Source organism: Pinus tabuliformis, chromosome 8 (genome assembly GCF_031772625.1).
Source record: "Pinus tabuliformis cultivar Carrire ecotype Pingquan chromosome 8, CPIR1, whole genome shotgun sequence".
In the NCBI taxonomy this organism is placed as follows: Eukaryota; Viridiplantae; Streptophyta; class Pinopsida; order Pinales; family Pinaceae; genus Pinus; species Pinus tabuliformis.
Genome location: NC_142294.1, coordinates 1,451,078,425 through 1,451,222,603, shown reverse-complemented (window position 1 = coordinate 1,451,222,603; position 144,179 = coordinate 1,451,078,425). Strand labels below are relative to the sequence as shown.

The window sequence follows — 144,179 nt, the reverse complement described above, 5'->3', positions numbered from 1 at the left end:
TGTGCTTGTGTTTGTGTTGGAAACAAATTTAACACAAGCTAGATTTCTTATACTCTACAATGTTGTTGTTAGCAACGTGCTTGTATTTGTGGTAGACATAAATCTAGCACTTGCTAAATTTCTCACTCTACAATGTTTCTATGTGCTTGAGTTTTCTTTAAAAGGAAATCTAACACATGTTAGATTTTCTTTTACATTGCAATATTGTTAATCTAGCACACGCTAGACTTATTTAGTCCTACAATGTTGTTATGTATTTCTGTTTGGGCTAGAAGGAAATATAGCATGTGTTAGATTTATTTCAAATTTAAATGTGCTTGTGTTTGTGTTGGAAGAAAAATTAAACAAGCTAGATTTCTTATACTCTACAATGTTGTTGTTGGCAACGTGCTTGTATTTGTGGTAGACATAAATCTAGCACTTGCTAGATTTCTCAATCTACAATGTTTCTATGTGCTTGAGTTTGTGCCAAAAGGAAATGTAACACATGTTAGATTTTCTTTTACATTGCAATGTTGTTAATCTAGCACAAATTAGACCTATTTAGTCCTAAAATGTTGTTATGTTCTTGTGTTTGTGCTAGAAGGAAATATGACATGTGTTAGATTTCTTTCAAATTTAAATGTGCTTGTGTTTGTGTTGGAAGAAAATTTTACACAAGCCAGATTTCTTATACTCTACAATGTTGTTGTTGGAAACGTGCTTGTATTTGTGGTAGACATAAATCTAGCACTTGCTATATTTCTCAATCTACAATGTTTCTATGTCCTTGAGTTTGCACTAAAAGGAAATCTAACACATGTTAGATTTTCTTTTACATTGCAATGTTGTTAATCTAGCACACATTAAACTTATTAAGTACTACAATGTTGTTATGTTCTTGGGTTTGTGCTCGAAATATAACATGTGTTAGATTTGTTTCAAATTTAAATTTGCTTGTGTTTGTGTTGAATAAAATTTAACACAAGCCACATTTCTTATACTCTACAATGTTTTTGTTGGCAACGTGCTTGTATTTGTGGTAGAGATAAATTTAGCACTTGCTAGATTTGTCACTCTACAATGTTTCTATGTGCTTGAATTTGTACTAAAAGTAAATCTAACACATGTTAGATTTTCTTTTACATTGCAATGTTGTTAATCTAGCACACATTAGACTTATTTAGTCCTACAATGTTGTTATGTTCTTGTGTTTGTGCTAGAAGGAAATATAGCATGTGTTAGATTTCTTTTCAATTTAAATGTGCTTGTGTTGGTGTTGGCAATGTGTTTGTATTTGTGGTAGACATAAATCTAACACTTACTAGATATCTCAATCTACAATGTTTCTATGTGCTTGAGTTTGCGCTAAAAGGAAATCTAACACATGTTAGATTTTCTTTACCATTGCAATGTTGTTAATCTAGAACACATTAGACTTATTTAGTCCTAAAATTTTGTTATGTTCTTGTGTTTGTGTTGGAAGAAAATTTAACACAAGCTAGATTTCTTATACTCTACAATGTTGTTGTTGGCAACATGCTTGTATTTGTGGTAGACATAAATCTAGCACTTGCTAGATTTCTCACTCTTCAATGTTTCTATGTGCTCATGTTTGCGCTAAAAGGAAATCTAACACATGTTAGATTTTATTTTACATTGCAATGTTGTTAATCTAGCACACATTAGACTTATTTAGTCCTACAATGTTGTTATGTTCTTGTGTTTGTGCTCGAAGGAAATATAACATGTGTTAGATTTCTTTCAAATTCAAATCTGCTTGTCTTTGTGTTGGAAGAGAATTTAACACAACCTAGAATTCTTATACTCTACAATGTTGTTGTTGGCAATGTGGTTATATCTGTGGTAGACATAAATCTAGCACTTGATAGATTTCTCACTCTACAATGTTTCTATGTGATTGATTTTGTGCTAAAAGGAAATCTAACACATGTTAGATTTTCTTTTTACATTGCAATGTTGTTAATCTAGCACACATTAGACTTATTTAGTCCTACAATGTTGTTAAGTTCTTGTGTTTGTGCTAGAAGGAAATATAACATGTGTTAGATTTTTTTCAAATTTAAATGTGCTTGTGTTTGTCTTGGAAGAAAATTTAACACAAGCTAGATTTCTTATACTCTACAATGTTGTTGTTGGCAATGTACTTGTATTTGTGGTAGACATAAATCTAGTACTTACTAGATTTCTCACTCTACAATGTTTCTATGTGCTTGAGTTTGCGCTAAAAGGAAATCTAACACATGTTACATTTTATTTTACATTGCAATGTTGTTAATCTATCACACATTAGACTTATTTAGTCCTACAATGTTGTTATGTTCTTGTGTTTATGCTTGAAGGAAATATAACATGTGTTAGATTTCTTTCAAATTAAAATGTGCTTGTGTTTGTGTTGGAAGAAAATTTAACACAATCTAGAATTCTTATACTCTACAATGTTGTTGTTAGAAACATACTTGTATTTATGGTAGACATAAATACAGCACTTGCTAGATTTCTCATCCTACAATGTTTCTAGGAGCTTGAGTTTGCACTAAGAGGAAATCTAACACATGTTCTACATTTGAATAGCTATTATTGTGAGTTCTACACTTGTTATTGTTCTTGTTCATTTTGTTACACATACAATGATGCGAGTAGTTATAGTATTTATAAATTCGTATTTTCTTCAATAAATGAAGAATGTGATAATAATATTTTACTTTATTTTCAGAAACCATGGACTATGAAGCTAGTGAGAATTCAAAGGAAGCATCCAAGGAAAAAGGAAGTTCAAGAAACACAACACCAAATTCTTTAAATGGTATGAGAATTTTAAATTAGTTTATACTTTGTTACAATTGTTAGACATTATGTTAATAAGTGGTTGTTGATTAATAAAAACCATGGAAATAGCCTTAGGAGTGGTTTTTTAATGAGGACAACCCATACCAACATGGGTAATTTTTTTTTTTCCGAGCAATTTTAGCTAGGTGATAACTATTGGCATCATATAGTAAACTTGCATAACATATGTACTTATTTATTATTGTGCGTGTAAATGGAAATCGTGTATTATAAGGTTGTTTAATAATATTTGGTATTTCATGTCTTCCATATTCTTTTTTTTTTCTAGAAACTGTGGAAACTGGTGTGCGTGAAATTCGAAGTAAAGTAGTGAAGAGAAAAAGAAAAACAAGTGATAGACAAACGATGCCTCCTTCAACTGGTATGGTGGTTTTATATTTTTTGTACTTTTTTAGAAATGGTTGGATTAGGTGGTTTCTTTTCATAGCAATTTTACCCAGGTGATAACTTTTGGTGTCATATAGTAAACTTGCATTAAAATATGTACTCATTTATTATTGTGCATGTAAATGGAAATCGTGTATTATAAGGTTGTTTAATAATATTTGGTATTTTATGTAGTCCATAATTTTTTTTTTTTTAGAAACTGTGGAATCTGGTGTGCCTGAAATTCGAAGTAAAGTAGTGAAGAAGAAACAAAAAATAAGTGATATACAAACGATGCCTCCTTCAACTGGTATGTGGTTTTATATTTTATGTACACTCTCTTAGAAATGGTTAGATTATGTGATTTTTCAATATTTAAAAGAACATTATGTGACAATATTTAAAATTATATTTTCAATTTGATTCATGCAAATATTTTTTTTGTTGTTATTTGCAGAATTGGTCGGCCCTAAAGCAAATGAAATGTTACAACTATCACTTAAGAAAAAGAAAAGTTATTCAACTCAAATGGCAGTATCAATAACACCTTCTACTTCTACTTTTGAAATGATTAAAAAATACAATACAACTAATAAATATGAGTTTGTGCAAGACTGGTACATCCAAATAGAAGCTCCCCTGAATATGTTTCCTGATATGTATCTATTTGGATCAATAGATGGAAAAGAACCAGAGATATTAGGAATAATAATTAATTGCTATGCTTGCAATGAAAATGACATTGACTTTCAAGTGGAAATGATTAAAGAAAATGAGGTAAAATTAATTTCATGTCAAGTGGAGTATACAAATTTTAGACCAGATTTGATTGAAGCTTCAAGTACTGATTCAACAAATACGATAAAGAATTCAATGTTCAAGTTGGATAACTATGAGAGCTTATCTAAATCTGGACTAACTAGTTGCGCAGATCTTTTAAAACGCATTGCCACCGTTCTGAGATATCGCTATGTAAGAAGTAAAAAAACATCATCTGTACTTCTTCATTTACAACAAAAAGGTAAATTTCTTGATAAAATACCAGATGATAAACTTGATTCTCAATTACTTGCTTTGAGAAGAGTATATTTATCTGATTTGGAGGAGAACATAACAGAAAGTGATTTCAAGCCTACTACAGAATTTCAAAAAACTAGGAAAGTTGAATATGAGACAACAAACCTTGCAAATCAATGTGATGAGATTCATGAAGCCTTCAAGCATTGCTATCTATTTTCAAACTCCTTTAGTAGAAAAGTGGTTGTTGAAAGATGCATAGAAGCTCCTAAGGTGTTCAAATTAAGATCACGAGATGATTTAAATGTTCAAGTATTAGTGAAATCATTCTTAGAAAAATTTCAAACCTCATTACCTGATGCTCTTCTGATTCCATTTGACATCAATGAGTCTGATCCATTGGTAAACTCTATCAAAATTATAAATGAGACAGATCTAAATTCCAAGAATATCAATTTTTGGATAGTTGATGGTCAACACACCATTCAAGCAGCGAAAGAAATTTTAACAAATCCTAAATATAATGTATCTACAGAAGCGAAAAAAAAAATATAAAAAACGTAATGCTCGATTCTTGCATCCATCAGTTGAACCCACTGAGGTGATCCGCATTTGTTGTCAATTAAATTCTGCAAATAAGGTGTTCTACAAAACTCCATTTATTGATTGTGTGCGCTCGGCAAGGCATTTCTTAATTGCCAATGACAAATTAAAGAAAAGAAGGATTGGATGTTCTAAGACGGCTGAAGACAAGGTATGTAATTTTAATTATTTTTACATTTAACATTTTATTATTGTATCTATTTTTATTGTAGATAAATGACTAAAGTTGATAATATAAGTCATTTTTTTTCATATTTATAATGAATTCTCATTAGTTTGTAAAACCTTATTTAGTTTCATTTTTACATTGAATTCTTATTAGTTTATATTTCTTATTTTATCAGGTTGATGATGAAATGTTGTGCTCATTCTTCGACTGTCCAATTACAAATTTTTCTGATAAAAAAATTCTCTTATATCTCGAGGAACCTATTTGGGATAAATGGGACACTGTTTTTAACTGTTACCAACTAGGCACATTAAAGTGTTCTCCAAGCCAACCTGATTTTGAGAACTACAAGAGAAATAGTCTACACAGTTTGACAGCAGCTACTCTTCGGCCCCTTCAGGGATTAACCATGGAAGAAATTGCTTCAGTAGCAGATAAGCTATTGGATGGAACCATTTGGTTTTCTATTCCACATAATCATCCATCAAATGCCACAAAATTAAAAGATTATTGTTCTAAATTGAAAACCAACAGAACAATATTGGATGCAATGGTAACATATTGTCAAAGTCATGATCAGAACTTGAATGAGATGACTCTTACCACATTCAACATTCTTGAGCATTATGAAATTAATGATATCATATTTACCAATTTTTGCAACACGGTGGAGGGGTCTACTTATGTCAAAGGAACACGTAATACAAAGATAGAGTCCCTTTCTCAGCAAGCATGTGGAGTCCTTGACAGAATAATAAATGGATCGACAAGTGTTCAACAGGTTGACAACAATTTTGAATTTGGTTGTCATTTTGGGGGCCCTGATCTTTTGTCAACACTTTTGCACTCTTTTCCATGTCAGTTGCAACCAGTTTTACATACTGACCTTGTTGTTTTGGATACACTAGCTTTGAAAAAAGAACAATTCCACAAGGGATATTATATTGAATTTTTTCGATTTCTTATCGAAAAAAATGAGTTGAATGACTTTACTACAGTTCTCTTAGTAGAAATTTGGTTTTGTAATGATGTACGCCAGTCTTTGGAAATTTCCATAAAGAACTCCAAGTTCAACTATAAAATGACTAGTGGCATTTATGAATATAAGTCCCAAAACAATTATAGTTATGATGTAGTTCTTACTATACATTTCTATACTTCAGAATTAAAAATTTTGGAGGCTATCAAATACTCTCACACATTCGATGAAAATGAGAGAGATTATGATTTCTGGATGGATTTATTGGAAAAACACCAACAATGTAGTGATGCAAAAGTGGTCATTTCTCTTTATGCGGGGACAAATTTAATCAAGGCCTGTTGTACATATGGAAGAAGAATTTCATGTGTTGTGCAAACAGAGACACAAAGGACAATCATGTTAAATACTTACAAATCTTTTCAACTATCAAATCTAGGATCCATTAACTTCTTTGAAAATTCAGGTACTACAATTCATTCTTTTTTCTTATAATACTTTGGATAATATTTTGTTCATATTTCTTAATTGTCAAAGTGTTTACTAAAATAATTAATGATGGAGATTCTAAAACAGAGAATGATGAAAGTGGGAAGCAAAAAAATAATCAACATAGTGCTCATGATGTTGAAAAAAGTATAGAGATGGAAATAGGAGGAGAAGGAGGAGAGGAAGAAGTTATCATACCAGGTACATAATTTTATTGGATTTTGCTCTTGATAATTTTTCAATTTATTTAATTTCCTTATTCATAACATTTTTGGATGACTATTACAGGGAATTATGAGATGAATGGAATTAATCAAGACAATGACCATGGCACGATGGAGATAGAAATGGGTATTAATCAACATAACTCTATCATTTTTATTTATTTTATTATTATGCTAAATTATTATTTTTATTATGGTGATTCATATCATCTCATATGTTGATTGTAGTTGGAAATAAAGAGAATGAATATAATGACCAGGGACTGTCCCACAAAACTACAATCAAGACCAAAATATTATTATGGACGATTATAGATGATTCTTTTTTTGTATAGTTGTTTAATGAATTTTGTTCATCGTCACAATTTATAACATTTTTTATGTTTATTATAGCGACAAGCAAGGAGAACCAAGACATTGATCAAATGAAAGTTAAACAAAACTTTAATCAAGAACAAAATATAACATCAGGTACTTATAATTTCTCCACTTGTTTTCCTTATTATTTAATGATTCTATTTATTTTCACAATTCAAAATATTTTATATGTTTAATTTGGAGACAGCTAAAGGTAACAAAGATGATGATGACGTGCAATGTTACAAATATGAAGATAATGTCATATCAGATACTTATAACTTGTCTTATTGTTTATCTTATTATTCTTCAAACTCTAATTCTTGTAACTACCTTAACGTTGTATATTTTTATTATAGGAACAAATAAAAAATATAAAATTAACAATCAAAATAATGTTAAAGGTGTGTGTGTGTGTGTGTTTCTTTCTTTTTAAAGGTTGCATTACTAATGTTTTTCTTGGTATTGGTATTTGATTGAAGGTTTAATAGGAAGTACAATTGGTATTTGATTGAATGTTTAATATGTTTACTCCAGGTTCTATCAAGATGATAAAAGAAATTATTGTTTCATCTATAAATAGCGCGAAAACCTTTCAAGGTAAGTGTATCGTTTCAACAATTTTTTTAGTAATTTTTGTAACATGAATAAAATGGTTTGATTGGTACATCCAAAGTGTTTACTAAAATAATTAATGATGGAGATTCTAAAACAGAAAATGATGAAAGTGGGAAGCAAAAAAATAGTCAACATAGTGCTCATGATGTTGAAAAAAGTATAGAGATGGAAATAGGAGGAGAAGGAGGAGAGGAAGAAGTTATCATACCAGGTACATAATTTTTTTGATTTTTGCTCTTGATAATTTTTCAATTTATTTAATTTCCTTATTCATAACATTTTTGGATGACTATTACAGGGAATTATGAGATGAATGGAATTAATCAAGACAATGACCATGGAACGATGGAGATAGAAATGGGTATTAATCAACATAACTCTATCATTTTTATTTATTTTATTATTATGCTAAATTATTATTTTTATTATGGTGATTCATATCATTTCATATGTTGATTGTAGTTGGAAATAAAGAGAATGAATATAATGACCAGGGGACTGTCCCACAAAATTACAATCAAGACCAATATATTATTATGGACGATTATAGATGATTCTTTTTTTGTATAGTTGTTTAATGAATTTTGTTCATCGTCACAATTTATAACATTTTTTATGTTTATTATAGCGACAAGCAAGGAGAACCAAGACATTGATCAAATGAAAGTTAAACAAAACTTTAATCAAGAACAAAATATAACATCAGGTACTTATAATTTGTCCACTTGTTTTCCTTATTATTTAATGATTCTATTCATTTTCACAATTCAAAATATTTTATATGTTTAATTTGGAGACAGCTAAAGGTAACAAAGATGATGATGAGGTGCAATGTTACAAATATGAAGATAATGTCATATCAGATACTTATAACTTGTCTTATTGTTTATCTTATTATTCTTCAAACTCTAATTCTTGTAACTACCATAACGTTGTATATTATTATTATAGGAACAAATAAAAAAGATAAAATTAATAATCAAAATAATGTTAAAGGTGTGTGTGTGTGTTTTTCTTTTTAAAGGTTGCATTACTAATGTTTTTCTTGGTATTGGTATTTGATTGAAGGTTTAATAGGAAGTACAATTGGTATTTGATTGAAGGTTTAATATGTTTACTCCAGGTTCTATCAAGATGATAAAAGAAATTATTGTTTCATCTATAAAAAGCGCAAAAACCTCTCAAGGTAAGTGTATCATTTCAACAATTTTTTTAGTAATTTTTGTAACTTGAATAAAATGGTTTGACTAGATTATTTTCCATTGTGTTGCAGCCAAAATAACTGAAAAGAAACTAGTTATTTTTGAACTAAAGGACATTTTTTATCATAGCATCGATGATGAAGCAACAAACAAAGGGCATATTGAGAAAATGGGAGCTGATGCTGATTACACAATAGAGAAAAAATTATTTTGGATTCATCCACATGCAAAATCATTTTTTGAAATGTGTTTCAAAAATGAATCTCTTGAAATTGCAATTTGGACGACAGCTTTGAAACAAAGCACAACAAGATTTCTAAAAAAGTTGGTTTCAGAAACATTACAAGATAAACTTTTGTTTAAGTGGACTGCTTCAGACTGTAAACCACAAAAGGGACATAAGGTCATTGACAATCCAACGAAAGTTATACACACTAAATCATTGAAAAAAGTGTGGGAAATGCATACCCAATATGACGCAACCAATACTATTATAGTTGATTGTTTAATTGAGAGAGTGAAAGAGAATCCAAAAGAAAATGTGATTCTTGCCCCTCCATTCATTGGAGCAAATCAAGGGGATAATTGGTTGATCAATGGGCTATGGAGAATATTGCATAAACTCAACAAGGCTACGGATGTGCGAGCTATTTTGAAGGATGTTCAATTACATTAAGAAGTACCTTAAGATTATTGATGTCTATTTCATGCTATTATATGTATGACATCATGAATTATTATTTTTATTTCACAACACTAATAAAAGAATTGTTGATTTGGTTTGTCATTACCAAAAATAAAATATTTTTATTTTCTTTATTTTTGGTGAGATGAATGGTCATTTAATGTTTTCATATCAAAATTTCCCATGCTATATTTTTTTTTTTACAATGGATTACATTGTATGTAAAATTAATAGATCATTGGTCTATTTGTTTTAATTAGATCATTACAATTATTTACTATAAATATGGTTTAAGTTATTGTTATACCTCTTATAAATTAGTAATGTGAAGGATGACCCATTGCATTCTTATAACCTTTTTTATTCCATATAAGTTGAAAAACTATATTAAGTTGTATGTAGCACCAACAATAAACATACAATTTGTACTAAAAGAAGCACCAAAAGAAACTAAGGTAGAAACTCTATAAATTAACATATAATAATTAGGTTTGAAATTTAGAAATTGTATTATATTGTATGTGAAAAATTATATATAATTAGTTTGTTTACTTGCACTAGACCATTTTAATTATATTTTTCAATTGCAATTAAATAAATCATTATAAGTCTTAAAATCATTGATTTAAATGGTGGTTCAATGCATTCTTATAAGACTTTTATTCCATACAAATTAAATAAAGGTATTAGGTTGTATGTATAAAGTAAACATATTATTTGTTTGTTCATTTTAATGGGGCAATTGTTTTTGTATTTTGTGATACTATGAACTCATTGTAAAATTACCTTAGCATACAAATGGAAATAATTCATAATAAATATTAACATCATTTTTAAAATGATAGGTTTTTATGTCCTTAAGCAATGAAGTGTTGAAGTGAAGATATGTTAATATCATACATGTGGTTACAGTGCAGATGCAGATGGGCATTACTACAAGTCAGAAGATGTTGTTGATATTTGAAATGGAAGGAGTATTCTTCCAATCATACACCAAAGATGAACAAAATTTTCATATCCAAAGAGAACCAGATTGGCAGTTTGGTGATAGGTCCTTTTTTTTAAGGCCTTTTCAGTCAGAAGTATTAAAATATTGCTTAAGAAATTATGATGTCGCAATATGGACATTAAATGTCACTGACAAGTACATCCGAAAAGTACTTGAAAAATCAAATATTGATATAGAGGAATTTAAATTTGCATGGGACAGGTCTCATTGTCATTTGCAAACAAAATTGGAAGCAGGGAGAACAAGACAATTTTATGAGAAAAAGTTGATTGATGTGTGGTCCCAATATGGAGATAGTTATGAAGAATCAAATGTATTGCTAATAGATACAAAAAAGCATACTTCTCAATTCATCGGATATCGATCAAACCACATCTTGATAAAATCATATACAGGAAAAGAGCAAGATATGTGGCTTCTGCAAGTTTTATTCCCCTTTCTTAAGACACTTCATCGTATCAAACAAAAACATGAGTACATTCGAATGTTCAATAGAACATGTACTTCATTGTAGTTGATGGAGATATTTTCCTTTATAAATTTGTTGAAAAGTACATTCCAATTTTTCAATACATTTTGGACATAGTTTTTGTTGAATCAATTTGTATGATTTTATATTTTTTGAAATATATGGGATGCCAATTATATTAATATGTATATTTCTTATTATTTATAATTGTTTTTGCAATGACTTTGTTGTATCGATTTTTTTTCTAAGATGTGTGTGCACGCGTGCGTGTGTTTTTAAATGAATTGTTTGCCATTCAAATTATCTTACATGAACCATCAATGCATGTTATTGTTAATGACTTATGTTTACTTATATGTATCAATAATCATATATAAATGTGAAATATAAGTTTTTAAATAGAACTCCTTGCAAACAAAGGTGTTATTCTTACTAAAGAAATTATAATAATTTACTTGATAAATGTTATGTGCATTATTCACTATTCACAATGCATTATTCACTATTAAGGCTAATGATAAATGTGTCATAGGTAAATGATTTGATCTTTTTGAAGCATAAGATATGTGATTTTTCAATCGATAGTTTTCATAAATGTATATGCTTAAATCAACTAATGGTTGTAACTACAATCATATCATATTGAAAATCAACAAGGCACAAAGTCAGTTATTCATTGTTTACATAAAAAATGCACTAATATAAGTGCATAAATGTAACATGTAATTTTTGAGATAAAAAATATATTTTAAATAATTTTGCATTTCTTAAAAAAACATATACATGATGATAATGATATATAAGTGGATTATCAAGGTTTGATTAGACACTATCACAAATGAATTATGTCATTGAACTTTTTGAACTGTAAGGCATCTAATTTCATTATTTAAAGTCATTTTTTTGTAAATTAGTATTTTAAATAAATTGAAATCATATCACTTGAGTTAGAATTATATTATTGACTTGTACTTAGTTATGTCCATCAATATGAGTATACTATGATGCAATTTTTCGAAAAATACGTCTTTTAATTTCTTGATAATAAGTATTAAGTGGACTATTTAGGCTTAATGGGTGATGGTTCATAAGTGAATACTACTCGTTAAATTGTAGGGCATTCAATTTTTAACCCATATATTTTTTTCATATATTCTTAAATCACCTATTTGTATATGCAATCATCTCATCTCATTTAATTTAATAAAGAATCCATATATTGACTTTTATTTGTCTATCATGGAATTTATTAAGATTGTATTAATCTCATATTATATTGTTTTGAAACAAAACTCCATGAAAAACAAAATTCTCTTTTTAATAAAACATGGAATAATTAATTAACAATGTGTTAAGTGGACCATCTAGACCCATTAAAAAGATGGGTAAAATATGGTTGTATTTAAACTTTTTTGCACCATAAGACATTGATTTTCTAATCCATATTAGCATTTTTTCATTTTCATTTCTTAAATATTTTATTTGTGGTTTAAATAATTTCATAGAATCGAATATGAGTTGAAGAATTCTATTTGGCTATATGCATTGATAGAAGTTCATAAATGTGATGCATTTTTTAAATGTAACTCTTAATGTAAGTAAGTAAATATATATATATATATATATATATATATATATTTTACAAAACAAATTATAATTAATTGATAATGAGTTTTAAGTGGTCTAAGTGTGTAAATGTGACACTTTTTTTTAAAATAAAACTCCATGTAATATGAAATGTTTTTCCCAACAACACATGGAATAATTAATTGGTAATGAATGTTAAGTAGATTGTTAAAGTTATTTAAAGGTACAAGTCATAAATAAATGTATTTAAACTTTATGCAACATATGGTATTTGATTTTCCCACCTTTATTAACATTTCGTAAATTTCAATTCTTAAATAAATTATTTGTAATTGAAATAATCTCATAGAAACCAACAAGATGAGTATGTATTAAATTATATTTAGTATGTATGTATGTGTAAATGGAATTTATTTTTGAAATAAAGATCTCAATGTAAGTAAAAATATATATATTTTTAGAAAATTAATAATTTAAAATCAATTATTTATGACTTCTAACTGGTTTATTCTATTTTGAATTGACAATTTTTTCTAACTATGCATTATTAAATCAATTATTCCTATATGCAATCATGTCATATAAGTCAATAAGTCAAGAAACCATTAATTGATTTTTATTTAACTATCATGTGGTTTAATATGAATGTATAAATGTGAAATTGCTATTTCTAGAATAAAAAAAACCACGTAAAGAAAATGAATTTTCTAATAAAACATGGATTAATGACTTCACCATGAGCATTAAGTAGACTATTTAAGCTCATTCAAGAGATGGGCCATAAATGGATGCCTTTAAACTTTTTTCACCATATGACATGCTTTTCCCATCAATATTAACATTTTTTAGATTTCAATTCTTAAATAAACTATTTGTACTTAAAATAATCTCATAGAATCCAACAAGACTCAAAAGTTATTTATTGAATTTCATTTAGTTATATGTATTCATATAAGTTTATAATTGTAATTTATTTTTGAAATAAAGCTATTAATGTAAGTAAAGATATATCTTATACAAAACTAATTAGAATTAATTGATAATAAACTTTAAGTGGTTTATTCAGACTACATGAAAAATCAAGTGTCATAGATGAATGCCTTTTAATACATATTAATATTCAAAATCAATATCTTAATGATAATTTATTTGTATTTACATTACGTATTTAATAATTAAAGAACACGGGGACTTATATAAATTTCAATTAAAATACATGAGTTATGTTTCACACTTATTTCTTCCCCATTAAAAATGCTTATCATTTTCTCTTCTTAGTGAAAGTAATGATCAATCATGGTTTTCCATACAGTTGGTTGACACTAAAATTACATTGAGACTATTACTGGTTTTGACATTGTTGACAAGGAGAGATCAATATCCACACTGCCATCAACTGTGCTAATATTTGAAAACCCTTGCCTCCACTACTTACAAGAAGTCACCACTAAAGTTTCTTGTTTACTTCAATTTGTGACATTGTCCATCATAATGGAATGACTTGAATACCCATTTAAGAACTCTCATTTGATGTACTTGGATTTGAGTGGAGATAGATCAATGGTGCCTAACTTTCTTGAAATACCTAGATCAAAAATGTATAACTTTTATAGTGGATGTTTGCATGCTATGAAGATGAATGATGACCCCCTCATTAGTGGTTCATAAAGGCACATAGGGACCGTAGGAAATTGAGCACAAGAACATTTTACTAAGGTTTTAGTAGACTAGTTTCAAAGAAATGCAAGGGACACTTATCATTGTCATTTATAATAAGATCTTCACATCACCATCATTCAATCAACAAATCTCCCGTAGGTTGGGGGAAAGGGGGTTAGAGTTGCCATATTAATATGATCTAGCTTAAATCAATTTCTTCTAACAATTTGATTTCACACTCCTTTTTTGTATTGATACTATTGTACATAACAACCACATGTTTGACCTATTCATGATCTCTAATTGGTTTGAAATTACTAAAATTATTTTAATATTGAATCAAGTTAATATGATGATTTACAAAAGAATGAATGTTGTTGAAGGCCTTGTAATAAAATACTTGCAAACAAAGGTGTTATTCTTACTAAAGAAATTATAATAATTTACTTGATAAATGTTATGTGCAATATTCGCTATTCACAATGCATAATTCACTAGTAAGGCTAATGAGAAATGTGTCATAGGTAAATGATTTGATATTTTTGAAGCATAAGATATGTGATTTCTCAATCGATAGTTTTCATAAATTTATATGCTTGAATCAATTAATGGTTGTAACTGCAATCATATCATATTGAAAATCAACAATGTACAAAGTGAGTTATTCATTGTTTACATATAAAATGCACTAATATGAGTGCATAAATGTGATATGTAATTTTTGAGATAAAAATGTATTCTAAATAATTTTGCATTTCTTAAAAAAACATATTGATGATAATAATTGATAAGTGGATTATCAAGGTTTGATTAGACACAATCATGGATGAATTATGTCATTGAACTTTTTGAATTGTAAGGCATCTAATTCCATTAATTAAAGTCATTTTTTTGTAAATTCGTATTTTAAATAAACTGAAATCATCACTTGAGCTAGAATTATATTATTGACTTGTACTTAGTTATGTCCATTAATATGAGTATATAAATGTGATTTATAATATCCATATATTATGATGCATTTTTTTCGAAAAATAAGTCTTTTAATTTCTTGATAATAAGTATTAAGTTGACTATTTAGGCTAATGGGTGATGGCTCATAAGTGAATACTACTCGTTAAGTTGTAGGGTATTCAATTTTTAACACATAATTTTTTTTTCATATATTCTTAAATCAACTATTTGTATATGCAATCATCTCATCTCATTTAATTTAATAAGGAATCCATTTATTGACTTTTATTTGTCTATCACGTAATTTATTAAGACTGTATTAATCTCATATTATATTGTTTTGAAACAAAACTCTATGCAAAACAAAATTCTCTTCTTAATAAAACATGGAATAATTAATTAACAAATTATGTGTTAAGTGGACCATCTAGACTCATTAAAGAGATGGGTAAAAAATGGTTGTATTTAATCTTTTTGCACCATAGGACATTGACTTTCCAATCCATATTAGTGTTTTGTCATTTTCAATTCTTAAATAGTTTATTTGTGGTTTAAATAATTTCATTATTAGAATCCAATATGACTTGAAGACAAAATCACTGCTGATACTGGACATGAATGGGAAGTTATTTATTGAATTTCATTTAGTTATTTGTATTCATATAAGTTTATAAATGTAATTTATTTTTGATTTCACACTCCTATTGTGTATTGATACTATTGCACATAACAACCCCATGTTTGACCCATTCACGATTTCTAATTGGTTTGAGATTACTAAAATTATTTTAATGTTGAATCAAGTTAATATGGCAATTTACAAAAGAATGAATGTAGTTGAAGGCCTTGTAATAAAAAACTTCCAAATTTAATGAAATATGTGTTATATTCATATGAAGAATTGGAGCATTGGCAAAATAGGTTGCACAAAGCATCTACACTGCGCTGCAATATGATGAGTAAGTTATTGTGTTGTGTGTCATCAAAGGTAAGAAATCTACCTTATTATGATGGTTTAACTGATGTAGATAAGTTTTTGGATGCCTTTGAAAGAGAAGTACCTGAGAAACATCGCTTCCAAGCACTCGATTTGGTACTGCACACTACACCCGCATGGTGGTGGGTTACTTATAAGGACAGTTTTTAAGAATGGCGTGAGTACCGAAGAGTGATGAGATTGTAGTTTGGTCACCCAAAAGCTCGACTAATCGAGAAATATGATGGGAGAAATGATCTGCACGATCATTTAGCAAAGTGGAGTGGGTGCATATATTCTGTCACACTTTGGACATCATTCCTATGAATTGGTACCTAGAAACAGAGCTCTGCCATGGCATTGTAGAGTGGGATGTCCTAAGGGAAGGACTTTTGATGACATTCAGCTTTGAGGATGGGTTCGAAAGCATTGATGAGGTGCTGCGGGAGGTTAAGGTCGCAATCTTCAGAATACCACAGGATCCTTCAGAATTGATTCAACCAGATTGGAGCACCCAGCTGCGTCATGCGCTAGAATGCTATAATGTGACTGCTGAAGGAGGCGATGAGGATCCATGGAATATTAACCTTCTAGAGGCGAAAGACCACTGCGAAGTTTAGGGACCACAAATAGAAAATCCATACATCACCATGCCACTGAAAAATAGACAAGTAAACATTGGCACAGAAGCGGAGCCGAAGTTTGCGAAGATTGGAGATTATTGGGATGATGCCACAATAGATAAGGTCGCTGAGCTACTCCGTGAATGTCAGGATTTGTTCCCTACAAAATTTTCAGACCTGAAAGGTATCATAGGAGACTTGGGTGTAATGAATATTACGTTGAAACTAGACATGAAGCCTGTTAAGCAGAGGCCATATCGCCTTAATCTCAAATACAAGGAAAAGGACTGCTTGGAGTTGGACAAGATACTTGAAGCAGGTATTATTGAACCCATGGAGGAGTCTGATTGGGTGAGTCTAATGGTAGTTCAGGAAAAGAAGCAAAAGGAAGAAATAAGGATTTGCATAGATCTTAGAAAGCTTAATGATGCCTATGTCCATGATCCCTTTCTAACACCATTTACTGATGAAGTATTGGACAATGTGGGAGGATAGGAAGTGTGCTCATTCACTGATGGGTTTTGTGGATACCATCAGATTAAGATCGCAGTAGAGGACAGGAGTAAGACCACCTTCGGACAGAGTGGGGATGTTTCCAGTATACAGTAATTCCATTTGGACTCAAGAATGCACCAGCAATATTCTCTCACGTAGTCATCATAGTGTTCAAAGAGTTCATTCACAAATTCTTGGAGGTCTATTTCGATGACTGGAAAATGTTTGGACTAGTCAAGCGCCACATAAACTAGTTTGCTCTTGATGTTGGATACATGTCGAAGGTATCAAATTGCGCTAAACCTAAAGGAATGTTTGTTCTGCGTCCCTTTCAAAATGTTGCTAGGTCATGTGGTGTGAAAGCAAGGACTAATGGTGGACCCTACTAAGATCATGGTCATAGCTAATTTGGAGGCGCCAAGAAGTTTCAAATAGCTGCGCGCAACACTAGGTCATATTGGATACTATCGGAAATTCATCAAGAGTTATGCCTAGATTACCGCGCATATGGAAAAGTTATTGAAGAAGGACGCTACATTCTGTTGGGATGAAGAATTCCAACGCAGTCTAGATGTATAAGGAAAAAATTCTCATCGCGCTGATCCTAGTATTCACGGATTGGAAGAAGGAATTCCACGTGCATGTTGATGCCTCATGTATTGTGCTAGGAGCAGTGCTAACGCTGACCGGAGAAGGGGAGATAAATCATCCTATAGCGTTTGCAAGCAGAAAGCTGTCGAAATCTTAAAATAATTATTCGACAACTGAGTGCGAAGGGTTGGCTATGGTGTATGCGCTCTAGAAATTCAAGAATTCCCTGCTAGGCGGACATTTCAAGATGTACACAGACCATTCTGCATTGAAGTATCTAGTCAATAAGCCTGTGTTGGGGGGCGGAATATGCAAATGGCTACTGTTGTTTCAAGAATATGATTTTGAAGTAATTGTGAAGTCAGGGAGATTAAACGCGGCACCAGACCATCTGTCGCGCATTGAAACAGGAGAGGAGCCTACCAAATTGGAGGAAGGGATGCCTGACATGCAGTTGTCATGGTTCGCATAGCAGATAATCACTTCGTGGATATTATCCACTTCCTGACTACAGGGACGACTCTAAAGGGATATACCAGTCAACATAAGAAAGAATTGGTGGTGCGCGTGGCCATTGCGGGTCATTTGTATAAAATGGGATTGGACGAGATACTTCGACGATATGTGCCTGATTTTGAACGAACCAGTATCCTCGCTGAAGCTCATGGAGGAGATGCGAGAGGGAATTATGCAGGAAAAGCAACAACGTAAAAGATTTTACGCGTTGGGTTGTGGTGGTCGACGCTGCATAAAGACTCTAAAACATATTGTAGGGCATGCGATGCATATCGGAGAACATGCAAGCCATCGCAAAGGGATGAGATGCCTCTGAATCCGCAGGTGTCATTGCAGCCATTTGAGAAATGGGCAATTGAATTTGTAGGACCAATTCAGCCCCCAGGCAAGAAAACTGGTGCACGTTATATCATCACCGTGACAAAATATATGACCAGATGGGCAAAGGCACAACTTGTGTAGGACTGTACAGCGGTAACAACAGCAAAGTTTTTGTGTGAATATGTGTTGACTAGGTTCGGTTGCCCGAAGGTTTTGATGAGTGATCATGGTACACATTTTCTTAATGAAATGATCAGTGCGCTGACAGAAGAGTTCCAGGTTTAACATCAAAAGAGTACACCATATCATCCTTAGGCCAATGGAATGATTGAGGATTTTAGTAAGATATTGGAGAATGCGTTGACAAAGGTTTGCAACGCGCTACGAAATGATTGGGACGTGCATTTACTGGCAGTGTTATGGGCTTACAGAACTACCTGTAAAAATCTTATTGGTCAGACACCTTTTAGGTTGGTCTATGGCGTAGAAGTTGTGATGCTTATGGAGTACATTGTGCCTAGACTACACATAACAGTTCTCACGGGAATGGCGAACCATGGAACCTTAGAAGAATGGCTCTCGCAACTAATGGAGCTCAAGGGAGATAGATTTCTGGCTGGATTCCATCAGCAGGTTCAGAAGGAACGTGAAAACACTTGGCACGATCGACACATCACACTGCACACCTTCAAGGTAAATAATTTGGTTTTATTATATGACTGTAAGTTTGTTAAGTTTCCAGTGAATTTTCAGAGGCACTAGCTGGGACCATATGTCATCAAAGAAATTGCAGATGGTGGAGCAGTTCAGCTTGTGAAGTTGAATGGAGATCCATTTTCGGGAAGGGTAAATGGAAGCCGATTGAAGTTGTACACAAGGGATCTGGCCCAATGACTACATGATGACAGGACAGTCTTAGTGCTTCTATAGAAAAATATGCCAAGTCCTCTCACACACATTCCTCATAAGGGAGAGGTTTGATCCAAAAATAGATTGTAATATCAATTAAGGCCAAATAAGCAAAAATTGGCAAGTAGGTTGAAGTATGAGTTTATGTATAGAAAGGCTCCAAGGTCGCCTATGGTTCAATGTGAATGGTGTCATGAGGGAAATAGAGAAGACCTATATGTACTCTAAAGGAGAAATAGGGAGGGAGGTCAAAATTATCTTAAGATAAGTCGAGAGGGGGACATTTTGAGTATTACCCCTTACTTAAAAGGAAGGAAAGAAAGTCTAAATAAAAAATATAAAATAGCAACATCAATACACTCAATAATTAATAATTAAAGATGGCTATCAATAAAGTTAATAATTAAAGATAAAAACTTTATGCATTATTTTATTGGATTTTTAACGTAGAAATTTTTCATGTATTAGTGTTATATTTTGAAAAGCATTATATCTTGAAAATCACAAGTTTGTGTACTGTTTTCTAAGGTATTAACAAAATTTTTTGTTTAATAAACAAGGGCTACATAGTAGCTAGTACCTGCTGCTTAGTTTAACTACTACTTAATTAAGCTTAAAAATAGTAAAGACAAAGATTTCATCACAAAAATAAAACATCTAATAAAATATTGTATTGTTGAATGTCATCACCAAAAATTATTATTAACTAATATATATATATATATATATATATATATATATATATATATATATATATATATATAGTTTAACTTATAGACGAAATAAACTTTTTTACTCCAATCCGGAAAAAACAGTTTCAAGAAATAATGTGAATTTTTGTTGTTTAAAATGTATTTTTGAATGCATAAATGGATTCAGCACCTTGAAAAAACCCCTAGGACACTTGAATTCTATAGATTAAACAATTTAAACTCAAGTTTTTAAAAACCTCTATGGATTTTAGTTAAGATTAATAATAATAAAATGTCGTGAAAAAGGCCATAACGTCTATGTGTTTTATTTTTTATTAATATATATAATTTTTTATAATTAAATTTTTTAAAATCTATCAAGTCCCACTAGCACAATCGGTTAACAATGAGCCTCTCCAACAAGGCGACCTAGGATCAAACCTCACGGTGGGTGGTTGTGCCCTGTGCTAGGGGAAGAAGACATGCTAAATGATCCAGGTGGATATTGGTGGCCACCCACCAATTCCGCTTTGACCCCCACCATTATTTCTTTCAGTTTTTTAGTTTCCTTAATTGTAGCACAGTTTAGTATTGTTAGCAGTTTTTCAGGTTGTGAATTTCTGGAGCCGTTTTAAGGCCTGAAACAACGTTTTTTAGGGAAACTGGGAGCAACATGGGTTCATAGACCAATGTTATTCATCCAAAAGTTGTATTCATCGGATAGATCTTTTTAACGAGGTATTGTGCGCATTAAATGGAGATCATATGCCAAAGTTACGACCCCAAGAAGTTGATGTACCAATTTACCCAAAACGGGGCCCATAGTTTGGCGCTTCATCTCCTAGGGTTAGGTTTCTAGGGTTAAGTTTTTGGATGTTTAGGGTTTTCCATTGTTTCTTAACAATAAATAGGCCTTCGAGCCTCATTGTAAGACAATTCATAGGCATGTAGCCACCACATCTCTCCTCAAAGATAAGCTACCATCGCCTGAGCTAGTATATTTTCATTTCTGTTCGTAAGCATATTTCAGTTTTTTACATTAATGAAATGAAGTATTATTTATGTTGCATCTCTGTATTTATGGTTCTCTGTAATTTGTTGCCAACCATACTTGTGGAAGCGATATGTTGTGTATGAGTCATGGCCTCGTGCTGTTATTGTTACTTTGGGAAATAAGTTGTACAGGATACCGGAGGTAGCACCGCCTACTACCATCTCTTTGGTTATTGCAAAACAATGTAGTAAGCTCATTTCCAAAACTAGGAAATTTGTTTTCCTGATGATATTCCCTCAAGAAAAGAAGAATACGGTGGCCATGACCTCCAGACAGGGCCCCTCTGCATGACAACTATAGATGGACAAGGTCGTGGAGGAGTACAAGGACATCTTCACCTACACCGCAGGGGTTCCTCTACACTGTCAGGTCAAGCACTCCATTGATCTGACCCCAGGTGCGCCGCTACCTAATGGACCAATCTATTGGCACTCCGTTCTGGAGAACGATGAAATGAAGAGGCAGATTCAGGAGCTGCTGCAGAAAGGTCACATCCGACCGAGTTCATCGCCCTATGGGAGACCAGTCATGTTGGTACAGGAGAAGGATGGGACTTGGAGACTCTGTATTGACTATAAGGCGCTGAAAAAGATCACTGTTTGAAATAGGTACCCGATCCCATGGATTGATGACCTTTTGGACCAACTAAAGGGGAAAAATATTTCAGCAAAATCGATTTGAATTCAGGATATCACCAAGTACCAATCGAACCCACTAATGTGTGGATGATTGTCTTCAAAGCCAAGGAGGGTCTTTTTGAATGGTTGGTTATGCCTTTTGGGTTGATAAATGCTCCTACAACATTTATGAGGCTAATGGATGACATCTTGCAGCCATTCACCAACTCATGTGTATTGCTATACTTGGATGACATCCTGATCTTCAGCCAGAGTTGGAAAGAGCACTTCCACCACATCCGATAGTTTCTCCAAACACTGTGACAACACAATTTATGTGCCAATTTGGAGAAATGCCCTTTTAGCATGACCCAAGTTCAGTATCTAGGATACATTATTGATGAATGGGGGTTGCATGTGGATCCAGCCAAGGTCCAAGTCATTCGGGATTGGCCATCTCCAACCACTCTGACAGAGCTCCGCAACTTTCTAGGTCTTGCCAACTTCTACCGGAGGTTCGTTTTTGGATTTTCTCATATCACTTGGCCCTTGAGTCAAGTCACCAAGGGAGGAGAAAAAGTAAAATTATTTTGGTGTGAATCTCAATAGAAGGCATTCACAGAATTGAAAAATTGCCTCTACTCGGCACTAGTGCTCGCATTACCAAACTTGCAACAACCATTTGAGATCGAGACAGATGCCTCTAACGATGCTATTGGGGCAGTCCTTACTCAACATAGGCATCCATTGGCATATCACAGTGAGACACTTTTAGACATAGTCCCGAAGTATCCCACTTATGACAAAGAGATGTATTCCATTGTGTAGGCATGCTGACAATGGAAGCATTACATTTTGGGGAAGGAAATGGTCATCCACCTAGACTACCGGCCCTTGCGGTTCATACAGACCCAAGGAAAGTTGCAGAGTGATCACCATCAGAAGTGGTCCTCATACCTGCAACAATTCCATTTGAATATCAAGTATAAGAAGGGGAGCACCAATAATGTTGCAGATTGCCTCAATCGACTATCGATCATGACGTTAACCACCGTGATAAACTCTTGTGGGCACGAGACTTTTTATTGGCCACTTCTCTACAAAAGTGACACAAAATTCAGCCACACATACCAGACACTCTTGGAGGGTCAGCATGTTCCAAATTTTCACCTCCAGGATGCCTTGTTATGCCACCTGGGTCACCTTTTTATTCCTTCAAGCGAACGTGCCAAGATGATTTTGGAAGCACACTACAGTTGGGTTGTTAGGCATTTTGGGGTCGAGAAAATGGTGGTAGTACTACAAAAGTATTTCTGTTGGTTGAATCTTTGACAGGATGTCGGGAAGTATATCAGATCCTGCACTACCTGCATCATTGCCAAACCGACCATCAAGAAGCAAGGCCTCTATACTCCTCTGCTTACCCCTAGTCGACCTTGGAAATCCATCTCCATGGATTACATGTCGGGCCTTCCTTCTACTAAGCATGGAAACGACTGTGTTTTTGTGGTCATTGACAGGTTCTCGAAAATGGCTATTATGGCGGCCTATAAGAAGAATATCACAACAGAAGCCACTGCTAAACTCTTCTTTGAACGAGTGTGGGTACACTTTGTGATCCCACAGTATATCATCTCAGATCAGGACAACATGTTCCTCAACACATTTTGGTCCAATCTCTAGTCGATGCTGGACACCAAGCTCACTAAGTCCACAATCTTCCATCCCCAAACTGATGGCCAAACAAAGTTTTTCAATAGGATGATCGTACACATTATGCGCATGTACAACTCAAATCATCCATGCACATGGGATGAGTGCCTCCCCTATGTTCAGCACAGCTATAACCGGGCTCTCCATAGCTCGACTGGACACAACCCTTTTTAGGTGGGCTTGGGATTCCAGCCACTATGTCCCATTAATGTGGCCATGCCATTTGCAGCTACTCAGGAATATTCGGCTCATGTCTAGTCCGAAACAGATAAGGCAAACAGCTTCATTGAGCACGTCCAACATATCCACCAACAGGTCCATGACATTCTGGAGAAATCAAATGCCAAGTACATGCAGCGACATGATCAACATCGGGTGCCGCACAAGTTTCAGGTGGGCGACAAAGTCTGGTTGCATTTTCAAAAGGAACGCCTTACCAAAGCCTATCGGAAACTCAGACCACTCCGATATGGTCCTTACACCATTACCAAGGCTATGGGAAACAATGCATTTGAGCTCAGCATTTTCCCATTCCTTGGCCTGCACCGAGTGTTCAATGTGGACCGCCTTTGGCCATACTTTCCACCATTACTAGACACATCCGACATTGCAGAACAGCTCACACCAACAGAGTTAAATCTAGATTGCATGGAACAATATGCAATCAATCGAATCATGGACACACAAATCAAGCACACTCGTCAGCAGAAGATCCAATTGTATCGAGTTGTCAAAGCAGGCCAACTCCTTCACGAGGGCAAGTGGCTCACCAGAAGTTTCCTCATCTCATGGAATAACTCAATGCAATGGGGACCATTGCTTCCTAAGGGAGGAGGAATGATCTAGGTGGATATTGGTGGTCACCCGGCAATTCCACTTGGACCCCCAACATTGTTTTTTTTAGTTTTTCAATTTCCTTAATTGTAGCATAGTTTACTATTTTTTAGCAGTTTTTCAGGTCCTGAACTTCCAGAGCCGTTTTGAGGCCCTAAACCCATGGGACGATGTTGCTCATCCCAAAGTTGTAGTCCTCGGATAGATATTTCTAACAAGGTATTGTGCGTGTCAAACGGAGATCGTATGCCAAAGTTATGACCTCAGGAATTTAATGTACCAATTTACCCAAAACAAGGCCCATAATTTGGCACTTCATCTCCTAGGGTTAGGTTTCTGGATGTTTAGGGTTTTCCATTGTTTCTCAATAATAAATAGGCATTCGAGCCTCATTGTAAGATAGTTCAAAGGCATGTAGCCGCCACATCCCTCCTCATAGATAAGCTACCATCGCACGAGCTAGCTTATTTCCATTTCTGTTTGTAAGCATATTTCAGTATTTTACATTAATGAAATGAAGTATTATTTCTGCTGCATCTCTGTATTTATGGTTATTTCTATAATTTGTTGTGTTCCTGTTTAAGTTTGGAGCCCAATGCAACCATTGCCACCATGAAGATCCAGAAGGAGGAACCAAATATCCAGAGGAGGAGGAGTGCCTCTTCCACTCCCAGATGTAGGTAAAGGGCTCCCCACTACAGTTCATTATCGACAAGGGGAGCTAAAAGAACCACATTTCGCAGAGGTCGTGAAGCCACTGGGCTTACCAACCACAGCACATCCACAACCGTACACCATCAGGTGGCTTCATCAAGGATGGGTTCTTCGCGTGAGCCAACAGTGTCACCTTCCATACAACATCAAGCCCTTCACAGATGAGGTATTGTGTGACATTGCCCCCCTTGATGTTCGTGATGTATTATTAGGCCAACCATACTTGTGGAAGAAAAATGATGTGCATGATTCAAGGCCTCATGTTGTTATTGTTACTTTGGGAAATAAGTTGTACAGGATACCGGAGGTAGCACCACCTACCGCTATCTCCTTGGTTATTGCAAAACAATGCAGTAAACTCATTTCCAAAATCGGGAAATTTGTTTTCCTGATGATACGCCCTCGAGGAAAGAAGAAGATGGTGACCATGACTTCCAGACATGGCCCCTCCACATGACAACTACATATGGAAAAATTCGTGGAGGAGTATGAGGACATCTTCACCTCCCCTGTAGGGGTTCCTCTGCACTGTCAGGTCAAGCACTCCATCGATCTGACCCCAGGTGCACCGCTGCCCAACGGACCAATCTATCAGCTCTCCAGTCTAGAGAATGATGAAATCAAGAGGCAGATTCAGGAGCTAATGCAGAAAGGTCACATCCGACCGATTTCGTCGCACTGTAAGCAATGTATTCTACCTATTTATCTTGATTTCATTTAGTTAGAAGAATGAATAAGATTGTGGCACAAATAACACATGAGAAAAACTAATAAAAGAAGAAGAAACTATGCAAAAACAATTTCCCACAAGTATCCCACAAAAATAGTTGCAAATCCTGGTTTATTTCCTTGCCAAACTGTTGTAAAGATCTACAATGTAGCTCAGAGCATTCAAGAGAATCCAACCTTTACAAATAAGGAATAAAATACATAATATAGGCATCAAACAACTCATCCTGACCTTCAGGGGTCGAATCCATGAAAAGAGGGGCGGTTTCAACCATTTCCCAACTAAGAGCAAGAATATAGGCAATGGAACAGCTTGCCTCTAGAAGTATGGAAACTGATTCATTTACCCCCAAACCACCTCAAAATGATGAATCTACCCTCTAAGGTCATTTTACAATTACATGTACATAGCATAGCATCATTTACAATCATAAATTCATCCAAGATGAGAGAAAAAGTCAATTTGTAGAAAAACTAGGCGAAATTTGGATTTTTGAGCAAACTAGCTCTATGCGTAATGCCACTGGCTAGGTGTGTAACGCCACTTCACAGCTACTTTTGGAGGCCTTCCCCTTAGCCAAATTGAGCCCACGATATCTCATTGGAAAGATCTTCCTATCTAGTTTCTGGAACATCTTGAATTTGTGCATTTGGAGGTCATTTGCCCCCTCAAAAGTGAAATCTCCCAAGGCTACTTCTGTGTGTCCAAAAAGAGGTAAAGAGGTCACTTTTTGGTAGTTTCTTGACCTTTTGGTGACCAAGTTTTGCTCCAAAATTGCTGATATTTTTTGGGTTTGATGCATGCTGAATCGAAATGTACAAACCATTTCTCCAAAAAGTCTTCCCGTGAAAAGCGTAGCGCCAGCCTCTGGTGCGTAGCGCCAACTTCAAACTCACTTTTGATAGCCTTACCATTGTCAAAATTGGGCATGTGATAGCTCGTTGGAAATCCTGTCGAGTCCAATTTGCAGAACATCTTGAATTTTTCAATTTGGAGTTCATGTACTCTGTCAAAAGTCAAATCTCCTAAGACTAGTCAAAATGTGCAGAATGAGGTTGCCCAAATGTAGAGTGTTGTTGCAGTCAACTTGTGAAGGTGTTCCTGAACTCAAAATTGATCTCATGATAGCTCATTGGAAAGCTATTTGTGTCTACTTATCAATTGACTCATCAAGCAAGTCATTTTTTCATTTCATATAAGAGAAAAATTGATTTTACCAAGGTCACTCCAGAGGTGCAACAACTCTTTTGTAGCGACTGTATTTTTGACATTTCTTTAAAACCATGACACCTGTGTAAAAATTGAGGGAGTTTTTTCTTCCTTGGCTTATTACGGACAAAAACCTCTCTCACTTTTTCCAAATTCATTTTGTCTTGCTCAGAAACAAAAACACTAGGAGAGGGAAATGAGCCTTATCTGAGCACAACTGAAGCACAAACAAGGTGTAAAATGACCCATTGGAACATGAAATAATGATGACAACTCTGTTAATGGCGGTACACTCTTTCGAATGGTGACATGGACCAATACTTGGAAAACTTTGAAAGGAGTGAAAAAAAATCCTAGACCTAATACCTAGTGACCAAATTTTACTTGAAGACTCACTAAAATGACAAAATTTGACTTTGACACCCTAATACCACTTTGTAAGAGCATGTTTGATCACTAGTGGAAGGCTTCAAAGACGGACACTAACACATTTGTCTAGGCCCTTTGTTATAAATTTGCAAGAACTGATCTATTCTTCAAATGAATTTCATTCTATCACATTTTCAATTAGCTTGATTGTAAAGTTGATGATTTGTCACTCCCCCTCTGTGCTTTAAGTGTTCATGAGTTTCATGATGGGGTGTAATTTTACTCAATGGAGTTCCAATTCTAATTTTTCTTTTAGGATTGTTGAAAGAGGTCAGATGAAGAACTGAATAACGATTTTTATTTAAATTTGAAGCACATGTGTAGATTTTTGTGGATTATATGACACTACACTTTCATTTTGAAGAAATTTAAGAAAGTGTGAAAGAATCGTGGAGAAGTAGTACTTATGGGAGAGGAAAAGTCTTCCCTAGTCCATTTTTGGACCACAATATGTATATTCATTCCTAACTATTATAAATATTTTTTTTCCATATATATATATATATATATATATATATATATATATATATATATGATGATGATGATGATTAACGTCCACTAAGACCAATATGGTCTATTGGACCTTAAGAAAGCAAGAGATTAATTGAGATTATTTAACATGTTATTTCTATGATCGAAAAGAAGGGAGAGGAGTGTTCCTAGGTCATTGTAGTTTTGTTGACTTAGCAAGTCAATAAGGTTGGTAATCCACAAAATATTTTGAAAATTAGGACGAATGTGAGTAAGAGTTGGGTAATCTAAGAGAAAGTTATTTTCATCTTCAACCCTCTCAGTGTCGCAAATGTGACAAACTCTTTTGTCTCAATGTGTTTGGGAATAGACCGGTGCCTTGTTTCACTATGAAGCTCATGAGAATTAGTTCATATATGGGAAATGTTAATTTTCTTCTTAGCACTAGTCAAGATAGAGAGATAATTCTAGTTTTTAAGACTGTTTTTGATCAACTCCTTATATATATGTTACCAAGGAATGAAATCTTCCTCTCTCCAAGCCCGAGAACTAAAGTGATGATGTCGGTACCAAGCTATCACATAGGTATACTCACTTATGAGTTTACAATAATATTCATCAAGGAATTATAACTCAACATGTCATAAGAAGGGATTTCAACTTGGGTGGGCCAAATAACAACCATTATGCTCAACCACCCAAGAGAACCAAAATTGAGGAAAATTTTGGGCATTAGGTACTTTCCAAGAAAGAAAGTCAACTTCCCTCTCAGTCTGAAGGCAAGAGAGAGGTTTCTGGTATTAGGTCAACCCTCAATATAGACTCATTTAAGAGTGCAACAAAGTTACTTTATTCCGAAGCAACAACATGCCAACTTACCTGACTTGAACCTAGGTTGGGAGGATAACAAGTATCCTGCCCAACCACCCAAGCTAAACTCAATTGACATATATATATATATATATATATATAGATATGAAAATAAAAATAAAAATAAAAACCTTTTTTCCCTCAACATGAAGATAACATGTAACATCCAAAAGAAATATTAGTCAGCTTTAAATAAAATAGTTAAATATCCACCTTTAGTAATATAATTGTATATGGACTCTATGACATTTAGAAAAAATATTAATAACAAAACAAAGATACTGTTAAGCCACAAATAAAATATTTTCATGGCCACCTCAAGTGAATTAATTTTATATCAACTTTCAATATATGCAAGGAGAATAAGCAACTAAAAGTAAAAGAAAAGCTTACTTTTTCCATAGGTGCTTTTTACTTTGTAGTATGAAGGAGGTTTGTAATGCATTAAATTCTTAATATGGAGTTGAGATGTCCCATATTGAGAACCAACTTAAGTACATCATAAGTCCAAATCTATCATGAGTGGAACTAGATCAAAATTTTATCTCTAACAACCCATGATAAATATAAAGTTAAAATAGATCTTTTATATATTAATTATAGTATATACATACAGATATGACATTTAAATATGTTACATGAAAAAAAAAACTATATTTTTGTGAATAAAGAGAAATACTTCAATAATGTATGTGTGTGTGGGGATAAAGCAATTGAAAGTAAAAAAATTCATATGATTAAAATATTTGAATGATTTGTTGCTTATTATGAGGGACATATTAAAATTTATTTCATGTTTAATGCGGATTTGGCATGTAGCATATTAAGAATTGATGTAAATCGATCTTAATTTCAAATTTGAAAAGCATGTTACTGAGTGTGACAGAGATGTGTAATTTCTTTCATACTCAACATGGAATTGGCACATAACATATTAAAAACCAACATAAATATATCATAATTCCAAATATATCTCCTTTTATGTAAGTTAATAATGTATTTCATGGAAAAAGCATGCAAATCAAATACATCATTCCATAAACTAACCTAACCATGTCACTGTGTAGGTGGTCTCAATCTGCCTAATGGGAAACCAAATAATTTTTTCCACCTATCATTTGAGTAATTTGTCCAAAATTCTAAGAGTTTTAACAGTTATAACATGATTACAACTACAGTAGCATAAAACTAAATATTGTAAATTAACACGTTGAAAATCAAGATTCATAGGTGACCGATTCCAGGTCTTTAGTACTTTATCTTGGAGGAGCTTGAGGATTAGGATCACATTGGAGGTGGAACTTGATATGGGTCAGTTGTGCATCCATTCTTTCTAAACAAACCTTTTGATTTCTTTGAACTTGTTTGACATCCTTGAGACTGGAAAATATATTAGATCGTTCTTCTTTTTTTTCCTCTAGTACCCTTCGCAACAAGGTCTTCATTTGCCAATGCATTGATAGGGCATGTAAGTATTTTTTCGTTCTTCCCTTAGTGTGTCCAAATTCGAGAATCCAATTGGAAACATCTTTAAGGATTTAAGAGTCCAAGAAAGCTTATCTTTCTATAGTTTCTATGGATGATCCAGGTGGATATTGGTGGCCACCTGCCAAGTCCACCTAGACCCCCACCATTGTCTTTCTCAGCATTTTCAGTTTCCTTTATTGTAGCACAACTTACTATTTTTTGCAGTTTTTCGGGTCCTGAACTTCCGGAGCCGTTTTGAGGCCCTAAACGACGTTTTTTGGGGAATTCGGGGGCAACATGGGTATGCATCAAACGGAGATCATATGCCAAAGTTACGACCCTGGGAAGTTGATGTACCAATTTACCCCAAACGGGGCCCACAATTTTGGCGTTTCATCTCCTAGGGTTAGGTTTTGGAATGTTAAGGGTTTTCCATTGTTTCTCAACAATAAATAGGCCTTCAGCCTCATTGTAACACAGCTCAGAGGCATGTAGCCATCACATCTCTTCTCAGAGATAAGCTACCATCGCCCTAGCTGGTTTATTTCCATTTCTGGTTGTAAGCATATTTCAGTATTTTCCATTAATGAAATGAAATATGATTTCTGCTGCATCTTTGTGTATATGGTTATCTCTGTAATTTGTTGTGTTCCTGTTTAAATCCGGATTAGTGGTATCAGAGCAGTCTGCTTTTTCTTTGTTTTTCTTTACATGTCCCCAACAAGGTCGGGATATAAGGAGTTAGGGCTTGAACTGGTTGAACCTTTGCAAGACCACCCTCGTAAATCCCGACGGCCTCCCATGGCGGACGAGAAGAAAGACGAGGGGTTAGGAGATCCCATCAAAATCTTGCTCGAAGAAGCCCTCGAGTGACAACGGAACGCGATGATGGACAACTTTGCCCAGATCCTTCAGCGGCTACCCAGAAGCGACGCATCAGCTTCCAGCAGCTACTCTGGAAACGCCACACCTTTTAAGGTACAAGTTAATTTTGAAATCCCCATATTCGAGGGTCAGATAGACACGGATGCCGTAGATAAATGGTTAAATCTGCTAGAGGGTTATTTTTCTGTTCATGAATTTTCGAGTCGGGAAAAGATTGTTTTTGCTCTTCTCAAAGCAGCCCCCCACGTCAAGGACTGGTGGGAAACCTACTGCGAGCAGAAGGATGAAAGTACTGGCTCACTATTTTCAGCCGCACCCACCTGGGATTCGTTCCGGGATGCCATCAAGGAGCAGTACTACCCTGTCGGAAGCTATGAGGATGAATACATAAAGTGGACCACACTGCGGCAGGGAAGGGACCAAGACGTGCCGGAGTTCACCAATCTTTTCCATACCCTTCGCACAAAGTTGGGTATCAAGGATTTGGAGCAACATTTGATACTCAAATACCGTGGCTGCCTGCACAAGTACATCCAGGAAGAAATACAATTCCTAAACATCCCCTCACTCGGCGCAGCATACCGATATGCTGTCAAGGTCGAGCAGAAGTTTAAACAAAAGAAGCGAGACTTTGGATCTATGAATCCAAAGCAGGGGAAAGGTGCCCCTAAACCACAGAACAAAGGACAAAGCCAAGGCGGGACAGCCCAAGACAACCAGCCGAAGCTGCAAGCAAAGAACAGCGCCGCGAAGCCGAGAAAGGACACTGGAAAATGGTGCGAGTTCCATAAGAGCTCCACTCACAACACAAGTGAGTGTCGGGCCAAGCAGTCACTGGTGGCTGAGCTAAAGGTTTCAGAATCAGATGCATGTTCCGACTCTGAGTCAGAACCTGATAAGGGGTATGAAAAAGGGAAGCAGATCATTGATGCGGATCCCAGCGCCACTGTTGCTACCGCAAAGATCCAGAAAAATGAACCTGAAGATCCAGAGGAGGAGGAGCGTCTCTTCCACTCCCAGATGTGGGTAAAGGGCTCCCCGATACAGTTCATTGTTGATAGCGGGAGTCAAAAGAACCTCATTTCGGCAGAGGTCGTGAAGCGGTTGGGCTTACCGACCACAGCACATCCACAACCATACACCATTGGGTGGCTTCACCAAGGACGAGATCTTCGCGTGAGCCAGCAGTGTCGCCTTCCATACAACATCAAGCCCTTCACGGATGAGTTATTGTGTGACATTGCTCCCCTTGAAGTTTGTGATGTATTACTAGGACAACCATACTTGTGGAAGCGACATGCTGTGTATGAATCAAGGCCCCGTGCTGTTATTATTACATTGGGAAATAAGTTGTTCAGGATACCAGAGGTAGCACCACCTGCCGCCATCTCTTTGATTACTGCAAAAAAATGCAGTAAGATCATTTCCAAAACCAGGAAATTTGTTTTCCTGATGATACGCCCTCAAGGAAAGAAGAAGACAGTGGCCGCGGCCTCCAGACAGGGTCCCTCTGCACGACAACTACAGATGGACAAGATTGTGGAGGAGTACGAGGACATCTTCACCTCCCCAGCAGGGGTTCCTCTGCACTGTCAAGTCAAGCACTCCATCGATCTGACCCCAGGTGCGCCGCTACCCAATGGACCAATTTATCGGCGCTCCGTTCTGGAGAACAATGAAATCAAGAGGCAGATTCAGGAGCTCCTGCAGAAAGGTCACATCCGTCCGAGTTCATCGCCCTGTGGGAGCCCGATCGTGTTGGTACAGAAGAAGGATGGGACGTGGAGACTCTGTATTGACTATCGGGCGCTGAACAAGATCACTGTCCGTAATAGGTACCCGATCCCGCCGATTGATGACCTCCTAGACCAACTAAAGGGGGCGAAATATTTCAGCAAGATCGATCTGAAGTCAGGATATCACCAGGTACCAATCGAACCCTCAGATGTGTGGAAGACTGCCTTCAAATCCAAGGAGGGCCTCTTCGAATGGTTGGTCATGCCTTTCGGATTGACGAATGCTCCTGCAACCTTTATGAGGCTAATGGATGACATCTTGCGGCCATTCACCAACTCCTTTGTAGTAGTATACTTGGATGACATTCTGATCTTCAGCCAGAGTTGGGAAGAGCACCTCCACCACATCCGACAGGTTCTCCAAACACTGCGGCAACACAAGCTATGTGCCAATTTGGAGAAATGCACTTTTGGCATGACCCAGGTTCAGTATCTGGGATACATCATTGATGAACAGGGGGTGCATGTCGATCCAGCCAAGATCCAAGTCATTCGGGATTGGCCCTCTCCAACCACTCTAACAGAGCTCCGCAGCTTTCTAGGTCTTGCCAACTTCTACCGCAGGTTTGTGTTGGGGTTTTCTCATATTTCTTGGCCCTTGAGTCAAGTCACCAAGGGAGGGGCGAAAGCAAAATTCTTTTGGTCTGAATCTCAACAGAAGGCATTCAGGGAGTTGAAGGATCGCCTCTGCACGGCACCAGTGCTCGCGTTACCAGATTTACAACAACCATTTGAGGTCGAGACAGATGCCTCTGACTATGCTATTGGGGCAGTCCTTACTCAACATGGACATCCAGTGGCATATCACAGTGAAACACTTTCAGACACAGTCCGGAAGTACCCCACTTATGATAAAGAGATGTATTCCATTGTACAGGCCTGCCGACAATGGAAGCATTACATTTTGGGGAAGGAAACGGTCATCCACACAGACCACCGACCCCTGCAGTTCATACAGACCCAAGGGAAATTGCAGAATGATCGCCATCAGAAGTGGTCTACATACCTGCAACAGTTTCACTTGAATATCAAGTATAAAAAGGGCAGCACCAATAATGTTGCAGATTGCCTCAGTCGACCACCGATCATGGCGCTAACCACCGTGCTCAACTCTTGTGGGCACGAGACTTCTGATTGGCCACTTCTCTACAAAAGCGACCCAGAATTCGGCCACACATACCAGACACTCTTGGAGGGTCGGCATGTTGCAGATTTTCACCTCCAGGATGCCCTATTATGCCACCTCGGTCACCTTTGTGTTCCTTCAAGCGAGCGTGCCAAGATGATTTGGGAAGCACACTACAGTCGGGCTGCTGGGCATTTCGGGGTCGAGAAAACAGTGGCAGTACTGCAAAATTATTTCTATTGGCCGAATCTTCGACAGGATGTTGGGAAGTACATCTGATCATGTACTGCCTGTGCCATTGCCAAACCGACCATTAAGAAGCACGGCCTCTATACCCCGTTGCCTACCCCTAGTCGACCTTGGGAATCCATCTCCATGGATTACATGTCAGGCCTTCCTTCCACTAAGCATGGAAATGACTGTGTTTTTGTGGTCGTCGACAGGTTCTCGAAGATGGCCATTATGGTGGCCTGCAAGAAGAATATCACAGCAGAAGCCACTGCTAAACTCTTCTTTGAACGAGTGTGGGTGCACTTTGGGATCCCACAGTCTATCATCTCAGATCGGGACAGTCGGTTTCTCAGCACATTTTGGTCCAGTCTCTGGTCAATGCTGGACACCAAACTCACGAAGTCCACAGCCTTCCATCCTCAAACTGATGGCCAGACAGAGGTTGTCAATAGGATGATTGTGCACATTCTGCGCATGTATAACTCAAAGCATCCACGCACATGGGACGAGAGCCTCCCCTATGTTCAGCACAGCTACAACCGAGCTCTTCACAGCTCCACTGGCCATAGCCCTTTTCAGGTGGGTTTGGGATTCCAGCCACTATGCCCCATTGATGTGGCCATGCCACTTGCAGCTACTCACATGAATTCAGCTCATGTCCAGTCCGAAACAGATAAGGCCACCAGCTTCATTGAGCGCATCCAACATATTCGCCAGCAGGTCCATGACATTCTTGAGAAATCAAATGCCAAGTACAAGCAGCGACATGATCAACATCAGGTGCCACACAAGTTTCAGGTGGGCGACAAAGTCTGGTTGCATTTGCAAAAGGAACGCCTTACTGGAGCCTATCGGAAATTGAGACCACTCTGATATGGTCCTTACACCATTACTAAGGCTATGGGAGACAATGCATTTGAGCTCAGCATTCCCCCATTCCTTGGCCTGCACCCAGTGTTCAATGTGGACCGCCTTCGGCCATACTTTCCACCATTGCTAGACACATCCGACATTGCAGAACAGCTCAAACCCACAGAATTAAATCCAGATTGCATGGAACAAGCTGCAACTGATCGGATCATGGACACACAGATCAAGAACACTCGCCAACAGAATATCCAACTGTATCGAGTTGTCAAAGCAGGCCAACTCCTTCAGCAGGGCAAGTGGCTCACCAGGGAACAAGTTCAGCAGAAGTTTCCTCATCTCATGGAGGAGCTCAACGCAATGGGGACCATTGCTTCCTAAGGGAGGAGGAATGATCCAGGTGGATATTGGTGGCCACCTGCCAAGTCCACCTGGACCCCCACCATTGTCTTTCTCAGCATTTTCAGTTTCCTTAATTGTAGCACAACTTACTATTTTTAGCAGTTTTTCGGGTCCTGAACTTCCGGAGCCGTTTTGAGGCCCTAAACGACGTTTTTTGGGGAATCCGGGGGCAACATGGGTACGCGTCAAACGAAGATCATATGCCAAAGTTACGACCCCGGGAAGTTGATGTACCAATTTACCACAAACGGGGCCCACAGTTTTGGCGTTTCATCTCCTAGGGTTAGGTTTTGGAATGTTAAGGGTTTTCCATTGTTTCTCAACAATAAATAGGCCTTCGAGCCTCATTGTAACACAGCTCAGAGGCATGTAGCCATCACATCTCTTCTCAGAGATAAGCTACCATCGCCCTAGCTGGTTTATTTCCATTTCTGGTTGTAAGCATATTTCAGTATTTTCCATTAATGAAATGAAGTATTATTTCCGCTGCATCTTTGTGTATATGGTTATCTCTGTAATTTGTTGTGTTCCTGTTTAAATCCGGATCAATGGATTCCAATTAGTGAACCTCATTTCGAGTTTCAAGGGGGTACGTTGAGTGGTAGATTGCAACAGCCTCTCAGGCTTGTTGTTGGGACCATTTATGTCCATGGGGTCCATAACCACCCCCTCCATGGCTACTCTGCATTCTTTGTCCCTGCATGTCTAACTGAGATAGATTGGACTTGCAGTCTGCACAGGGATAGTTCATGACAGAGACCTGAAAGTGATTATGTTGCAAAGTCTTGACCAGATGCAAGTTAAGGAGATAGAAAATAGGAGGGTTAGAGTTAACCATAGGGATAGGAAGAACAAACCACATGAAGAAGGGTGACAATGAATGGAGCGAAATGAGGGCTTCATAACAATAGGCTTGCCAAAGTAGAGGGATGCCAGACCACATGTGAAATTTAAAGAACTTTAATACAACCCAAACCAAACATAAACACCTCTAAGCCCACTCTAGAATTCAGACAGAAATCCAAGATAGAATTTGACAGAGAATTGTATATTTAAATAAAGATTTACCCAGAAGAACACGACAAACGTTGAACACAGGGACTCGAGGAAGGAACAAGGGATGCCTAAGGAGCTTCATCTTACAACTATGATTACACCTCCTCTCTTTGTTATTGTCTAGTAACTAGGAGGCCTCCTCTCCAGCACAATGCATACCCCCAACAGATGGAATACATAGCCAAGATGAAAATTTTACCTTCCAAATACATGGATACCTAGAATTAGCTATAAAATGATATCGACGGTCCTCTCATCACTTCAACTTTCCCAAAGCCAACACCAGGCCAATCCTCTTGCAGCGAAAGACTTGGCTTATTCATTTCTCCTTAGCACGATAGATGGACAAACAAGCTTGAAATTACCTTCTCACCATAACCCATATAACCTATCTTCATTATTGATCACATACTTGTGTGTACATAAACACAACCACACCATCCCAATATTTAAGATCCTCTCCACTATGGAATAGTGAACTCCTCCACCAATTCTATTACTCTAGCAAAAAACACCCCACCTCAAACATAATCCAAATATAACATGTGCTAATACAACCTATATAAAAAAACTATTATTTTTATTTGATTTGACTTTTACATTTACAAATTTATTATAATATTAAAAAAATTTAAAATAACATAGTTATACCATGTTATATAAAATTCTCTTAAAATAAATCTCTATCTAATGTGTATCTACGGAATAAATCTCCACAAATAAAACATAAAACAATAGTAACGCTGGCATGTATAATTTTCAAAGAATACAAAATCCAGCACGGATTGATCGCATTTGGATTTAAACGTTAATAAAGCAGGGATTATATTTAATAATATAACCACAATTTATTAATTATATATATCTATATATATTTTGAATTTTGATAATAAATTTCAGAAGATATTGTAATTTCTTTACTCCTAAATCAATATAAATCTATTTTAATTTTATATCTATCAAGTATTTAGAGGGATCAAATCTCTTGAGGTGTAAATTTATTTTTAGTGTAAAACAAGTTGAGAAAAGGTTTGTAGCTTGAAAGATTTGAGACCTCTCAGGGTTAAGATGGATCTATGTTGGCTTTTATATACACACATAAAATATCTAGGCAGGATCTATCTTTCTTCTCTCTCTCTTCCCTCTTGTTTTACTCTCTCCCTCCCTCTCTCCTCATCCCTCTCAAGTCCTCTTTCTTCCTTCTTCTCTCTCCATTTCTCTCCCAACTCCCTTATTCTCTCCCCTTCATCTCTCTCTCTCTACCCTCCAACTTTGTCACTATCTCCCTCCCTCTCTCCTTCTCTCTCTGCCGCCCTCCTCCCCCCATATCTTTGTCTCTCTCTCTCTCTCATCCCTTTCTCTCTCTCCTCTCCTTCTCTCTCTCTCCTCTCATTCTTTCTCCCTCTCTCTCCCTTGTCACTCCTACCTCTATCTCTCTATGTCTTTGTTCTCTCCTCCCACTGTCCCCTTCCAACTCTATCTCTCTCTCCCTTCCTTCCTCTCTCTCCCTCTCTCTTACACCTCCCTCTCTCTCTCCTCCCCATATCTCTCTCTCTCCTTCACGCTCAGACACCCCCCATCCATATGATGGAGAATTTTCACTTTATGTAATCAATGCCATATGTAATTTTTTATTGTGAAATGAGTAATGATTTTTCGACTTGTGGTATTGATAAGCCATGCTATTGGCCCATGGTATTGTAACAAAACCTATTTACAAGTTAATAATATCCATGGTTAAGAAACTTGTTATATTGTAAGTTTATTGTTGCATTAAGTTTTTATGTGTTTATTAATTAAATTTAAATATCGTTTTGGAATCATTACTAGTTCTTATTAGTCCCTACAAAGATCAATATGTCTGTTGATTCCTATTAGTTTAACATTGACCAATGCAAATTGTTTACAAATTATAATGTTTAACTTTGAAAAATAAATATTTATTTTTCAATATTATTAAAAAAAGATTACCAACATTTAATTGGACCATAGCTTGAAGGTGTTTGCACAATATAATGCTCATGTAAATGCCACAATTTATGCATATAGTTGCAATACTCATGTATGAATTTTAGATATTTGTGTAGTGATGTTTTATTTTTAAGAGAGAAAACATCCAGAAATAAAATACTTGAAAATAATTTATTCTCAATTAAATAACATATCTACTATTAATTACTTCCCAACGTGATTTAAGCAAATCTTTACATAAAAAATAGATAAAAATAAGATGTAAAATATAGTAGTTGTCTATAATGCGACTTTTTGGAGATTCCGGTGACGGAATCCGGCGGAAGAAATTGAGATTAAATCATGATTTGTTGCAGTTAAAATGGTTTTTAAACTGCATATTTGGATTCAGCGCCCTGAAAAACCCCTGGGACGCTTTGATTGTGCAGAAACTAGCTATCAAACTTGGGTTCCAATAAATTGCTGCCGGATTTTCACCGGAAAAATCCGCCGGAAAGGCTTTCAAAAAGTCGCGTTATAGACAACTGCTAAAATATATACTTACATGAGTTACTTCTCACTATTAATTATGTTTTCTTCAGTGCTTATGTAAAAATAAAATTGTATTTATAAATTGAAATTACACTAAAACATTTCCACCATACTCGGTTCTATATTATTTTTAATCTTTTATTATTTTTAATTGAATTAACCCTGAGTAGATTAAATATTTACACCTACTCCTATGCACAATTTATTTTCTTCAATAAATTTGACTTAAAAAACCCATTTTTATTTATTGTTTTTTTTTTTTAATACTCAATGAGAAAGAATTGGGCGTCAAATCCCGCGTCCCTATGTGGCAGGGCTACACCTCTGCATATCTAACATCAATTCGGACATCCACATCGTTTCTTCTAGATTATGTAGCATATACCATATGACCGCCATATGACCGTAGGCCATACTTCCTGAACAATGTGAGAGGCTAGATGGTTCTGGAGAAACAATTACAATTACGGCAAAGTGAAAATTGACATGTTGCCGTAAGAATGCTTACACCTGTATCCTCTTGCGAGCATTTGAGAATCATCTCGAACCTCTTGTGTTATAGAGTCGACTAGATGGTTCCTCCTCGTCTTAAAAAATAGAAAGTAACATCTCATCTGATACAATCCAAGATCGATCTTGAAATCGAAACACTGAGAAATCAGAGTGTTGTTTTTCTGTATTCATTCCAGTCGCATATATTGCAGTAATTCATTACTAGTTGAAAATGTCGATAATTCCCAGCTTTTTCGGCAGGAGATCATTCGATCCCTTCTCTTTGGAAGTATGGGATCCTTTCCAAGCATTCACAGATCTGGCCACAGGGGGGCCATCCGGGCAATTTGTAAAGGAAACTTCTGCGGTAGCCAATACTCAGATCGACTGGAAGGAAACGCCAGAGGCGCACATTTTCAAAGCTGATCTTCCAGGTTTGAAGAAGGAAGAGGTGAAAATAGAGTTGGAAGAGGGCCAAAGAGTTCTGCAGATAAGCGGGGAGCGCAGCAAAGAAGAAGAGCACAAGAACGACAAATGGCACCGCATTGAGCGATCTCGTGGAAAATTCCTTCGGCGTTTTCGGCTGCCGGAGAATGTGAAGATGGAAGAGATCAAGGCGAGCATGGAAAACGGGGTGCTGACCGTTACAGTGCCGAAGCAGCCTGAACCCCAACCTCCGCAACCCATATCCATCGAGATCTCTGGTTGACCTTTCACGCGGTATGAAGATGTCATACTGGACCTGCTGTGGCTGTAGAAGAAGCGGTTACATAATGTATATATATGTGTGTAGGAAGCGGTTCTCCAATTGATAGAATAAACATATCCATTCCCATCCCGAGTTATTCCATCGATTGCAATGTGCTTGCATGTATATAGTATGTGTTGTATGTTTTGGAGTAATATAATAAAAGGAGACGCAGGTTCAGGCTTCTGATGTGCTCTGTAAAAGATTTTCATTTTTGTTTACAAACTGACATGTTCCACTGCTATGAAACAATATGGACCATAAAATGCTCGCATGTTTTCTGTGTAAAAGGTTTCAATTTTTTTTAGACTCGCTCTGCTATCAAACAATTTGGACCATAAAACACCCCCAGTTTGGTTGCATTGTTTATCGAGTTTGGATGATTCCCAATTTCGAGTGAATGGTTAATTAGAATAACTCTGTTTCATATTCTATTTCTACATAGAATAGAATAAAGGAATTTGGTAACATTTTTATAAATACTCAAATTTTATATTTAAATCATTCTAAAATGTGTTTTTCCAAATATATATGATATAAAATTTATGCACTCTTTAGGTTAACATAAAAACATATTTCACTCAAGGTTTTTTTCACTTTTTAGCTTGGTATCTTTAAGAAAGTCTACGTAAACATATCTATATGTTTTGTTTCTGTTTCCGTTTTCTTTGGTATTTATATTTTGAGTTATAATTCTTTGACATTTATATTTTGAGTAATAGTTTTATTAATGAATGGTTCAGCCATCTTGCGCAGTAAAAGGCTCCCAAAGGCTTATGATTTCCAGTAGTAGTTTCCGCTGATGGTAATCATAATGCCGCAAATGACCACAAGGATAAGAGAGTGTGTTATCCATGTAAGCAATAGGCCTATTTGACTTTGGTGTTAGAATTTTCCTCTACTCCAAGGAGGCACAATTCTATGAAGCAACCCGAACATGGCTGAATGGTCTGTCCTCACAAAAAATTGCACTATGACCCTTCCCCAATCCCCAACAAAAATGAAAAGGGATAGTTCTGTTTTCTATATGCCCATTGAACCAAAATCTGAAACATGTTTCAATTGAATTACATGTTTGATTCTCATGTATCTCCAGCATCTGTAGGACATATATCCAGGTTCTTTTTGAAACAGGACAATCAATGAAAAGCTGTAGAGCACTCTCTTCCATTTCTTGACATAAAATGCATCTACCCGGACCCTGGAATCCCCATTTGCAGAGATTGACCCATGTCAAAATTCTAATTCTCTGGACAAACAATACGAATAGCAAAATCTTGTGGTAAATGTCATTTCCATGCTTTTGAAAGCCATCATTTGTCCTCATAGCCCCCACAAGATGTGAAAATATGATTGAAAATTTCCTTAACAGAAATATGACCATTTGTAGGGTTGGCACGCCAGAAAACCGTGTCTGCTTCTTCATTAAATGTGATGCCAACCAAGAATAAGTGGAAGATGTATCTGTCCCAGATTTCTGCCTGACCACCATGGAGATCCAGATTGTCTGCTGTAATCCAAATGGGGAAAAGTTCCAGGGGATCCCAACCCTTCATGATCTGCAAGAAACATGAGATATATTGGAGTTTAAGTGTTCAGTAACACCTCTGGGGAAGCTTTGATCTCCAGCAATTCCATAAACCCTATCCCTTCCAAGCAGGGTCTTCCTCCCTGGGCCAATGGACCAGCAAAGGTTCTCAATTGACCATTCCCTAGTCAGTAATAGACTTCTCCAAATGTATGATGCTAATTTTGTGCCTTTTACCCTGTTTGCTCCAGTCCATAGGGTCTCTGTATTTAAGGTATTTTCCCATAAAGATGTCCATTCCAAATGCCACATCCAGAGATAACCCACCATAAGCTCATGGACAGTAGAGCCCAATGGAACAATTCAGTCTTTTTGATATCCCATCCTCCAAATTCTATCCTCCTGGATAAAGTTTATCTATGTTAACTAAATGTATCTTCTTACCTTCCGTAACACATAACCATATAAATTTTGTGATGATAGCATCAATGCGGGAGATGATCTCTCTGGGAAATCTGAAGAGATGCATCCAGAATACAGGAATGTTCTGCAGTAAAGATTTTACAAAAACAAGCCTGCCTCCATGGGACAACCACTTGTGAGTCCAATTATTTATTTTCCTGCCGAAGATGTCCATGACCCATTGTCAGTCTGAATTTAAACATTTATTTGGATTCATGCGAAAACCCAAATAAGTGAGGCAGGAATCCACGGGAGCATGTGAAATCCCGAAGATGTGTGCAATCTCCTCCACCGCAGAGTGAAAGATGTTTGATTTGTGTTTCTTTATAATCAAACCTCGTGCGTTATCGAAAGAGTAGATGATCTGTTGAAGATGTAGTCACTGATCAAAAGAATTCAGAAATATGTTACCGACCCTACAAAAAGCATTACAGCGAGAGATGCAGAGTTTAAGATATTCCTTGTCCTTTGTTGGTTCGGCAAAATATTGTACTGCTCTCCTGGAACCAAACATCCGGCAAAATACGCAGAGAAGAAATGCACCAATAACCGCCAAAGCGTATGTAGAGTAGATCAGGATGGGGGTACAGGAGACAAACCATTTGATGCCATCTGTAAGGAAAACCCCAACTCCGAGGAGTGGAATATCCAATATAAAAACAGGGCAGTCAACCAATAAAATGCTTGAGCCTATTAATACTTCAAAGATGTTATTGGTTCATCGTACTCTAAGGTTTCAGCAAGGTTTCTCGTCAAAGAAGGTAAAAGAGGGGGTGGGAAAGCATAAATTTACTTGTTTTTATTTAAAGAGGCATATGCGTTAAACACCACTTCAAAATCACCATATTTTATACAACTTCATGCTCCTCACATCCTTGCCTCGTCAATTTTTCTGCACATAAAACATTATAACCATTGAAGTTGAGGGTTTTCTTATCCCTTTCTATTAAGATAAAAGTGAAAAATGACCTTAAGATAAAAGTGAAAAATGACTTTGCTATGATGGTTTCCTTACTTGTTATTATTTAAAGAGGCATATGTTGCGGGTAGCTCTTCTTTCCTTGCTTTGCAGAGGATTTTTGGTATTTTTCTATTATGATTTGTTGTAGTTTTCCATTCATTGTATTTCTTCAAAATTTGCAATAATTACATAATAGTAATTTAGCATCAAATTAAATAGTTTGAAATTAATGCACTGTAATATAGTTTTATTTGTTTTTTAATGTAGTTTTCCTTGTTTAAGAAGAATAGTAATTTAAAGTTGAATTGAGTAGTTTGAATTTGTAAGTCTTTTAAGTTTAACATATATTTGTTTTTTTTAGGAGGTTCTCCTCATTTGTAAGATTATTGCTTCCAACTTTTCTAATTTTTTGTTTAGAGTATTTTTAAAAGTTCAATTTTATTTTATGTTCTTTTGATTTTAAAGATGAAAAAACATGGTATATAATATAAGAGTTTGGTATTTAAGATTATGGGTTAGTTCAATTTCACATAGAAACTTACTTATCATTTCAATTTTCTTCTAACTATCACAATAGGTATAAAAATTGATAAGCACATTTTAGGAATATCTTTTTTTAATAATTTTTAGGGTTATGTAAAGACTTTGTTAACAATGAATATTGCTATGGAAAATGACCATTATAGGTACTTATTTCTTCTCTCCTTGAAGGTTGCATTGTGTGTAATATGTCATAAAATATTACATTAACATCTCCATAATTAGCATGCTCCCTTTCAAGGTTAATCATTGACAATTGGTTGTTCATAATAGTTTGTAAATTGAATAAACCAAAAAAGCCTTTAAAACTAACTATTCCTTTTGGTTTTGTTCTTTTGATGCACCTAAATACCCAACTAGGAGAAACCCGTATTTTAAAGGGGGTGGAAGAGAGGAGGCATTCTCTAGCATGTCGAACCTCAAAAGAAGCAAAAGTAGTCTTCGTCTCTACAAAACCTTGTTTGAACAACACATAGCATATAAAACTACCAAATAGAAATAATTTCAACAAAACAATTACACAAAACTAAAAGAGTCAAAGACATCCATACTCGTAATGCTTTTAATAGAAAACTTTTATCCAAAAATAAGCACATATGATTGGTAAGATTGAAATTTATCATAAGCCAAATTCCACTTGGAATATAAAGCAAAATGTCCCAATATGTGCTCTTTGCCTTCCTCGAGTGTCATGCATCTTCAAAAGGCTTTTTAGAGGATGGGTTCATTGTCTTTTCCCAATTTTATGTATCCTTAATGACTTGTTTACGAGACGGGTTAACTACTTGTAGGGCACCAAATTTTGGGTTCAGACTCTATCTTTCTGGACAAGGCAATAAAATTTAACAATAATGTTGCGTCATTAGATGTAGTTTGGGAGATGATCTTACTCCATTTCTTAGCATGGATCAAAGAGGTGGCAATAGTTGGGGCTACCTTCGGTATCTTATATAATGTATTACTGAAATAAATAATCACAAAGTGAGGTCTAGACTCATATACATCATGTTGCTTCCATAAGTATGGTTGTCCTAATAATACATCACAAACTTCGAGAGGAGAAACATCGCACAATACCTCATCTGTAAAGGGATTGATATTGTAAGGAAGGCGACACTACTGGCTGACTCGGAGATATCGTCCTTGGTGAAGCCACCTAATATTGTACATCTACGTGTTTAGTATGGTCAGCAGGCCCAGCCGCTTCACGACTTTTGCTGAAATAAGGTTCTTTTGGCTACCACTGTCGACAATGAATTGCAATGGCGAACCCTTCACCCACATTTGTGAGTGGAAAAGACGCTCCCTCTCCTCTGGATCTTCGAACTCATTCTTTTGGATCTTGGTGGTTGCAACAGTGGCCCTGGGCTCTCCATCGATAATCTGCTTCCCTTTGTCATTCCTCTTGTTGGGATGTGACTCGGGGTCGAAACATACATCTGATTCTGAAGCCTTCAACTTGGCCACCAACGACTGCTTGGCCCAACACTCACTTGTGTTGTGAGTGGGGCTCTTATAGAATTCACACCACTTTCTTGTGACCTTCTTTGACTTCTTCATAGTTTTATTTTCTTACAACTTCGACGGGTTGTCTTGGGTCATCCTGCCTCGGCTTTGTCCTTTTTTATTCGGATTCACAGATCCAAAGTCTCGCTTCTTTTGTTTAAACTTATGCTTGATCTTGATAGCGTAGCGGTACATCATGCCAAGTGAAGATATGTCCAGGAACTCCATCTTTTCCTGGATGTACCTATGTAGGTAACCATGTTATTTGAGTACCAAATGCCTGTCAGAATCCTTAATACCCAACTTTTTGCGAACGGTATGAAAAATATTGATAAACTCTAGCATGTCTTGGTCCCTTCCCTACCGCAACATGGTTCACTTTATGTATTTATCCTCATAGCTTCCGACAAGGCAGTACTTCTCCTTGATGGTTTATCTAAATTGGAGCAGATTAGTATTATTGTGCTAATTCCCCATTCAGAAATAAACCCAAGATGCTTATCATTTTCTTTTCAAGTGCTTAAGGATTCAAAAACTTTTGCAATTAACAGATTCCCATGAGAGTTTCTTATGTAAATGTTATAAACAATTTAACATAAAAACATATGTTGAACAAAAAATATATAAAATCAATATACAACACACAAAAAGAACATGATAAAGGAGTTCACCCCTCCTGGGCTACGTCTCCTTGGTCCATCTTCCAATGGCTTGGGCCTCTCTATTATGCTCAAACTACATCAAAAGAGTATTTACAATGCTCAGATGCCTCTGAAACTTGTCTCAATGAGTTCAGAATGCCCAAAACTACTAGAATTGACTATTTTTGCATTCAATTTGGATAAGAACTGAAGGAATTATGACTTCTCCCAATTCTCCCACTATTTGTTCCAAAAAATGCTCTAATACTGGCGAAAAACTACAAATTAGCCCCAAAATTCGCTAACCGGGCAATAATTTCGTCGCACCATGGGCCATATCATGTCGGTCTTATCGCATATCATAATCGATGAGTTCAAGCGGGCGGAAGGTCTTGTTTAAGCGACAGAACACTGCAATGTGATATAGGCAGACTTAACGAAATATTACACTATTTCATAAAGAACCACCACGTCTGGGGTCTTATCACTTGTCGCATTTGGTAATTGACTATGGGATTTTTAACACAGCGAAACATTTGTGATGCAATATCACGGACCCACCATAACATAAAACTGAAACACAATAACATATCGCGTTCGAAACTCAAACTGTGCTAATACCTGTTCGTCGATCCCTTTCACTAATCCCAACCTACCGAGGGTTAATTTGAGACACCTTTTCCACCTAGCACTGCGATATGAGATTTGTGAGGGCCAATGGTGTGTTGCCACTTTGTGCCTCCTTATTCGCTAAAGACTTGCCACATCATCCCAATCTTGCCATGTAGGCAAGTCAAACCAGAACTTTGACTTGCTCTAACTTATGCATACGAAATTAGATTCGAGTTTCATTTGCACCATAGGGTTCATAATGAATAGCTCTTAAATCTAAAACTAAGTTTGACAAAATTGTAACACTTTGATTTTTTAGCATAATTCTGAACACCTAATCACTCCTCCCCACTGGAAGCCTTTTGGACCCCAAAAGGATCACTTTCAATTATTTGAACAGATGAGGGTACCATTCCTTCACCTTCCCCACTTCAATCCATTTGGCCTTTGATGGATGTGTACCTTTGAGACCCACTCGAAGATAATCAGTATTTCCTCTTTTAGTTGTCCTTGTCCTTCTATCAAATATAGTGTCTTGTTGAAGCATATAAAGGTATTCTGGAAAAAAGTCTTCTATAGATGGAATTTGAACATTCTCTCCTTGATCTTCAATCAAAGGAGTTTCATACAATCTCAAATTTTCAACATTAACAACGGAATAGATTTGCATATATGAAGGAAAATCAAGCATGAAAGCACTATTACCAATCTTTTCCAGAATTTTAAATGGACCATAACAAATTGGTTTAAGCTTTTTACCTTCACCTTGAAGCCTTTCCTTGCTAATGTATAGCCAAACTTCATCACCTAATTGAAACTGATGATCCACATGATGCTTATCATGCCTTGCCTTATACTCTCCTTGACTCTTTTCTAGTTGTTCTTGAACTGTTTGGTGAAACAAATGAATTTTTTCAATGAATTTATTTCCCCTGTATATGTCATTATGTCCATCTACAGCTGCATCTTTCTCAAATATGAAATCCAAAGGCGATTTAGGAAAATACCCAAGACATGCCTCAAAAGGCGAAGTTAGAGTATAAGAGTGTTTTGCTTGGTTGTAATGATATTGAATATAATGCAACGCTTCATCCCACAACTTATGATGTTTGCTACAATATCCTCTTAGTAAATGAATTATTGTCATGCTTACCACTTTAGTTTGAGAGATGATCATCTGTTTGCAGATGGAAGGTTGTATGTTTCTTCAACTTGGTGTCCATCAAGTTCCATAAACTTGACCAAAAATTCCCAACAAATCAAGAATCATGATCACTTACAATAGAAGTAGGCAATTCAAAATGAACCTATACAATTTGAAAGAAAAGTTGAGTTGTTTGTTTAGTTGAAATTTGCTTTTTACAAGCCATTAATATGCACATCTTGCTAAACCTATCCACAACTACATACAAATAATCATGACCTTTCCTTGACAAAGGAAGACCTCCTACGAAATCCATGGAAACACTTTCCCATGGTCTTGAAGGCACTCGAAGTGGTGTGTACAATCCTAGTTTCCTATTACTAGGCTTACTGGCTACACACAATGAACAACCTCTTATAAAATGTGACACGCTTTCAAGCATATGAGGCCAATAAAAATACCTCTGAATATTTGCCATTGTTTAAATTACACTGAAATGTCCAACAATAAGAGAAATGTGCACTTCCCTTGTGACATTTACTCTCTCTTCTTGTGGAACACAAAGTTTTTCCAAATGATATAACAAATTATCATGTACATGGTATTCTAATTCCTCAACTTGGTGGCCTTGAATCAAGTTTAAATACACTTCTTGAAAGTCAACATCTTGTGTGTATTGCTCAACATAACTTTCAGGCAAAACATAATTATTTTTGAGTAAAATGGCTACATTTACAATCGGTCTAGAAAGCATATCAGTAACCTTATTATATATACCTTTCTTGTACCTCATTACCAAGTGGAATTGCTGTTAAAATCCCATCCAACAAAAGTGCCTTAACTGTTGCAATTTGGTTTGAGATTGCAAATGTTGCAAAGGCTGATGATCGGTGTGGATAATGGTTTCTTTTCCCATCAAATAATGCTTCCATTTCTTCATACTTTGTACCAATGAGTAAATCTCTTTATCATACGTATGATAGTTTATAACAACACCATTAAAAATCTTAGAATGAAATGAAATGAGATTACCATGCTGTAAAAGAACTGCACCCATGGCATAGTCACTTGCATATGTTTGTATTTCAAAGGGTTGTTTCAAATTCGGCAATGCCAAAACTGGGGCTGAACTGATCTTTTGTTTCAAATCATCAAATGCTTTTTGTTGTTTGTCATCCCACTAGAAGAAAACCTTCACGCTGGTCAACACATGTAGGGGAGCTGCTATGGAGGAGAAATTTGAAATGAACTTCCTCCAATATTGCGCTACTCCTAGAAAACTCCTTACTTTTGTAACTAATTTGGGTATTGGACAATTTACAATGATCGAAACTTTAGAGGGATCAATCTTTAGCTCACCTCCTCCAATTATGTGGCCCAAATACACTAAGTTTTCCCAAATTCACATTTAGACATATTTAGAAAAACTGTTCTTTTCTCATGATATCCAAAACTTTCCTAACATGCTTGACATGCTCTTCTCGTGATTTGTTGAATATCAAAATATCATCTAAATAGACAATTATAAATTCATCAAGAATTGATCTTAAAACATCATTCATAACTCTCGTGAATGTAGATGGAGCATTACAAATATCAAAAGGCATAACCAACCACTCAAACAATCGTTGTTTGGTTTTAAAAGGAGTCTTCCATATGTCCTCCTCAACTATTCTAACTTAATGATATCCACTTCTCAAGTTTAATTTAGTAAAATACTTTGCATTTTTCAACTGATCTAGCAAATCATCTATTCTCGGCAATGGGTATCGATTCTTTATTGTGATCTTATTTAAAGCTTGATAATCTACACACGTGTTAGGTTCCATATTTCTTGGGTACTAATACAATTGGTGAACCACATGGTAAAGTAGAAGGAAGAATTACTCCTTTATCTAACATTTCATGGACTTGTTTTTTAATTTCTAAACTTTCCTGAATTGACATTCGATACATACCAATGTTTCGGAGTGGACAACCCTGTTATAGCTGAATTTCATGCTGAATTCCACTTTTTGGTGGCAGTCCCTTTGGTTCTTGAAACATGTCTCCATATTGATTGACCACATCAACCAATTCAACTTTTAGCTTCACATCACAACCTGCAACAGATTCTTGATTCGTGATCACGAGGAGCACGAGACTTTTGATGGAATTAACCAGTCGTTTCATTTCACCTGCGCTTGTGTTGGGATGGGGTCCCCTGGGTCAATTTTGGGGCAAAAGCCCAAGTTTATGTAAAGAATGTAAAGTCTCCACAAATTGTGGTCGCGGAGCGCATAGATAATTAAAAAGTCAAAAAGGGTTTTACCCTCTTTTATGTAAGTTAAGTCGGCATTTTGAAGAACTACCCACGGTCCGCGAACCATGGAATTGTATAAATAGGTGTGTCTTAGGGATGTCTAAGGCAAGTAACAATTTTGGTCTATGGAAAGAGTCTAGAGAATTAGCGCACAGAGTAAGAAGGAAGGCTCTGTAGTTGTGTGCGCAGAGCCCTAGAGTAGAGTCTGCAGCTGAGTGTGCGGACCCATGCAGTTGAGTACGTAGGGAAGTCTTGAGTCTGTAAGCATTCACTAATATCAATAAAGAAGATTGTTATAGAAATTCCTATGTTTCATTTATTTACTTCTGTTATGTATAAATGTGCTTTATCTGTGATGAATGATGGGTTTATGAAATAATGTTGTATTAATGTGCAACTTTAATTGATCTATATTGTTATATGAACGCAATTGATGTTAAGGGTTTACACGAATATTATATCATTGTATGTTAGAATTATCGAACACTTAAGTAGATCTGAGTAAACACTGGGTTAAAAATAATCTTGGATGCACATAAGTAGTTAATTCACCTATTCAAGGTCCGTAAAAGCTAGTCGTAGACCTTCGCAGAGGTCTAGAGGCTGATTAAAGGGAGTACCATTGATAAGCCATAAGGGCTTATCAATCTACGCAAAAGAAGATTTAGGTCACAAAATGACATCACGTTGATCTCTGGGTGCAAAAACTTGGTTCCAACATCCCCCCATACTGCTTCGGGTGAAACTTCAGTCCGCGCTCTGCGGATTGATGTCGAAAGGGATAGTAGTGTAGGGATTTGTTAAGCGCAACTAACTCTGAACCTGGGTCAAGACCCCCTAAGCCAACAAATGGTTCCGTTGGCAGGAGCAGGATCTACATAAAGAGATGTGTGATGTCACATCACTAGAATCTGACAAAGAAAGAAATTGAGAAGTGGTTGGATAGAAATATCCACGAATTCGCAGTGCAAGAGAACATAAATCTGTGCCTCACAAAAGAACAGTCGTTGGACAGATATCTGTACACAGAGATACACGAAATTTTCTTTTGCACCTTCTCGGTTGAACTGTACGAGTGGATCGGTAAATTGGCAAACGACCAAGGAAGGTGGAGACTTGACAATCCAATAGTGTGGAACCCGAAGCTAGTGCAGAGGTTGGAAGCTTCTGAAGATAAGATCACGCACGCTATTGACCACTGTCTTGATCGAGTTAAAGGAGGATTTGTGACAGAATTCGTAGTCGATACCTCAGTTAGCTACAATGAAGTAGAGCGACGCTTTTTTAAGGGACCATGAGGTAAGTATTTGAGATCTTTGAATACTTGGATTACAATACTCTTGTGTGAAAAGCAGTTTATGCCACTGCCTTTATGTTTGGATCTATACAAAGTGGACGAATCTTTAGAAATTAAGAGAGAGCAGGTCCTAAATACAACCCATTGATAGAACCTCCTTCGAGTGACGACGAGGGAGCGGTACAGGCCTCACTACGAAGCGTTGTACAGTTGATAAAGCAGGGTTTTCTGCGAATACCTCATCTGCCCACACCACCTCCACCTTCACCTCCACAACATACACCTTCACCCATACGACCACCACCTCTGCCACTGTTCAACATTTCGAATACCATGAAGTTGCCCATTTTCAAGGGCTTGGGAAGTGAGGACTGGGATCAATTTGGTTTGTTGTGAAGGCTGTATGGATGGCAAAAAATATTACAGATGATCATATAAAGAAGGCACAGTTGGTTACCGCTCTGTAGGATCACGCATTGACATGGTACATTAAGTACTACACCGATAACCCGTTGGCATCATTAATAGACACTTAGACTGCTCTGAAAAAAGAATTCGATAAGCCCAAGTCTGAATCACAATCAGTGATTGGATTCAAGGAAATCATGATGGGGCCCGACGAAATGCCCTGGGAATTAGATCAAAGATTGAAGTTCCAAATCCGCGAAGCTAATATGAATTTCATGGATAGTCAGCACCGTGAATGGTTTGTAGCCTCACTCCTGCCTTACCTAAGGGTTGCTTTATCGCATCAAAATATAGGTACCTAGGCATAAGCCCTCAAAATTGTGATGCGACTGCATGAACAACTATTCAGGATGCTTCTTTGGGAGTTCAACAGATCCACATGGAATTGCATAATCTCTGCTTAGAATTACAAAGCTTGAAAAAGGAAAAAGCGGCTCGGTCAGAGGTGTGTGAAGAATTTTGGTGCCTCAAATGTAAAATCCAGGGGCATGATAAAGATCACTACCCTGTCTTCGCAAATTATATTACAGGAGGAGCACCAACGCCTCTAAGGTAGGAAGCTTCAGCAGGACCAAGTACAGGGCCCACGCTATAGTGTGTTATTTGTCAAGTAGCTAGAAAACATGTTACAAATAATTGTCATTTTCTACAGAAGTTTGTATGGATGCTGCAACAATTATTCTGTAATTTCTGTAAATCGGTGGGCCACGATGAGCGTAACTGCCATAGCTATGAATTGATGATGGAAAGGACGCTTACATATTGAATGCAAGTAAAAACTTAGCCTCTGAATCAGGGTGTTGGGGGAGTGCGTGGAGGATATCAAGTGCGCGGAAAAGGCTGATTAGGAGGAGGACCTGGTAGAGGTCAAGGGCAAGTTATTTTCTATAATTATGGAGTGCCAAGACATTATGCGCTGAAGTGTACGAGCCAGACACGCGCGTCATGCCGATATTATACTTAGTTTGACTACGCGATAGAAGAATGCCCTGTATTGATAGCTAAGATGCAGGAGAAGAAGGTGTAGCCTCAAAAAACTACCAAAAATTTAAAGATGATGAGGGTCGAGCCCCGCGAGAAGGATCCCAATGTGAATATTGTGCTGTGAAGTGGAATGATGACTGGTGATGATAAAGGGAAACAACCTGAAGAAAGTGGATGGATCCGTAAGGCTCCAGAAAAGGAGGTTGGGTTTGATCTGGAGTGCGCAAAGGAAACATTCATGGAAGCAAAGAAAAGCTTCACTGAGGCCTCTACCTCATGAAGTCAGGACAAGCTTTCTGAAGACATTGACCCCTCCATGCTTACAACCTTGTTTGAGACCTGTATGAAGCTGTTGCGCGATAGCAAGGCTATAAAAGGGCTACAAGAGCTAATAAATAAGTGTGCTGGTAAGGAAACTTATCCTGAAGGGCACCGTGCAGTCAGAAAGATAGGCAAACATAAGACAAGAATAGGGTGTGAGATGAGGCTCACCGCACAAATAGGAGACTATAAGATGCATCAAGTTATTTTGGATCTAGGGTCAAATGCGAACGTTTTGCCTAAATAGACATGGGAAAGAATGGGGAGACCCGTGCTGCAGTGGTCTCTGATTCAATTAAGAATGAAAAATCAACAAAAAATTATCCCTATGGGGCAATTGCATGGAGTGACCATAGATATAGAAGGAGCGAATGCATTGGCCGATTTTGAAGTGATAGAGATTGTTGATGACAACAATCCACACCCCGCACTCCTGGGAATTGATTGGGTTATCGAAGTGAATGGGTAATCAATTTGAAAAAGCAGACAATGTCATTTGAAAGAAAATCGCTATCCACTGTAGCACCATTGGACAACGCTATACTGAACCGGTCTGCAATTATGAGGAAAGCGACGATGATTTGGACCAGATCTATAAAATAACAGTGCGATATCAAGACTGGGTTAATCTGATAGTTGATGGACGAATTGCATGGGACAGTGAAAGTTCTTGTACATCATATTCATATGAAGAGTTGGAGCATTGGCAAAATAGGTTGCACAAAGCATCTACACTGCGCTGCAATATGATGAGTAAGTTATTGTGTTGTGTGTCATCAAAGGTAAGAAATCTACCTTATTATGATGGTTTAACTGATGTAGATAAGTTTTTGGATGCCTTTGAAAGAGAAGTACCTGAGAAACATCGCTTCCAAGCACTGGATTTGGTACTGCACACTACACCCGCATGGTGGTGGGTTACTTATAAGGACAGTTTTTAAGAATGGCGTGAGTACCGAAGAGTGATGAGATTATAGTTTGGTCACCCAAAAGTTCGACTAACGGAGAAATATGATGGGAGAAATGATCTGCACGATCATTTAGCAAAGTGGAGTGGGTTCATATATTCTGTCACACTTTGGACATCATTCCTATGAATTGGTACCTAGAAACAGAGCTCTGCCATGGCATCGCGGAGTGGGATGTCCTAAGGGAAGGACTTTTGATGACATTCAGCTTTGAGGATGGGTTCGAAAGCATTGATGAGGTGCTGCAGGAGGTTAAGGTAGCAATCTTCAGAATACCACAGGATCCTTCAGAATTGATTCAACCAGATTGGAGCACCCAGCTGCGTCATGCGCTAGAATGCTATAATGTGACTACTGAAGGAGGCGATGAGGATCCATGGAATATTAACATTCTAGAGGCGCAAGGCCACTGCGAAGTTTAGGGACCGAAAATAGAGAATCCATACATCACCGTGCCACTGAAAAATAGACAAGTAAACATTGGCACAGAAGCGGAGCCGAAGTTTGCGAAGATTGGAGATTATTGGGATGATGCCACAATAGATAAGGTCGCTGAGCTACTCTGTGAATGTCAGGATTTGTTCCCTACAAAATTTTCAGACCTGAAAGGTATCATAGGAGACTTGGGCGTAATGAAGATTACCTTGAAACTAGACATGAAGCCTATTAAGCAGAGGCCATATCGCCTTAATCTCAAATACAAGGAAAAGGACTGCTTGGAGTTGGACAAGATACTTGAAGCAGGTATTATTGAACCCATGGAGGAGTCTGATTGGGTGATTCTAATGGTAGTTCAGGAAAAGAAGCAAAAGGAAGAAATAAGGATTTGCATAGATCTTATAAAGCTTAATGATGCCTATGTCCATGATCCCTTTCTAACACCATTTACTGATGAAGTATTGGACAATGTGGGAGGACAGGAAGTGTGCTCATTCACTGATGGGTTTTGTGGATACCATCAGATTAAGATCGCGGTAGAGGATAGGACTAAGACCACCTTCGTGACAGAGTGGGGATGTTTTCAGTATACAGTAATTCCATTTGGACTCAAGAATGCACCAGCAATATTCTCTCGCGTAGTCATCACAGTGTTCAAAGAGTTCATTCACAAATTCTTGGAGGTCTATTTCGATGACTGGAAAATGTTTGGACTAGTCAAGCGCCACGTAAACTAGTTTGCTCTTGATGTTGGATACATGCCGAAGGTATCAAATTGCGCTAAACCTAAAGGAATGTTTGTTCTGCGTCCCTTTCAAAATGTTGCTAGGTCATGTGGTGTGAAAGCAAGGACTAATGGTGGACCCTGCTAAGATCATGGTCATAGCTAATTTGGAGGCGCCAAGAAGTGTCAAATAGCTGCGCGCAACACTAGGTCATATTGGATACTATCGGAAATTCATCAAGAGTTATGCCTAGATTACCGCGCCTATGGAAAAGTTATTGAAGAAGGACGCTACATTCTGTTGGGATGAAGAATGCCAGCGCAGTCTAGATGTATAAGGAAAAAATGCTCATCGCGCTGATCATAGTATTCACGGATTGGAAGAAGGAATTCCATGTGCATGTTGATGCCTCATGTATTGCGCTAGGAGCAGTGCTAACGCTGACCGAAGAAGGGGAGATGAATCATCCTATAGCGTTTGCAAGCAGAAAGCTGTCGAAATCTTAAAATAATTATTCGACAACTGAGTGCGAAGGGTTGGCTATGGTGTACGCGCTCTAGAAATTCAAGCATTCCCTGCTAGGCGGACATTTCAAGATGTACACAGACCATTCTGCATTGAAGTATCTAGTCAATAAGCCTGTATTGGGGGGCGGAATATGCAAATGGCTACAGTTGTTTCAAGAATATGATTTTGAAGTAATTGTGAAGCCAGGGAGATTAAACGCAGCACCAGACCATCTGTCGCGCATTGAAACATGAGAGGAGCCTACCAAATTGGAGGAAGGGATGCTTGACATGCAGTTGTCATGGTTCGCATAGCAGATAATCACTTCGTGGATATTATCCACTTCTTGACTACAGGGACGGCTCTAAAGGGATATACCAGTCAACATAAGAAAGAATTAGTGGTGCGCGCGGCCAATGCGGGTCATTTGTATAAAATGGGATTGGACGAGATACTTCGACGATATGTGCCTGATTTTGAACGAACCAGTATCCTCGCTGAAGCTCATGGAGGAGCTGCGAGAGGGAATTATGCAGGAAAAGCAACAACGTAAAAGATTTTACGCGTTGGGTTGTGGTGGCCGACGCTGCATAAAGACTCTAAAACATATTGTAGGGCATGCGATGCATATCAGAGAAACATGCAAGCCATCGCAAAGGGATGAGATGCCTCTGAATCCGCAGGTGTCATTGCAGCCATTTGAGAAATGGGCAATTGAATTTGTAGGACCAATTCAGCCCCCAGGCAAGAAAACTGGTGCACGTTATATCATCACCGTGACAAAATATTTGACCAGATGGGCAAAGGCACAACTTGTGAAGGACTGTACAGGGGAAACAACAGCAAAGTTTTTGTGTGAATACGTGTTGACCAGGTTCGATTGCCCGAAGGTTTTGATGAGTGATCGTGGTACACATTTTCTTAATGAAATGATCAGTGCGCTGACAGAAGAGTTCCAGGTTTAACATCAAAAGAGTACACCATATCATCCTTAGGCCAATGGAATGATTGAGGATTTTAGTAAGATATTGGAGAATGTGTTGACAAAGGTTTGCAACGCGCTGCAGAATGATTGGGATGTGCATTTACTGGCAGTGTTATGGGCTTACAGAACTACCTGTAAAAATCTTATTGGTCAGACACCTTTTAGGTTGGTCTATGGCGTAGAATTTGTGATGCATATGGAGTACATTGTGCCTAGACTACACATAACAGCTCTCACAGGAATGGCGAACCTTGGAACCTTAGAATAATGGCTCTCGCAACTAATGGAGCTCGAGGGAGATAGATTTCTGGCTGGATTCCATCAGCAGGTTCAGAAGGAACGTGAAAACACTTGGCACGATCGACACATCACACTGCACACCTTCAAGGTAAATAATTTGTTTTTATTATATGACTGTAAGTTTGTTAAGTTTCAAGTGAAGTTTCAGAGGCACTAGTTGGGACCATATGTCATCAAAGAAATTGCAGATGGTGGAGCAGTTCAGCTTGTGAAGTTGAATGGAGATCCATTTCCGGGAAGGGTAAATGGAAGCCGATTGAAGTTGTACACAAGGGATCTGGCCCAATGACTACATGATGACAGGACAGTCTTAGTGCTTCTATAGAAAAATATGCCAAGTCCTCTCACACACATTCCTCAGAAGGGAGAGGTTTGATCCAAAAATAGATTGTAATATCAATTAAGGCCAAATAAGCAAAAATTGGCAAGTAGGTTGAAGTATGAGTTTATGGATAGAAAGGCTCCAAGGTCGCCTATGGTTCAATGTGAATGGTGTCATGAGGGAAATAGAGAAGACCTATATGTACTCTAAAGGAGAAATAGGGAGGGAGGTCAAAATTATCTTAAGATAAGTCAAGAGGGGGACATTTTGAGTATTACCCCTTACTTAAAAGGAAGGAAAGAAAGTCTAAATAAAAATATAAAATAGCAACATCAATACACTCAATAATTAATAATTAAAGATGGCTATCAATAAAGTTAATAATTAAAGATAACAACTTTATGCATTATTTTATTGGATTTTTAACATAGAAATTTTTCATGTATTAGTGTTATATTTTGAAAAGCATTATATCTTGAAAATCACAAGTTTGTGTACTGTTTTCTAAGGTATTAACACAATTTTTTGTTTAATAAACAAGGGCTACATAGTAGCTAGTACCTGCTGCTTAGTTTAACTACTACTTAATTAAGCTTAAAAATAGTAAAGACAAAGATTTCATCACAAAAATAAAACATCTAATAAAATATTGTATTGTTGAATGTCATCACCAAAAATTATTATTAACTAATAGATATATATATATATATATATATATATATAATTTAACTTATAGACGAAATAAACTTTTTTACTCCAATCCGGAAAAAGCAGTTTCAAGAAAGAATGTGATTTTTTGTTGTTTAAAATGTATTTTTGAATGCATAAATGGATTCAACACCTAGAAAAAACCCCTAGGACACTTGAATTCTATAGATTAAACAATTTAAACTCAAGTTTTTAAAAACCTCTATGGATTTTAGTTAAAATTAATAATAATAAAATGTCGTGAAAAAGGCCATTACGTCTATGTGTTTTATTTTTTATTAATATATATAGTTTTTTATAATTAAATTTTTTAAAATCTATCAAGTCCCACTAGCACAACCGGTTAACAATGAGCCTCTCCAGCAAGGCGACCCAGGATCAAACCTCACGGTGGGTGGTTGTGCCCTGTGCTAGGGGAAGAAGACATGCTAAATGATCCAGGTGGATATTGGTGGCCACCCACCAATTCCGCTTTGACCCCCACCATTATTTCTTTCAGTTTTTTAGTTTCCTTAATTGTAGCACAGTTTAGTATTGTTAGCAGTTTTTCAAGTTGTGAATTTCTGGAGTCGTTTTAAGGCCTTAAACAACGTTTTTTGGGGAAACTGGGAGCAACATGGGTCCATAGATCAATGTTATTCATCCAAAAGTTGTAGTCATCGGATAGATCTTTCTAACGAGGTATTGTGCGCATTAAATGGAGATCGTATGCCAAAGTTATGACCCCAAGAAGTTGATGTACCAATTTACCCAAAATGGGGCCCATAGTTTGGCGCTTCATCTCCTAGGGTTAGGTTTCTAGGGTTAAGTTTTTGGATGTTTAGGGTTTTCCATTGTTTCTCAACAATAAATAGGCCTTCGAGCCTCATTGTAAGACAATTCAGAGGCATGTAGCCACCACATCTCTCCTCAAAGATAAGCTACCATCGCCTGGGCTAGTTTATTTTCATTTCTGTTCATAAGCATATTTCAGTTTTTTACATTAATGAAATGAAGTATTATTTATGTTGCATCTCTGTATTTATGGTTCTCTGTAATTTGTTGCCAACCATACTTGTGGAAGCGATATGTTGTGTATGAGTCAAGGCCTCGTGCTGTTATTGTTACTTTGGGAAATAAGTTGTACAGGATACCGGAGGTAGCACCGCCTACTACCATCTTTTTGGTTACTGCAAAAAAATGTAGTAAGCTCATTTCCAAAACTAGGAAATTTGTTTTCTTGATGATATGCCCTCAAGAAAAGAAGAATACGGTGGCCATGACCTCTAGACAGGGCCCCTCTACATGACAACTACAGATGGACAAGGTCGTGGAGGAGTACGAGGACATCTTCACCTACACCGCAGGGGTTCCTCTACACTGTCAGGTCAAGCACTCCATTGATCTGACCCCAGGTGCGAGGTACCTAATGGACCAATCTATTGGCACTCGGTTCTGGAGAACGATGAAATGAAGAGGCAGATTCAGGAGCTGGTGCAGAAAGGTCACCTCCGATCGAGTTCATCGCCCTATGGGAGACCAGTCATGTTGGTACAGGAGAAGGATGGGACTTGGAGACTCTGTATTGACTATAGGGTGCTGAACAAGATCACTGTTTGAAATAGGTACCCGATCCCATGGATTGATGACCTTCTGGACCAACTGAAGGGGAAAAATATTTCAGCAAAATCGATTTGAATTCAGGATATCACCAAGTACCAATCGAATCCACTGATGTGTGGATGATTGTCTTCAAAGCCAAGGAGGGTCTTTTTGAATGGTTGGTTATGCCTTTTGGGTTGACAAATGCTCCTACAACATTTATGAGGCTAATGGATGACATCTTGCGGCCATTCACCAACTCATGTGTATTGCTATACTTGGATGACATCCTGATCTTCAGCCAGAGTTGGAAAGAGCACTTCCACCACATCCGATAGTTTCTCCAAACACTGTGGCAACACAAGTTTTGTGCCAATTTTGAGAAATGAAATTTTAGCATGACCCAAGTTCATTATCTAGGATACATTATTGATGAATGGGGGTTGCATGTGGATCCAGCCAAGGTCCAAGTCATTCAGGATTGGCCATCTCCAACCACTCTGACAGAGCTCCGCAACTTTCTAGGTCTTGCCAACTTCTACCGGAGGTTCGTTTTGGGATTTTCTCATATCACTTGGCCCTTGAGTCAAGTCACCAAGGGAGGAGCGAAAGTAAAATTATTTTGGTGTGAATCTCAATAGAAGGCATTCACAGAATTGAAAAATTGCCTCTGCTCAGCACTAGTGCTCGCATTACCAAATTTGCAACAACCATTTGAGATCGAGACAAATGCCTCTAACGATGCTATTGGGGCAGTCCTTGCTCAACATAGGCATCCAGTGGCATATCACAGTGAGACACTTTCAGACATAGTCCCGAAGTATCCCACTTATGACAAAGAGATGTATTCCATTGTGTAGGCATGTTGATAATGGAAGCATTACATTTTGGGGAAGGAAATGGTCATCCACCTAGACCACTGGCCCTTGCGGTTCATACAGACCCAAGGAAAGTTGCAGAGTGATCACCATTAGAAGTGGTCCTCATACCTGCAACAATTCCATTTGAATATTAAGTATAAGAAGGGGAGCACCAATAATGTTGCAGATTGCCTCAATCGACTATCGATCATGACGTTAACCACCGTGATAAACTCTTGTGGGCACGAGACTTTTTATTGGCCACTTCTCTACAAAAGTGACTCAGAATTCAGCCACACATACCAGACACTCTTGGAGGGTCAGCATGTTCCAAATTTTCACCTCCAGGATGCCTTGTTATGCCACCTGGGTCACCTTTGTGTTCCTTCAAGCGAACGTGCCAAGATGATTTTGGAAGCACAATACAGTTGTGTTGTTAGGCATTTCGGGGTCGAGAAAATGGTGGTAGTACTACAAAAGTATTTCTGTTGGTTGAATCTTTGACAGGATGTCGGGAAGTATATGAGATCCTGCACTACCTGCATCATTGCCAAACTGACCATCAAGAAGCAAGGCCTCTATACTCCTATGCTTACCCCTAGTCGACCTTGGAAATCCATCTCCATGGATTACATGTCGGGCCTTCCTTCTACTAAGCATGGAAACGACTGTGTTTTTGTGGTCATTGACAGGTTCTCGAAAATGGCTATTATGGCGGCCTACAAGAAGAATATCACAACAGAAGCCGCCGCTAAACTCTTCTTTGAACGAGTGTGGGTACACTTTGTGATCCCACAGTATATCATCTCAGATCAGGACAACATGTTCCTCAGCACATTTTGGTCCAGTCTCTAGTCGATGCTGGACACCAAGCTCACTAAGTCCACAATCTTCCATCCCCAAACTGATGGCCAAACAAAGGTTTTCAATAGGATGATCGTACACATTATGCGCATGTACAACTCAAAGCATCCATGCACATGGGATGAGTGCCTCCCCTATGTTCAGCACAGCTATAACCGGGCTCTCCATAGCTCGACTGGCCACAACCCTTTTTAGGTGGGCTTGGGATTCCAGCCACTATGTCCCATTAATGTGGCCATGCCATTTGCAGCTACTCAGGAATATTCGGCTCATGTCCAGTCTGAAATAGATAAGGCAAACAGCTTCATTGAGCACATCCAACATATCCACCAACAGGTCCATGACATTCTGGAGAAATCAAATGCCAAGTACATGCAGCGACATGATCAACATCGGGTGCCACACAAGTTTCAGGTGGGCGACAAAGTCTGGTTGCATTTGCAAAAGGAACGCCTTACCAAAGCCTATCGGAAACTCAGACCACTCCGATATGGTCCTTACACCATTACCAAGGCTATGGGAAACAATGCATTTGAGCTCAGCATTTTCCCATTCCTTGGCCTGCACCGAGTGTTCAATGTGGACCGCCTTTGGCCATACTTTCCACCATTATTAGACACATCCGACATTGCAGAACAGCTCACACCAACAGAGTTAAATCCAGATTGCATGGAACAAGATGCAATCAATCGAATCATGGACACACAGATCAAGCACACTCGTCAGCAGAAGATCCAATTGTATCGAGTTGTCAAAGCAGGCCAACTCCTTCACCAGGGCAAGTGGCTCACCAGAAGTTTCCTCATCTCATGGAAGAACTCAATGCAATGGGGACCATTGCTTCCTAAGGGGGTAGGAATGATCTAGGTGGATATTGGTGGTCACCCGCCAATTCCACTTGGACCCCCAACATTGCTTTTTTTAGTTTTTCAGTTTCCTTAATTGTAGCATAGTTTATTATTTTTTAGCAGTTTTTCAGGTCCTGAACTTCCAGAGCCATTTTGAGGCCCTAAACCCATGGGCCGATGTTACTCATCCCAAAGTTGTAGTCCTCGGATAGATATTTCTAACAAGGTATTGTGCGTGTCAAATGGAGATCGTATGCCAAAGTTATGACCTCGGGAATTTAATGTACCAATTTACCCAAAACAAGGCCCATAATTTGGCACTTCATCTCCTAGGGTTAGGTTTCTGGATGTTTAGGGTTTTCCATTGTTTCTTAATAATAAATAGGCCTTCGAGCCTCATTGTAAGATAGTTCAAAGGCATGTAGCCACCACATCCCTCCTCATAGATAAGCTACCATCGCACGAGCTAGCTTATTTCCATTTCTGTTTGTAAGCATATTTCAGTATTTTATATTAATGAAATGAAGTATTATTTCTGCTGCATCTCTGTATTTATGGTTATTTCTGTAATTTGTTGTGTTCTTGTTTAAGTTCGGAACCCAATGAAACCATTGCCACCACGAAGATCCAGAAGGAGGAACCAAATATCCAGAGGAGGAGGAGTGCCTCTTCCACTCCCAGATGTAGGTAAAGGGCTCCCCACTACAGTTCATTATCGACAGCGGGAGCTAAAAGAACCACATTTCACAGAGGTCATGAAGCCACTGGGCTTACCAACCACGGTACATCCACAACCGTACACCATCAGGTGGCTTCATCAAGGATGGCTTCTTCGCGTGAGCCAGCAGTGTCACCTTCCATACAACATCAAGCCCTTCACGGATGAGGTATTGTGTGACATTGCTCCCCTTGATGCTCGTGATGTATTATTAGGCCAACCATACTTGTGGAAGCAAAATGATGTGTATGATTCAAGGCCTCATGTTGTTATTGTTACTTTGGGAAATAAGTTGTACAGGATACCGGAGGTAGCACCACCTACCGCTATCTCCTTGGTTACTGCAAAACAATGCAGTAAGCTCATTTCCAAAATCGGGAAATTTGTTTTCCTGATGATACGCCCTCGAGGAAAGAAGAAGATGGTGACCATGACTTCCAGACATGGCCCCTCCACACGACAACTACATATGGAAAAATTCGTGGAGGAGTATGAGGACATCTTTACCTCCCCTGTAGGGGTTCCTCTGCACTGTCAGGTCAAGCACTCCATCGATATGACCCCAGGTGCACCACTGCCCAACAGACCAATCTATCAGCTCTCCATTCTAGAGAATGATGAAATCAAGAGGCAGATTCAGGAGCTAATGTAGAAAGGTCACATCCGACTGATTTCATCGCACTGTAAGCAATGTATTCTACCTATTTATCTTGATTTCATTTAGTTAGAAGAATGAATAAGACTGTGGCACAAATAACACATGAGAAAAACTAATAAAAAAAGAAGAAACTATGCAAAAACACTTTACCACAAGTATCCCACAAAAATAGCTGCAAATCCTGGTTTATTTCCTTGCCAAACTGTTGTAAAGATCTACAATGTAGCTCAGAGCATTCAAGAGAATCCAACCTTTACAAATAAGGAATAAAATACATAATATAGGCATCAAACAACTCATCCTGACCTTCAGGGGTCGAATCCATGAAAAGAGGGGCAGTTTCAACCATTTCCCAACTAAGAGCAAGAATATAGGCAATGGAACAGCTTGCCTCTAGAAGTATGGAAACTGATTCATTTACCCCCAAACCACCTCAAAATGATGAATCTACCCTCTAAGGTCATTTTACAATTAAATGTACATAGCATAGCATCATTTACAATCATAAATTCATCCAAGATGAGAGGAAAAGTCAATTTGTAGAAAAACTAGGCGAAATTTGGATTTTTGAGCAAACTAGCTCTATGCGTAACGCCACTGGCTAGGTGCGTAATGCCACTGGCTAGGTGCGTAACGCCACTTCAAAACTACTTTTGGAGGTCTTCCCCTTAGCCAAATTGAGCCCACGATATCTCATTGGAAAGATCTTCCTATCTAGTTTCTGGAACATCTTGAATTTGTGCATTTGGAGGTCATTTGCCCCCTCAAAAGTGAAATCTCCCAAGGCTACTTCTGTGTGTCCAAAAAGAGGTAGAGAGGTCACTTTTTCATAGTTTCTTGACCTTTTGGTGACCAAGTTTTGCTCCAAAATTGCTGATATTTTTTTGGGTTTGATGCATGCTGAATCGAAATGTACAAACCATTTCTCAAAAAAGTCTTCCAGTGAAAAGCGTAGCGCCGGCCTCTGGTGCATAGCGCCAACTTCAAACTCACTTTTGACAGCCTTACCCATGTCAAAATTGGGCATGTGATAGCTCGTTGGAAATCCTGTCGAGTCCAATTTGCAGAACATCTTGAATTTTTCAATTTGGAGTTCATGTACCCTGTCAAAAGTCAAATCTCATAAGACTAGTCAAAATGTGCAGAATGAGGCTGCCCAAATGTAGAGTGTTGTTGCAGTCAACTTGTGAAGGTGTTCCTTAACTCAAAATTGAGCTCATGATAGCTCATTGGAAAGCTATTTGTGTCTACTTATCAATTGACTCATCAAGCAAGTCATTTTGTCATTTCATACAAGAGAAAAAATGATTTTACCAAGGTCACTCCAGAGGTGCAACAACTCTCTTGTAGCGACTGCATTTTTGACATTTCTTTAAAACCATGACACCTGTGTAAAAATTGACGGAGTTTTTTCTTCCTTGGCTTATTACGGACAAAAACCTCTCTCACTTTTTCCAAATTCATTTTGTCTTGCTCAGAAACAAAAACACTAGGAGAGGGAAATGAGCCTTATCTGAGCACAACTGAAGCACAAACAAGGTGTAAAATGACCCATTGGAACATGAAATAATGATGACAACTCTGTTAATGGTGGTACACTCTTTCGAATGGTGACATGGACCAATACTTGGAAAACTTTGAAAGGAGTGAAAAAAAATCCTAGACCTAATACCTAGTGACCAAATTTTACTTGAAGACTCACTAAAATGACAAAATTTGACTTTGACACCCTAATACCACTTTGTAAGAGCATGTTTGATCACTAGTGGAATGCTTCAAAGACTGACACTAACACATTTGTCTAGGCCCTTTGTTATAAATTTGCAAGAACTGATCTATTCTTCAAATGAATTTCATTCTATCACATTTTCAATTAGCTTGATTGTAAAGTTGATGATTTGTCACTCCCCCTCTGTGCTTTAAGTGTTCATGAGTTTCATGATGGGGTGTAATTTTACTCAATGGAGTTCCAATTCTAATTTTTCTTTTAGGATTGTTGAAAGAGGTCAGATGAAGAACTGAATAACTATTTTTATTTAAATTTGAAGCACATGTGTAGATTTTTGTGGATTATATGACACTACAATTTCATTTTGAAGAAATTTAAGAAAGTGTGAAAGAATCGTGGAGAAGTAGTACTTATGGGAGAGGAAAAGTCTTCCCTAGTCCATTTTTGGACCACAATATGTATATTCATTCCTAACTATTATAAATATTTTTTTTCCATATATATATATATGATGATGATGATGATGATTAACGTCCACTAAGACCAATATGGTCTGTTGGACCTTAAGAAAGCAAGAGATTAATTGAGATTATTTAACATGTTATTTCTATGATCGAAAAGAAGGGAGAGGAGTGTTCCTAGGTCATTGTAGTTTTGTTGACTTAGCAAGTCAATAAGGTTGGTAGTCCACAAAATATTTTGAAAATTAGGACGAATGTGAGTAAGAGTTGGGTAATCTAAGAGAAAGTTATTTTCATCTTCAACCCTCTCAGTGTCGCAAATGTGACAAACTATTTTGTCTCAATGTGTTTTGGGAATAGACCGGTGCCTTGTTTCACTATGAAGCTCATGAGAATTAGTTCATATATGGGAAATGTTAATTTTCTTCTTAGCACTAGTCAAGATAGAGAGATAATTCTAGTTTTTAAGACTGTTTTTTATCAACTCCTTATATATATGTTACCAAGGAATGAAATCTTCCTCTCTCCAAGCCCGAGAACTAAAGTGATGATGTCGATACCAAGCTATCACATAGGTATACTCACTTATGAGTTTACAATAATATTCATCAAGGAATTATAACTCAACATGTCATAAGAAGGGATTTCAACTTGGGTGGGCCAGATAACAACCATTATGCTCAACCACCCAAGAGAACCAAAATTGAGGAAAATTTTGGGCATTAGGTACTTTCCAAGAAAGAAAGTCAACTTCCCTCTCAGTCTGAAGGCAAGAGAGAGGTTTCTGGTATTAGGTCAACCCTCAGTATAGACTCATTTAAGAGTGCAACAAAGTTACTTTATTTCGAAGCAACAACATGTCAACTTACCTGACTTGAACCTAGGTGGCGAGGATAACAAGTATCCTGCCAAACCACCCAAGCTAAACTCAATTGACATATATATATATATATATATATATATATATATATATATATGAAAAATAAAACTAAAAATAAAAACCTTTTTTCCCTCAACATGAAGATAACATGTAACATCCAAAAGAAATATTAGTCAGCTATAAATAAAATATTTAAATATCCACCTTTAGTAATATAATTGTATATGGACTCTATGACATTTAGAAAAAATATTAATAACAAAACAAAGATAATGTTAAGCCACAAATAAAATATTTTCATGGCTACCTCAAGTGAATTAATTTTATATCAACTTTCAATATATACAAGGAGAATAAGCAACTAAAAGTAAAAGAAAAGCTTACTTTTTCCATAGGTGCTTTTTACTTTGTAGTATGAAGGAGGTTTGTAATGCATTAAATTCTTAATATGGAGTTGAGATGTCCCATATTGAGAACCAACTTAAGTACATCATAAGTCCAAATCTATCATGAGTGGAACTAGATCAAAATTTTATCTCTATCAACCCATGATAAATATAAAGTTAAAATAGATCTTTTATATATTAATTATAGTATATACATACATCGAGAGATATGACATTTAAATATGTTACATGAAAAAAAACTATATTTTTGTGAATAAAGCGAAATACTTCAATAACATATGTGTGTGTGGGGATAAAGCAATTGAAAGTAAAAAATTTCATATGATTAAAATATTTGAATTATTTGTTGCTTATTATGAGGGACATACTAAAATTTATTTCATGTTTAATGCGGATTTGGCATGTAGCATATTAAGAATTGATGTAAATCGATCTTAATTTCAAATTTGAAAAGCATGTTAGTGAGTGTGACAGAGATGTGTAATTTCTTTCATACTCAACATGGAATTGGCACATAACATATTAAAAACCAACATAAATATATCATAATTCCAAATATATCTCCTTTTATGTAAGTTAATAATGTATTTCATGGAAAAAACATGCAAATCAAATACATCATTCCATAAACTAACCTAACCATGTCACTGTGTAGGTGGTCTCAATCTGCCTAATGGGAAACCAAATAATTTTTTCCACCTACAATTTGAGTAATTTGTCCAAAATTCTAAGAGTTTTAACAGTTATAACATGATTACAACTACAGTAGCATAAAACTAAATATTGTAAATTAACACATTGAAAATCAAGATTCATAGGTGACCGATGCCAAGTCTTTAGTACTTTATCTTGGAGGAGCTTGAGGATTAGGATCACATTGGAGGTGGAACTTGATATGAGTCAGTTGTGCATCCATTCTTTCTGAACAAACCTTTTGATTTCTTTGAACTTGTTTGACATCCTTGAGACTGGAAAATATATTAGATCGTTCTTCTTTTTTGTCCTCTAGTACCCTTCGCAACAAGGTCTTCATTTGCCAATGCATTGATAGGGCATGTAAGTATTTTTTCATTCTTCCCTTACTGTGTCCAGACTCGAGAATCCAATTGGAAACATCTTTAAGGATTTAAGAGTCCAAGAAAGCTTATCTTTCTATAGTTTCTATGGATTCCAATTAGTGAACCTCATTTCGAGTTTCAAGGGGGTACATTGAGTGGTAGATTGCAACAGCCTCTCAGGCTTGTTTTTGGGACCAGTTATGTCCCTGGGGTCCATAACCACCCCCTCCATGGCTACTCTGCATTCTTTGTCCCTGCATGTCTAACTAAGATAGATTGGACTTGCAGTCTACACAGGGATAGTTCATGACAGAGACCTGAAAGTGACTATGTTGCAAAGTCTTGACCAGATGCAAGTTAAGGAGATAGAAAATAGGAGGGTTAGAGTTAACCATAGGGATAGGAAGAACAAACCACATGAAGAAGGGTGACAACGAATGGAGCGAAATGAGGGGTTCATAACAATAGGCTTGCCAAAGTAGAGGGATGCCAGACCACATGTGAAATTTAAAGAACTTTAATACAACCCAAACCAAACATAAACACCTCTAAGCCCGCTCTAGAATTCACACAGAAATCCAAGATAGAATTTGACAGAGAATTGTATATTTAAATAAAGATTTACCCAGAAGAACACGACAAACGTTGAACACAGGGACTCGAGGAAGGAACAAGGGATGCCTAAGGAGCTTCATCTTACAACTATGATTACACCTCCTCTCTTTTTTATTGTCTAGTAACTAGGAGGCCTCCTCTCCAACACAATGCATACCCCCAACAGATGGAATACATAGCCAAGATGAAAAATTATCCTTCCAAATACATGGTTACCTAGAATTAGCTATAAAATGATATCGACGGTCCTCTCATCACTTCAACTTTCCCAAAGCCAACACCAGGCCAATCCTCTTGCAGCAAAAGACTTGGCTTATTCATTTCTCCCTAGCACGATAGATGGACAAACAAGCTTGAAATTACCTTCTCACCATAACCCATATAGCCTATCTTCATTATTGATCACATACTTGTGTGTACATAAACACAACCACACCATCCCAATATTTAAGATCCTCTCCACTGTGGAATAGTGAACTCCTCCACCAATTCTATTACTCTAGCAAAAGAACACCCCACCTCAAACATAATCCAAATATAACATGTGCTAATACAACCTATATAAAAAAACTATTATTTTTATTTGATTTGACTTTTATATTTACAAATTTATTATAATATTAAAAAAAATTAAAATAACATAGTTATACCATGTTATATAAAATTCTCTTAAAATAAATCTCTATCTAATGTGTATCTACGGAATAAATCTCCACAAATAAAACATAAAACAATAGTAACGCTGGCATGTATAATTTTCAAAGAATACAAAATCCAACATGGGTTGATCGCATTACTTAATATAAAGTGGATTTAAACGTTAATAAAGCAGGGATTATATTTAATAATATAACCACAATTTATTAATTATATATATCTATATATATTTTGAATTTTGAGAATAAATTTTGGAAGATATTGTAATTTCTTTACTCCTAAATCATTATAAATCTATTTTAATTTTATATCTATCAAGTATTTAGAGGGATCAAATCTCTTGAGGTGCAAATTTATTTTTAGTGTAAAACAAGTTGAGAAAAGGTTTGTAGCTTGAAAGATTTGAGACCTCTCAGGGTTAAGATGGATCTATGTTGGCTTTTATATACACACATAAAATATCTAGGCAGGATCTATCTTTCTTCTCTCTCTCTTCCCTCTTGTTTTACTCTCTCTCTCCTCATCCCTCTCAAGTCCTCTTTCTTCTTTCTTCTCTCTCCATTTCTCTCCCAACTCCCTTATTCTCTCCCCTCCATCTCTCTCTCTCTCTCTACCCTCCAACTTTGTCACTATCTCCCTCCCTCTCTCCTTCTCTCTCTGCCGCCCTCCTCCCCCCATATCTTTGTCTCTCTCTCTCTCTCTCTCATCCCTTTCTCTCTCTCCTCTCCTTCTCTCTCTCTCTCCTCTCATTCTTTCTCCCTCTCTCTCCCTTGTCACTCCTACCTCTACCTCTCTATGTCTTTGTTCTCTCCTCCCACTGTCCCCTTCCAACTCTATCTCTCTCTCCCTTCCTTCCTCTCTCTCCCTCTCTCTTACACCTCCCTCTCTCTCTCCTTCACCCTCACACACCCCCCATCCATATGATGGAGAATTTTCACTTTATGTAATCAATGCCATATGTAATTTTTTATTGTGAAACGAGTAATGATTTTTCGACTTGTGGTATTGATAAGCCATGCTATTGGCCTATGGTATTGTAACAAGACCTATTTACAAGTTAATAATATCCATGGTTAAGAAACTTGTTATATTGTAAGTTTATCGTTGCATTAAGTTTTTATGTGTTTATTAATTAAATTTAAATATCGTTTTGGAATCATTACTAGTTCTTATTAGTCCCTGCCAAGATCAATATGTTTGTTGATTCCTGTTAGTTTAACATTGACCAATGCAAATTGTTTACAAATTATAATGTTTAACTTTGAAAAATAAATATTTATTTTTCAATATTATTAAAAAAAGATTACCAACATTTGATTGGACCATAGCTTGAAGGTGTTTGCACAATATAATGCTCATGTAGATGCCACGATTTATGCATATAGTTGCAATACTCATGTATGAATTTTAGATATTTGTGTAGTGATGTTTTATTTTTAAGCTAGAAAACATCGAGAAATAAAATACTTGAAAATAATTTATGCTCAATTAAATAACATATCTACTATTAATTACTTCCCAACATGATTTAAGCAAATCTTTACATAAAAAATGAATAAAAATAAGATGTAAAATATATTCTTACATGAGTTACTTCTCACCATTAATTATGTTTTCTTCAGCGCTTATGTAAGAATAAAATTGTATTTATAAATTGAAATTACACTCAAACATTTCCACCATACTCGGTTCTATATTATTTTTAATTGAATTAACACTGAGTAGATTAAATATTTACACCTACTCCTATGCACAATTTGTTTTCTTCAATAAATTTGACTTTAAAAACCCATTTTTATTTAGTGTTTTTTTTTTAATACTCAATGAGAAAGAATTAGGCGTCAGATCCCGCGTCCCTATGTGGCAGGGCTGCCGGAGAATGTGAAGGTGGAAGAGATAAAGGCGAGCATGGAAAACTGGGTGCTGACCCCAACCTCCGCAACCCAAATCCATCGAGATCTCTGGTTGACCTCTCACGCGGTATGAAGATGTCATGGAAGACGGGATGCTGACCGTGACAGTGCCGAAGCAGCCTGAACCCCAACCTCCGCAACCCAAATCCATCAAGCGGTTCTCCAATTGATAGAATAAACATATCCATTCCCATCGATTGCTTCTGATGTGCTCTGTAAAAGATTCTCATTTTTGTTTACAAACTGACATGTTCCACTGCTATCAATGCGGGAGATGACCTCTGTGGGAAATCTGAAGAGATGCATCCAGTATACAGGAATGTTCTGTAGTAAAGATTTTACAAAAACAAACCTGCCTCCATGGGATAACCACTTGTGAGTCCAATTATTTATTTTCCTGCCGAAGATGTCCATGAGCCATTGCCAGTCTGAATTTAAACATTTATTTGGATTCATGCGAAAACCCAAATAAGTGAGGCAGGAATCCACGGGAGCATGTGAAACCCCGAAGATGTGTGCAATCTCCTCCACCGCAGAGTGAAAGATGTTTGATTTGTGTTTCTTTATAATCAAACCTCATGCGTTATCGAAAGAGTAGATGATCTGTTGAAGATGCAGTCACTGATCAAAAAAATTCAGAAATATGTCACCAACCCTACAAAAAGCATTACAGCGAGAGATGCAGAGCTTAAGATATTCCTTGTCCTTTGTTGGATCGGCAAAATATTGTACTGCTCTCGTGGAACCAAACATCCGGCAAAATACGCAGAGAAGAAATGCACCAATAACCGCCAAAGCGTATGTAGAGTAGATCAGGATGGGGTACAGGAGACAAACCATTTGATGCCATCTGTAAGGAAAACCCCAACTCCGAGGAGTGGAATATCCAATATAAAAACAGGGCAGTCAACCAATAAAATGCTTGAGCCTATTAATACTTCAAAGATGTTATTGGTTCATCGTACTCTAAGGTTTCAACAAGGTTTCTCGTCAAAGAAGGTAAAAGAGGGGGTGGGAAAGCATAAATTTACTTGTTTTTATACAACTTCAAAATCACCATATTTTATACAACTTCATGCTCCTCAATTTTTCTGCACATAAAACATTATAACCATGAAGTTGACGGTTTTCTTATCCCTTTCTATTAAGATAAAAGTGAAAAATGACCTTAAGATAAAAGTGAAAAATGACTTTGCTATGATGGTTTCTCGTCAAAGAAGGTAAAAAAGAGGGTGGGAAAGTATAGACTTACTTGTTATTATTTAAAGAGGCATATGTTGGGGTAGCTCTTCTTTCCTTGCTTTGCAGAGGATTTTTGGTATTTTTCTATTATGATTTGTCGTAGTTTTCCATTCATTGTATTTCTTCAAAATTTGTCAATAATTACATAATAGTAATTTAGCATCAAATTAAATAGTTTGAAATTAATGCACTGTAATATAGTTTTATTTGTTTTTTAATGTAGTTTTCCTTGTTTAAGAAGAATAGTAATTTAAAGTTGAATTGAGTAGTTTGAATTTGTAAGTCTTTTAAGTTTAACATATATTTGTTTTTTTAGGAGGTTCTCCTCATTTGTAAGATTATTGCTTCCAATTTTTCTAATTTTTTGTTTAGAGTATTTTAAAAGTTCAATTTTATTTTATGTTCTTTTGATTTTAAAGATGAAAAAACATGGTATATAATATAAGAGTTTGGTATTTAAGATTATGGGTTAGTTCAATTTCACATAGAAACTTACTTATCATTTCAATTTTCTTCTAACTATCACAATAGGTATAAAAATTGATAAGCACATTTTAGGACTATCTTTTTTTAATAATTTTTAGGGTTATGTAAAGACTTTGTTAACAATGAATATTGCTATGGAAAATGACCATTATAGGTACTTATTTCTTCTCTCCTTGAAGGTTGCATTGTGTGTAATATGTCATAAAATATTACATTAACATCTCCATAATTAGCATGCTCCTTTTCAAGGTTAATCATTGACAATTGGTTGTTCATAATAGTTTGTAAATTGAATAAACCAAAATAGCCTTTAAAACTAACTATTCCTTTTGGTTTTGTTCTTTTGATGCACCTAAATACCCAACTAGGAGAAACCCGTATTTTAAAGGGGGTGGAAGAGAGGAGGCATTCTCTAGCATGTCGAACCTCAAAAGAAGCAAAAGTAGTCTTCGTCTCTAGCTACTATCTCAACTCATCATTTTTCTCATATAAACTTGTCATTAGATGTAGTGATGGTTTTCCCTCTACTACTCTAGTTGGCTCTTCTGGCTCATTGTGGCTCATATTTCTCCCTACCATCTTGTGTCACCATCCCTTGCTAAACTATTAGAAAATCGCTCTAAAAAAATAAGAATTTAGCGTAACAATATTCAACGTTGTAAAGTCTTTGAGTCCATTACCTCCATTAAATTACTTCTTGTGCATCTCAATGTCCCATCACTCTAGATATTCAGCGAAAATTAACCTTGCCTATCATGGCTCTATTTTTCCCTTAAAATTATGAAAGAAGGTTCATTCTTTAGTCACTTGTCAATGAATTTTTGAAGAAAATTTAAATCCAAACTCCTCACGATCAATTCCACCTCTAATAACACCATCTTTAAATTTTCAAAAACAAAAATAATATCCACAGAGAAAAACAAAACCTTGTTTGAACAACACATAGCATATAAAACTACCAAATAGAAATAATTTCAACAAAACAATTACACAAAACTAAAAGAGTCAAAGACATCCATACTCGTAATGCTTTTAATAGAAAACTTTTATCCAAAAATAAGCATATGATTGGTAAGATTGAAATTTATCATAAGCCAAATTGCACTTGGAATATAAAGCAAAATGTCCCAATATGTGCTCTTTGCCTTCCTCGAGTGTCATGCATCTTCAAAAGGCTTTTTAGAGGATGGGTTCATTGCATTTTCCCAATTTTATGTATCCTTAATGACTTGTTTACGAGACGGGTTAACTACTTGTAGGGAACCAAATTTTGGGTTCAGACTCTATCTTTCTGGACAAGGCAATAAAATTTAACAATAATGTTGCGTCATTAGATGTAGTTTGGGAGATGATCTTACTCCATTTCTTAGCATGGATCAAAGAGGTGGCAATAGTTGGGGCTACCTTCGGTATCTTGTATAACGTATTACTCAAATAAATAATCACAAAGTGAGGTCTAGACTCATATACATCATGTTGCTTCCATAAGTATGGTTGTCCTAATAATACATCACAAACTTCGAGAGGAGAAACATCGCACAATACCTCATCTGTAAAGGGATTGATATTGTAAGGAAGGCGACACTACTGGCTGACTCGGAGATATCGTCCTTGGTGAAGCCACCTAATATTGTACATCTACGTGTTTAGTAAGGTCAGCAGGCCCAGCCGCTTCACGACTTTTGTTGAAATAAGGTTTTTTTGGCTACCACTGTCGACAATGAATTGCAATGGCGAACCCTTCACCCACATTTGTGAGTGGAAAAGACGCTCCCTCTCCTCTGGATCTTCGAACTCATTCTTTTGGATCTTGGTGGTTGCAACAGTGGCCCTGGGCTCTCCATCAATAATCTGCTTCCCTTTGTCATTCCTCTTGTTGGGATGTGACTCGGGGTCGAAACATACATCTGATTCTGAAGCCTTCAACTTGGCCACCAACGACTGCTTGGCCCAACACTCACTTGTGTTGTGAGTGGGGCTCTTATAGAACTCACACCACTTTCTTGTGACCTCCTTTCACTTCTTCATAGTTTTATTTTCTTACAACTTCGACGGGTTGTCTTGGGTCATCCCGCCTCGGCTTTGTCCTTTGTTATTCGGATTCACAGATCCAAAGTCTCGCTTCTTTTGTTTAAACTTATGCTCGATCTTGATAGCGTAGCGGTACATCATGCCAAGTGAAGATATGTCCAGGAACTCCATTTTTTCCTGGATGTACCTATGTAGGTAACCATGTTATTTGAGTACCAAATGCCTGTCGGAATCCTTGATACCCAACTTTTTGCGAACGGTATGAAAAATATTGGTAAACTCTAGCACGTCTTGGTCCCTTCCCTACCGCAACATGGTTCACTTTATGTATTTATCCTCATAGCTTTCGACAAGGCAATACTTCTCCTTGATGGTTTATCTAAATTGGAGCAGATTAGTATTATTGTGCTAATTCCCCATTCAGAAATAAACCCAAGATGCTTATCATTTTCTTTTCAAGTGCTTAAGAATTCAAAAACTTTTGCAATTAACAGATTCCCATGAGAGTTTCTTATGTAAATGTTATAAACAATTTAACATAAAAACATATGTTGAACAACAAATATATAAAATCAATATACAACACACAAAAAGAACATGATAAAGGAGTTCACCCCTCCTGGGCTACGTCTCCTTGGTCCATCTTCCAATGGCTTGGGCCTCTCTCTTATGCTCAAACTACATCAAAAGAGTATTTACAATGCTCAGATGCCTCTGAAACTTGTCTCAATGAGTTCAGAATGCCCAAAACTACTAGAATTGACTATTTTTGCATTCATTTGGATAAGAACTGAAGGAATTATGACTTCTCCCAATTCTCCCACTATTTGTTCCAAAAAATGCTCTAATACTGGCGAAAAACTACAAATTAGCCCCAAAATTCGCTAACCGAGCAATAATTTCGTCGCACCATGGGCCATATCATGTCGGTCTTATCGCATATCATAATCGATGAGTTCAAGCGGGCGAAAGGTCTTGTTTTAGCGACAGAACACTGCAATGTGATATAGGCAGACTTAACGAAATATTACACTATTTCATAAAGAACCACCACGTCTGGGGTCTTATCACTTGTCGCATTTGGTAATTGGCTATGGGATTTTTAACACAGTGAAACATTTGTGATGCAATATCACGGACCCACCATAACATAAAACTGAAACACAATAACATATCGCGTCCGAAACTCAAACTGTGCTAATACCTGTTCGTCGATCCTTTTCACTAATCCCAACCTACCGAGGGTTAATTTGAGACACCTTTTCCACCTAGCACTGCGATATGAGATTTGTGAGGGCCAATGGTGTGTTTCCACTTTGTGCCTCCTTATTCGCTAAAGACTTGCCACATCATCCCAATTTTGCCATGTAGGCAAGTCAAACCAGAACTTTGACTTGCTCTAACTTATGCATACGAAATTAGATTCGAGTTTCATTTGCACCATAGGGTTCAGAATGAATAGCTCTTCAATCTAAAACTAAGTTTGACAAAATTGTAACACTTTGATTTTTTAGCATAATTCTGAACACCTAATCACTCCTCCCCACTGGAAGCCTTTTGGACCCCAAAAGGATCACTTTCAATTATTTGAACAGATGAGGGTACCATTCCTTCACCTTCCCCACTTCAATCCATTTGGCCTTTGATGGATGTGTACCTTTGAGACCCACTCGAAGATAATCAGTATTTCCTCTTTTAGTTGTCCTTGTCCTTCTATCAAATATAGTGTCTTGTTGAAGCATATAAAGGTATTCTGGAAAAAAGTCTTCAATAGATGGAATTTGAACATTCTCTCCTTGATCTTCAATCAAAGGAGGTTCATACAATCTCAAATTTTCAACATTAACAACGGAATAGATTTGCATATATGAAGGAAAATCAAGCATGAAAGCACTATTACCAATCTTTTCCAGAATTTTAAATGGACCATAACAAATTGGTTTAAGCTTTTTACCTTCACCTTGAAGCCTTTCCTTGCTAATGTATAGCCAAAATTCATCACCTAATTGAAACTGATGATCCACACGATGCTTATCATGCCTTGCCTTATACTCTCCTTGACTCTTTTCTAGTTGTTCTTGAACTGTTTGGTGAAACAACTGAATTTTTTCAATGAATTTCTTTCCCCTGTATATGTCATTATGTCCATCTACAGCTGCATCTTTCTCAAATATGAAATCCAAAGGCGATTTAGGAAAATACCCAAGACATGCCTCAAAAGGCGAAGTTAGAGTATAAGAGTATTTTGCTTGGTTGTAATGATATTGAATATAATGCAACGCTTCATCCCACAACTTATGATGTTTGCTACAGTATCCTCTTAGTAAATGAATTATTCTCATGCTTACCACTTTAGTTTGAGAGATGATCATCTGTTTGTAGATGGAAGGTTGTATGTTTCTTCAACTTGGTGTCCATCAAGTTCCATAAACTTGACCAATAATTCCCAACAAATCAAGAATCATGATCACTTACAATAGAAGTAGGCAATTCAAAATGAACCTATACAATTTGAAACAAAAGTTGAGTTGTTTGTTTAGTTGTAATTTGCTTTTTACAAGCCATTAATATGCACATCTTGCTAAACCTATCCACAACTACATACAAATAATCATGACCCTTCCTTGACAAAGGAAGACCTCCTACGAAATCCATGGAAACACTTTCCCATGGTCTTGAAGGCACTCGAAGTGGTGTGTACAATCTTAGTTTCCTATTACTAGGCTTACTGGCTACACACAATGAACAACCTCTTATAAAATGTGACACGCTTTCAAGCATATGAGGCCAATAAAAATACTTCTGAATATTTGTCATTGTTTAACTTACACTGAAATGTCCAACAATAAGAGAAATGTGCACTTCCCTTGTGACATTTACTCTCTCTTCTTGTGGAACACAAAGTTTTTCCAAATGATATAACAAATTATCATGTACATGGTATTCTAATTCCTCAACTTGGTGGCCTTGAATCAAGTTTAAATACACTTCTTGAAAGTCAACATCTTGTGTGTATTGTTCAACATAACTTTCAGGCAAAACATAATTATTTTTGAGTAAAATGGCTACATTTACAATCGGTCTAGAAAGCATATCAGCAACCTTATTATATATACCTTTCTTGTACCTCATTACCAAGTGGAATTGTTGTAAAAATCCCATCCAACAAAAGTGCCTTAACTGTTGCAATTTGGTTTGAGATTGCAAATGTTGCAAAGGCTGATGATCGGTGTGGATAATGGTTTCTTTTCCCATCAAATAATGCTTCCATTTCTTCATACTTTGTACCAATGAGTAAAGCTCTTTATCATACGTATGATAGTTTATAACAACACCATTAAAAATCTTAGAATGAAATGAAATGAGATTACCATGCTGTAAAAGAACTGCACCCATGGCATAGTCACTTGCATATGTCTGTATTTCAAAGGGTTGTTTCAAATTCGGCAATGCCAGAACTGGGGCTGAACTAATCTTTTGTTTCAAACCATCAAATTCTTTTTGTTGTTTGTCATCCCACTAGAAGAAAACCTTCACGCTAGTCAACACATGTAGGGGAGCTGCTATGGAGGAGAAATTTGAAATGAACTTCCTCCAATATTGCGCTACTCCTAGAAAACTCCTTACTTTTGTAACTAATTTGGGTATTGGACAATTTACAATGATCGAAACTTTAGAGGGGTCAATCTTTAGCTCACCTCCTCCAATTATGTGGCCCAAATACACTAAGTTTTCCCAAATTCACATTTAGACATCTTTAGAAAAACTGTTCTTTTCTCATGATATCCAAAACTTTCCTAACATGCTTAACATGCTCTTCTCGTGATTTGTTGAATATCAAAATATCATCTAAATAGACAATTACAAATTCATCAAGAAATGATCTTAAAACATCATTCATAACTCTCGTGAATGTAGATGGAGCATTACAAAGATCAAAAGGCATAACCAGCCACTCAAACAATCGTTGTTTGGTTTTAAAAGGAGTCTTCCATATGTCCTCCTCAACTATTCTAACTTAATGATATCCACTTCTCAAGTTTAATTTAGTAAAATACTTTGCATTATTCAACTGATCTAGCAAATCATCTATTCTCGGCAATGGGTATCGATTCTTTATTGTGATCTTATTTAAAGCTTGATAATCTACACACGTGCTAGGTTCCATATTTCTTGGGTACTAATACAATTGGTGAACCACATGGTAAAGTAGAAGGAAGAATTACTCCTTTATCTAGCATTTCATGGACTTGTTTTTTAATTTCTAAACTTTCCTGAATTGACATTCGATACATACCAATCTTTGGGAGTGGACAACCCTGTTATAGCTGAATTTCATGCTGAATTCCACTTTTTGGTGGCAGTCCCTTTGGTTCTTGAAACATGTCTCCATATTGATTGACCACATCAACCAATTCAACTTTTAGCTTCACATCACGGCCTGCAACAGATTCTTGATTCGTGCCATTCTTTTTCTTGATCATGAGGAGCACGAGACTTTTGATGGAATTAACCAGTCGTTTCATTTCACCTGCGCTTGTGTTGGGATGGGGTCCCCTGGGTCAATTTTGGGGCAAAAGCCCAAGTTTATGTAAAGAATGTAAAGTCTCCACAAATTGTGGTCGCGGAGCGCATAGATAATTAAAAAGTCAAAAAGGGTTTTACCCTCTTTTATGTAAGTTAAGTCGGCATTTTGAAGAACTACCCACGGTCCGCGAACCATGGAATTGTATAAATAGGTTTGTCTTAGGGATGTATAAGGCAAGTAACAATTTTGGTCTATGGAAAGAGTCTAGAGAATTAGCGCACAGAGTAAGAAGGAAGGCTCTGTAGCTGTGTGCGCAGAGCCCTAGAGTAGAGTCTGCAGCTGAGTGTGTGGACCCATGCAGTTGAGTACGTAGGGAACTCTTGAGTCTGTAAGCATTCACTAATGTCAATAAAGAAGATTGTTATAGAAATTCCTATGTTTCATTTATTTACTTCTGTTATGTATAAATGTGCTTTATCTGTGATGAATGATGGGTTTATGAAATAATGTTGTATTAATGTGCAACTTTACTTGATCTATATTGTTATATGAACGCAATTGATGTTAAGGGTTTACACGAATATTATATCATTGTATGTTAGAATTATCAAACACTTAAGTAGATCACAGTAAACACTGGGTTAAAAATAATCTTGGATGCACATAAGTAGTTAATTCACCTATTCAGGGTCCGTAAAAGCTAGTCGTGGACCTTCGCAGAGGTCTAGAGGCTGATGAAAGGGAGTACCATTGATAAGCCATAAGGGCTTATCAATCTATGCAAAAGAAGATTTAGGTCACCAAATGACATCACGTTGATCTCTGGGTGCAAAAACTTGGTTCCAACATCCCCCCATACTGCTTCGGGTGAAACTTCAGTCCGCGCTCTGCGGATTGATGTCGAAAGGGCTAGTAGTGTAGGGATTTGTTAGGCTCAACTAACTCTGAACCTGGGTCAAGACCCCCTAAGCCAACAAATGGTTCCGTTGCCAGGAGCAGGATCTACATAAAGAGATGTGTGATGTCACATCACTAGAATCTGACAAAGAAAGAAATTGAGAAGTGGTAGGATAGAAATATCCACGAATTCGCAGTGCAAGAGAACATAAATCCGCGCCTCACAAAAGAACAGTCGTTGGACAGATATCTGTACACAGAGATACACGAAATTTTCTTTTGCACCTTCTCGGTTGAACTGTACGAGTGGATCGGTAAATTGGCAAACGACCAAGGAAGGTGGAGGCTTGACAATCCAATAGTGTGGAACCCGAAGCTAGTGCGGAGGTTGGAAGCTTCTGAAGATAAGATCACGCGCGTTATTGACCACTATCTTGATCGAGTTAAAGGAGGATTTGTGACAGAATTCGTAGTCGATACCTCAGTTAGCTACAATGAAGTAGAGCGACGCTTTTTTAAGGGACCGTGAGGTAAGTATTTGAAATCTTTGAATACTTGGATTACAATACTCTTGTGTGAAAATCAGTTTATGCCACTGCCTTTATGTTTGGATCTATACAAAGTGGACGAATCTTTAGAAATTAAGAGAGAGCAGGTCCTAAATACAACCCATTGATAGAACCTCCTTCGAGTGATGACGAGGGAGCGGTACAGGCCTCACTACCAAGCGCTGTACAGTTGATAAAGCAGTGTTTTCTGCGAATACCTCATCTACCCACACCACCTCCACCTTCACCTCCACAACATACACCTTCACCCATACGACCACCACCTCTGCCACTGTTCAACATTTCGAATACCATGAAGTTTCCCATTTTCAAGGGCTTGGGAAGTGAGGACTGGGATCAATTTGGTTTGTTGTGAAGGCTGTATGGATGGCAAAAAATATTACAGATGATCATATAAAGAAGGCACAGTTGGTTACCGCTCTGTAGGATCACGCATTGACATGGTACATTAAGTACTACACCGATAACCCATTGGCATCATTAGTAGACACTCAGACTGCTATGAAAAAAGAATTCGATAAGCCCAAGTCTGAATCACAATCAGTGATTGGATTCAAGGAAATCATGATGAGGCCCGACGAAATGCCCTGGGAATTAGATCAAAGATTGAAGTTCCAAATCCGCGAAGCTAATATGAATTTCATGGATAGTCAGCACCGTGAATGGTTTGTAGCCTCACTCCTGCCTTACCTAAGGGTTGCTTTATCGCATCAAAAGATAGGTACCTAGGCATAAGCCCTCAAAATTGCGATGCGACTGCATGAACGACTATTCAGGATGCTTCTTTGGGAGTTCAACAGATCCACATGGAATTGCATAATCTCTGCTTAGAATTACAAAGCTTGAAAAAGGAAAAAGCGGCTCACCCAGAGGTGTGTGAAGAATTTTGGTGCCTCAAATGTAAAATCCAGGGGCATGATAAAGATCACTACCCTGTCTTCGCAAATTATATTACAGGAGGAGCACCAATGCCTCTAAGGTAGGAAGCTTCAGCAGGACCAAGTACAGGGCCCACGCTATAGTGTGTTATTTGTCAAGTAGCTAGAAAACATGTTACAAATAATTGTCATTTTCTACAGAAGTTTGTATGGATGCTGCAACAATTATTCTGTAATTTCTGTAAATCGGTGGGCCACGATGAGCGTAACTGCCGTAGCTATGAATTGATGATGGAAAGGACGCTTACATATTGAATGCAAGTAAAAACTTAGCCTCTGAATCAGGGTGTTGGGGGAGTGCGTGGAGGATATCAAGGGCGCGGACAAGGCTGATTAGGAGGAGGACCTGGTAGAGGTCAAGGGCAAGTTATTTTCTATAATTATGGAGTGTCAAGACATTATGAGCTGAAGTGTACGAGCCAGACACGCGCGTCATGCCGGTATTATACTTAGTTTGACTGCGCGATAGAAGAATGCCCTGTATTGATAGCTAAGATGCAGGAGAAGAAGGTGTAGCCTCAAAAAACTACCAAAAATTTAAAGATGATGAGGGCCGAGCCTCGCGAGAAGGATCCCAATGTGAATATTGTGCTGCGAAGTGGAATGATGACTGGTGATGATAAAGGGAAACAACTTGAAGAAAGTGGATGGATCTGTAAGGCTCCAGAAAAGGAGGTTGGGTTTGATCTGGAGTGTGCAAAGGAAACATTCATGGAAGCAAAGAAAAGCTTCACTGAGGCCTCTACCTCATGAAGTCAGGACAAGCTTTCTGAAGACATTGACCCCTCCATGCTTACTACCTTCTTGGATACCTGTATGAAGCTGTTGCGCGATAGCAGGCTATAAAAGGGCTACAAGAGCTAATAAATAAGTGTGCTGGTAAGGAAACTTATCCTGAAGGGCACCGTGCAGTCAGAAAGATAGGCAAACATAAGACAAGAATAGGGTGTGAGATGAGGCTCACCGCACAAATAGGAGACTATAAGATGCATCAAGTTATTTTGGATCTAGGGTCAAATGCGAACGTTTTGCCTAAATAGACATGGGAAAGAATGGGGAGACCCGTGTTGCAGTGGTCTCTGATTCAATTAAGAATGAAAAATCAACAGAAAATTATCCCTATGGGGCAATTGCATGGAGTGACCATAGATATAGAAGGAGCGAATGCATTGGCCGATTTTGAAGTGATAGAGATTGTTGATGACAGCAATCCACACCCCGCACTCCTGGGAATTGATTGGGTTATCGAAGTGAATGGGTAATCAATTTGAAAAAGCAGACAATGTCATTTGAAAGAAAATCGCTATGCGCTGTAGCACCATTGGACAACGCTATACTGAACCGGTCTGCAATTATGAGGAAAGCGACGATGATTTGGACCAGATCTATAAAATAACAATGCGATATCAAGACTGGGTTAATCTGATAGCTGATGGACGAATTTCATGGGACAGTGAAAGTTCTTGTACATCATATTCATATGAAGAGTTGAAGCATTGGAAAAATAGGTTGCACAAAGCATCTACACTGCGCTGCAATATGATGAGTAAGTTATTGTGTTGTGTGTCATCAAAGGTAAGAAATCTACCTTATTATGATGGTTTAACTGATGTAGATAAGTTTTTGGATGCCTTTGAAAGAGAAGTACCTGAGAAACATCGCTTCCAAGCACTGGATTTGGTACTACACAATACACCCGCATGGTGGTGGGTTTCTTATAAGGACAGTTTTTAAGAATGGTGTGAGTACCGAAGAGTGATGAGATTGTAGTTTGGTCACCCAAAAGTTCGACTAACCGAGAAATATGATGGGAGAAATGATCTGCGCAATCATTTAGCAAAGTGGAGTGGGTGCATATATTCTGTCACACTTTGGACATCATTCCTATGAATTGGTACCTAGAAACAGAGCTCTGCCATGGCATCGCGGAGTGGGATGTCCTAAGGGAAGGACTTTTGATGACATTCAGCTTTGAGGATGGGTTTGAAAGCATTGATGAGGTGCTGCAGGAGGTTAAGGTAGCAATCTTCAGAATACCACAGGGTCCTTCAGAATTGATTCAACCAGATTGGAGCACCCAGCTGCGTCATGCGCTAGAATGCTATAATGTGACTGCTGAAGGAGGCGATGAGGATCCATGGAATATTAACATTCTAGAGGCGAAAGGCCAATGCGAAGTTTAGGGACCGCAAATAGAGAATCCATACATCACCGTGCCACTGAAAAATAGACAAGTAAACATTGGCACAGAAGCGGAGCCGAAGTTTGCGAAGATTGGAGATTATTGGGATGATGCCACAATGGATAAGGTCGCTGAGCTACTCCGTGAATGTCAGGATTTGTTCCCTACAAAATTTTCAGACCTGAAAGGTATCATAGGAGACTTGGGCGTAATGAAGATTACCTTGAAACTAGACATGAAGCCTGTTAAGCAGAGGCCATATCGCCTTAATCTCAAATACAAGGAAAATGACTGCTTGGAGTTGGACAAGATACTTGAAGCATGTATTATTGAACCCATGGAGGAGTCTGATTGGGTGAGTCAAATGGTAGTTCAGGAAAAGAAGCAAAAGGAAGAAATAAGGATTTGCATAGATCTTAGAAAGCTTAATGATGCCTATGTCCATGATCCCTTTCTAACACCATTTATTGATGAAGTATTGGACAATGTGGGAGGACAGGAAGTGTGCTCATTCACTGATGGGTTTTGTGGATACCATCAGATTAAGATCGCGGTAGAGGACAGGAGTAAGACCACCTTCGTGACAGAGTGGGGATGTTTCCAGTATACAGTAATTCCATTTGGACTCAAGAATGCACCAGCAATATTCTCTCACGTAGTCATCACAGTGTTCAAAGAGTTCATTCACAAATTCTTGGAGGTCTATTTCGATGACTGGAAAATGTTTGGACTAGTCAAGCGCCACGTAAACTAGTTTGCTCTTGATGTTGGATACATGCCGAAGGTATCAAATTGCGCTAAACCTAAAGGAATGTTTGTTCTGCGTCGCTTTCAAAATGTTGCTAGGTCATGTGGTGTGAAAGCAAGGACTAATTGTGGACCCTGCTAAGATCATGGTCATAGCTAATTTGGAGGCGCCAAGAAGTGTCAAATAGCTGCGCGCAACACTGGGTCATATTGGATACTATCGGAAATTCATCAAGAGTTATGCCTAGATTACCGCGCCTATGGAAAAGTTATTGAAGAAGGACGCTACATTCTGTTGGGATGAAGAATGCTAGCGCAGTCTAGATGTATAAGGAAAAAATGCTCATCGCGCTGATCCTAGTATTCACGGATTGGAAGAAGGAATTCCACGTGCATGTTGATGCCTCATGTATTGCGCTAGGAGCAGTGCTAACGATGACCGAAGAAGGGGAGATGAATCATCCTATAGCATTTGCAAGCAGAAAGCTGTCAAAATCTTAAAATAATTATTCGACAATTGAGTGCGAAGGGTTGGCTATGGTGTACACGCTCTAGAAATTCAAGCATTCCCTGCTAGGCGGACATTTCAAGATGTACACAGACCATTCTGCATTGAAGTATCTAGTCAATAAGCCTGTGTTGGGGGGCGGAATATGCAAATGGCTACTGTTGTTTCAAGAATATGATTTTGAAGTAATTGTGAAGCCAGGGAGATTAAACGTGGCACCAGACCATCTATCGCGCATTGAAACAGAAGACGAGCCTACCAAATTGGACGAAGGGATGCCTGACACGCAGTTGTCATGGTTTGCATAGCAGATAATCACTTCGTGGATATTATCCACTTCTTGACTACAGGGACGGCTCTAAAGGGATATACCAGTCAATATAAGAAAGAATTGGTGGTGCGCACGGCCATTGCGGGTCATTTGTATAAAATGGGATTTGACGAGATACTTCGACAATATGTGCCTGATTTTGAACGAACCAGTATCCTCGCTAAAGCTCATGGAGGAGATGCGAGAGGGAATTATGCAGGAAAAGCAACAACGTAAAAGATTTTACGCGTTGGGTTGTGGTGGTCGACGCTGCATAAAGACTCTAAAACATATTGTAGGGCATGCGATGCATATCAGAGAACATGCAAGCCATCGCAAAGGGATGAGATGCCTCTGAATCCGCAGGTGTCATTGCAGCCATTTGAGAAATGGGCAATTGAATTTGTAGGACCAATTCAGCCCCCAGGCAAGAAAACTGGTGCACGTTATATCATCACCGTGACAAAATATTTGACCAGATGGGCAAAGGCACAACTTGTGAAGGACTGTACAGGGGAAACAACAACAAAGTTTTTGTATGAATACGTGTTGACTAGGTTCGGTTGCCCGAAGGTTTTGATGAGTGATCGTGGTACACATTTTCTTAATGAAATGATCAGTGCGCTGACAGAAGAGTTCCAGGTTTAACATCAAAAGAGTACACCATATCATCCTTAGGCGATTGGAATGATTGAGGATTTTAGTAAGATATTGGAGAATGCGTTGACAAAGGTTTGCAACGCGCTGCGGAATGATTGGGACGTGCATTTACTGGCAGTGTTATGGGCTTACAGAACTACCTGTAAAAATCTTATTGGTCAGACACCTTTTAGGTTGGTCTATGGCGTAGAAGTTGTGATGCCTATGGAGTACATTGTGCCTAAACTACACATAACAGCTCTCACAGGAATGGCAGACCATGGAACCTTAGAAGAAAGGCTCTCGCAACTAATGGAGCTCGAGGGAGATAGATTTCTGGCTGGATTCCATCAGCAGGTTCAGAAGGAACTTGAAAACACTTGGCACGATCGACACATCACACTGCACACCTTCAAGGTAAATAATTTGGTTTTATTATATGACTGTAAGTTTGTTAAGTTTCCAGTGAAGTTTCAAATGCACTAGCTGGGACCATATGTCATCAAAGAAATTGCAGATGGTGGAGCAGTTCAGCTTGTGAAGTTGAATGGAGATCCATTTCCGGGAAGGGTAAATGGAAGCCGATTGAAGTTGTACACAAGGGATCTGGCCCAATGACTACATGATGACAGGACAGTCTTAGTGCTTCTATAGAAAAATATGCCAAGTCCTCTCACACACATTCCTCAGAAGGGAGAGGTTTGATCCAAAAATAGATTGTAATATCAGTTAAGGCCAAATAAGCAAAAATTGGCAAGTAGGTTGAAGTATGAGTTTATGTATAGAAAGGCTCCAAGGTCGCCTATGGTTCAATGTGAATGGTGTCATGAGGGAAATAGAGAAGACCTATATGTACTCTAAAGGAGAAATAGGGAGGGAGGTCAAAATTATCTTAAGATAAGTCGAGAGGGGGACATTTTGAGTATTACCCCTTACTTAAAAGGAAGGAAAGAAAGTCTAAATAAAAATATAAAATAGCAACATCAATGCACTCAACAATTAATAATTAAAGATGGCTATCAATAAAGTTAATAATTAAAGATAACAACTTTATGCGTTATTTTATTGGATTTTTAACGTAGAAATTTTTCATGTATTAGTGTTATATTTTGAAAAGCATTATATCTTGAAAATCACAAGTTTGTGTACTGTTTTCTAAGGTATTAACACAATTTTTTGTTTAATAAACAAGGGCTACATAGTAGCTAGTACCCGCTGCTTAGTTTAACTACGACTTAATTAAGCTTAAAAATAGTAAAGACAAAGATTTCATCACAAAAATAAAACATCTAATAAAATATTGTATTGTTGAATGTCATCACCAAAAATTATTATTAACTAATCGATATATATATATATATATATATATATAGTTTAACTTATAGACGAAATAAACTTTTTTACTCCAATCCGGAAAAAACAGTTTCAAGAAAGAATGTGATTTTTTGTTGTTTAAAATGTATTTTTGAATGCATAAATGGATTCAGCACCTTGAAAAAACCCCTAGGACACTTGAATTCTATAGATTAAACAATTTAAACTCAAGTTTTTAAAAACCTCTATAGATTTTAGTTAAGATTAATAATAATAAAATGACGTGAAAAGGGCCATTACGTCTATGTGTTTTATTTTTTATTAATATATATATATAATTTTTTATAATTAAATTTTTTAAAATCTATCAAGTCCCACTAGCACAACCGGTTAACAATGAGCCTCTCCAGCAAGGCGACCCAGGATCAAACCTCACGGTGGGTGGTTGTGCCCTGTGCTAGGGGAGGAAGACATGCTAAATGATCCAGGTGGATATTGGTGGCCACCCACCAATTCCGCTTTGACCCCCACCATTATTTCTTTCAGTTTTTTAGTTTCCTTAATTGTAGCACAGTTTAGTATTGTTAGCAGTTTTTCAGGTTGTGAATTTCTAGAGCCGTTTTAAGGCCTTAAACAACGTTTTTTGGGGAAACTGGGAGCAACATGGGTCCATAGACCAATGTTATTCATCGAAAAGTTGTAGTCATCGGATAGATCTTTCTAACGAGGTATTGTGCGCATTAAATGGAGATCGTATGCCAAAGTTACGACCCCAAGAAGTTGATGTACCAATTTACCCAAAACGGGGCCTATAGTTTGGCGCTTCATCTCCTAGGGTTAGGTTTCTAGGGTTAAGTTTTTGGATGTTTAGGGTTTTCCATTGTTTCTCAACAATAAATAGGCCTTCGAGCCTCATTGTAAGACAATTCAGAGGCATGTAGCCACCACATCTCTCGTCAAAGATAAGCTACCATCGCCTGAGCTAGTTTATTTTCATTTCTGTTCATAAGCATATTTCAGTTTTTTACATTAATGAAATGAAGTATTATTTATGTTGCATCTCTGTATTTATGGTTCTCTGTAATTTGTTGCCAACCATACTTGTGGAAGCGATATGTTGTGTATGAGTCAAGGCCTCGTGTTGTTATTGTTACTTTGGGAAATAAGTTGTACAGGATACCAGAGGTAGCACCGCCTACTACCATCTCTTTGGTTACTGCAAAACAATGTAGTAAGCTCATTTCAAAAACTAGGAAATTTGTTTTCCTGATGATATGCCCTCAAGAAAAGAAGAATACGGTGGCCATGACCTCCAGACAGGGCCCCTCTGCATGACAACTACATATGGACAAGGTCGTGGAGGAGTACGAGGACATCTTCACCTACACCGCAGGGGTTCCTCTACACTGTCAGGTCAAGCACTCCATTGATCTGACCCCAGGTGCGCCACTACCTAATGGACCAATCTATTGGCACTCCGTTCTGGAGAACGATGAAATGAAGAGGCAGATTCAGGAGCTGCTGCAGAAAGGTCACATCCGACCGAGTTCATCGCCCTTGTTACACAGTAATTTATCACTGCCTTCCTGTCAGTCGCCCTGCTGTGTCCAAGAAGTCACAATCACTAAGTGTTTGATCCCTGAACTGGCTTAAAACCCATTTTTCCAAAGTTTTGTGCATCAGCGCGTCTGTTCCTAAAATAACCGCGATGACCAGCGCCCCACAGTGTATTTCGTGCGCTGCCATCGCGGAAGAACATCACTTTTCCGCGATGACGCACAGCGCGGCTTTCGCGTGTCCTTCCGCGCTGACATGACTTGTTCAGTTATGGTTATGTGCTGACAGCGCGGCAGTCTCCATATAATCCGCGCTGATCCAGTTTGGGCGAATTTGTTCAAACAACCAGCCTTCTAGATCTCTCCAGGCTTGGTTGTTAGCTTTGTGAATATCGACTCCCTTCTGTGGCATGTCTGTTCGACCCTTTGCAACTACTCCCCTTGAAGATAAGCTCATCCTTCCACCTTTTTAGGAGACTCATTCTCCTATATAAACTTCCACCATTACCATGAGCAGCTGGTTAGAAACTAGCTAGACTTAGCTTGGATTGTACAGAGCTTGTAGTGCTCAGATTGCTGCTATAAGTGTGGTGTGTTAGGAGTGGAAGTGATTGATTGCTTTGGGAAGTTTGTTTGTGACATTTGTGTGAGAGAGAGAGAGTTGTTTGTCTTGGGAGAACCATCCTCAAAGGTGAATGCTTGAGATACATGCTGACTGATCCCTCCTGAGGAGTTTACCGACGTCAGAACATTTGGTTGTACTCTTCTCTATTCTGATTAATAATAGATGACTGCTATTATTGTTCCATTCTCGTTTGTTTATGCAATGGATAAATGTGAATTATGTCTTTTCTGACTGGCATATAGTTACTTTTACTAGATTTTACGCTTGCGTTTGCCTTCTCTTCGTGTGTGCAGGTGTCCGTTCGCGGGGATCGCGGAGGACTGTGACCAGCTGAAGCGAAGGAGCGAAGGAAACATCTCTTCGTCACACGACAGCGCAGGAATCCAAGTAGGTGCTCTTTACTTCTTGTTTAATTGTAACTAGGAACATGTGTGGCAGCATTGTGTGATTGTTGCTAGACCCCTATTGGGCTAGTAGGGATCGCCTCTATCCGTAGAGGGGATTTACCTTCTCAACAATTTGGCGACTCCGCTGGGGATCAGCCTTTTTGTCTCTTGAGTCCACTTTTGTGTTTGGCTTTGATTGATCTCTTTGTGGGTTTTTGGGATTGTCTTTTGTTGCTTATGAACTTTCTGGGTGTTTCTGGAAAGCGTCTTTATTATTAAAAAGCTCCTGCCTTTGGTTTGGGAAGTTTTTATTTTGGCTTTCCTTGTTTTTTACTCCCAGCGCGTTTTATTTCGGAACAGTCGCGCTGACATCGCGACTCTGTTCTTTTGGTTTTCTCTTCATCGCGCCTGTACGTCTAACAGCCGCGCTGACCTCGTTTTCAAGGGCAGCGCGCTTTATTCGTGTTCTTCCGCGCTGACATTGCGCCCCCTTTTCTTTGCGATTTCGGTCATCGCGTCTGTGTGCCTTATATCCGCGCTGACCTCGTTTGTCCTAGGCCAGCGCGCTTTTTCCCTGACTTTCCGCGCTAACGTCGCAAAGTTGCTGAAGGCCTCCCCCTGTCAGCGCCCAGTTGCTGAAGGCTACCCGCGCTGAGCCTGAAAAACTCTTTTTTGTCCAATTTGACCTCCTGAACCTCTTGCTGTGACTTTCCCTTCTTCTCCCCACTTGTCTGATGACTTGTTTTTCACTCTCTGAACTTTGAACTGTTTGATTACGGAGCTCAACTCCATAGGGTTTCATTTTGCTTGGTTTTAAGTTTGCAAACAACTTCCCTTCTAGCTGCTTGGTTCATGTTTTCATCCTTACTTTTGCGATTACTGGATTGTGTTTGGGTCTCTAATTGACTGGTTGCGACTCTGGTCCGTCGGATGTTTGCTTTTCTCTATTTGATTTCACGCTCTGAACCCTAGGACATCTAGTGGCCGTGTGTGTGTCAAGCCTCCCGTGAGGATCCCTGTTTGCTTGATTGACCAGCTCGTTCTAGACTCGCTTTTCGCATTTTTTCAGTGATTGTCAGAGTGTATTGGTTTGTGCTTCCAAGTGGTCTTTTTCGCTTCCTCCTTGCTTGCGATCCTTGCTTGTTTTGCAGAGCTTAGATCACATAGCTCGTGCATTGCCTTGTTTCCCTTTGATTTCGAGACTTTGGTTGAGTGTTTTTGGGAACTTCGTGTGCTCTCATTAAGTAGTTTACTTGGTGTTCAAGTTCCTCCAAATTCCTTTAGGTGTTTTATGTCACTAAAAGAAAACGAATTAGTAGCTTACTTTAAAATTCAAAAAGGAAAAGAACATTTCATTGATTTCCATTTTCAAAAGAAAAGTTTCCTTTCCTCGCTTTAGTTGCATTTAGCTGCTTGTTTGTTTGTATTCGTTTTGTTTAAAAAATTCTTTGCTCTCTCGTAGCTAGAATTCATCGAACGAAACGAAATTCTTTTGCATATAGATTGCATCTAAGTAATTGTGAGCGAACATACGATAGAGCTTGAAATCGAAACTTAATCTCAAGATCAACTATAAAATGAACCGAATGAATCTAAAAACGCATTGGAACTAAACGCAAATATCTAGAGGTCTAGGTTAGAGACGTGTTCCGGCGTCTTAAAACATAGTCACTGTTGTTTCACATTAGGTTGGGTGATTCCTCCTTCTGTGACTCGATAGTGGTCTAATACGGACTGCGCTCCCACGTACCGTCGAGTATATAGGGAGACCCCACTAGGCTTTTATCCTTTATCCATAGGAAGCCGAGTCTGCCGCCTTACGATTCGCAATGCAGTGAACACAGCATTCACGAAGATTGACCACCCGTACCCTAAAAAGTATTCTGTGGTTTTGCGAAAAGTCTGGCACACCTTTTACCTAGAGTCTCCAGAGCAGTCGCTTTTGATCCTTTTCGGACTCCCTAAACGAAAAGGTGCCTGTGAGCGTCTTGTCACTTCGTGCTCATTAAACATTCGAAGGAGACTGGAGTCATCTTTGTCCTTTTCTCGACTCCTGAAATATGAAAAGGTCAAGTTTGGTCCTTGCGTCTTAAAATTAATTTGGCCACGATAACATTACCCAGTTAGGTCTTGTGTGCGTTAGCTTGAGTAGGTTTCGTTTTCATTTGCTATGGCAACTTTTCCAGGATTCACTAACCCAGGTTCCCCCTCTGATGGGAACCCAGGACAATTCCCTCCTCTTGGGAATGTTGGTGCCCCGTATATGGCGACGTTGTCCCTACCAGGGTTAACTGTCGGGTTGCCTGTGTGGTTGTTTTCAACCTCTTTGGTCTCTACCGTATCGGCTGTTAGTTCATCAGTCCCTCCACCTGAACAACATCATGTTGATCCTAAGGTGGATCTCTCCCCTTCGACGCCTACTTCTACGTCATCCTCTTGTACTTCGCCTGGTGAAATTCTCGATGGGAGTAACCAGGTGGCTAAGAAGAAGAAGAGGAAGACCAAGAAGAAGAAGTCCCCTAAGGGAGAGCCTACACACACAGTCCCCCTCTCAAGTCCCGCTATCCACTCCACTATACCTGAAGTCGGGTCACCTTCTGCTCCTCCGCGGAAGGTTAAGTTTCCTTGTCGATTATGCAAGGAGGACCATCTGCTTCGTGATTGTCCTGGCATTCCCAGGGTACTAGAAGTATGGTCTCGCGATCCGGCCCACCCTTCATCGTCCACTGATGATCATGGCGATGCTACCTCATCAGTTGGGAATGGTAAGGAGAAAAGGAAGTTTCGAATCCCCTGTCGACTTTGTGAAGGCAAACATCCCCTTCACCTTTGTCCCCTCATGGATAAAGCCTCTGCTGTGTTGGAAAGTCTTGCTGCTCCTCCGAATCCATTTCCCGCCGGTTATCAACGTCTTTCTACAACTGTAGATCGCGCCCTTGTTGACAAAGAGATTGTTTCAGATTCCTCTTTTGTCCAAGCCCCTCTTCCCGAACCTGGCTGTTCCCAGTCTGTTCCAGACCCGCCGTTGGTCGGAAAGAGTGTTGATTCGAGTTCACCTCCTCTCAAGCACTCTGTTTCGGAAGAGCAAAATTCTCATGTTCTTCTCGTCTCCTCAGATTCTCCTGAGCTTGATAAAGGTTCTCCTATCGAAACCTCTCCGGAGAATTTAGATTCGGTTCTTTCCGAGCAGGGGGGCAACCATATGGTTCCCCCGCCAAGTAGTTCGGTCATTTCTTTTGATTGGAGTCGTTTGACTACCCCTCCCCTTCCATCCCACGTGCCTTTCTGGGTCACCGCCTATGCTTGCAATAAGGCGCTGCCTGGCACTGTGTTAGACGAAGGAGCATCGGTTAGTCTTATGCCCGTTACTACTTGGCGAGCTTTGGGTTCCCCATCGCTTGTACCTGTCGCACCGCATCTCACCGCGTTTGACGGAGGAACGAGTCAGCCATTAGGGATCCTTCCAAAGTTTCCTATTACTTTGGGGGGCAAGACTGTCTATATAGACATCTCAGTTACCCAAGGTTCTTTAGACTTCAGTCTTCTCCTTGGTCGTGATTATGTGTATGCCATGGGAGCCCTTGTTTCTTCACTTTTCCGTGTGGTTTGTTTTCCACACGATGGAAGAATCGTGACGTTCGATCAATTATCGTTCGTTCGTCCACAAGCCCCTCCGGCGCACTCGTCCTTCCCTCCCGGTTTTCATCCACAAGTTGCATCTGCCTCGCCGCAAATCAACTACGTGGCCACCTACCCCGTGCCCGTACCCAGTGATGACACCATCGTGCATAGTGTCCTGGGGGCATTAGGTCCTGATTTCCAAGATGTCGGCCTTCCCTCCGGAGCCACTTTCTTGGGGGCCTCCACTTTCCGTTCATTATGATGAGGTCTGGATGGAGCATAGTTCTTTTCCGGTGTCAAGCTCCTTAAAAAATGAAACTAGGTCTGGTCGGAGCATAGTTCCTTTCCGGTGTTAAGCTCCTTAAAAAATGAAACTGGGTCTGGTCGGAGCATAGTTCGCTTTCCTGTGTCAAGCTCCTTAAAAAAATGAAACTAGGTGTCGGAGCATAGTTCCTGATCTTGTGTCAAGCTCGTTAAAAAATGAAACACGGGTTATGAGGATAGTTCTTTTACTGTGTCAACCTCATTAAAAAATGAAACACCTCCCTTTCCAGATCGAGTCTTTTGATTAAGATCTCGTAAAATACAAGTCGAGTCTTTCATAGATCTCGAGAGTGAACCTTCATTCCATCCACTTTGTTGAATGCAATGAAGCTTGGGGGGCATGTACCTCGATTTTCATTATTATGCTGGGGGGCATGCAAACTTATAACAAGCATAGTTTTTCGTTTCAAGCTTGTGTAAACATGAAACATAATCCAAGCAGAGTTCTCCATGGTTCAAGCTTGTGTAAAAATGAACCCATACCCGATTTACATCTCGTGATTGCCATTTTTATCCATTGGATTTTGCTAGATGAGCCTTGGTTGTTTTCATTCCATCGCCACCATCTCTTTGGCCGATCATATGCTTTCACTTGGTTGATTATCCTTTCCTGAGGAACCGCAGCGATGAGTGGTTTTATTAGCCAGCCTCTTGACCATTACATGTTTTGAGCAGTTCCACCATTACCGGAACCAGTTGCTACCCTTTATCCCACTCGTTCCTCTAGGACGAGTCACCTTTAAGCTCTTTTCTGACTCGTAAAATGTGAAAAGATTGCCGAGTATTTTTCCCTTTTTGACTCGTTAAAGAGAATAAAAATGGAGGTCTGCTTTAAGCTCTTTTCTGACCGTTTAAAGATGAAAAGATTGCCGAGTCCCCCTCTCGACTCGTTAAAGAAATGAGAGGCGGTCGCCTTTTAAGCTCTTTTTCCGACCGTTAAACCAAAAAGATCGCCGGGTGTTTGTCGTTTCACACTCGATATTGGCTCTAAAACGACGTGTCTTCGACCACTTTTTTACTTTTTCCGGTCGGAGACACTATTCATGAAAAGTACTCCTCGGTTGTAATGACCGGGCGGTTCTTTCGAGCACAGTTTTATACTTTTTCGGGCTCGAGAGACACAACTGTACGAAAAAGGACCCCCCTGGAGTCTCCTTTTCCGCGTTCTTTTCAGACTCTCGAAACAAGAAAAGAAGCCGAGTTTTTCCTTTGTCAGGCTCGTTAAACACTCAATGACATCGGATATTGTCAACATGACACACACCAAGCATATGTTATCCCCGTCAAGCTTGTCATCCAAAAATAATCGGGGTACCTGCCTGCAAAGGTGGGGAAAATGGAACTTTGATTACAGTCGTCTCGGCAGTACGTCACTTTTGAACATGGCACTCCGCTGTTTCGTGTCTGGGTGGGGTCATCTCATCTCGTTTTCACTAGCCTCCATGGGTTTGGGACATCCTATTTGACCTCTCATCTGTTCATTGCCGTCATCATCTTATCCGCTGCTCATTTGATGTCAAGTACTGCCAAATCCGTTATAGTGCCGTTATATGTTCAAGAGAAGTTGTCCTCTGCCCCAATGCAACCTCGTTCGCTATCTCGTCGCAAATCATTATATCTCTGTCTCGTGTCGATGATGTGGGAATCATCATGGCCCACCTTCGATCAAGGCCACTTCTCGTCGACTTCAACTCATTATCCGAGAAAGTGACTTAGAGACTCCTTCCAGGTGCCTTGGAGCCTGCATGCCTCAATGGCAGGTTCCTCGTGTTCGACGCAAGGTTTACATCATTGACCTACGATCGAATGATTCCGTGGGTGTTCGACACCAGCTCATTGATTCACACGCCACGGATTGTACCTATAGTACCTTGAGGGCCATTGTCATTATTGGTGGTACCTCTCGCGTCTGTTAACGGTTCTCATCATTGGCCGGTAATCAGACGATGTTCATGCATGTTCGACTCCAACCCCTGTATTCACATGTGTGGACTTGTACTCTGTTCGGGTCGAGATGGAGCGCAAGACCCTGGATCCTTGCTCACTGTGGTCCAGGTTGCGATTTTGTGGATAATCATTACATGACTCATTGATGGATGGCTGCGCCCATACCTGAGTCTTCATGGATGGCTGCGACCATACCTTGTCATTATTATGGTCTCTTTAGCTGGGTGGCTGCGTCCATACCATAGACCAGTCTCGCATGTCTTTTGGATGGCTGCGCCCATGCCTAGACTGCATGTATGTGATTGTCAGAGATTTTTCGGTACTTCCTGGTGGTGTTCCAGTTCGGCGTGTGTTGTAAAGCATTTCACCCCTCCCACTCTCTCGGTCTTCATGCTTTAGGGGGCATCTGTTACACAGTAATTTATCACTGCCTTCCTGTCAGTCGCCCTGCTGTGTCCAAGAAGTCACAATCACTAAGTGTTTGATCCCTGAACTGGCTTAAAACCCATTTTTCCAAAGTTTTGTGCATCAGCGCGTCTGTTCCTAAAATAACCGCGATGACCAGCGCCCCACAGTGTATTTCGTGCGCTGCCATCGCGGAAGAACATCACTTTTCCGCGATGACGCACAGCGCGGCTTTCGCGTGTCCTTCCGCGCTGACATGACTTGTTCAGTTATGGTTATGTGCTGACAGCACGGCAGTCTCCATATAATCCGCGCTGATCCAGTTTGGGCGAATTTGTTCAAACAACCAGCCTTCCAGATCTCTCCAGGCTTGGTTGTTAGCTTTGTGAATATCGACTCCCTTCTGTGGCATGTCTGTTCGACCCTTTGCAACTACTCCCCTTGAAGATAAGCTCATCCTTCCACCTTTTTAGGAGACTCATTCTCCTATATAAACTTCCACCATTACCATGAGCAGCTGGTTAGAAACTAGCTAGACTTAGCTTGGATTGTACAGAGCTTGTAGTGCTCAGATTGCTGCTATAAGTGTGGTGTGTTAGGAGTGGAAGTGATTGATTGCTTTGGGAAGTTTGTTTGTGACATTTGTGTGAGAGAGAGAGAGTTGTTTGTCTTGGGAGAACCATCCTCAAAGGTGAATGCTTGAGATACATGCTGACTGATCCCTCCTGAGGAGTTTACCGACGTCAGAACATTTGGTTGTACTCTTCTCTATTCTGATTAATAATAGATGACTGCTATTATTGTTCCATTCTCGTTTGTTTATGCAATGGATAAATGTGAATTATGTCTTTTCTGACTGGCATATAGTTACTTTTACTAGATTTTACGCTTGCGTTTGCCTTCTCTTCGTGTGTGCAGGTGTCCGTTCGCGGGGATCGCGGAGGACTGTGACCAGCTGAAGCGAAGGAGCGAAGGAAACATCTCTTCGTCACACGACAGCGCAGGAATCCAAGTAGGTGCTCTTTACTTCTTGTTTAATTGTAACTAGGAACATGCGTGGCAGCATTGTGTGATTGTTGCTAGACCCCTATTGGGCTAGTAGGGATCGCCTCTATCCATAGAGGGGATTTACCTTCTCAACAATTTGGCGACTCCGCTGGGGATCAGCCTTTTTGTCTCTTGAGTCCACTTTTGTGTTTGGCTTTGATTGATCTCTTTGTGGGTTTTTGGGATTGTCTTTTGTTGCTTATGAACTTTCTGGGTGTTTCTGGAAAGCGTCTTTATTATTAAAAAGCTCCTGCCTTTGGTTTGGGAAGTTTTTATTTTGGCTTTCCTTGTTTTTTACTCCCAGCGCGTTTTATTTCGGAACAGTCGCGCTGACATCGCGACTCTGTTCTTTTGGTTTTCTCTTCATCGCGCCTGTACGTCTAACAGCCGCGCTGACCTCGTTTTCAAGGGCAGTGCGCTTTATTCGTGTTCTTCCGCGCTGACATCGCGCCCCCTTTTCTTTGCGATTTCGGTCATCGCGTCTGTGTGCCTTATATCCGCGCTGACCTCGTTTGTCCTAGGCCAGCGCGCTTTTTCCCTGACTTTCCGCGCTGACGTCGCAAAGTTGCTGAAGGCCTCCCCCTGTCAGCGCCCAGTTGCTGAAGGCTACCCGCGCTGAGCCTGAAAAACTCTTTTTTGTCCAATTTGACCTCCTGAACCTCTTGCTGTGACTTTCCCTTCTTCTCCCCACTTGTCTGATGACTTGTTTTTCACTCTCTGAACTTTGAACTGTTTGATTACGGAGCTCAACTCCATAGGGTTTCGTTTTTCTTGGTTTTAAGTTTGCAAACAACTTCCCTTCTAGCTGCTTGGTTCATGTTTTCATCCTTACTTTTGCGATTACTGGATTGTGTTTGGGTCTCTAATTGACTGGTTGCGACTCTGATCCGTCGGATGTTTGCTTTTCTCTATTTGATTTCACGCTCTGAACCCTAGGACATCTAGTGGCCGTGTGTGTGTCAAGCCTCCCGTGAGGATCCCTGTTTGCTTGATTGACCAGCTCGTTCTAGACTCGCTTTTCGCATTTTTTCAGTGATTGTCAGAGTGTATTGGTTTGTGCTTCCAAGTGGTCTTTTTCGCTTCCTCCTTGCTTGCGATCCTTGCTTGTTTTGCAGAGCTTAGATCACATAGCTCGTGCATTGCCTTGTTTCCCTTTGATTTCGAGACTTTGGTTGAGTGTTTTTGGGAACTTCGTGTGCTCTCATTAAGTAGTTTACTTGGTGTTCAAGTTCCTCCAAATTCCTTTAGGTGTTTTATGTCACTAAAAGAAAACGAATTAGTAGCTTACTTTAAAATTCAAAAAGGAAAAGAACATTTCATTGATTTCCATTTTCAAAAGAAAAGTTTCCTTTCCTCGCTTTAGTTGCATTTAGCTGCTTGTTTGTTTGTATTCGTTTTGTTTAAAAAATTCTTTGCTCTCTCGTAGCTAGAATTCATCGAACGAAACGAAATTCTTTTGCATATAGATTGCATCTAAGTAATTGTGAGCGAACATACGATAGAGCTTGAAATCGAAACTTAATCTCAAGATCAACTATAAAATGAACCGAATGAATCTAAAAACGCATTGGAACTAAACGCAAATATCTAGAGGTCTAGGTTAGAGACGTGTTCCGGCGTCTTAAAACATAGTCACTGTTGTTTCACATTAGGTTGGGTGATTCCTCCTTCTGTGACTCGATAGTGGTCTAATACGGACTGCGCTCCCACGTACCGTCGAGTATATAGGGAGACCCCACTAGGCTTTTATCCTTTATCCATAGGAAGCCGAGTCTGCCGCCTTACGATTCGCAATGCAGTGAACACAGCATTCACGAAGATTGACCACCCGTACCCTAAAAAGTATTCTGTGGTTTTGCGAAAAGTCTGGCACACCTTTTACCTAGAGTCTCCAGAGCAGTCGCTTTTGATCCTTTTCGGACTCCCTAAACGAAAAGGTGCCTGTGAGCGTCTTGTCACTTCGTGCTCATTAAACATTCGAAGGAGACTGGAGTCATCTTTGTCCTTTTCTCGACTCCTGAAATATGAAAAGGTCAAGTTTGGTCCTTGCGTCTTAAAATTAATTTGGCCACGATAACATTACCCAGTTAGGTCTTGTGTGCGTTAGCTTGAGTAGGTTTCGTTTTCATTTGCTATGGCAACTTTTCCAGGATTCACTAACCCAGGTTCCCCCTCTGATGGGAACCCAGGACAATTCCCTCCTCTTGGGAATGTTGGTGCCCCGTATATGGCGACGTTGTCCCTACCAGGGTTAACTGTCGGGTTGCCTGTGTGGTTGTTTTCAACCTCTTTGGTCTCTACCGTATCGGCTGTTAGTTCATCAGTCCCTCCACCTGAACAACATCATGTTGATCCTAAGGTGGATCTCTCCCCTTCGACGCCTACTTCTACGTCATCCTCTTGTACTTCGCCTGGTGAAATTCTCGATGGGAGTAACCAGGTGGCTAAGAAGAAGAAGAGGAAGACCAAGAAGAAGAAGTCCCCTAAGGGAGAGCCTACACACACAGTCCCCCTCTCAAGTCCAGCTATCCACTCCACTATACCTGAAGTCGGGTCACCTTCTGCTCCTCCGCGGAAGGTTAAGTTTCCTTGTCGATTATGCAAGGAGGACCATCTGCTTCGTGATTGTCCTGGCATTCCCAGGGTACTAGAAGTATGGTCTCGCGATCCGGCCCACCCTTCATCGTCCACTGATGATCATGGCGATGCTACCTCATCAGTTGGGAATGGTAAGGAGAAAAGGAAGTTTCGAATCCCCTGTCGACTTTGTGAAGGCAAACATCCCCTTCACCTTTGTCCCCTCATGGATAAAGCCTCTGCTGTGTTGGAAAGTCTTGCTGCTCCTCCGAATCCATTTCCCGCCGGTTATCAACGTCTTTCTACAACTGTAGATCGCGCCCTTGTTGACAAAGAGATTGTTTCAGATTCCTCTTTTGTCCAAGCCCCTCTTCCCGAACCTGGCTGTTCCCAGTCTGTTCCAGACCCGCCGTTGGTCGGAAAGAGTGTTGATTCGAGTTCACCTCCTCTCAAGCACTCTGTTTCGGAAGAGCAAAATTCTCATGTTCTTCTCGTCTCCTCAGATTCTCCTGAGCTTGATAAAGGTTCTCCTATCGAAACCTCTCCGGAGAATTTAGATTCGGTTCTTTCCGAGCAGGGGGGCAACCATATGGTTCCCCCGCCAAGTAGTTCGGTCATTTCTTTTGATTGGAGTCGTTTGACTACCCCTCCCCTTCCATCCCACGTGCCTTTCTGGGTCACCGCCTATGCTTGCAATAAGGCGCTGCCTGGCACTGTGTTAGACGAAGGAGCATCGGTTAGTCTTATGCCCGTTACTACTTGGCGAGCTTTGGGTTCCCCATCGCTTGTACCTGTCGCACCGCATCTCACCGCGTTTGACGGAGGAACGAGTCAGCCATTAGGGATCCTTCCAAAGTTTCCTATTACTTTGGGGGGCAAGACTGTCTATATAGACATCTCAGTTACCCAAGGTTCTTTAGACTTCAGTCTTCTCCTTGGTCGTGATTATGTGTATGCCATGGGAGCCCTTGTTTCTTCACTTTTCCGTGTGGTTTGTTTTCCACACGATGGAAGAATCGTGACGTTCGATCAATTATCGTTCGTTCGTCCACAAGCCCCTCCGGCGCACTCGTCCTTCCCTCCCGGTTTTCATCCACAAGTTGCATCTGCCTCGCCGCAAATCAACTACGTGGCCACCTACCCCGTGCCCGTACCCAGTGATGACACCATCGTGCATAGTGTCCTGGGGGCATTAGGTCCTGATTTCCAAGATGTCGGCCTTCCCTCCGGAGCCACTTTCTTGGGGGCCTACACTTTCCGTTCATTATGATGAGGTCTGGATGGAGCATAGTTCTTTTCCGGTGTCAAGCTCCTTAAAAAATGAAACTAGGTCTGGTCGGAGCATAGTTCCTTTCCGGTGTCAAGCTCCTTAAAAAATGAAACTGGGTCTGGTCGGAGCATAGTTCGCTTTCCTGTGTCAAGCTCCTTAAAAAAATGAAACTAGATGTCGGAGCATAGTTCCTGATCTTGTGTCAAGCTCGTTAAAAAATGAAACACGGGTTATGAGGATATTTCTTTTACTGTGTCAACCTCATTAAAAAATGAAACACCTCCCTTTCCAGATCGAGTCTTTTGATTAAGATCTCGTAAAATACAAGTCGAGTCTTTCATAGATCTCGAGAGTGAACCTTCATTCCATCCACTTTGTTGAATGCAATGAAGCTTGGGGGGCATGTACCTCGATTTTCATTATTATGCTGGGGGGCATGCAAACTTATAACAAGCATAGTTTTTCGTTTCAAGCTTGTGTAAACATGAAACATAATCCAAGCAGAGTTCTCCATGGTTCAAGCTTGTGTAAAAATGAACCCATACCCGATTTACATCTCGTGATTGCCATTTTTATCCATTGGATTTTGCTAGATGAGCCTTGGTTGTTTTCATTCCATCGCCACCATCTCTTTGGCCGATCATATGCTTTCACTTGGTTGATTATCCTTTCCTGAGGAACCGCAGCGATGAGTGGTTTTATTAGCCAGCCTCTTGACCATTACATGTTTTGAGCAGTTCCACCATTACCGGAACCAGTTGCTACCCTTTATCCCACTCGTTCCTCTAGGACGAGTCACCTTTAAGCTCTTTTCTGACTCGTAAAATGTGAAAAGATTGCCGAGTATTTTTCCCTTTTTGACTCGTTAAAGAGAATAAAAATGGAGGTCTGCTTTAAGCTCTTTTCTGACCGTTTAAAGATGAAAAGATTGCCGAGTCCCCCTCTCGACTCGTTAAAGAAATGAGAGGCGGTCGCCTTTTAAGCTCTTTTTCCGACCGTTAAACCAAAAAGATCGCCGGGTGTTTGTCGTTTCGCACTCGATATTGGCTCTAAAACGACGTGTCTTCGACCACTTTTTTACTTTTTCCGGTCGGAGACACTATTCATGAAAAGTACTCCTCGGTTGTAATGACCGGGCGGTTCTTTCGAGCACAGTTTTATACTTTTTCGGGCTCGAGAGACACAACTGTACGAAAAAGGACCCCCCTGGAGTCTCCTTTTCCGCGTTCTTTTCAGACTCTCGAAACAAGAAAAGAAGCCGAGTTTTTCCTTTGTCAGGCTCGTTAAACACTCAATGACATCGGATATTGTCAACATGACACACACCAAGCATATGTTATCCCCGTCAAGCTTGTCATCCAAAAATAATCGGGGTACCTGCCTGCAAAGGTGGGGAAAATGGAACTTTGATTACAGTCGTCTCGGCAGTACGTCACTTTTGAACATGGCACTCCGCTGTTTCGTGTCTGGGTGGGGTCATCTCATCTCGTTTTCACTAGCCTCCATGGGTTTGGGACATCCTATTTGACCTCTCATCTGTTCATTGCCGTCATCATCTTATCCGCTGCTCATTTGATGTCAAGTACTGCCAAATCCGTTATAGTGCCGTTATATGTTCAAGAGAAGTTGTCCTCTGCCCCAATGCAACCTCGTTCGCTATCTCGTCGCAAATCATTATATCTCTGTCTCGTGTCGATGATGTGGGAATCATCATGGCCCACCTTCGATCAAGGCCACTTCTCGTCGACTTCAACTCATTATCCGAGAAAGTGACTTAGAGACTCCTTCCAGGTGCCTTGGAGCCTGCATGCCTCAATGGCAGGTTCCTCGTGTTCGACGCAAGGTTTACATCATTGACCTACGATCGAATGATTCCGTGGGTGTTCGACACCAGCTCATTGATTCACACGCCACGGATTGTACCTATAGTACCTTGAGGGCCATTGTCATTATTGGTGGTACCTCTCGCGTCTGTTAACGGTTCTCATCATTGGCCGGTAATCAGACGATGTTCATGCATGTTCGACTCCAACCCCTGTATTCACATGTGTGGACTTGTACTCTGTTCGGGTCGAGATGGAGCGCAAGACCCTGGATCCTTGCTCACTGTGGTCCAGGTTGCGATTTTGTGGATAATCATTACATGACTCATTGATGGATGGCTGCGCCCATACCTGAGTCTTCATGGATGGCTACGACCATACCTTGTCATTATTATGGTCTGTTTAGCTGGGTGGCTGCGTCCATACCATAGACCAGTCTCGCATGTCTTTTGGATGGCTGCGCCCATGCCTAGACTGCATGTATGTGATTGTCAGAGATTTTTCAGTACTTCCTGGTGGTGTTCCAGTTCGGCGTGTGTTGTAAAGCATTTCACCCCTCCCACTCTCTCGGTCTTCATGCTTTAGGGGGCATCTGTTACACAGTAATTTATCACTGCCTTCCTGTCAGTCGCCCTGCTGTGTCCAAGAAGTCACAATCACTAAGTGTTTGATCCCTGAACTGGCTTAAAACCCATTTTTCCAAAGTTTTGTGCATCAGCGCGTCTGTTCCTAAAATAACCGCGATGACCAGCGCCCCACAGTGTATTTCGTGCGCTGCCATCGCGGAAGAACATCACTTTTCCGCGATGACGCACAGCGCGGCTTTCGCGTGTCCTTCCGCGCTGACATGACTTGTTCAGTTATGGTTATGTGCTGACAGCGCGGCAGTCTCCATATAATCCGCGCTGATCCAGTTTGGGCGAATTTGTTCAAACAACCAGCCTTCCAGATCTCTCCAGGCTTGGTTGTTAGCTTTGTGAATATCGACTCCCTTCTGTGGCATGTCTGTTCGACCCTTTGCAACTACTCCCCTTGAAGATAAGCTCATCCTTCCACCTTTTTAGGAGACTCATTCTCCTATATAAACTTCCACCATTACCATGAGCAGCTGGTTAGAAACTAGCTAGACTTAGCTTGGATTGTACAGAGCTTGTAGTGCTCAGATTGCTGCTATAAGTGTGGTGTGTTAGGAGTGGAAGTGATTGATTGCTTTGGGAAGTTTGTTTGTGACATTTGTGTGAGAGAGAGAGAGTTGTTTGTCTTGGGAGAACCATCCTCAAAGGTGAATGCTTGAGATACATGCTGACTGATCGCTCCTGAGGAGTTTACCGACGTCAGAACATTTGGTTGTACTCTTCTCTATTCTGATTAATAATAGATGACTGCTATTATTGTTCCATTCTCGTTTGTTTATGCAATGGATAAATGTGAATTATGTCTTTTCTGACTGGCATATAGTTACTTTTACTAGATTTTACGCTTGCGTTTGCCTTCTCTTCGTGTGTGCAGGTGTCCGTTCGCGGGGATCGCGGAGGACTGTGACCAGCTGAAGCGAAGGAGCGAAGGAAACATCTCTTCGTCACACGACAGCGCAGGAATCCAAGTAGGTGCTCTTTACTTCTTGTTTAATTGTAACTAGGAACATGCGTGGCAGCATTGTGTGATTGTTGCTAGACCCCTATTGGGCTAGTAGGGATCGCCTCTATCCGTAGAGGGGATTTACCTTCTCAACAATTTGGCGACTCCGCTGGGGATCAGCCTTTTTGTCTCTTGAGTCCACTTTTGTGTTTGGCTTTGATTGATCTCTTTGTGGGTTTTTGGGATTGTCTTTTGTTGCTTATGAACTTTCTGGGTGTTTCTGGAAAGCGTCTTTATTATTAAAAAGCTCCTGCCTTTGGTTTGGGAAGTTTTTATTTTGGCTTTCCTTGTTTTTTACTCCAAGCGCGTTTTATTTCGGAACAGTCGCGCTGACATCGCGACTCTGTTCTTTTGGTTTTCTCTTCATCGCGCCTGTACGTCTAACAGCCGCGCTGACCTCGTTTTCAAGGGCAGCGCGCTTTATTCGTGTTCTTCCGCGCTGACATCGCGCCCCCTTTTCTTTGCGATTTCAGTCATCGCGTCTGTGTGCCTTATATCCGCGCTGACCTCGTTTGTCCTAGGCCAGCGCGCTTTTTCCCTGACTTTCCGCGCTGACGTCGCAAAGTTGCTGAAGGCCTCCCCCTGTCAGCGCCCAGTTGCTGAAGGCTACCCGCGCTGAGCCTGAAAAACTCTTTTTTGTCCAATTTGACCTCCTGAACCTCTTGCTGTGACTTTCCCTTCTTCTCCCGACTTGTCTGATGACTTGTTTTTCACTCTCTGAACTTTGAACTGTTTGATTACGGAGCTCAACTCCATAGGGTTTCGTTTTGCTTGGTTTTAAGTTTGCAAACAACTTCCCTTCTAGCTGCTTGGTTCATGTTTTCATCCTTACTTTTGCGATTACTGGATTGTGTTTGGGTCTCTAATTGACTGGTTGCGACTCTGGTCCGTCGGATGTTTGCTTTTCTCTATTTGATTTCACGCTCTGAACCCTAGGACATCTAGTGGCCGTGTGTGTGTCAAGCCTCCCGTGAGGATCCCTGTTTGCTTGATTGACCAGCTCGTTCTAGACTCGCTTTTCGCATTTTTTCAGTGATTGTCAGAGTGTATTGGTTTGTGCTTCCAAGTGGTCTTTTTCGCTTCCTCCTTGCTTGCGATCCTTGCTTGTTTTGCAGAGCTTAGATCACATAGCTCGTGCATTGCCTTGTTTCCCTTTGATTTCGAGACTTTGGTTGAGTGTTTTTGGGAACTTCGTGTGCTCTCATTAAGTAGTTTACTTGGTGTTCAAGTTCCTCCAAATTCCTTTAGGTGTTTTATGTCACTAAAAGAAAACGAATTAGTAGCTTACTTTAAAATTCAAAAAGGAAAAGAACATTTCATTGATTTCCATTTTCAAAAGAAAAGTTTCCTTTCCTCGCTTTAGTTGCATTTAGCTGCTTGTTTGTTTGTATTCGTTTTGTTTAAAAAATTCTTTGCTCTCTCGTAGCTAGAATTCATCGAATGAAACGAAATTCTTTTGCATATAGATTGCATCTAAGTAATTGTGAGCGAACATACGATAGAGCTTGAAATCGAAACTTAATCTCAAGATCAACTATAAAATGAACCGAATGAATCTAAAAACGCATTGGAACTAAACGCAAATATCTATAGGTCTAGGTTAGAGACGTGTTCCGGCGTCTTAAAACATAGTCACTGTTGTTTCACATTAGGTTGGGTGATTCCTCCTTCTGTGACTCGATAGTGGTCTAATACGGACTGCGCTCCCACGTACCGTCGAGTATATAGGGAGACCCCACTAGGCTTTTATCCTTTATCCATAGGAAGCCGAGTCTGCCGCCTTACGATTCGCAATGCAGTGAACACAGCATTCACGAAGATTGACCACCCGTACCCTAAAAAGTATTCTGTTGTTTTGCGAAAAGTCTGGCACACCTTTTACCTAGAGTCTCCAGAGCAGTCGCTTTTGATCCTTTTCGGACTCCCTAAACGAAAAGGTGCCTGTGAGCGTCTTGTCACTTCGTGCTCATTAAACATTCGAAGGAGACTGGAGTCATCTTTGTCCTTTTCTCGACTCCTGAAATATGAAAAGGTCAAGTTTGGTCCTTGCGTCTTAAAATTAATTTGGCCACGATAACATTACCCAGTTAGGTCTTGTGTGCGTTAGCTTGAGTAGGTTTCGTTTTCATTTGCTATGGCAACTTTTCCAGGATTCACTAACCCAGGTTCCCCCTCTGATGGGAACCCAGGACAATTCCCTCCTCTTGGGAATGTTGGTGCCCCGTATATGGCGACGTTGTCCCTACCAGGGTTAACTGTCGGGTTGCCTGTGTGGTTGTTTTCAACCTCTTTGGTCTCTACCGTATCGGCTGTTAGTTCATCAGTCCCTCCACCTGAACAACATCATGTTGATCCTAAGGTGGATCTCTCCCCTTCGACGCCTACTTCTACGTCATCCTCTTGTACTTCGCCTGGTGAAATTCTCGATGGGAGTAACCAGGTGGCTAAGAAGAAGAAGAGGAAGACCAAGAAGAAGAAGTCCCCTAAGGGAGAGCCTACACACACAGTCCCCCTCTCAAGTCCAGCTATCCACTCCACTATACCTGAAGTCGGGTCACCTTCTGCTCCTCCGCGGAAGGTTAAGTTTCCTTGTCGATTATGCAAGGAGGACCATCTGCTTCGTGATTGTCCTGGCATTCCCAGGGTACTAGAAGTATGGTCTCGCGATCCGGCCCACCCTTCATCGTCCACTGATGATCATGGCGATGCTACCTCATCAGTTGGGAATGGTAAGGAGAAAAGGAAGTTTCGAATCCCCTGTCGACTTTGTGAAGGCAAACATCCCCTTCACCTTTGTCCCCTCATGGATAAAGCCTCTGCTGTGTTGGAAAGTCTTGCTGCTCCTCCGAATCCATTTCCCGCCGGTTATCAACGTCTTTCTACAACTGTAGATCGCGCCCTTGTTGACAAAGAGATTGTTTCAGATTCCTCTTTTGTCCAAGCCCCTCTTCCCGAACCTGGCTGTTCCCAGTCTGTTCCAGACCCGCCGTTGGTCGGAAAGAGTGTTGATTCGAGTTCACCTCCTCTCAAGCACTCTGTTTCGGAAGAGCAAAATTCTCATGTTCTTCTCGTCTCCTCAGATTCTCCTGAGCTTGATAAAGGTTCTCCTATCGAAACCTCTCCGGAGAATTTAGATTCGGTTCTTTCCGAGCAGGGGGGCAACCATATGGTTCCCCCGCCAAGTAGTTCGGTCATTTCTTTTGATTGGAGTCGTTTGACTACCCCTCCCCTTCCATCCCACGTGCCTTTCTGGGTCACCGCCTATGCTTGCAATAAGGCGCTGCCTGGCACTGTGTTAGACGAAGGAGCATCGGTTAGTCTTATGCCCGTTACTACTTGGCGAGCTTTGGGTTCCCCATCGCTTGTACCTGTCGCACCGCATCTCACCGCGTTTGACGGAGGAACGAGTCAGCCATTAGGGATCCTTCCAAAGTTTCCTATTACTTTGGGGGGCAAGACTGTCTATATAGACATCTCAGTTACCCAAGGTTCTTTAGACTTCAGTCTTCTCCTTGGTCGTGATTATGTGTATGCCATGGGAGCCCTTGTTTCTTCACTTTTCCGTGTGGTTTGTTTTCCACACGATGGAAGAATCGTGACGTTCGATCAATTATCGTTCGTTCGTCCACAAGCCCCTCCGGCGCACTCGTCCTTCCCTCCCGGTTTTCATCCACAAGTTGCATCTGCCTCGCCGCAAATCAACTACGTGGCCACCTACCCCGTGCCCGTACCCAGTGATGACACCATCGTGCATAGTGTCCTGGGGGCATTAGGTCCTGATTTCCAAGATGTCGGCCTTCCCTCCGGAGCCACTTTCTTGGGGGCCTCCACTTTCCGTTCATTATGATGAGGTCTGGATGGAGCATAGTTCTTTTCCGGTGTCAAGCTCCTTAAAAAATGAAACTAGGTCTGGTCGGAGCATAGTTCCTTTCCGGTGTCAAGCTCCTTAAAAAATGAAACTGGGTCTGGTCGGAGCATAGTTCGCTTTCCTGTGTCAAGCTCCTTAAAAAAATGAAACTAGGTGTCGGAGCATAGTTCCTGATCTTGTGTCAAGCTCGTTAAAAAATGAAACACGGGTTATGAGGATATTTCTTTTACTGTGTCAACCTCATTAAAAAATGAAACACCTCCCTTTCCAGATCGAGTCTTTTGATTAAGATCTCGTAAAATACAAGTCGAGTCTTTCATAGATCTCGAGAGTGAACCTTCATTCCATCCACTTTGTTGAATGCAATGAAGCTTGGGGGGCATGTACCTCGATTTTCATTATTATGCTGGGGGGCATGCAAACTTATAACAAGCATAGTTTTTCGTTTCAAGCTTGTGTAAACATGAAACATAATCCAAGCAGAGTTCTCCATGGTTCAAGCTTGTGTAAAAATGAACCCATACCCGATTTACATCTCGTGATTGCCATTTTTATCCATTGGATTTTGCTAGATGAGCCTTGGTTGTTTTCATTCCATCGCCACCATCTCTTTGGCCGATCATATGCTTTCACTTGGTTGATTATCCTTTCCTGAGGAACCGCAGCGATGAGTGGTTTTATTAGCCAGCCTCTTGACCATTACATGTTTTGAGCAGTTCCACCATTACCGGAACCAGTTGCTACCCTTTATCCCACTCGTTCCTCTAGGACGAGTCACCTTTAAGCTCTTTTCTGACTCGTAAAATGTGAAAAGATTGCCGAGTATTTTTCCCTTTTTGACTCGTTAAAGAGAATAAAAATGGAGGTCTGCTTTAAGCTCTTTTCTGACCGTTTAAAGATGAAAAGATTGCCGAGTCCCCCTCTCGACTCGTTAAAGAAATGAGAGGCGGTCGCCTTTTAAGCTCTTTTTCCGACCGTTAAACCAAAAAGATCGCCGCGTGTTTGTCGTTTCGCACTCGATATTGGCTCTAAAACGACGTGTCTTCGACCACTTTTTTACTTTTTCCGGTCGGAGACACTATTCATGAAAAGTACTCCTCGGTTGTAATGACCGGGCGGTTCTTTCGAGCACAGTTTTATACTTTTTCGGGCTCGAGAGACACAACTGTACGAAAAAGGACCCCCCTGGAGTCTCCTTTTCCGCGTTCTTTTCAGACTCTCGAAACAAGAAAAGAAGCCGAGTTTTTCCTTTGTCAGGCTCGTTAAACACTCAATGACATCGGATATTGTCAACATGACACACACCAAGCATATGTTATCCCCGTCAAGCTTGTCATCCAAAAATAATCGGGGTACCTGCCTGCAAAGGTGGGGAAAATGGAACTTTGATTACAGTCGTCTCGGCAGTACGTCACTTTTGAACATGGCACTCCGCTGTTTCGTGTCTGGGTGGGGTCATCTCATCTCGTTTTCACTAGCCTCCATGGGTTTGGGACATCCTATTTGACCTCTCATCTGTTCATTGCCGTCATCATCTTATCCGCTGCTCATTTGATGTCAAGTACTGCCAAATCCGTTATAGTGCCGTTATATGTTCAAGAGAAGTTGTCCTCTGCCCCAATGCAACCTCGTTCGCTATCTCGTCGCAAATCATTATATCTCTGTCTCGTGTCGATGATGTGGGAATCATCATGGCCCACCTTCGATCAAGGCCACTTCTCGTCGACTTCAACTCATTATCCGAGAAAGTGACTTAGAGACTCCTTCCAGGTGCCTTGGAGCCTGCATGCCTCAATGGCAGGTTCCTCGTGTTCGACGCAAGGTTTACATCATTGACCTACGATCGAATGATTCCGTGGGTGTTCGACACCAGCTCATTGATTCACACGCCACGGATTGTACCTATAGTACCTTGAGGGCCATTGTCATTATTGGTGGTACCTCTCGCGTCTGTTAACGGTTCTCATCATTGGCCGGTAATCAGACGATGTTCATGCATGTTCGACTCCAACCCTTGTATTCACATGTGTGGACTTGTACTCTGTTCGGGTCGAGATGGAGCGCAAGACCCTGGATCCTTGCTCACTGTGGTCCAGGTTGCGATTTTGTGGATAATCATTACATGACTCATTGATGGATGGCTGCGCCCATACCTGAGTCTTCATGGATGGCTGCGACCATACCTTGTCATTATTATGGTCTCTTTAGCTGGGTGGCTGCGTCCATACCATAGACCAGTCTCGCATGTCTTTTGGATGGCTGCGCCCATGCCTAGACTGCATGTATGTGATTGTCAGAGATTTTTCGGTACTTCCTGGTGGTGTTCCAGTTCGGCGTGTGTTGTAAATCATTTCACCCCTCCCACTCTCTCGGTCTTCATGCTTTAGGGGGCATCTGTTACACAGTAACTTATCACTGCCTTCCTGTCAGTCGCCCTGCTGTGTCCAAGAAGTCACAATCACTAAGTGTTTGATCCCTGAACTGGCTTAAAACCCATTTTTCCAAAGTTTTGTGCATCAGCGCGTCTGTTCCTAAAATAACCGCGATGACCAGCGCCCCACAGTGTATTTCGTGCGCTGCCATCGCGGAAGAACATCACTTTTCCGCGATGACGCACAGCGCGGCTTTCGCGTGTCCTTCCGCGCTGACATGACTTGTTCAGTTATGGTTATGTGCTGACAGCGCGGCAGTCTCCATATAATCCGCGCTGATCCAGTTTGGGCGAATTTGTTCAAACAACCAGCCTTCCAGATCTCTCCAGGCTTGGTTGTTAGCTTTGTGAATATCGACTCCCTTCTGTGGCATGTCTGTTCGACCCTTTGCAACTACTCCCCTTGAAGATAAGCTCATCCTTCCACCTTTTTAGGAGACTCATTCTCCTATATAAACTTCCACCATTACCATGAGCAGCTGGTTAGAAACTAGCTAGACTTAGCTTGGATTGTACAGAGCTTGTAGTGCTCAGATTGCTGCTATAGGTGTGGTGTGTTAGGAGTGGAAGTGATTGATTGCTTTGGGAAGTTTGTTTGTGACATTTGTGTGAGAGAGAGAGAGTTGTTTGTCTTGGGAGAACCATCCTCAAAGGTGAATGCTTGAGATACATGCTGACTGATCCCTCCTGAGGAGTTTACCGACGTCAGAACATTTGGTTGTACTCTTCTCTATTCTGATTAATAATAGATGACTGCTATTATTGTTCCATTCTCGTTTGTTTATGCAATGGATAAATGTGAATTATGTCTTTTCTGACTGGCATATAGTTACTTTTACTAGATTTTACGCTTGCGTTTGCCTTCTCTTCGTGTGTGCAGGTGTCCGTTCGCGGGGATCGCGGAGGACTGTGACCAGCTGAAGCGAAGGAGCGAAGGAAACATCTCTTCGTCACACGACAGCGCAAGAATCCAAGTAGGTGCTCTTTACTTCTTGTTTAATTGTAACTAGGAACATGCGTGGCAGCATTGTGTGATTGTTGCTAGACCCCTATTGGGCTAGTAGGGATCGCCTCTATCCGTAGAGGGGATTTACCTTCTCAACAGCCCTATGGGAGACCAGTCATGTTGGTACAGGAGAAGGATGGGACTTGGAGACTCTGTATTGACTATAGGGCACTGAACAAGATCACTGTTTGAAATAGGTACCCGATCCCATGGATTGATGACCTTCTGGACCAACTGAAGGGGAAAAATATTTCAGCAAAATCGATTTGAATTCAGGATATCACCAAGTACCAATCGAACCCACTGATGTGTGGATGATTGTCTTCAAAGCCAAGGAGGGTCTTTTTGAATGGTTGGTTATGCCTTTTGGGTTGACAAATGCTCCTACAACATTTATGAGGCTAATGGATGACATCTTGCGGCCATTCACCAACTCATGTGTATTGCTATACTTGGATGACATCCTGATCTTCGGCCAGAGTTGGAAAGAGCACTTCCACCACATCCGATAGTTTCTCCAAACACTGTGACAACACAAGTTATGTGCCAATTTGGAGAAATGCACTTTTAGCATGACCCAAGTTCAGTATCTAGGATACATTATTGATCAATGGGGGTTGCATGTGGATCCAGCCAAGGTCCAAGTCATTCGGGATTGGCCATCTCCAACCACTCTGACAGAGCTCCGCAACTTTCTAGGTCTTGCCAACTTCTACCGGAGGTTCGTTTTGGGATTTTCTCATATCACTTGGACCTTGAGTCAAGTCACCAAGGGAGGAGCGAAAGTAAAATTATTTTGGTGTGAATCTCAATAGAAGGCATTCACAGAATTGAAAAATTGCCTCTGCTCGGCACTAGTGCTCGCATTACCAAACTTGCAACAACCATTTGAGATCGAGACAGATGCCTCTAACGATGCTATTGGGGCAGTCCTTGCTCAACATAGGCATCCAGTGGCATATCACAGTGAGACACTTTCAGAGATAGTCTCGAAGTATCCCACTTATGACAAAGAGATGTATTCCATTGTGTAGGCATGCTGACAATGGAAGCATTACATTTTGGGGAAGGAAATGGTCATCCACCTAGACCACCGGCCCTTGCGGTTCATACAGACCCAAGGAAAGTTGCAGAGTGATCACCATCAGAAGTGGTCCTCATACCTGCAACAATTCCATTTGAATATCAAGTATAAGAAGGGGAGCACCAATAATGTTGCAGATTGCCTCAATCGACTATCGATCATGACGTTAACCACCGTGATAAACTGTTGTGGGAACGAGACTTTTTATTGGCCACTTCTCTACAAAAGTGACTCAGAATTCAGCGACACATACCAGACACTCTTGGAGGGTCAGCATGTTCCAAATTTTCACCTCCAGGATGCCTTGTTATGCCACCTGGGTCACCTTTGTGTTCCTTCAAGCGAACGTGCCAAGATGATTTTGGAAGCACACTACAGTTGGGTTGTTAGGCATTTCGGGGTCGAGAAAATGGTGGTAGTACTACAAAAGTATTTCTGTTGGTTGAATCTTTGACAGGATGAAGGGAAGTATATCAGATCCTGTACTACCTGCATCATTGCCAAACCGAGGCCTCTATACTCCTCTGCTTACCCCTAGTCGACCTTGGAAATCCATCTCCATGGATTACATGTCGGGCCTTCCTTCTACTAAGCATGGAAACGACTGTGTTTTTGTGGTCGTTGACAGGTTCTCGAAAATGGCTATTATGGCGGCCTACAAGAAGAATATCACAACAGAAGCCACTGCTAAACTCTTCTTTGAACGAGTGTGGGTACACTTTGTGATCCCACAGTATATCATCTCAGATCAGGACAACATGTTCCTCAACACATTTTGGTCCAGTCTCTAGTCGATGCTGGACACCAAGCTCACTAAGTCCACAATCTTCCATCCCCAAACTGATGGCCAAACAGAGGTTTTCAATAGGGTGATCATACACATTATGCGCATGTACAACTCAAAGCATCCATGCACATGGGATGAGTGCCTCCCCTATGTTCAGCACAGCTATAACCGGGCTCTCCATAGCTCGACTGGCCACAACCCTTTTTAGGTGGGCTTGGGATTCCAGCCACTATGTCCCATTAATGTGGCCATGCCATTTGCAGCTACTCAGGAATATTCGGCTCATGTCCAGTCTGAAACAGATAAGGCAAACAGCTTCATTGAGCACATCCAACATATCCACCAACAGGTCCATGACATTCTGGAGAAATCAAATGCCAAGTACATGCAGCGACATGATCAACATCGGGTGCCACACAAGTTTCAGGTGGGCGACAAAGTCTGGTTGCATTTGCAAAAGGAACGCCTTACCAAAGCCTATCGGAAACTCAGACCACTCCGATATGGTCCTTACACCATTACCAAGGCTATGGGAAACAATGCATTTGAGCTCAACATTTTCCCATTCCTTGGCCTGCACCGAGTGTTCAATGTGGACTGCCTTTGGCCATAGTTTCCACCATTACTGGACACATCTGACATTGCAGAACATCTCACACCAACAGAGTTAAATCCAGATTGCATGGAACAAGATGCAATCAATCGAATCATGGACACACAAATCAAGCACACTCGTCAACAGAAGATCCAATTGTATCGAGTTGTCAAAGCAGGCCAACTCCTTCACCAGGGCAAGTGGCTCACCAGAAGTTTCCTCATCTCATGGAAGAACTCAATGCAATGGGGACCATTGCTTCCTAAGCGGGGAGGAATGATCTAGGTGGATATTGGTGGTCACCCGCCAATTCCACTTGGACCCCCAACATTGTTTTTTTTTGTTTTTCAGTTTCCTTAATTGTAGCATAGTTTATTATTTTTTAGCAGTTTTTCAGGTCTTGAACTTCCAGAGCCGTTTTGAGTCCCTAAACCCATGGGCCGATGTTGCTCATCCCAAAGTTGTAGTCCTCGGATAGATATTTCTAACAAGGTATTGTGCGTGTCAAACGGAGATCGGATGCCAAAGTTATGACCTCAGGAATTTAATGTACCAATTTACCCAAAATAAGGCCCATAATTTGGCACTTCATCTCCTAGGGTTAGGTTTCTGGACGTTTAGGGTTTTCCATTGTTTCTCAATAATAAATAGGCCTTCGAGCCTCATTGTAAGATAGTTCAAAGGCATGTAGCCACCACATCCCTCCTCATAGATAAGCTACCATCGCACGAGCTAGCTTATTTCCATTTCTGTTTGTAAGCATATTTCAGTATTTTACATTAATGAAATGAAGTATTATTTCTGCTGCATCTCTGTATTTATGGTTATTTCTGTAATTTGTTGTGTTCCTGTTTAATTTCGGATCCCAATGCAACCATTGCCACCACGAAGATCCAGAAGGAGGAACCAAATATCCAGAGGAGGAGGAGTGCCTCTTCCACTCCTAGATGTAGGTAAAGGGCTCCCCACTACAGTTCATTATCGACAGCGGGAGCTAAAAGAACCACATTTCGCAGAGGTCGTGAAGCCACTGGGCTTACCAACCACAGCACATCCACAACCGTACACCATCAGGTGGCTTCATCAAGGATGGCTTCTTCGCGTGAGCCAGCAGTGTCACCTTCCATACAACATCAAGCCCTTCACGGATGAGGTATTGTGTGACATTGCTCCCCTTGATTTTCGTGATGTATTATTAGGCCAACCATACTTGTGGAAGAAAAATGATGTGTATGATTCAAGGCCTCATGTTGTTATTGTTACTTTGGGAAATAATTGTACAGGATACCGGAGGTAGCACCACCTACCGCTATCTCCTTGGTTACTGCAAAACAATGCAGTAAGATCATTTCCAAAATCGGGAAATTTGTTTTCCTGATGATACGCCCTCGAGGAAAGAAGAATATGGTGACCATGACTTCCAGACATGGCCCCTCCACACGACAACTACATATGGAAAAATTCGTGGAGTATGAGGACATCTTCACCTCCCCTGTAGGGGTTCCTCTGCACTGTCAGGTCAAGCACTCCATCGATATGACCCCAGGTGCACCGCTGCCCAACGGACCAATCTATCAGCTCTTCATTCTAGAGAATGATGAAATCAAGAGGCAGATTCAGGAGCTAATGCAGAAAGGTCACATCCGACCGATTTCATCGCACTCTAAGCAATGTATTCTACCTATTTATCTTGATTTCATTTAGTTAGAAGAATGAATAAGATTGTGGCACAAATAACACATGAGAAAAACTAATAAAAGAAGAAGAAACTATGCAAAAACACTTTACCACAAGTATCCCACAAAAATAGCTGCAAATCCTGGTTTATTTCCTTGCCAAACTGTTGTAAAGATCTACAATGTAGCTCAGAGCATTCAAGAGAATCCAACCTTTAAAAATAAGGAATAAAATACATAATATAGGCATCAAACAACTCATCCTGACCTTCAGGGGTCGAATCCATGAAAAGAGGGGCAGTTTCAACCATTTCCCAACTAAGAGCAAGAATATAGGCAATGGAACAGCTTGCCTCTAGAAGTATGGAAACTGATTCATTTACCCCCAAACCACCTCAAAATGATGAATCTACCCTCTAAGGTCATTTTACAATTACATGTACATAGCATAGCATCATTTACAATCATAAATTCATCCAAGATGAGAGAAAAAGTCAATTTGTAGAAAAACTAGGCGAAATTTGGATTTTTGAGCAAACTAGCTCTATGCGTAGCGCCACTGGCTAGGTGCGTAATGCCACTGGCTAGGTGCATAACGCCACTTCACAACTACTTTTGGAGGCCTTCCCCTTAGCCAAATTGAGCCCACGATATCTCATTGGAAAGATCTTCCTATCTAGTTTCTGGAACATCTTGAATTTGTGCATTTGGAGGTCATTTGCCCCCTCAAAAGTGAAATCTCCCAAGGCTACTTCTGTGTGTCCAAAAAGAGGTAGAGAGGTCACTTTTTGATAGTTTCTTGACCTTTTGGTGACCAAGTTTTGCTCCAAAATTGCTGATATTTTTTTGGGTTTGATGCATGCTGAATCGAAATGTACAAACCATTTCTCCAAAAAGTCTTCTAGTGAAAAGCGTAGCGCCGGCCTCTGGTGCGTAGCGCCAACTTCAAACTCACTTTTGACAGCCTTACCGATGTCAAAATTGGGCATGTGATAGCTCGTTGGAAATCTTGTCGAGTCCAATTTGCAGAACATCTTGAATTTTTCAATTTGGAGTTCATGTACCCTGTCAAAAGTCAAATCTCCTAAGACTAGTCAAAATGTGCAGAATGAGGCTGTCCAAATGTAGAGTGTTGTTGCAGTCAACTTGTGAAGGTGTTCCAGAACTCAAAATTGAGCTCATGATAGCTCATTGGAAAGCTATTTGTGTCTACTTATCAATTGACTCATCAAGCAAGTCATTTTGTCATTTCATACAAGAGAAAAATTGATTTTACCAAGGTCACTCCAGAGGTGCAACAACTCTCTTGTAGCGACTATATTTTTGACATTTCTTTAAAACCATGACACCTGTGTAAAAATTGACGTAGTTTTTTCTTCCTTGGCTTATTACGGACAAAAACCTCTCTCACTTTTTCCAAATTCATTTTGTCTTGCTCAGAAACAAAAACACTAAGAGAGGGAAATGAGCCTTATCTGAGCACAACTGAAGCACAAACAAGGTGTAAAATGACCCATTGGAACATGAAATAATGATGAAAACTCTGTTAATGGTGGTACACTCTTTCGAATGGTGACATGGACCAATACTTGGAAAACTTTGAAAGGAGTGAAAAAAAATCCTAGACCTAATACCTAGTGACCAAATTTTACTTGAAGACTCACTAAAATGACAAAATTTGACTTTGACACCCTAATACCACTTTGTAAGAGCATGTTTGATCACTAGTGGAAGGCTTCAAAGACTGACACTAACACATTTGTCTAGGCCCTTTGTTATAAATTTGCAAGAACTGATCTATTCTTCAAATGAATTTCATTCTATCACATTTTCAATTAGCTTGATTGTAAAGTTGATGATTTGTCACTCCCCCTCTGTGCTTTAAGTGTTCATGAGTTTCATGATGGGGTGTAATTTTACTCAATGGAGTTCCAATTCTAATTTTTCTTTTAGGATTGTTGAAAGAGGTCAGATGAAGAACTGAATAACTATTTTTATTTAAATTTGAAGCACATGTGTAGATTTTTGTGGATAATATGACACTACAATTTCATTTTGAAGAAATTTAAGAAAGTGTGAAAGAATCGTGGAGAAGTAGTACTTATGGGAGAGGAAAAGTCTTCCCTAGTCCATTTTTGGACCACAATATGTATATTCATTCCTAACTATTATAAATATTTTTTTTCCATATATATATATGATGATGATGATGATGATGATTAACATCCACTAAGACCAATATGGTCTATTGGACCTTAAGAAAGCAAGAGATTAATTGAGATTATTTAACATGTTATTTCTATGATCGAAAAGAAGGGAGAGGAGTGTTCCTAGGTCATTGTAGTTTTGTTGACTTAGCAAGTCAATAAGGTTGGTAGTCCACAAAATATTTTGAAAATTAGGACGAATGTGAGTAAGAGTTGGGTAATCTACGAGAAAGTTATTTTCATCTTCAACCCTCTCAGTGTCGCAAATGTGACAAACTCTTTTGTCTCAATGTGTTTTGGGAATAGACCGGTGCCTTGTTTCACTATGAAGCTCATGAGAATTAGTTCATATATGGGAAATGTTAATTTTCTTCTTAGCACTAGTCAAGATAGAGAGATAATTCTAGTTTTTAAGACTGTTTTTGATCAACTCCTTATATATATATGTTACCAAGGAATGAAATCTTCCTCTCTCCAAGCCCGAGAACTAAAGTGATGATGTCGGTACCAAGCTATCACATAGGTATACTCACTTATGAGTTTACAATAATATTCATCAAGGAATTATAACTCAACATGTCATAAGAAGGGATTTCAACTTGGGTGGGCCAGATAACAACCATTATGCTCAACCACCCAAGAGAACCAAAATTGAGGAAAATTTTGGGCATTAGGTACTTTCCAAGAAAGAAAGTCAACTTCCCTCTCATTTTGAAGGCAAGAGAGAGGTTTCTGGTATTAGGTCAACCCTCAGTATAGACTCATTTAAGAGTGCAACAAAGTTACTTTATTCCGGAGCAACAACATGTCAACTTACCTGACTTGAACCTAGGTGGGGAGGATAACAAGTATCCTGCCCAACCACCCAAGCTAAACTCAATTGACATATATATATATATATATATATATATATATATATATATATATATATATATATATATATATATATATATATATATATATATATATATATATATAGATATAGATATATATATATATATATGAAAAATAAAAATAAAAATAAAAACCTTTTTCCCTCAACATGAAGAAAAACTAGGCGAAATTTGGATTTTTGAGCAAACTAGCTCTATGCGTAGCGCCACTAGCCAGGTGCATAACGCCACTTCACAGCTACTTTTGGAGGCCTTCCCCTTAGCAAAATTGAGACAAATATAGCTCATTAGAAAGGTATTCCTGTCTAGTTTCTGGAACATCTTGAATTTTTTCATTTGGAGGTCATTTGCCCCCTCAAAAGTGAAATCTTCCAAGGCTGCTTCTGTGTGTCCAAAAAGAAGTAGAGAGGTCACCTTTTGATGGTTTTTTGACCTTTCTGTGACCAAGTTTTGCTCCAACATTGCTGAGATTTTCTGGGTTTGATGCTCTCATCATGCTGAATCCAAATTTACAAGCCATTTCTCCAAAAATTCTTCCATTGAAAAGCGTAGCACCGACATCTAGTGTGTAGTTCCAACTTCAAACTCACTTTTAACAGCCTTCCCAATGTCAAAATTGGGTGTGTGATAGCTCATTGGAAAGCCTGTCGAGTATACTTTCTAGAACATCTTGATGTTTTCAATTTGGAGTTCATGTACCTTGTCAAAAGTCAAATCTCCCAAGACTGGTCAAAATGTGTAGAATGAGGCTACCCAAATGCAGAGTGTTGTTGCAGTCAACTTTTGAAGGTTTTCCTGAAATCCAAATTGAGCTCATGATAGCTCATTGGAAAGCTATTTGTGCCTACTTATCAGTTTATGCATCAATCAAGTCATTTGGTCATTCCATCCAGGAGAAAAATTGATTTTACCAAGGTCACTCTAGAGGTGCAGCGACTCTCTTGTAGCGACTGTATTTTTGACATTTCTCTAAAACCATGACACCTGTGTAAAAATTGAAGGAGGTTTTTTTCCTTGGCATATTGTGGAAAAAAACCTCTCTCACTGTTTCCAAATTCATTTTTTCTTGCTCAGAAACAAAAACCCTAAGAGAGAGAAATGAGCCTTACCTGAGCACAACTAAAGCACAAACAAGGTGTAAAATGACCCATTGGAACATGAAATAATGATGACAACTCTGTTAATAATGGTACACTCTTTCGAATGATGACATGGACCAATACTTGGAAAAATTTGAAAGGAGTGAAAACAAATCCTAGACCTAATACCTAGTGACCAAATTTTACTTGAAGACTCACTGAAAAGACAAAATTTGACTTTAACACCCTAAGACCACTTTTTAAGAGAATGTTTGATCACTGGTGGAAGGCTTCAAAGACTGACACTAACATTGGCTCCACTGGGGATGGTAGCTCCTTGGAGGTTCCAAGAACACCGTAGACCAAGTAGCCTTATCCATTGGGCATGGAGTCAAAAAAACACTCAAATTGACGACTTGACGACACAAACTGACTCTAAAACTGTCTTGAAAATGACTAAAAAATGACTCAAGACTTACTTAACTAAAACAAGTACTTACAAAGCTTTTTAATGGCAGCAGACCATCGAGATTTGAGGGCTTCAAATCATGATGAAAACCACCTTCCTACTGATGAAATATGTACAATCATGTGAAGTGGGCCTTCCAATGTAACCAATCTAGCAAATGGCTACTTATTAAAATTTTGCTCTCACTTTCTCTAAGCAGGTAGAATGATGTACATGTAGGAAACTCACAATAACAACTGAAACCAAGGCTTATGCTAACAAACCAGGCAACATTCATCTTTTCTAATGCTTGCAAAAGAATGCTGAATGGATCTTGAAAATCCTGAAGCACTAGCTTGTCTTGAGATCTAGCAGCAAAAATACAAGTACTCCCTTCATTCTGATCTGAAAGAACAGTTGGTTGTTGATTGATAGGAAGGCATAGAGCAGTATAAGCTTCTACTATCTGAGTGTTGCCTATAAATTCCTCGACCATGAGAAATTCTAACTTGAATTCTGGCATACTGTCTCTCTCAGGCTCATACTCCTCATTTTCATAGTCCAAGCCTTTCTTAAACAGAAAACAATCTTCAAGATTATCAAACATGACAGCCTTATCATTTTCATGAAGGAAAAAAATATTTGTTCGTTGATCTATAAATCTAATTTCAAGACTGTCCTCATTTTCAAAAGTGGAAGAAGCTTCACCTACACCTTCTTGACGATGTGAACACTGCAAACCTGCATTAGCTTGGGCTGTAACTTGACCTTTTAGGAGTTGATCTATCTCATCTTCAAATAGAGGAAAAAGTACCTTTTGTTTTCTACAGTAATTGTCTTCTTTAATTTCAAGCAAAGGAGTATATAAATTTTCCTCAGACTGCTAATTCATTTCATATGATTCCTATTGACTATCAAGATGCAAAATTCCTTCATCTTCAAGCAAAGATGAAGCTATTGTATGCTGATTATGATCTTGCGTAATGAAGTGACTGGATTTTTGAGACTGTTTTTGAAGGAAAGAATCAAAGAAGGCTTCAATGATTTCTTCATCATCACGATTTGAATCTTCTTCATCATCACAATCTGAATCTAGATCTGGAATAGCCAACTTGACTTTATCACAATCTGAAATTGGAACTTGATTTTCCTGCATACTGTCTTCTGCTATGATCAGATCTGAAATAAGACCTTGTCTTCCATCATTTTCAGTTGTACTAAGATCTTGAACCTACTGCAAATTTTCTTGAGCATCTTGACAAGTATCCTCTAAGCTCTCTTTACGCTATTGAAATGGATTTTCATATAGGGCTTCCATGATCTCATCGTCCATGAAGTCATCATCTTCATAAATTCTCTCAAGATTTTCAATAAAACTATAAACATGTTTGCAACAGTTCTGAACTAATATTAAGGATGGATAAGATTCTTTATACCTTTCAAAGAACATGGTATGAAAATCTTTTAAACAGTAAATACAAGCAGGTGACAAACTTTCATACCAAGATCGGGCTTCACCTTCCAGAGTGGCCATGAATATCTTCATCAAGCAGTCTTCAGGAAAATCAACCTTCAACTTGCGAATATGCATGTGAAATCTAACCAGATGTAAAGCAGCATCATTCCTACCATCATCTTTAAACATAGGCAAATTCCTTTGCCAATCTACCTTAGGAATTTTATTTGGGAAACCTGGAATGTGATCTCGGCTCATGGGAGCATACCTTCAAGCCAGCAAATCCATTTTGATAACAATGAATTCACCAAGAAATTCTTTAGGCTACTAGTTCTTGAAGAGTAGAGTTGCCATAAAAATTCTGAAGCTTGGGATTTTTTGACACTAGAGTCGCCAGGTGAATGATTTTAGCCTTCCGGTGTCTGATCATTGTCCACCATCAACAATCAGATCTAAACTTGATACATTTTACTGAGGAACATAAAACTGCGATCCCCAGTATGGTCACCACTATGTTAGAGCCTAGATTGACCTCAAGCTGAAGGGAGGTAATCCTAGGATAACTACAAACCAACCTTAACCTAGTAGCTAGCCCTACTAGGTCGAGAGAGGACTTTCTCCTTGTCAATCTCAGTTGAGATGACTGAATCAAATATAGATTTTAGGCTAGGTATAGTAGCTCTAGGGTGTTTTGGTTGATTTTGATGGTTTTGTTGCTGGATCAAATGGAGCAGGCAACTTTAGGTCCGAGAAATCAAGTCAGGAATGCAAGGTGTTTTGTGGGGCGAGGTAAGTAGGTGTTTAAGCACCTGAAATTGAGTGAGATGGTAGGTCTAAGACTGGTGAGGAGCTGAGGAGGGCATGCAAATATCATGAGTCCTTTTCAAATAGTAGAAAACATCAAAAACTAAACGGATTCCCAAGGTAGAGCAATGTAACCAATGTATTCTACCTATCTATCTTGATTTCATTTAGTTAGAAGAATGAATAAGATTGTGGCACAGATAACACATGAGAAAAACTAATAACAGAAAAAGAAACTATGCAAAAACACTTTACCACAAGTATCCCACAAAAATAGCTGCAAATCCTGGTTTATTTCCTTGCCAAACTATTGTAAAGATGTACAATGTAGCTCAGAGCATTCAAGAGACTCCAACCTTTACAAATGAGGAAGAAAATACATAATATAGGCATCAAACAACTCATCCTGACCTTCAGGGGTCGAATCCATTAAAAGAGGGGCGGTTTCAACCATTTCCCAACTAAGAGCAAGAATATAGGCAATGGAACAACTTGCCTCTATAAGTATGGAAACTGATTCATTTACCCACAAACCACCTCAAAATGATGAATATACCCTCTAAGGTCATTTTAAAATTAAATTTACATAGCATAGCATCATTTACAATCATAAAATTCATCCAAGATGAGAGAAAAAGTCAATTTGTAGAAAAACTAGGCGAAATTTGGATTTTTGAGCAAACTAGCTCTATGCGTAGCGCCACTGGCTAGGTGTGTAACGCCACTTCACAACTACTTTTGGAGGCCTTCCCCTTAGCCAAATTAAGCCCACGATATCTCATTGGAAAGGTCTTCCTATATAGTTTATGGAACATCTTGAATTTGTGCATTTGGAGGTCATTTGCCCCCTCAAAAGTGAAATCTCCCAAGGCTGCTTCTGTGCGTCCAAAAAGAGGTAGAGAGGTCACTTTTTGATAGTTTTTTGACCTTTTGGTGACCAAGTTTTGCTCCAAAATTGTTGAGATTTTCTGGGTTTGATGCATGCTGAATTGAAATGTACAAGCCATTTCTCCAAAAAGTCTTCCAGTGAAAAGCGTAGCGCCGGCCTCTGGTGCGTAGCGCCAACTTCAAACTCACTTTTGACAGCCTTACCGATGTCAAAATTGGGCGTGTGATAGCTCGTTGGAAATCCTGTCGATTCTAATTTGCAGAACATATTGAATTTTTCAATTTGGAGTTCATGTACCCTGTCAAAAGTCAAATCTCCCAAGACTATTCAAAATGTGCAGAATGAGGCTGCCCAAATGCAGAGTGTTGTTGCAGTCAACATTTGAAGGTGTTCCTGAACTAAAAATTGAGTTCATGATAACTCATTGGAAATCTATTTGTATCTACTTATTAGTTGACTCATCAAGCAAGTCATTTTGTCATTCCATACAAGAGAAAAATTGATTTTACCAAGGTCACTCCAGAGGTGCAACAACTCTCTTGTAGCGACTATATTTTTGACATTTCTTTAAAACCATGACACCTGTGTAAAAAGTGAAGGAGTTTTTTCTTCCTTGGCCTATTGTGGACAAAAACCTCTCTCACTTTTTCCAAATTCATTTTGTCTTGCTCAGAAACAAAAACCCTAGGAGAGGGAAATGAGCCTTATCTGAGCACAACTGAAGCACAAACAAGGTGTAAAATGACCCATTGGAACATGAAATAATGATGACAACTCTGTTAATGATGATACACTCTTTCGAATGGTGACATGGACCAATACTTGGAAAAATTTGAAAGGAGTGAAAACAAATCCTAGACCTAATACCTAGTGACCAAATTTTACTTGAAGACTCACTGAAATGACAAAATTTGACTTTGACACCCTAAGACCACTTTGTAAGAGCATGTTTGATCACTAGTGGAAGGCTTCAAAGACTAACACTAACACATTTGTCTAGGCCCTTTGTTACAAATTTGCAAGAACTGATCTATTCTTCAAATGAATTTCATTCTATCACATTTTCAATTAGCTTGATTGTAAAGTTGATGATTTGTCACTCCCCCTCTGTGCTTTAAGTGTTCATGAGTTTCATGATGGGGTGTAATATTACTCAATGGAGTTCCAATTCTAATTTTTCTTTTAGGATTGTTGAAAGAGGTCAAATGAAGAACTGAATAACTGTTTTTATTTAAATTTGAAGCACATGTGTAGATTTTTGTGGATTATATGACACTACAATTTCATTTTGAAGAAATTTAAGAAAGTGTGAAAGAATCGTGGAGAAGTAGTACTTATGGGAGAGGAAAAGTCTTCCCTAGTCCATTTTTGGACCACAATATGTATATTCATTCCTAACTATTATAAATATTTTTTTTTCCATATATATATATGATGATGATGATGATGATGATTAACGTCCACTAAGACCAATATGGTCTATTGGACCTTAAGAAAGCAAGAGATTAATTGAGATTATTTAACATGTTATTTCTATGATCGAAAAGAAGGGAGAGGAGTGTTCCTAGGTCATTGTAGTTTTGTTGACTTAGCAAGTCAATAAGGTTGGTAGTCCACAAAATATTTTGAAAATTAGGACGAATGTGAGTAAGAGTTGGGTAATCTAAGAGAAAGTTATTTTCATCTTCAACCCTCTCAGTGTCGTAAATGTGACAAACTCTTTTGTCTCAATGTGTTTTGGGAATAGACCGGTGCCTTGTTTCACTATGAAGCTCATGAGAATTAGTTCATATATGGGAAATGTTAATTTTCTTCTTAGCACTAGTCAAGATAGAGAGATAATTCTAGTTTTTAAGACTGTTTTTTATCAACTCCTTATATATATGTTACCAAGGAATGAAATCTTCCTCTCTCCAAGCCCGAGAACTAAAGTGACGATGTCGATACCAAGCTATCACATATGTATACTCACTTATGAGTTTACAATAATATTCATCAAGGAATTATAACTCAACATGTCATAAGAAGGGATTTCAACTTGGGTGGGCCAGATAACAACCATTATGCTCAACCACCCAAGAGAACCAAAATTGAGGAAAATTTTGGGCATTAGGTACTTTCCAAGAAAGAAAGTCAAGTTCCCTCTCAGTCTGAAGGCAAGAGAGAGGTTTTTGGTATTAGGTCAACCCTCAGTATAGACTCATTTAAGAGTGCAACAAAGTTGCTTTATTCCGAAGCAACAACATGTCAACTTACCTGACTTGAACCTAGGTGGCGAGGATAACAAGTATCCTGCACAACCACCCAAGCTAAACTCAATTGACATATATATATATATATATATATATATATATATATATATATGAAAAATAAAAATAAAAATAAAAACCTTTTTTCCCTCAACATGAAGATAACATGTAACATCCAAAAGAAATATTAGTCAGCTATAAATAAAATATTTAAATAGCCACCTTTAGTAATATAATTGTATATGGACTCTATGACATTTAGAAAAAATATTAATAACAAAACAAAGATAATGTTAAGCCACAAATAAAATATTTTCATGGCCACCTCAAGTGAATTAATTTTATATCAACTTTCAATATATACAAGGAGAATAAGCAACTAAAAGTAAAAGAAAAGCTTACTTTTTCCATAGGTGCTTTTTACTTTGTAGTATGAAGGAGGTTTGTAATGCATTAAATTCTTAATATGGAGTTGAGATGTCCCATATTGAGAACCAACTTAAGTACATCATAAGTCCAAATCTATCATGAGTGGAACTAGATCAAAATTTTATCTCTATCAACCCATGATAAATATAAAGTTAAAATAGATCTTTTATATATTAATTATAGTATATACATACATCGAGAGATATGACATTTAAATATGTTGCATGAAAAAAAACTATATTTTTGTGAATAAAGCGAAATACTTCAATAACATATGTGTGTGTGGGGATAAAGCAATTGAAAGTAAAAAATTTCATATGATTAAAATATTTGAATTATTTGTTGCTTATTATGAGGGACATACTAAAATTTATTTCATGTTTAATGCGGTTTTGGCATGTAGCATATTAAGAATTGATGTAAATCGATCTTAATTTCAAATTTGAAAAGCATGTTAGTGAGTGTGACAGAGATGTGTAATTTCTTTCATACTCAACATGGAATTGGCACATAACATATTAAAAACCAACATAAATATATCATAATTCCAAATATATCTCCTTTTATGTAAGTTAATAATGTATTTCATGGAAAAAACATGCAAATCAAATACATCATTCCATAAACAAACCTAACCATGTCACTGTGTAGGTGGTCTCAATCTGCCTAATGGGAAACCAAATAATTTTTTCCACCTACAATTTGAGTAATTTGTCCAAAATTCTAAGAGTTTTAACAGTTATAACATGATTACAACTACACTAGCATAAAACTAAAAATTGTAAATTAACACATTGAAAATCAAGATTCATAGGTGACCGATGCCAAGTCTTTAGTACTTTATCTTGGAGGAGCTTGAGGATTAGGATCACATTGGAGGTGGAACTTGATATGAGTCAGTTGTGCATCCATTCTTTCTGAACAAACCTTTTGATTTCTTTGAACTTGTTTGACATCCTTGAGACTGGAAAATATATTAGATCGTTCTTCTTTTTTGTCCTCTAGTACCCTTCGCAACAAGGTCTTCATTTGCCAATGCATTGATAGGGCATGTAAGTATTTTTTCATTCTTCCCTTACTATGTCCAGACTCGAGAATCCAATTGGAAACATCTTTAAGGATTTAAGAGTCCAAGAAAGCTTATCTTTCTATAGTTTCTATGGATTCCAATTAGTGAACCTCATTTCGAGTTTCAAGGGGGTACATTGAGTGGTAGATTGCAACAGCCTCTCAGGCTTGTTGTTGGGACCAGTTATGTCCCTGGGGTCCATAACCACCCCCTCCATGGCTACTCTGCATTCTTTGTCCCTGCATGTCTAACTAAGATAGATTGGACTTGCAGTCTGCACAGGGATAGTTCATGACAGAGACCTGAAAGTGACTATGTTGCAAAGTCTTGACCAGATGCAAGTTAAGGAGATAGAAAATAGGAGGGTTAGAGTTAACCATAGGGATAGGAAGAACAAACCACATGAAGAAGGGTGACAACGAATGGAGCGAAATGAGGGCTTCATAACAATAGGCTTGCCAAAGTAGAGGGATGCCAGACCACATGTGAAATTTAAAGAACTTTAATACAACCCAAACCAAACATAAACACCTCTAAGCCCGCTCTAGAATTCAGACAGAAATCCAAGATAGAATTTGACAAAGAATTGTATATTTAAATAAAGATTTACCCAGAAGAACATGACAAACGTTGAACGCAGGGACTCGAGGAAGGAACAAGGGATGCCTAAGGAGCTTCATCTTACAACTATGATTACACCTCCTCTCTTTGTTATTGTCTAGTAACTAGGAGGCCTCCTCTCCAGCACAATGCATACCCCCAACAGATGGAATACATAGCCAAGATGAAAAATTTTCCTTCCAAATACATGGATACCTAGAATTAGCTATAAAATGATATCGACGGTCCTCTCATCACTTCAACTTTCCCAAAGCCAACACCAGGCCAATCCTCTTGCAGCGAAAGACTTGGCTTATTCATTTCTCCCTAGCACGATAGATGGACAAACAAGCTTGAAATTACCTTCTCACCATAACCCATATAGCCTATCTTCATTATTGATCACATACTTGTGTGTACATAAACACAACCACACCATCCCAATATTTAAGATCATCTCCACTGTGGAATAGTGAACTCCTCCACCAATTCTATTACTCTAGCAAAAAAAACACCCCACCTCAAACATAATCCAAATATAACATGTGCTAATACAACCTATATAAAAAAAACTATTATTTTTATTTGATTTGACTTTTACATTTACAAATTTATTATAATATTAAAAAAATTTAAAATAACATAGTTATACCATGTTATATAAAATTCTCTTAAAATAAATCTCTATCTAATGTGTATCTGCGGAATAAATCTCCACAAATAAAACGTAAAACAATAGTAACGCTGGCATGTATAATTTTCAAAGAATACAAAATCCAGCACGGGTTGATCGCATTACTTAATATAAAGTGGATTTAAACGTTAATAAAGCAGGGATTATATTTAATGATATAATCACAATTTATTAATTATATATATCTATATATATTTTGAATTTTGATAATAAATTTTGGAAGATATTGTAATTTCTTTACTCCTAAATCAATATAAATCTATTTTAATTTTATATTTATCAAGTATTTAGAGGGATCAAATCTCTTGAGGTGCAAATTTATTTTTAGTGTAAAACAAGTTGAGAAAAGGTTTGTAGCTTGAAAGATTTGAGACCTCTTAGGGTTAAGATGGATCTATGTTGGCTTTTATATACACACATAAAATATCTAGGCAGGATCTATCTTTCTTCTCTCTCTCTCTTCCCTCTTGTTTTACTCTCTCTCTCCTCATCCCTCTCAAGTCCTCTTTCTTCCTTCTTCTCTCTCCATTTCTCTCCCAACTCCCTTATTCTCTCCCCTCCATCTCTCTCTCTCTCTACCCTCCAACTTTGTCACTATCTCCCTCCCTCTCTCCTTCTCTCTCTGCCGCCCTCCTCCCCCCATATCTTTGTCTCTCTCTCTCTCTCTCATCCCTTTCTCTCTCTCCTCTCCTTCTCTCTCTCTCCTCTCATTCTTTCTCCCTCTCTCTCCCTTGTCACTCCTACCTCTATCTCTCTATGTCTTTGTTCTCTCCTCCCAATGTCCCCTTCCAACTCTATCTCTCTCTCCCTTCCTTCCTCTCTCTCCCTCTCTCTCTCCTTCACCCTCACACACCCCCCATCCATATGATGGAGAATTTTCACTTTATGTAATCAATGCCATATGTAATTTTTTATTGTGAAACGAGTAATGATTTTTCGACTTGTGGTATTGATAAGCCATGCTATTGGCCCATGGTATTGTAACAAGACCTATTTACAAGTTAATAATATCCATGGTTAAGAAACTTGTTATATTGTAAGTTTATCGTTGCATTAAGTTTTAATGTGTCTATTAATTAAATTTAAATATCGTTTTGGAATCATTACTAGTTCTTATTAGTCCCTGCGAAGATCAATATGTCTGTTGATTCCTATTAGTTTAACATTGACCAATGCAAATTGTTTACAAATTATAATGTTTAACTTTGAAAAATAAATATTTATTTTTCAATATTATTAAAAAAAGATTACCAACATTTGATTGGACCATAGCTTGAAGGTGTTTGCACAATATAATGCTCATGTAGATGCCACGATTTATGCATATAGTTGCAATACTCATGTATGAATTTTAGATATTTGTGTAGTGATGTTTTATTTTTAAGCGAGAAAACATCCAGAAATAAAATACTTGAAAATAATTTATGCTCAATTAAATAACATATCTACTATTAATTACTTCCCAACATGATTTAAGCAAATCTTTACATAAAAAATGGATAAAAATAAGATGTAAAATATATTCTTACATGAGTTACTTCTCACCATTAATTATGTTTTCTTCAGCGCTTATGTAAGAATAAAATTATATTTATAAATTGAAATTACACTAAAACATTTCCACCATACTCGGTTCTATATTATTTTTAATCTTTTATTATTTTTAAATGAATTAACCCTGAGTAGATTAAATATTTACACCTACTCCTATGCACAATTTGTTTTCTTCAATAAATTTGACTTAAAAAACCCATTTTTATTTATTGTTTTTTTTTTAATACTCAATGAGAAAGAATTAGGCGTCAGATCCCGCGTCCCTATGTGGCAGGGCTACACCTCTGCATATCTAACATCAATTCGGACATCCACATCGTTTCTTCTAGATTATGTAGCATATACCATATGACCGCCATATGACCGTAGGCCATACCTGCTGAACAATGTGAGAGGCTAGATGGTTCTGGAGAAACAATTACATTGGATGATTCTGGATGGATAAGGTCGAATAACACTAATACGGCAAAGTGAAAATTCACATGTTGCCGTAAGAATGCGAGCATTTGAGAATCATTTCGAACCTTTGTTACAGAATCGACTAGACAGTTCCTCCTCGTCTTAAAAAATAGAAAGTAACATCTCATCTGATACAATCCAAGATCTATCTTGAAATCGAAACACTGAGAAATCAGAGTGTTGTTTTTCTGTATTCATTCCAGTCGCATATATTGCAGTAATTCATTACTAGTTGAAAATGTCGATAATTCCCAGCTTTTTCGGCAGGAGATCATTCGATACCTTCTCTTTGGAAGTATGGGATCCTTTCCAAGCATTCACAGATCTGGCCAGCGGGGGACCATCGGGCCAATTTGTAAAGGAAACTTCTGCCATAGCCAATACTCAGATCGACTGGAAGGAAACGGCAGAGGCGCACATTTTCAAAGCTGATCTTCCAGGTTTGAAGAAAGAGGAGGTGAAAATAGAGTTGGAAGAGGGGCAAAGAGTTCTGCAGATAAGCGGGGAGCGCAGCAAAGAAGAAGAGCACAAGAACGACAAATGGCACCGCATTGAGCGATCCCGTGGAAAATTCCTTCGGCGTTTCCGGCTGCCGGAGAATGTGAAGGTGGAAGAGATAAAGGCGAGCATGGAAAACGGGGTGCTGACCGTTACAGTGCCGAACCAGCCTGAACCCCAACCTCCGCAACCCAAATCCATCGAGATCTCTGGTTGACCTCTCTCGCTGTATGAAGATGTCATAGTGGACCTGCTGTGGGTGTAGAGGAAGGTTACATAATGTATAGATGTGTGTAGGAAGCCGTTCTCCAAATGATAGAATAAACATATCCATTCCCATCCCGAGTTATTCCATCGATTGCAATGTGCTTGCATGTATATAGTATGTGTTGTATGTTCTGGTTTCTGATGTGCTCTGTAAAAGATTTTCATTTTTGTTTACAAACTGACATGTTCCACTGCTATCAAACAATATGGACCATAAAATGCTCCCATGTTTTCTGTGTAAAAGGTTTCATTTTTTTTTAAACTAGTATGTTCCTCTGCTATCAAACAATATGGACCATAAAACACCCCCAGTTTGGTTGCATTGTTTATCGAGTTTGGATGATTCCCAATTTCGAGTGAATAGCTAATTAGAATAACTTATTCTATTTCTACATAGAATAGAATAAAGGAATTTGGTAACATTTTTATAAATACTCAAATTTTATATTTAAATCATTCTAAAATGTGTTTTTCCAAATATATATGATATAAAATTTATGCACTCTTTAGCTTAGCATAAAAACATATTTCACTCAAGGGTTTTGTTCACTTTTTAGCCTACATAAGCATTCCTATATGTTTTGTTTCTGTCTACGAAAACATATCTATATGTCTGGTTTCTGTTTCCGTTTTCTTTGGTACTTATATTTTGAGTTATAGTTCTTTGACATTTATATCTTGAGTAATAGTTTTATTGATGAATGGAACAGGATATTTCAGTTTCTGTTTTCTTCGAAATTTATATTTATATATAAATTTTGAAGAAAACAGAAACAGAAATTATAGCTACAATAATAACAGAAATTAACAGAAATTATATTATTAGTTAAATCTAATAGTAACATATACCACTGAAATTATAGCTACAAAAATATTAATAACTTTGTGGAGACAGGTTATGTTCTCAATATGTGAGAAGGAAACCACTCGAAAAGGGATAGTTCTGTTTTCTATATGCCCATTGAACCAAAATCTGAAACATGTTTCAATTGAATTATATGTTTGAGATTCTCAATGCTCATGTATCTCCAGCATCTGTAGGACATATATCCAGGTTCTTTTTGAAACGGGACAATCAATGAAAAGTTGTAGACCACTCTCTTCCATTTCTTGACATAAAATGCATCTACCCGGACCCTGGAATCCCCATTTGCAGAGATTGACCCATGTCAAAATTCTAATTCTCTGGACAAACAATACGAATAGCAAAATCTTGTGGTAAATGTCATTTCCATGCTTTTGAAAGCCATCATTTGTCCTCATAACCCCCACAAGATGTGAAAATATGATTGAAAATTTCCTTAACAGAAATATGACCCCCACAAGATGTGAAAATATGATTGAAAATTTCCTTAACAGAAATATGACCCCCACAAGATGTGAAAATATGATTGAAAATTTCCTTAACAGAAATATGACCATTTGTAGGGTTGGCACGCCAGAAAACCGTGTCTGCTTCTTCATTAAATGTGATGCCAACCAAGAATAAGTGGAAGATGTATCTGTCCCAGATTTCTGCCTGACCACCATGGAGATCCAGATTGTCTGCTGTAATCCAAATGGGAAAAGTTCCAGGGGATCCCAACCCTTCATGATATGCAAGAAACATGAGATATATTGGAGTTTAAGTGTTCAGTAACACCTCTGGGGAAGTTTTGATCTCCAGCAATTCCATAAACCCTATCCCTTCCAAGCAGGGTCTTCCTCCCTGGGCCAATGGACCAGCAAAGGTTCTCAATTGACCATTCCCTAGTCAGTAATAGACTTCTCCAAATGTATGATGCTAATTTTGTGCCTTTTACCCTGTTTGCTCCAGTCCATAGGGTCTCTGTATTTAAGGTATTTTCCCATAAAGATGTCCATTCCAAATGCCACATCCAGAGATAACCCACCATAAGCTCATGGACAGTAGAGCCCAATCGAACAATTCAGTCTTTTTGATATCCCATCCTCCAAATTCTATCCTCCTGGATAAAGTTTATCTATGTTAACTAAATGTATCTTCTTACCTTCCGTAACACATAACCATATAAATTTTGTGATGATAGCATCAATGCGGGAGATGATCTCTCTGGGAAATCTGAAGAGATGCATCCAGTATACAGGAATGTTCTGCAGTAAAGATTTTACAAAAACAAGCCTGCCTCCATGGGACAACCACTTGTGAGTCCAATTATTTATTTTCCTGCCGAAGATGTCCATGAGCCATTGTCAGTCTGAATTTAAACATTTATTTGGATTCATGCGAAAACCCAAATAAGTGAGGCAGGAATCCACGGGAGCATGTGAAATCCCGAAGATGTGTGCAATCTCCTCCACCTACGCATCCTCCACGGCAGAGTGAAAGATGTTTGATTTGTGTTTCTTTATAATCAAACCTCGTGCGTTATCGAAAGAGTAGATGATCTGTTGAAGATGCAGTCACTGATCAAAAAAATTCAGAAATATGTCACCGACCCTACAAAAAGCATTACAGCGAGAGATGCAGAGTTTAAGATATTCCTTGTCCTTTGTTGGTTCGGCAAAATATTGTACTGCTCTCCTGGAACCAAACGCCCGGCAAAATACGCAGAGAAGAAATGCACCAATAACCGCTAAAGCGTATGTAGAGTAGATCAGGATGGGGGTACAGGAGACAAACCATTTGATGCCATCTGTAAGAAAAACCCCAACTCCGAGGAATGGAATATCCAATATAAAAACAGGGCAGTCAACCAATAAAATGCTTGAGCCTATTAATACTTCAAAGATGTTATTGGTTCATCGTACTCTAGTTTTTAAATGTTTATTTAGTTTCAACAAGGTTTCTCGTCAAAGAAGGTAAAAGAGGGGGTGGGAAAGCATAAATTTACTTGTTTTTATTTAAACACCACTTCAAAATCACCATATTTTATACAACTTCAGGCTCCTCACATCCTTGCCTCGTCAATTTTTCTGCACATAAAACATTATAACCATTGAAGTTGAGGGTTTTCTTATCCCTTTCTATTAAGATAAAAGTGAAAAATGACCTTAAGATAAAAGTGAAAAATGACTTTGCTATGATGGTTTCTCCTCAAAGAAGGTAAAAAAGAGGGTGGGAAAGTATAGACTTACTTGTTATTATTTAAAGAGGCATATGTTGCGGGTAGCTCTTCTTTCCTTGCTTTGCAGAAGATTTTTGGTATTTTTCTATTATGATTTGTTGTAGTTTTCCATTCATTGTATTTCTTCAAAATTTGTCAATAATTACATAATAATAATTTAGCATCAAATTAAATAGTTTGAAATTAATGCACTGTAATATAGTTTTATTTGTTTTTTAATGTAGTTTTCCTTGTTTAAGAAGAATAGTAATTTAAAGTTGAATTGAGTAGTTTGAATTTGTAAGTCTTTTAAGTTTAACATATATTTGTTTTTCAGAGGTTCTCCTCATTTGTTAGATTATTATTCCCAATTTTTCTAATTTTTGGTTAAGAGTATTTTTAGAAGTTCAATTTTATTTTATGTTCTTTTGATTTTAAAGATGAAAAAACATGGCATATAATATAAGAGTTTGGTATTTAAGATTATGGGTTAGTTCAATTTCACATAGAAACTTACTTATCATTTCAATTTTCTAACTATCACAATAGGTATAAAAATTGATAAGCACATTTTAAGACTATTTTTTTTTAATAATCTTTAGGGTTATGTAAAACACTTTGTTAACAATGAATATTGCTATGGAAAATGACCATTATAGGTACTTATTTCTGCTCTCCTTGAAGGTTGCATTGTGTGTAATATGTCATAAAATATTACATTAACATCTCCATAATTAGCATGCCCCCTTTCAAGGTTAATCATTGACAATTGGTTGCTCATAATAGTTTGTAAATTGAATGAATCAAAATAGCCTTTAAATTAACCTTGCCTATCATGGCTCTATTTTTCCCTTGAAATTATGAAAGAAAGTTCATTCTTTAGTCACTTGTCAATGAATTTTTGAAGAAAGTTTAAATCAAAACTCCTCACGATCAATTCCACCTCTAATAACACCATCTTTAAATTTTTGAAAACAAAAATAATAACCACAGAGAAAAACAAAACCTTGTTTGAACACCACATAGCATATAAAACTACAAAATAGAAATAATTTCAACAAAATAATTACATAACACTAAAAGAGTCCAAGACATCCATACTCGTAATGCTTTTAATACAAAACTTTTATCCAAAAAAAAGCATAGGATTGGTAAAATTGAAATTTATCATGAGCCAAATTCCACTTGGAATATAAAGCAAAATGTCCCAATATGCGCTCTTTGCCTTCCTCGAGTGTCATGCATCTTCAAAAGTCTTTTTAGAGGATGGGTTCATTGTTTTTTCCCAGTTTTATGTATCCTCAATGACTTGTTTACGAGATGGGTTAACTACTTGTAGGGCACCAAATTTTGGGTCCAAACTCTATCTTTCTGGATAGAGAAATAAAATTTAACAACAGATCTTCTGGAGATGATCTTACTCCATTTCTTAGCATAGATCAAATAGGTGGCGGTAGTTGGGGCTACCTTTGGTATCTTGTATAACGTATTACCCAAATAAATAATCATAGAGTGAGGTCTAGATTCATATACATCATGTCACTTCCATAAGTATGGTTGTCCTAATAATACATCATAAACTTCAAGAGGAGAAACATCACACAATACCTCATTTGTGAAGGACTTGATGTTGTAAAGAAGGTGACACTACTGGCTGACTAGGAGATATCGTCCTTGGTGAAGCCACTTGATATTGTACGTTTACGTGTTTAGTATGGTCAATAAATCCAGCCGCTTCATGACTTTTGCTAAAATAAGGTTCTTTTGGCTACCACTGTCGACAATGAATTGTAATGGCGAACCCTTCACCCACATTTGTGAGTGGAAAAGATGCTCCCTCTCCTTTGGATCTTTGAGCTCATTCTTCTGGATCTTGGTGGTTGCAACAGTGGCCCTGGGCTCTGCATCAATAATCTGCTTCCCTTTGTCATTTCTCTTGTTGGGTTGTGACTCAGGGTCGAAACATGCATATGATTTTGAAGCCTTCAACTCGGCCACCAATGACTGCTTGGCCCGACACTCACTTGTGTTGTGAGTGGGGCTCTTATAGAACTCACACCACTTTCTTGTGACCTTCTTTGACTTTGTCGTGGTTTTATTTTCTTACAACTTCGACGGGTTGTCTTGGGTCATCCCGCCTTGGCTTTGTCCTTTGCTATTCGAATTCACAGATCCAAAGTCTCGTTTCTTTTGTTTAAACTTATGCTCGATCTTGATAGCGTAGCGATACATCATGCCAAGTGAGGATATGTCCATGAACTCCATCTTTTCCTGGATTTACCTATGTAGGTAACCACGTTATTTGAGTACCAAATGCCTGTCAGAATCTTTGATACTCAACTTTTTGCGAACGGTATGAAAAATATTGGTAAACTTTAGCACGTCTTGGTCCCTTCCCTACCACAACGTGGTCCACTTTATGTATTTATCCTCATAGCTTCCGGCAAGGCAGTACTTCTCCTTGATGGTTTATCTAAATTGGAGCAGATTAGTAATGTTATGCTAATTCCCCATTCAGAAATAAACGCAAGATGCTTATCATTTTCTTTTCAAGTGCTTAAGAATTCAAAAACTTTTGCAATTAACAGATTCCCATGAGAGTTTCTTATGTAAATGTTATAAACAATTTAACATAAAAACATATGTTGAACAAAAAATATATAAAATTAATATACAACACACAAAAAGAACATAATAAAGGAGTTCACCCCTTCTGGGCTACGTCTCTTTGGCCCATTTTCCAATCGCTTGGGCCTTTCTATTATGCTCAAACTACATCAAAAGAGTATTTACAATGCTCAAATGTCTCTGAAAGCTGTCTCAATGAGTTCAGAATGCCCAAAACTACTAGAATTGACTATTTTTGAATTCAATCTAGATAATAACTGAAGGAGTTATGACTTCTCCCAGTTCTCCCACTATTTGTTCCAAAAAATGCTCCAATACTGGCAAAAAACTACAAATTAGCCCCAAAATTCGCTAATCGGGCAATAATTTTGTCGCACCATGAGCCATATCATGTCGGTCTTATCGCATATCATAATCAATGAGTTCAAGCGGGTGGAAGGTCTTGTTTTAGCGATGGAACACTGCAATGTGATATAGGCAGACTTGACGAAATATTACACTGTTTCATAAAGAACCATTGCGTCTGGGGTCTTATCACTTGTCGCATTCGATAATTGGCTATGGGATTTTTAACACAGTGAAACATTTGTGATGCGATATCACGGACTCGCCAGAACATAAAACTGAAACACAATAACATATCGCGTCTGGAACTTAAACTGTGTCGATACTGGTTCGTCGATCCCTTTCACTGATTGTGATTGCAATTTGATTGCATCGCAACCCAACCTACCGAGGGCTGATTTGAGACACCTTTTCCACCTAGAACTATGATATGAGATTTGTGAGGGCCAATGGTGAGTTGCCACTTTGTGCCTCCTTATTCGCTAAAGACTTGCCACATCATCCCAATCTTGCCATATAGGCAAGTCAAACCAGAACTTTGACTTACTCTAACTTATGCATACGAAATCGGATTTGAGTGTCATTTGCACCGTAGGATTCAGAATGACTAGCTCTTCAATCTAAAACTAAGTTTGACAAAATTGTAACAGTTTGATTTTTGAGCATAATTATAAGCACCTGATCACTCCTCCCCACTGGAAGCCTTTTGGACCCCAAAAGGATCACTTTCAGTTATTTGAACAGATGAGGGTACCGTTCCCTCACCTTCCCCACTTCAATCCATTTGGCCTTTGATGAATGTGTACCTTTGAGACCCACTCGAAGATAATCAGTATTTCCTCTTTTAGTTGTCCTTGTCCTTCTATCAAGTATAGTGTCTTGTTGAAGCATATAAAGGTATTCTGGAAAAAAGTCTTCAATAGATGGAATTTGAACATTCTCTCCTTAATCCTCAATCAAAGGAGGTTCATACAATTTCAAATTTTCAACATTAACAACATAATAGATTTGCATATATGAAGGAAAATCAAGCATGAAAGCATTATTGCCAATTTTTTCTAGAATTTTAAATGGACCATAACCAATTGGTTTAAGCTTTTTACCTTCACCTTCAAGCCTATCCTTGCTAGTGTATAGCCAAAATTAATCACCTAATTGAAATTGATGATCCACACGATGCTTATCATGCCTTGCCTTATACTTTCCTTGACTCTTTTCTAGTTGTTCTTGAACTGTTTGGTGAAATAACTGAATTTTCTCAATGAATTTATTTCCCTTGTATATGTCATTATGTCCATCTACAGCTGCATCTTTCTCAAATATGAAATCCAAAGGCGATTTAGGAAAATACCCAAGACATGCCTCAAAAGGCGAAGTTAGAGTATAAGAGTGTTTTGCTCGGTTGTAGTGATATTGAATATAATGCAACGCTTCATCCCACAACTTATGATGTTTGCTACAATATCCTCTTAATAAATGAATTATTGTCATGTTTACCACTTCAGTTTGAGAGATGACTATCTGTTTACATATGGAAGGTTGTATGTTTCTTCAAACTGGTGTCCATCAAGTTCCATAAACTTGACCAAAAATTCCCAACAAATCAAGAATCACGATCACTTACAATAGAAGTAGGCAATCCAAAATGAACTCATACATTTTGAAAGAAAAGTTGAGTTGTTTGTTCAGTTGTAATTTGCTTTTTACAAGCCATTAATATGCACACCTTGCTAAACCTATCCATAACTACATACAAATAATCATGACCTTTCCTTGACAAAGGAAGACCTCCTACGAAATCCATAGAAACACTTTCCCAGGGTATTGAAGGCACTCGAAGTGGTGTGTACAATCCTAGTTTCCTATTACTAGGCTTACTGGCTGCACACAATGAACAACCTCTTATAAAATGTGACACGCTTTCAAGCATAGGAGGCCAATAAAAATACTTCTGAATATTTGTCATTGTTTAACTTACACTGAAATGTCTAGCAATAAGAGAAGTGTGCACTTCCCTTGTGACATTTACTCTCTCTCCCTGTGGAACACAAAGTTTTTCCAAATGATATAACAGATTATCATGTACATGGTAGTTTAATTCCTCAACTTGGTGGCCTTGAATCAAGTTTAAATATACCTCTTGAAAATCAACATCTTGTGCGTATTTTTCAACATAAATTTCAGGAAAAATAGAATTATTTTTGAGTAAAATGGCTACATTTACAATCGGTCTAGAAATCATATCAGCAACCATGTTATATATACCTTTCTTGTACCTCATTACCAAGTGGAATTGCTGTAAAAATCCCATCCAACGAAAGTACCTTGATTGTTGAAATTTGGTTTGAGATTGCAAATGTTGCAAAGGCTAATGATTGGTGCGAATAATAGTTTCTTTTCCCATCAAATAATGCTTCCATTTCTTCATACTTTGTACCAATGAGTAAAGCTCTTTATCATACGTACAATAGTTTATAACAACACCATTAAAAATCTTAGAATGAAATAAAATGAGATTACCATGCTGTAAAAGAACTGCACCCATGGCATAGTCACTTGCATATGTCCGTATTTCAAAGGGTTGTTTCAAATCTGGCAATGCCAAAACTGGGGTTGAACTAATCTTTTGTTTCAAATCATCAAATGCTTTTTGTTGTTTGTCATCCCACTGGAAGACAACCTTCACGCTGGTCAACACATGTAGGGGAGCTACTATGGAGGAGACATTTGAAATGAACTTCCTCCAATATTGCACTACTCCTAGAAAACTCCTTATTTCTGTAACTAATTTGAGTATTGGACAATTCACAATGATCGAAACTTTGGAGGGATCAATTTTTAGCTTACCTCCTCCAACTATGTAGCCCAAATACACTAAGGAAGTTTTCCCAAATTCACATTTAGACATCTTTAGAAAAACTTTTCTTTTCTCATGATATCCAAAACTTTCCTAACATGCTTGAAATGCTCTTCTCGTGATTTGTTTAATATCAAAATATCATCTAAATAGACAATTACAAATTCATCAAAAAATGATCTTAAAAAATCATTCATAACTCTCATGAATGTAGATGGAGCATTACAAAGATCAAAAGGCATAACCAGCCACTCAAATAATCATTGTTTTGTTTTAAAAGGAGTCTTCCATATGTCCTCATCAACTATTCTAACTTGATGATATCCACTTCTCAAGTTTAATTTAGTAAAATACTTTTCATTTTTCAACTGATCTAGCAAATCATCGATTCTGGGCAATGGGTATCGATTCTTTATTGTGATCTTATTTAAAGCTCGATAATCTACACACATGTGCTAGGTTCCATATTTCTTGGGTACTAATACAATTGGTGAACCACATGGCAAAATAGAAGGAAGAATTACTCCTTTATCTAACAATTCATGGACTTGTTTTTTAATTTCTAAACTTTCTTGAATTGACATTCGATACATACCAATGTTTGAGAGTGGACAACGCTGTTTTAGTTGAATTTCATGCCAAATTCCACTTTTTGGTGGTAGTGCCTTTGGTTCTTGAAACATGTCTCCATATTGATTGACCAAATCAACCAATTCAACTTTTAGCTTTACATCACAGCCTGCAAAGGATTCTTGATTCGTGCCATTCTTTTGCTTGATCATGAGGAGCACGAGACTTTTGATGGAATTAACCAGTCATTTCATTTCACCTGTGCTTGTGTTGGGATGGGGTCCCCTGGGTCAATTTTGGGGAAAAATCCCAAGTTTTATGTAAAGAATGTAAAGTATCCACAAATTGTAGTCGTGAAGCGCATAGATAATTAAAAAGTCAAAAAGAGTTTTACCCTCTTTTATGTAAGTTAAGTCGGCATTTTGAAGAACTACCCATGGTTCACAAACCATGGAATTGTATAAATAGGTGTGTCTTAGGGATGTCTAAGGCAAGTAACAATTTTGGTCTATGGAAAGAGTCTAGAGAATTAGTGCACAAAGTAAGAAGGAAGGCTCTCTAGCTGTGTGCGCAAAGACCTAGAGTAGAGTAGATCAGGATGGGGGTACAGGAGACAAACCATTTGATGCCATCTGTAAGGAAAACAGGGCAGTCAACCAATAAAATGCTTGAGCCTATGTTATTGGTTCATCGTACTCTAGTTTTTAAATGTTTATTTAGTTTCAACAAGGTTTCTCGTCAAAGAAGGTAAAAGAGGGGCTGGGAAAGCATAAATTTACTTGTTTTTATTTAAACACCACTTCAAAGTCACCATATTTTATACAACTTCAGGCTCCTCACATCCTTGCCTCGTCAATTTTTCTGCACATAAAACATTATAACCATTGAAGTTGAGGGTTTTCTTATCCCTTTCTATTAAGATAAAAGTGAAAAATGACCTTAAGATAAAAGTGAAAAATGACTTTGCTATGATGGTTTCTCCTCAAAGAAGGTAAAAAAGAGGGTGGGAAAGTATAGACTTACTTGTTATTATTTAAAGAGGCATATGTTGCGGGTAGCTCTTCTTTCCTTGCTTTGCAGAGGATTTTTGGTATTTTTCTATTATGATTTGTTGTAGTTTTCCATTCATTGTATTTCTTCAAAATTTGTCAATAATTACATAATAGTAATTTAGCATCAAATTAAATAGTTTGAAATTAATGCACTGTAATATAGTTTTATTTGTTTTTAATGTAGTTTTCCTTGTTTAAGAAGAATAGTAATTTAAAGTTGAATTGAGTAGTTTGAATTTGTAAGTCTTTTAAGTTTAACATATATTTGTTTTTTTAGGAGGTTCTCCTCATTTGTAAGATTATTGCTTCCAATTTTTCTAATTTTTTGTTTAGAGTATTTTTAAAAGTTCAATTTTATTTTATGTTCTTTTGATTTTAAAGATGAAAAAACATGGTATATAATATAAGAGTTTGGTATTTAAGATTATGGGTTAGTTCAATTTCACATAGAAACTTACTTATCATTTCAATTTTCTTCTAACTATCACAATAGGTATAAAAATTGATAAGCACATTTTAGGACTATCTTTTTTTAATAATTTTTAGGGTTATGTAAAGACTTTGTTAACAATGAATATTGCTATGGAAAATGACCATTATAGGTACTTATTTCTTCTCTCCTTGAAGGTTGCATTGTGTGTAATATGTCATAAAATATTACATTAACATCTCCATAATTAGCATGCTCCCTTTCAAGGTTAATCATTGACAATTGGTTGTTCATAATAGTTTGTAAATTGAATAAACCAAAATAGCCTTTAAAACTAACTATTCCTTTTGGTTTTGTTCTTTTGATGCACCTAAATACCCAACTAGGAGAAACCCGTATTTTAAAGGGGGTGGAAGAGAGGAGGCATTCTCTAGCATGTCGAACCTCAAAAGAAGCAAAAGTAGTCTTCGTCTCTAGCTACTATCTCAACTCATCATTTTTCTCATATAAACTTGTCATTAGATGTAGTGATGGTTTTCCCTCTACTACTCTAGTTGGCTCTTCTGGCTCATTGTGGCTCATATTTCTCCCTACCATCTTGTGTCACCATCCCTTGCTAAACTATTAGAAAATCGCTCTAAAAAAATAAGACTTTAGCGTAACAATATTCAACGTTGTAAAGTCTTTGAGTCCATTACCTCCATTAAATTACTTCTTGTGCATCTCAATGTCCCATCACTCTAGATATTCAACGAAAATTAACCTTGCCTATCATGGCTCTATTTTTCCCTTAAAATTATGAAAGAAGGTTCATTCTTTAGTCACTTGTCAATGAATTTTTGAAGAAAATTTAAATCCAAACTCCTCACGATCAATTCCACCTCTAATAACACCATCTTTAAATTTTCAAAAACAAAAATAATATCCACAGAGAAAAACAAAACCTTGTTTGAACAACACATAGCATATAAAACTACCAAATAGAAATAATTTCAACAAAACAATTACACAAAACTAAAAGAGTCAAAGACATCCATAC

The 144,179-nt window shown here is 38.5% G+C and overlaps 1 protein-coding gene and 1 pseudogene across 2 annotated transcripts; both read left to right on the top strand.

The window, feature by feature from the left end:
- Positions 1-39,857: 39,857 nt before the first annotated feature.
- On the top strand, positions 39,858-132,373 carry LOC149241209 (17.8 kDa class I heat shock protein-like). 2 transcript variants are annotated; one of them, XR_016246567.1, is made up of 2 exons: positions 39,858-40,590; positions 132,198-132,373. XR_016246567.1 is itself a non-coding variant. In XM_089373915.1 (1 exon), exon 1 carries the CDS (start codon positions 40,058-40,060, stop codon positions 40,532-40,534), a length of 477 nt encoding a protein of 158 aa, XP_089230041.1. In that variant the 5' UTR covers positions 39,858-40,057; the 3' UTR covers positions 40,535-40,762. The 2 variants fall into 2 exon arrangements, 1 of the variants encoding a protein (XP_089230041.1); XM_089373915.1 differs by lacking the exon at positions 132,198-132,373 and having other exon boundaries at positions 39,858-40,762.
- On the top strand, positions 131,471-132,187 carry LOC149241210 (17.8 kDa class I heat shock protein pseudogene; annotated as a pseudogene).
- Positions 132,374-144,179: the final 11,806 nt, after the last annotated feature.

Coding starts and splice junctions, on each gene's coding strand:
- LOC149241209 (XM_089373915.1), top strand. CDS start 40,058: ATGTCGATAATTCCCAGCTTTTTCGGCAGGAGATCATTCGATCCCTTC.